At 35.5% G+C, this 138,067-nt stretch overlaps 1 protein-coding gene across 1 annotated transcript; it reads left to right on the forward strand.

Annotated features, from left to right (window-relative positions):
- Positions 1 to 11,490: 11,490 nt before the first annotated feature.
- Positions 11,491 to 116,792, forward strand: NID1 (nidogen 1). Its single transcript, XM_051993555.1, has 21 exons — positions 11,491 to 11,870; positions 27,062 to 27,358; positions 30,767 to 30,993; positions 33,319 to 33,742; position 33,940; positions 37,817 to 37,966; positions 42,461 to 42,712; positions 47,346 to 47,546; positions 47,984 to 48,223; positions 48,581 to 48,724; positions 65,283 to 65,408; positions 70,339 to 70,488; positions 71,899 to 72,021; positions 95,331 to 95,558; positions 97,753 to 97,925; positions 104,528 to 104,654; positions 110,455 to 110,626; positions 111,575 to 111,732; positions 112,769 to 112,892; positions 113,541 to 113,653; positions 115,172 to 116,792. Exons 1-21 carry the CDS (start codon positions 11,619 to 11,621, stop codon positions 115,291 to 115,293), a joined length of 3,804 nt encoding a protein of 1,267 aa, XP_051849515.1. The 5' UTR covers positions 11,491 to 11,618; the 3' UTR covers positions 115,294 to 116,792.
- Positions 116,793 to 138,067: the final 21,275 nt, after the last annotated feature.

Genomic DNA, 138,067 nt, shown 5'->3' on the forward strand with positions numbered 1-138,067 from the left:
AGGGGAATAGGTAGGTGGAAGAGGCTGAGAACAGGTTAGAGGAAAGATAATGAAATAATTCTTGAAAACCCTGGCTAAAATTTAGAGCAGTGAGTATTTTTAAGCTGACTCATTTTTATGTGAATAACATATGTAGAGATGGAAAGAAAAGAATTATTGTTTAGTTGCCTTCTCCATTCATTCCTTCATCCTCCATTTTGAGGAGAGCCCCAGATTTACCACCCTTTATTGTCCAACTTCACTGCCATAATGTCAAGTAAATTAATTCTCTTCTTTCCAACATATTCACATTTTTTCAACTTTCTTTTTTTTTTTTTGAAAGTGTATTGTCTTCTCCCTTTAGAATATGGTACTCCTAGGCAAAAACTGCCTTTCTATTCAATTATATTTGTATCACCAGTACATAGCAAAATGCCTGGCACATAAAATGATTATATTATTAAGTACACTGCTGCAGGTACTCTTAGAATGTTGTAACACCATTGCATTCTCCTGGTACAATGACCATACCTTCCCATTGCATTCAGTGTTGCTCACTGAAATGCTGATATACAAGACCCTAACCTGTAAACAAAATAAAAAAAAAAGAATTCATGTTTAAAAGTTTAAAGGCATGGGGAAGCCTATAAATTCTAGAGAGAGTTATACTGAAGTCTTGTTGGAGCCTGGAAATATGTAAGTTGCTGTAGGCCTAGCTAGAGATGACCTTGACTTTAAGTAGCTGTAGAGATAAAGATAAAGAAACAAATTCAGGAGACATTATGAATCAACCAATCAATCAACAAACATTTTCTGTATTCCAGCATTGTGCTAGGTTCTGGAGAATATAAATATAAAGAATGGAACAACACTTACAAGAAACTAATGGAAGTAAAATGTCTCAGAATTTTATGACAAAGCACACAGTGCTTATTGTTATTTTAAATTATTAGTAAAGTGATACAATTAAGGGTTAATTTGGCATAAGGAACCTGAAGGCTTTCTCTTTAGAAGGTATATTTAGTGTTTACTTATTCTTTGATTGATTTAGGCTCTTGTTCAAGAATTTTATGCTTATGACTGACCGAATGCTGTAGACATAAGAAATGATGAGCTGAATGATTTTATAAAAATATGGAAAGACTTGTACAAAATAATGAAAAGTGAAATAAGCAGAACCAAAAGTTGTATACAGTAACAACAATTGCTTTAAAAATGGCTTTGAGCAAATAAGTCATTTTGACTATTATAAATGCCTGCATTAACTATAGAGGACATATGAAGGAAGATGCTATCTGCACTCAGAGAAAGAAATGATAAACAGAAGTACATATAGAATGATTTTATTTCTAATAGCAACCATCTGTAGAGTGGTGTGGAGTGAAGGGAAAAAAAGAAATTTGTATGATAATGTTATTATATATTTAAATGAAATAAGTTGTACATAATAGCCGTGCAGTTTATGTATGCTTTATAAATTATGTTATGTTATTGAAATGTTTGTAATTATAGTAAGTCCCATAAATTAAAATTCATTAGCATGGCATTCAAGGTTCCAATGGACTTTCCAGCCTTGATTCCTTCTGTTTTCCTTGAAATCCTCCATGCTGCAGTCTAAACAGATTACGTATTCTTCCCTATTTTCTTCTGCCTTCTTCTCCTAGCATGTTGTTAACCTTGATCTAGTAGACTCTTCCTTACTTCTAATGTCTAATTGTGAAAAGTTTTTCCTCTCTTTCAAGAACTGAGTTACCAATTAACCTTTCTTGAGCTTTCCCCTCTAGTGAGAAATCCTTCCCTTCTCGAATTTCTCAGACAATTCTTTTCTCCCTTCCTTCACACTTAAAGAATTTCTAACTTATATTAACAGTTATCTGTGTCTATGATACAGATCCGTATACTTACTGGACTATAAGGACCTCAAGGACAAGCTTGTTATATCCCTAATATTTAGAATAGAGCCTTGCACATAATATTCACTTAATAAAAGCTTATTGAAATGAATTAAATTTAAATAACCTTTCCAAATAGATTATAAAATTTTGGAAAGCAGGCAGGCAGACAACAAGTATATATTGAACAGTTACAATGCACCAGACACTGTATTAAGTGCTACAGATACCAAAAAGAGCAAAAATTACCTGTCCCTAACCTGAAAAAGCATTCATTCTAATGTGGGAAACAATATATAAACAACTAAGTACAGACTTAGTAACTGGACAACTGGGGAAAACCTCCTATAGAAGGTATATTTTGAGCTTGAAGAAGCAAGGAAGCCAAGGAAGAAAGCCAAAAAGCCAAGAAGCAGAGATGAGGGGATATAACATTCCAAGCAGAGGGGAGACAGAAGGTTGTCTTCATGGAACTTGAAATAGGCTAGTGTATCTGGATCAGAGAGAATGTGGTGGGTTGAAAAAGGCTATAAAGGTAGAAAAGAGGCTGGGTTAAGAAGAACTTTAAATATCAAACAAAAGATTTTATATTTTATTCTAAAGGCAATAGAAAGCCTTGGTAGCTCATTTAGCATTGTGATATAAGCAGATCTACACTTTAGAAAAGTCACATTGCCAGTTGAGTGGAGGATGATTGGAAAACAATGAGAGATTTGAGGCAAGAAGGAATACTAATTAGAAATCTACAGCATTCTTACAAACAAGAGATAATGAACTAAATTTATATGAGAACAGAGAAATGTTGTGAAGTAGAAAAAAGCAAGATCTGGCTACAGATGGGACATGTGAGATTAAATTGAGGACTTAAAGATAACACTTGTGAGTCTGGGTAACTAAGAGAATGGCTGTGCTCTCAAAAGTAAAAGTGAATCATCAAATTTAGTAGAATATAATGTTGAGCAGAGAAGAAGAGATAATGAGTTTTATTCTGGACATGCTAAGTTTGAGAGATCTATGCAATTCCATTTGAACTTGCAAGAGACAGCTGAAAACAGGCAATTAATTTAAGAGAGACTAGAACAGGATATGAAAATCTGGGCATCATCTCCATAGAAATATTAATTGATCCCAAGGAAATTGAGGAGATTATCAAGTTAGGTGTAAGTTAGGTAGAGGGAAAAGGGAAGCGGGAAGACACCTTACATCACATGGATTCATGCCCAAACTGAACACAGGTTGGACAAATGTTAGCATATAGAGTGTAAAGTGGTGTAAAAAATACTAGATTTGGATCAGAATACCTCTTTTACTTTCTGTCTCTGAGAAGTTCTGGAAGTCCAGGTAACCACATTGAACTTCTATAAAATAAAAATCTTTCAGCTCTATATTCTGGGATAGCAATTATTTCTGTTTTGACCAGAAACCTTGAGGATCTTCCACTCTCAAACTTATTTATTTATTTATTGACTAGGTGAAAAAGGCCATTCTTTTCCTCAATTTTTATCTAGCCCAAATCACTAGATGGATGTGGCCTCAATCAAACTGAGACCTGTTGAAAACCTTAGTTTAAAAAGGCCAAGGGTTCCCACTGCATCATCTCCAATTATCCCGATCTATATCTGGCCACGGGATTCAGATGGCTTTAGAGGGGAAAGTGAGGCACATGACCTTGCACAGCTCTCTCTCAAATTCAGTTCACTTGCATGTCACAGCCCTGTTCGAAGGAAGAGCAAACAACATCGGTATTATAGAATAACTACACACAGCGGATACTTAGGTGATAAAAAGAATATTGTTCTGGCCGTTCCTTTCCAGACTACTAGCTGGAGATAACACCTCGGAACTGCAACTGATTAAAGTCTAATCTCGGAACTAGCAACTGTTTTAAGTCTACAGCTCCCGAGGCAATGGATATATGCAAGGGGTTGATGGAGTTTTGTAAAGGAACTCTATTTGCAAACCAAAGAGAGCTCTACTTTAAAAAATAAAATCAATAGCCAAGCCAATTGAGGATTTTATAAAAAGTAAAACTTTTATCCAGGTCCAGAGATTAATCCTTTTTCTCGGGAGGGAATACTCATTTGCCTCCAGAAATTATTAAGTTCCGTAATATCATGATGAACAGTGATGGGGTTCAATGAAGAACGCTGGGGGGAAAATGGGGAGAAAAAACTAGAAAAAGTATACAAGGAAGGGTCCCAAAGCTCTTTACTTCAGAACAGCTGCTGGACATGGGGAGGGGTCGGAGGAGTGACCCTTCCTTCCTCATTCCTATTGGTTCTTGCTCCTCTGAGGTTGATTGGGTAGATATTCCTTTCCCCTCCTCTCTCCATGCCCCCTTTGGCTCCCTTCCTTTCCCGGTTAGGAAATTTCTAAACTGGAGGCGTGTAGAGGCTGTTGAGGGGCTTCTGATTACAGCTCGGCTGCGGGCGTCACCCTTCCTCTCGCCCGCTGGGGACCCGTTGAGCTTCTAGAGCTCCGAAAAGTTTGGATTTGGGGGGCGCCTTCACTGGGACATGTTGTCCCCCAGGGATCTTAAGAGGAAAAGGGGCAAGATGAGTGCCTGGACGCGGGTTGTGCTACTACTGTCCTTGGCGCTGCTTCTGCCCGCCGTGCCCGGGGGATGTCTAAGCCGGCAAGAACTCTTCCCTTTCGGACCCGAACAGGGGGACCAGGAGCTGGAAGCTGGGGACGACTCCATCTCCCCAGCCTTGGAACTCCGCTTGAACATCCACTTCTATGACAAATACGACGTCTCCTCCGTCTATGTGAGTGCAGTCCGTGTGTGTGTGTGTGAGTGTGAGTGTGTGTGTGTGTGTGTGTGTGTGTGTGAGTGTGTGTGTGTGTGTGTGTGTGTGTGTGTGTGTGTGTGTGTGTGTTGGGTCGGTGTGTAAGGGAAGATGAGGAGTGGGGGGGAGAGATGATTTGGGCATACTCTAGCCAAAGGAAAAGAATGTTTGGAGAGATGAGACTCGACGTGAGGGACGTGTAGACCCAGACACTAGATGAAGGGCTCCTGAGGCAATCTCAGAGTCTAATGCAAGGGGAATTTGGGGGGATCTCCCTTATACTCCTCGGGTTTCTATTTTCCGCGCCTCCACTGCCTCTTGTGCGCCGCTCCCATTCAACTCCGGTTTTACCTCCCTCTCCACTTCTCCCAAAGCGTATCTTTGGGAGTTGCCTTTCCGTTGGTTTCCGCCGTCCAGGGAAGAAAGGAACTTGGGGAGCCACCCTTTTCTCCCCTTTGGTATCCCTATCTTATGTTGCTCTTGCAATTCCAAGTCGGAGTTTGCCGCTCCTCCAGAAGAAAGGGCCTAATGCAAGGGAGACTTAGCGCCTGGGAACTTTGCTTGTAATTTTTCCATTGTGCTGTTAGTTTGGAGGAGGGAGCACACGACCTTCACTGTACAGCTTGTACACTGTACAAGCCCAGGATTAAATCACCCTCATCCGACTGCACGGCTGAGAGCTGAGAACCCAGGGCCATGCTCAAATGCTTCATGGTGCCCAACTCATAGAAAGTCAAGAATGATTCCGCGAAAGGGTTAAGATTGATTCCCTGCCCCTGGGTAATTAACTTGCAGAAATCTCCTTGTACTTCCTAGGGCTGATTTCGGAGGCATTTTGTGTGTGGCTTTCAAGGTATCTTTTGGCAATGATTCACCTCCCTAAGTAGGCTTATTTTAGAGTCCAGACAGCCGTATAATGGACTGAGAGAACCCTTGTGATCTAATTTCCTGTTGCATTGTATTGTCACTATTGAAGGTCCTAAAAGAAGATTGAAAGTTGGAGACCTTTCGAGTTCTAATGAACTTCATGTCTGATGATAGAAAATCTGTCTAGACTTCTAGTAAATTGTCTCTATATACTAAACTCTGGTAAACTTCTAGTAACTATATAAGTTGCATTACTTACCGCTTCCCCTGTGAAGTGTTACTGATCCCAACCCAATCTCATCCCTTTCCTCTCCCCCTCATGTATATTTTATATTTATTACATGCATTCCAGAAGTGAGGAAAATAAAACAAAACACTCATACCATTGTATCCTGCCTGTTAAATGGAAGTGATTTGTAAGAGGGCTGGTTGAACTCTGCCTTTGACAACGCCCACGTGTAGCCTGTCTCCTTTCCATAAGAATGCCTTAAGTCAGAAACTCCGAGAGAATGGACTCTTAGCCGGCTTTATTGCTGAACCCTCCGAGGATTTTCTCTAGCTATTATACTGCTGTCTTGTCTCTAAAATAAGCCTACTCGGGGAGGTGAATCATTGCCAAGAGATCTCTTGAAAGCCACACACCAGATGTTCTTGGAGTTCTAACAGAGTTAGAAAGGAACCTTAGAGGTCACAGCATGACCCAGCAGATAGGTAGGTCTGGAGTCAGGAAAACCTGAATTCAAATTTGACCTCAGATACTTTTTGACTGTGTGAATCATGGATTACTTAATCTCTGCTTCAATTTCCTCAACTTCAAAATGAGGATAATAATAGTATTACTTATCCTTGGGTTGTTTCAAGGATTAAATGAGATAATATTTATAAAACACCTGGCACACAGTAGGTGCTTAATAAATACTTATTTCCTTCTTCCTATTACAGAAACAGTTTTAAATCTGGAAGGGACCTTAAAAGTTATGCAGTCCAACTTTCTCATTTTATATACGATAAAACTAAATCTCTGAGAAATTATTTGACTTGCCCAAAGTGATCAAATCCAGGTCCTCTGATTCCAGATCCAGAATACTGGGCATCTTGTCTAACTCTTTCCATTACAGATGAGAAAACTGAGGTTCAGATAGTCCCACAGATGACATAAAAGCTTTAACGGTTGTAAAGCACTCTAGATCCATAACTTCATTTGATCTTCACAGTAATCCTGGCCAGCAATTACTATCAATATAACTATCCCCATTTTACAGAAAAGGAAATCAAGGCAATTAGAGGTTAAACAGTTTGTCTAAAGTCACAGTTTGAACCCACTTACTGCAAGATTTTTTCTGTGGTTCTTTCCTATGGGATCCTGTGGGATAGGTTGCAAAGAAAGCTTCTTAGGTCCTAAAGACAAAATAAAAGCAGTGTTTTGGGAAGATTAATTTGGAAGGGGTATCTGGAGGTGGGCTGCAGAAGATAGATAGTAGGAAACTAGATGGAGACTATTGAAATAATCTGGGCTAGGTCTGAGAAGTGGTAATAAGGAAAGAAAGGAATGTGAATCCTATATACATTTCAAAGAAGAATGACACAACATAGTGACAAATTAGATTTAGGAAGTGAGTCTAAAATAATCTCATTTGGGGGGATGTGAGGGGAAAATGGTAATACTTCTAGAAAGGGAAGAATGGGAAAGGGGTTCTGATTTCAGAAGAAAGATTCTTGTTTAGACTTGCATTTAAGGTCATGTATGACCTTAAGGTCTGCAGAAAAAGATATGAGAATTAAAACAATCATATTTAATGTTATTAATAAAATTACTTTCTACATGCTAGGTAGAACATCTTAGGTTTAGTATAGTGAAAACTGAAAGCAAGGAAAATTTAACGCTTATGAATTAGGCAGGAGGCATGACTTTGTAACATATATGATGTCAGAGGACATAGTTTAGGATCTTGGTTTTGTTATTTAGCACCTATGTGAACTTGGGAAAGTTATTTAACTTTGGATTTCATTTACTGATCTTTAAAATGGAGAAATTGGAGTAGATGGCTTCTAAGGTCCCTTTCATCTCCAAATCTATGATCTTCTGTAATAGATTGGAGTGATGAGCCATTTTGACATTCAGCATTTTCTCCCTGAAGGCTTGTTCAATAGGCCCCTATATTACATTGTTCTAGTATCTTCATACTATCCCATTCTATGAAAATGAAAGGTCTAAGTTCAATCTCCCTAGTGCTTGCTCAGCAGATGTGACCAGCTGTTCTTTGGACACAAGCCTATGTACTAAGAAAAAGAGGTCACGCCTGGATACTCATTCCTGAGCCAGATCACTGAGTCACTGAAAATGTCATATGGGATCTGCCACATTGATCAATGGCCAGTGATAATAGGTCAGTGAGCTTGTTTTTGTTTCCTAGGAAAATTCTAGATTGGATCACTAACCATCAAAAAGATAATCAGTGAACATCTAGAAAATGAAGTATTAATTACAAACAGCCAAGATAGCTTTATCCAGAAAAGGTCATACTAGACTTATCTTCTTTCCTTTTTTTTATAGAGCTGTAAAATGAGAGGGAATACTGTGAATATAATTTATCTAGATTACAGAAATGTTATCATAAAGTGTCTGGTGAAAACATAGGGGCTGGATGATAATATACATATAGGAATTTGAAACTAATTAAGTAACCAGATTCAAACAATATGTATGAAATTAATGACAATATCAACTTGGTCTGAGGTTCCAGTGGAATGCCTCAGGCTTGAGCTCGTGTTAACTTGGGTAAATAATCAATATTTATTAATATATATGTGTATATATATTTAGTCATTTAGTCATCTTTCTGTCCTGTCTGACTTTTTGTGACTCTCTTGGGGTTTTCTTGGTAAAGATACTAAAGTGGTTGGCCATTTCCTTCTCCAGCTCATTTTACAGAGTACAAAACTGAGCAAACAAGGTTCAGTGATTTGCTCAGGATCATACATCTAGTATCTGATTTCAGATTTGAACTAAAAAAGATACTGCTTCCTAACTCCAGGACCAGCATTCTATCCACTGCACATGGAATTAGGAAGACCTGTGTTCAAATCTTACCTCTCACTCCAAGTCAGGCACTCTATTCATCCCATCTAGTTATCCTTACATCCATCCATCCATCCATTCATCCTCCTATCTACCTATCCATCCATCCATCCATCCATCCATCCATCCATCTAGATATCTGACTATCTCAGATTTACAGATGATACAAAACTCGAATAGCACATTTTATCAAGGAATTGAAAGTCAAAAAGACTGGGTCAAGTCTAACACAATGAAATTTAATAGGAATACATGTAAATTCTCTGAATTGGGTACCAGTTTAAGTCAGTGATTCTGTGGAATGAATGCCCACCCCCCCCCGAAATCATCTTTAAAAGGCTGAAATCTATTGGCTACTTATTCCTTACCCTCCTTTCCCTACTTCTGACCTATAATTCAAAAGATAAACATTCTGTTCCTCTGAGGTATCATAACAAGACAGATTGTCTTCATTACGCCATAAGTCATTTTCCACATATTTCACCTGTCAGCCACATCTATTCTAACATCAGCTTTTATTCATTTGTTTATTTATGGCTGGGGCAGTTGGGATTAAATAACTTGCCCAGGGTCACACAACTAGGAAGTATTAAGTGTTCTAGGCTAGATTTGAACTCAGGTTCTCCTGACTTCAGGACTGGTGTTCTATCTACTGCGCCATTTAGCTGCCCCAACATCAGCTTTTATAAATTTTGGTGTATGACGTTTTTCAGATTAATTCTTTTTAGATCATCACAGTCATTCCTAAATTTAAGATCTCATTCCTACTTTGCATATAGTAGTGTAGCAGAATTGCTCTACTACCTTATCCAAGGTGACACAGGTCATAAGTACCGGAGTAAAGATTTGAATCTAGGCTTTCTGTCACTAATATTTTCTACTATAATAATTTAATAGCTAGCTTTCATGTATTGTTTTAAGATTCGCAAAGTTTTTTACTTATCTTACTTCATTAGATCCAGGCTACAACATTGTGAGTTAGGTGCTATTACTATCTCTATTTTACAGATAAGGAGATTAAGGCTACCAGTCAATAAACATTTGTTAAGCACCTTTTATATACAATTCACTATGTTAAGTATTGGGAATAGGAAGAAAGGCAATAGAAAGCCTTGGTAGCTCATTTAGCATTGTGATATAAGCAGATCTACACTTTAGAAAAGTCACATTGCCAGCTGAGTGGAGGATGATTGGAAAACAATGAGAGATTTGAGGCAAGAAGGAATACTAATTAGAAATCTACAGCATTCTTACAAACAAGAGATAATGAACTAAATTTATATGAGAACAGAGAAATGTTGTGAAGTAGAAAAAAGCAAGATCTGGCTACAGATGGGACATGTGAGATTAAATTGAGGACTTAAAGATAACACTTGTGAGTCTGGATAACTAAGAGAATGGCTGTGCTCTCAAAAGTAAAAGTGAATCATCAAATTTAGTAGAATATAATGTTGAGCAGAGAAGAAGAGATAATGAGTTTTATTCTGGACATGCTAAGTTTGAGAGATCTATGCAATTCCATTTGAACTTGCAAGAGACAGCTGAAAACAGGCAATTAATTTAAGAGAGACTAGAACAGGATATGAAAATCTGGGCATCATCTCCATAGAAATATTAATTGATCCCAAGGAAATTGAGGAGATTATCAAGTTAGGTGTAAGTTAGGTAGAAGGAAAAGGGAAGCGGGAAGACACCTTACATCACATGGATTCATGCCCAAACTGAACACAGGTTGGACAAATGTTAGCATATAGAGTGTAAAGTGGTGTAAAAAATACTAGATTTGGATCAGAATACCTCTTTTACTTTCCGTCTCTGAGAAGTTCTGGAAGTCCAGGTAACCACATTGAACTTCTATAAAATAAAAATCTTTCAGCTCTATATTCTGGGATAGCAATTATTTCTGTTTTGACCAGAAACCTTGAGGATCTTCCACTCTCAAACTTATTTATTTATTTATTGACTAGGTGAAAAAGGCCATTCTTTTCCTCAATTTTTATCTAGCCCAAATCACTAGATGGATGTGGCCTCAATCAAACTGAGACCTGTTGAAAACCTTAGTTTAAAAAGGCCAAGGGCTCCCATTGCATCATCTCCAATTATCCCGATCTATATCTGGCCACGGGATTCAGATGGCTTTAGAGGGGAAAGTGAGGCACATGACCTTGCACAGCTCTCCCTCAAATTCAGTTCACTTGCATGTCACAGCCCTGTTCGAAGGAAGAGCAAACAACATCGGTATTATAGAATAACTACACACAGCGGATACTTAGGTGATAAAAAGAATATTGTCCTGGCCGTTCCTTTCCAGACTACTAGCTGGAGATAACACCTCGGAACTGCAACTGATTAAAGTCTAATCTCGGAACTAGCAACTGTTTTAAGTCTACAGCTCCCGAGGCAATGGATATATGCAAGGGGTTGATGGAGTTTTGTAAAGGAACTCTATTTGCAAACCAAAGAGAGCTCTACTTTAAAAAATAAAATCAATAGCCAAGCCAATTGAGGATTTTATAAAAAGTAAAACTTTTATCCAGGTCCAGAGATTAATCCTTTTTCCCGGGAGGGAGTACTCATTTGCCTCCAGAAATTATTAAGTTCCGTAATATCATGATGAACAGTGATGGGGTTCAATGAAGAACGCTGGGGGGAAAATGGGGAGAAAAAACTAGAAAAAGTATACAAGGAAGGGTCCCAAAGCTTTTTACTTCAGAACAGCTGCTGGACATGGGGAGGGGTCGGAGGAGTGACCCTTCCTTCCTCATTCCTATTGGTTCTTGCTCCTCTGAGGTTGATTGGGTAGATATTCCTTTCCCCTCCTCTCTCCATGCCCCCTTTGGCTCCCTTCCTTTCCCGGTTAGGAAATTTCTAAACTGGAGGCGTGTAGAGGCTGTTGAGGGGCTTCTGATTACAGCTCGGCTGCGGGCGTCACCCTTCCTCTCGCCCGCTGGGGACCCGTTGAGCTTCTAGAGCTCCGAAAAGTTTGGATTTGGGGGGCGCCTTCACTGGGACATGTTGTCCCCCAGGGATCTTAAGAGGAAAAGGGGCAAGATGAGTGCCTGGACGCGGGTTGTGCTACTACTGTCCTTGGCGCTGCTTCTGCCCGCCGTGCCCGGGGGATGTCTAAGCCGGCAAGAACTCTTCCCTTTCGGACCCGAACAGGGGGACCAGGAGCTGGAAGCTGGGGACGACTCCATCTCCCCAGCCTTGGAACTCCGCTTGAACATCCACTTCTATGACAAATACGACGTCTCCTCCGTCTATGTGAGTGCAGTCCGTGTGTGTGTGTGTGAGTGTGAGTGTGTGTGTGTGTGTGTGAGTGTGTGAGTGTGTGTGTGTGTGTGTGTGTGTGTGTGTGTGTGTTGGGTCGGTGTGTAAGGGAAGATGAGGAGTGGGGGGAGAGATGATTTGGGCATACTCTAGCCAAAGGAAAAGAATGTTTGGAGAGATGAGACTCGACGTGAGGGACGTGTAGACCCAGACACTAGATGAAGGGCTCCTGAGGCAATCTCAGAGTCTAATGCAAGGGGAATTTGGGGGGATCTCCCTTATACTCCTCGGGTTTCTATTTTCCGCGCCTCCACTGCCTCTTGTGCGCCGCTCCCATTCAACTCCGGTTTTACCTCCCTCTCCACTTCTCCCAAAGCGTATCTTTGGGAGTTGCCTTTCCGTTGGTTTCCGCCGTCCAGGGAAGAAAGGAACTTGGGGAGCCACCCTTTTCTCCCCTTTGGTATCCCTATCTTATGTTGCTCTTGCAATTCCAAGTCGGAGTTTGCCGCTCCTCCAGAAGAAAGGGCCTAATGCAAGGGAGACTTAGCGCCTGGGAACTTTGCTTGTAATTTTTCCATTGTGCTGTTAGTTTGGAGGAGGGAGCACACGACCTTCACTGTACAGCTTGTACACTGTACAAGCCCAGGATTAAATCACCCTCATCCGACTGCACGGCTGAGAGCTGAGAACCCAGGGCCATGCTCAAATGCTTCATGGTGCCCAACTCATAGAAAGTCAAGAATGATTCCGCGAAAGGGTTAAGATTGATTCCCTGCCCCTGGGTAATTAACTTGCAGAAATCTCCTTGTACTTCCTAGGGCTGATTTCGGAGGCATTTTGTGTGTGGCTTTCAAGGTATCTTTTGGCAATGATTCACCTCCCTAAGTAGGCTTATTTTAGAGTCCAGACAGCCGTATAATGGACTGAGAGAACCCTTGTGATCTAATTTCCTGTTGCATTGTATTGTCACTATTGAAGGTCCTAAAAGAAGATTGAAAGTTGGAGACCTTTCGAGTTCTAATGAACTTCATGTCTGATGATAGAAAATCTGTCTAGACTTCTAGTAAATTGTCTCTATATACTAAACTCTGGTAAACTTCTAGTAACTATATAAGTTGCATTACTTACCGCTTCCCCTGTGAAGTGTTACTGATCCCAACCCAATCTCATCCCTTTCCTCTCCCCGTCATGTATATTTTATATTTATTACATGCATTCCAGAAGTGAGGAAAATAAAACAAAACACACATACCATTGTATCCTGCCTGTTAAATGGAAGTGATTTGTAAGAGGGCTGGTTGAACTCTGCCTTTGACAACGCCCACGTGTAGCCTGTCTCCTTTCCATAAGAATGCCTTAAGTCAGAAACTCCGAGAGAATGGACTCTTAGCCGGCTTTATTGCTGAACCCTCCGAGGATTTTCTCTAGCTATTATACTGCTGTCTTGTCTCTAAAATAAGCCTACTCGGGGAGGTGAATCATTGCCAAGAGATCTCTTGAAAGCCACACACACAGATGTTCTTGGAGTTCTAACAGAGTTAGAAAGGAACCTTAGAGGTCACAGCATGACCCAGCAGATAGGTAGGTCTGGAGTCAGGAAAACCTGAATTCAAATTTGACCTCAGATACTTTTTGACTGTGTGAATCATGGATTACTTAATCTCTGCTTCAATTTCCTCAACTTCAAAATGAGGATAATAATAGTATTACTTATCCTTGGGTTGTTTCAAGGATTAAATGAGATAATATTTATAAAACACCTGGCACACAGTAGGTGCTTAATAAATACTTATTTCCTTCTTCCTATTACAGAAACAGTTTTAAATCTGGAAGGGACCTTAAAAGTTATGCAGTCCAACTTTCTCATTTTATATACGATAAACTAAATCTCTGAGAAATTATTTGACTTGCCCAAAGTGATCAAATCCAGGTCCTCTGATTCCAGATCCAGAATACTGGCATCTTGTCTAACTCTTTCCATTACAGATGAGAAAACTGAGGTTCAGATAGTCCCACAGATGACATAAAAGCTTTAACGGTTGTAAAGCACTCTAGATCCATAACTTCATTTGATCTTCACAGTAATCCTGGCCAGCAATTACTATCAATATAACTATCCCCATTTTACAGAAAAGGAAATCAAGGCAATTAGAGGTTAAACAGTTTGTCTAAAGTCACAGTTTGAACCCACTTACTGCAAGATTTTTTCTGTGGTTCTTTCCTATGGGATCCTGTGGGATAGGTTGCAAAGAAAGCTTCTTAGGTCCTAAAGACAAAATAAAAGCAGTGTTTTGGGAAGATTAATTTGGAAGGGGTATCTGGAGGTGGGCTGCAGAAGATAGATAGTAGGAAACTAGATGGAGACTATTGAAATAATCTGGGGCTAGGTCTGAGAAGTGGTAATAAGGAAAGAAAGGAATGTGAATCCTATATACATTTCAAAGAAGAATGACACAACATAGTGACAAATTAGATTTAGGAAGTGAGTCTAAAATAATCTCATTTGGGGGGATGTGAGGGGAAAATGGTAATACTTCTAGAAAGGGAAGAATGGGAAAGGGGTTCTGATTTCAGAAGAAAGATTCTTGTTTAGACTTGCATTTAAGGTCATGTATGACCTTAAGGTCTGCAGAAAAAGATATGAGAATTAAAACAATCATATTTAATGTTATTAATAAAATTACTTTCTACATGCTAGGTAGAACATCTTAGGTTTAGTATAGTGAAAACTGAAAGCAAGGAAAATTTAACGCTTATGAATTAGGCAGGAGGCATGACTTTGTAACATATATGATGTCAGAGGACATAGTTTAGGATCTTGGTTTTGTTATTTAGCACCTATGTGAACTTGGGAAAGTTATTTAACTTTGGATTTCATTTACTGATCTTTAAAATGGAGAAATTGGAGTAGATGGCTTCTAAGGTCCCTTTCATCTCCAAATCTATGATCTTCTGTAATAGATTGGAGTGATGAGCCATTTTGACATTCAGCATTTTCTCCCTGAAGGCTTGTTCAATAGGCCCCTATATTACATTGTTCTAGTATCTTCATACTATCCCATTCTATGAAAATGAAAGGTCTAAGTTCAATCTCCCTAGTGCTTGCTCAGCAGATGTGACCAGCTGTTCTTTGGACACAAGCCTATGTACTAAGAAAAAGAGGTCACGCCTGGATACTCATTCCTGAGCCAGATCACTGAGTCACTGAAAATGTCATATGGGATCTGCCACATTGATCAATGGCCAGTGATAATAGGTCAGTGAGCTTGTTTTTGTTTCCTAGGAAAATTCTAGATTGGATCACTAACCATCAAAAAGATAATCAGTGAACATCTAGAAAATGAAGTATTAATTACAAACAGCCAAGATAGCTTTATCCAGAAAAGGTCATACTAGACTTATCTTCTTTCCTTTTTTTTATAGAGCTGTAAAATGAGAGGGAATACTGTGAATATAATTTATCTAGATTACAGAAATGTTATCATAAAGTGTCTGGTGAAAACATAGGGGCTGGATGATAATATACATATAGGAATTTGAAACTAATTAAGTAACCAGATTCAAACAATATGTATGAAATTAATGACAATATCAACTTGGTCTGAGGTTCCAGTGGAATGCCTCAGGCTTGAGCTCGTGTTAACTTGGGTAAATAATCAATATTTATTAATATATATGTGTATATATATTTAGTCATTTAGTCATCTTTCTGTCCTGTCTGACTTTTTGTGACTCTCTTTGGGGTTTTCTTGGTAAAGATACTAAAGTGGTTGGCCATTTCCTTCTCCAGCTCATTTTACAGAGTACAAAACTGAGCAAACAAGGTTCAGTGATTTGCTCAGGATCATACATCTAGTATCTGATTTCAGATTTGAACTAAAAAAGATACTGCTTCCTAACTCCAGGACCAGCATTCTATCCACTGCACATGGAATTAGGAAGACCTGTGTTCAAATCTTACCTCTCACTCCAAGTCAGGCACTCTATTCATCCCATCTAGTTATCCTTACATCCATCCATCCATCCATTCATCCTCCTATCTACCTATCTATCTATCCATCCATCCATCCATCCATCCATCTAGATATCTGACTATCTCAGATTTACAGATGATACAAAACTCGAATAGCACATTTTATCAAGGAATTGAAAGTCAAAAAGACTGGGTCAAGTCTAACACAATGAAATTTAATAGGAATACATGTAAATTCTCTGAATTGGGTACCAGTTTAAGTCAGTGATTCTGTGGAATGAATGCCCACCCCCCCCCCGAAATCATCTTTAAAAGGCTGAAATCTATTGGCTACTTATTCCTTACCCTCCTTTCCCTACTTCTGACCTATAATTCAAAAGATAAACATTCTGTTCCTCTGAGGTATCATAACAAGACAGATTGTCTTCATTACGCCATAAGTCATTTTCCACATATTTCACCTGTCAGCCACATCTATTCTAACATCAGCTTTTATTCATTTGTTTATTTATGGCTGGGGCAGTTGGGATTAAATAACTTGCCCAGGGTCACACAACTAGGAAGTATTAAGTGTTCTAGGCTAGATTTGAACTCAGGTTCTCCTGACTTCAGGACTGGTGTTCTATCTACTGCGCCATTTAGCTGCCCCAACATCAGCTTTTATAAATTTTGGTGTATGACGTTTTTCAGATTAATTCTTTTTAGATCATCACAGTCATTCCTAAATTTAAGATCTCATTCCTACTTTGCATATAGTAGTGTAGCAGAATTGCTCTACTACCTTATCCAAGGTGACACAGGTCATAAGTACCGGAGTAAAGATTTGAATCTAGGCTTTCTGTCACTAATATTTTCTACTATAATAATTTAATAGCTAGCTTTCATGTATTGTTTTAAGATTCGCAAAGTTTTTTACTTATCTTACTTCATTAGATCCAGGCTACAACATTGTGAGTTAGGTGCTATTACTATCTCTATTTTACAGATAAGGAGATTAAGGCTACCAGTCAATAAACATTTGTTAAGCACCTTTTATATACAATTCACTATGTTAAGTATTGGGAATAGGAAGAAAGGCAAAAGACATCCTTACTCCAAGGAGCTTCCCATTTAATGGAAGAAAGATCATACAAACAAGGAAGTCGAAAAGGAGGGAAAAGTACAGGTTAGAAAAGCATGATGAAGTGCAGAAGAGTGCCACCAGATAAGAAATGATGTAATAAATGGATTGCTCTGAGTGTTCTCATTAAATGGAGAATCTGGGAGCAACTTCCTAATAGCTATCCTCCACTTAGAGGGAGGGAAGGTGCAAGGGGCCTGGAAGGCAGAGATATTGAGGTGTTGACTCCAATTATTTTGACTCCAGATCCAGCAGTCTTATCTATGGTACCGTCCAGCTGCTTCCTAATTAGTATTTCTCCTACTGTTTTTCCTTGCTTTGATCCATCTTTCTACACAATTGCTAGAAACATCATTCAGCTACTTATCACTTCTCAATTAGACTCCTGCAGTAGCTCCCTAATTGGTTTTTCTGCCTTCATCTTGTCAAATTGATGTTCCTAAAGCACAAATCTGACCATGATTCTAGCCTGGTCAAGAAACATCAGAGGTTCTCTATTACCTCTAGAACAAAACAGAAATTTCTTTGTTTGATATTTTAAAAGTCTTTCAGTCTCTGGCACTAACATTTCTTTATGAATTGGTTTAACATTAAACTCCTCAAATATTCTATGTTTTGAATAGATGATTAATGAACATATTGAAAGGGAAATGGTGATCACAAAGAACTATCCAGAACACATCATGCCATACTAATCTCATTTCCTTTTTTGACAGGATTATTAAACTAGTAGATGAGGGGAATGCTTGCATACAATTTACTTAGATGTTAGCAGAATTTCTGACAAAATATATCTTTTTTATGGGGAAGATAGAGAGAAGGGAATAGACAATAATCAATTAGTTGGAATCAGATTTAGATAGATGTTTGGACTCAGAATTATTGTTAATGATTTGGAGTTATTGGGACAGGAGTGCTTCAGTAGAGTATACTAAGTAATTTGTCCTTGAACCTGTGCTATTTAATGTTTTTTTAAATGATTTGGATAAAGACATAGATGAATGTTCATCAATTTTGCAAGTGATACAATATTTTAAAAAAATTTTATAATAACTTTTTATTGACAGAACCCATGCCAGGGTAATTTTTTTTTACAACATTATCCCTTGCACTCGCTTCTGTTCCAATTTCCTCCTCCCTCCCTCCACCCCCTCCCCTAGATGGCAAGCAGTCCTATATATGTTAAATATATTGCAGTATATACTAGATACAATATATGTTTGCAGAACTGAACAGTTCTCTTGTTGCACAGGGTAAATTCAGAAGGTAAAAATAACCTGGGAAGAAAAACAAAAATGCCAATAGTTTGCATTCATTTTCCAGTGTTTTTTCTTTGGGTGTAGCTGCTTCTGTCCATCATTTATCAATTGCAACTGAGTTAGGTCTCTTTGTCAAAGAAATCCACTTCCATCAGAATACATTCTCAAACAGTATCATTGTTGAGGTATATAATGATCTCCTGGTTCTGCTCATTTCACTTAGCATCAGTTCATGTAAGTCTCGCCAGTCCTCTCTGTATTCATCCTGCTGGTCGTTCCTTACAGAACAATAATATTCCATAACATTCATATACCACAATTTACCCAGCCATTCTTCAATTGATGGGCATCCATTCAATTTCCAGTTTCTATCCACTACAAACAGGGCTGCCACAAACATTTTGGCACATACAGGTCCCTTTCCCTTCTTTAGTATCTCTTTGGGGTATAAGCCCAGTAGAAACACTGCTGGATCACAGCCTGGACTTCCATCTCCTACTCAATTGCCTAGAGTTTTTGACTTCAAAAGTCCATCTCATAGGGGCAGCACTAACTTCAGCTGCTATTAATCCTCCTACTCCAGACATGTAGGTGTCTGCTTTAATCTTTGGCCAGTGACTGGGCCAGTTGGCACCTCTAATGACTGTACGATTTGCACCTGTGTCTACCAATCCTTCCAATGGTAGGCCATTTATATAGATCGTGAGCATAGGTCAGTCTGTTACTGCTGCTGTCCAGTATATTCCTGGATTTTGTGGTCTGGAGTCAGAACCTGGGTGACTATCACCAGGTTGCTTATTAGGATTCTGTATGAGTAAACCTGATGTTACTACTTCTTCTGGATGATAAGTCATACACTGTCTATTTGTATTAGTGACTGGGATATTATCTACACATTCCCCAGTTTCCCACATCAGTGTGTGGATGGACACTGTTTTGTATGTAGAAAAAGGAGGTGAAATGGTCAAGTTTACTGTGCCTGGAGGCAAGGGATCCATAGGCTGGAGAGGAACAGATTTCACCTCTCCAGGGGGTATCTCAGTTGTCCCAGCTGCATACAGCTCTGTTCTCCCCAATTGTAATTCCTTTCTGCCATCAGGTTGCTTCCTGGCTGGTTGACTGTATAATCCCCTTCTCCCATCATATGTCTTCCTGGCTGATTGGTCATGTCTGGGTACTGGGCTTCTAGGCATTCTCTCGGTGCACCATTGGTTGCCATCATGCCCCAAGTGTTTTTTGCCTTGGGCCCTGGGGCTGGGCCCCTCATTCCATTTCCCTAAATCTGTCTACATTCTGAGGCCCAATGGAAGTCTCTGTTGTATTTTGGACAATGGGGTATTGGGTCTTGTTCTCCCACCCTGTTTTCTCATTCTGTCTCTATACCAACATTGAACTTTCAGATGCCCAACTTTACCACACTGAAAGCATTGATGAGTCTCTCTAGAAATCCCTTGCCAGAAGAGACTCTGTCTTCCCATGTTGGGATCTTGGGAATTCTGCATTATAGCCTGGCTATAAAAGGCATTTGTGCCCACTATGGCACAGCATATTATGAGCTCCTCTAAAGGAGCATCCTTGAGTAGTCCTAGTATAATTCTTCTGCAAACCTCATTAGCATTTTCCTTAGCAAGTTGCCTTATCAAAATGTCTGTTACTGCATTTTCCCCATTTGTTCTTGTGATAGCTGTCTGCAAGCGTCCCACAAAGTCAGCAAAGGGTTCATTTGACCCTTGTGTTATTTTTGTGAAGGCCTCACTCTTGTTGTCTTTATTGTGGAGAGCAGCCCACGCTTTGATAGCATTAGCAGCAATTTGCTCATATGCTGCCATGGAATAGTTAATCTGGTCTGCAACGTCTGCATAGGAACCTACACCTGTTAGTAGGTCACAGGTGATTGCAGCATGAACTCCACTTTAACTATTTTGCTGGGCTTGTATCCTACAGAGCTCACTATATTCAGAAATCCACAAGTAGTTTTGTCCAGGCATACCCTTGCTATGGGTTTCCAGTCACTGGGGGTCAAGATTTCAAAAGCCAAATTCTGTAATAACATCTTAATATAAACTGATGTAGCCCCATAAAGAGTGCAAGCCTTTTTCAGGTCTTTGAGGATTTCTATATCAAAAGGAGTATATTTTCTAACTTTCTTGACCTGAAGAATTAAACTGTTGAATTACAGGAAAAATGTGATGTTGAAATTCCGATACATCTCTCCCTTCTGCCTTGGCCTTAATTAGTCCCTTTTTCGATCTAGTCATAGGAGGGGCTGAATGCTGGGGGGGAGGTGCTGGTGCTGTCACTCCCCCTCCTTCCCCCCCACTACCCCTCCTCTCTCCATCCCAGAGGTGGAGTTGATGGAGGGGAGTCAATTATCTGCTCCTTAGGTGGGGCTGAAGCTGCCTCAGATTCACCCCACCTTTGAGCCTCACTTAAGTCTCCATGCCCTGTGGGGATATGGTCATTAATCTGTTCATTGTCTTCTTCCTTTATCTCAGGCTTCCTCATTTGGCTATTCCTAGAACTTTTCTTTTTTCTATAACTTATACAATTTTTTAAGGCCAACTGTATTATATTGTATAAATAGAATGCCTCGATGGAAATTGAATGAGGACCATTTTCGTTGTAATATGCGGAGAGCTGTTGCCCAATTAATGTCCAATTATCTGGAGAGATTTGCTCTTCCTCTAAGAACCAAGGGGAGGTATGTTTTAATGTACTCAAAAGTCTAGCTATCTGTTCCCAAATTATAAGTAGCCCTTGTCCTTCTATCAGCTTAAGCAGGCTTTCTATAGCGCCACTCCTGGGTGGGGATGGAAGGGTTAGGGGGGGAAGGGATGGAGAATCTTTAGCTAGCATCTGTCCCATTTCAGCCACAAAAGGTTACTAGTTTAGTTTTTAAGAAAATAAGTTCCCTGTTTGTCTATTACAATACTCACCTAAGTTCCTGGTCACTGGAGACTTCTTCAGTGAAAGTAGGGTCCTTGGTTCCCACGCTTGGGCACAAAATGTGATGACCACGTATTTTAAAATCAGCTAGAGTCAGGAATTCAGATTAAGGGAAAATATTCAATCTTTATTCTTTTTGAGGTGAAGGGGGATTAGCAATGTAAGCAGCTGCAACAAGATGCCAGCCTGCTTCTCTCCCCACCCCTCTGCCTCCACCTACCAAAATTATCATTTCCTATACAACACATCAGGACTTGCACAAAGAGTGGGCGGGGGCCATTCTTTCTCCAAGCCTATATATTAATAGAGTATGGTCCAATTACTATTTAGCCTCATGTGCTTGGGACCTCAATGCATCAACCCAAGCTTTAGCCCATTACATATATTATATAATTTTATTCTCATAAGCACCTTATGAAGTAGGTAGAGCAGTTATTAACTCCATTTTCTGGATGAGAGAACTGAGACTCAGAAATTTAATATGCACTTAAAAATGTTATAAAAGTTCACAGTTCCACATACAGCCTTCTTTTTTCAGATCTTAGTCACTTGAAATGTTCATGTTTGCTGATAATAATAAAAAAAAATTCTGAGAAAACAGAAAGCAAAGATGAGAAGGGAGAGAATTCCACACATTGAGAATAACCAGTAAAAAACAAAAAGTATGGACTTGAGAGGAGGATGGTCTTGTATAAGGAATAGCAAGGATACAAGTTTCACTGGATTTCAGAGCAGAAAGAAGAGTGGGTAGGGGAGTAAGATGTCAGAAGACTGGAAAAATAGAAGAAAGAGAATTATATCATTGGTAATTTTGGAGAGAGTAGCTTCAGTTGAAAGATGGTGTCAGAAACCATCTTGAAGTCAGTTAAGAAGAGAGTGAGATGAAAGAAAGTGGAAACTTTTTTTTTTTCATATGGTTGTTGATAGTTTACATTTCTTCTTTTGAGAACTACTTATTCATATCTTTTGGTCATTTTTCAATTTGTGACTGCTTTTTGATCTTATGTATTTCAAATAATTCTCTATATATCTTGTATACAAGAGCTTTAAATTTCATCTTATTACTTATGATTACAATTTCTTTCTGTGGAGATATTCTGTCATCCAGCTTTGTACTTCCATGTACCGATAACCTTTTTCATGTAGGTACTACTTCAAACAGTACTAATCACTATACACACACACACACACACACACACACATCCATATGTGGTTCTTGTTCATGGTCTCTCTTAAAAGTCCATAAAGGTCTACTTAACATGCAGGAGACTTTTGACATTTTCTTGATCTTTATGCAGCATAAAACTTCTGTTCTTCCTGCATCATGACATGATCAGTTTACCTCTTTTTTGGTGATATATTTCCTGAATAATCCTTCTGATACTTCTTTTCCCCCCACAAGTCCTTGTAGGTAATTCATAAACTGCTTATTCTCATTACAAAAGTCTCCTTTGCCCTTTGAATTACTTACAATTTTGATTCTTTGGATATTATGATGTTCCATGACATTTAGGCATATAGGATTACTGAAAGGATATTGCTGTCTGAAATATGAGTTTTTGGATCCAAGAGCACCTTGAGATGGTTGAAAGTACTATGTTGTACTATTTTCAAAAGGCAATCCACCACCTCTTCCTTAGGTTCAGTTTTGGTCACAGTTCATGAGACCTCTATAATGCTTGTCCAAAATATATGGATTGATATCTTACATTGATGGAGTGCTTTTTAATTGCACATTGTAGTCTGAAGAATAGATATTCTTCATCTCTTTGATTTTTCCAATGTGACTTGTTAATTGTCCCTTAAGTTGCATTTACTTCATTTACTTATTTATGCACACACAATTGTGTGACTTATAACCAATATTGTTTGTTGCAGAAAATTGTGCATGAGTCTCCTTATTTTCTTCTCATCAAGAATAAAATTGATAAATATGTAGTTCATTCTTATGAAGAGTTTATAGAGATGAAAAGATAATTACATGAGTCAGAGGTTATTATGTTCTATCAATCACTATTTTGGGCTAATATTAAATGTCTTTTCCCCAATCATTCAATATCTACCCTTCTTTGAGATAGCTTGAAAATATATTTCTCAATACTTTTAAAACAGGTTTGTTTCCAAAAGTTTTCTTCTATGTGTACTTGGCCTGAGTCAACCATTCTTTTTATTTCAACTTATTAAATACTATTTTCATTTTCTCCATGAGATAATGTTTGTAAAGTGCTTTGTAATTCCTCAAATATAGTCAGCTATTATTACTTTAGAACATATTTGGTTCTGAGGTGTTAGAAAGTCCATTGTCATCAATAAGGAGACTGGCAAAATTTTTCTATTTTCAATTTTGGGGAGAGGAATAAGGGGAAAGGGATAAGTATACAGCACCTACTTTATAACAGTCACTATGCTAAGTACTTTGTAAATATTATCCTATTGATCCTCAAAACAACTTTGCAAAATAGGTGGTGTTATTACACCCATTTAATTGTTGAACAAACTGAGGCAAACAGAAGTTATGATTTGCCCAGAAACATACAGCTATTTCATGTCAGAGGTCAGATTTAAATCCATAACTTTTAAATTCCAGGCCTAGTACTTTTATCTACAATACCACTACATAGTAAGTTTGCTAATCATTAATCTATCTTGTCCCCATCTAAGTCATTGATTATAAATGTTTATCATAATACAAACAATGGCAAAATAAATATCTGGGTCTTCTATTAGAGATGTTCCACTGGACTCTCTGGGATCAGTTGGTCAGTCTCTTCTGAATCCGTATTTTTAAAATATGTTTATATTTCTCCATCTTGACAAATTGTGAGAAATTTTTATCAAAATGCCATGCTGAAATCTGGGCACATTATATTTAGGACATTTCTCTGTTCAATGAGGTTACTAAACTCTTTAAATAAGAAAATGAAATATTGGTTACATGAGTGGTATCCACCTCCAATAGAAGTAGATTCCAGCAACTTCAGAATGACTTAGAAAACCACAACTTAATACAGTCTATGTTGCATTGTGTCTTTAATTATTTTGTTAAATATTTCCCAATTGCATTCTAATCTAGTTTGGCTGAGGAACTTTTAGGCTCATAATGTAATGCCCCCAGGGTACATAATATGATGCATTCCACAACTGTAAAATCTATGACCAAGGAGTCAAAAAACTTGTTCAATGGAACATTAAAATATATATATATACATATATATATGTAAATTTCATTACAAACCTTAAAGTGCTATTTATATGTTAGCTGATGTTTCTTTTTCTTCTTTTCTTTTTCTTTTTCCTCTTCCTTTTCTATCTTCTCTTCCTTCTCCTCCTCTGTCTTTCCCTTCTCCCTTTTCCCTTCTCCATTTTTTCCTGCTCCTTCCCTTCTCCTCCACCACAACCTTGTGCTATGGATAGTTCATTTAGTTTTATTCTCATTGTACAGATGAAGAAACTGAAGTTAATTAGATTAAATGACTTACTTTAGTTTATACAACTGGTAAATGTCAGAGTCATAACAGGACTTTTGTAATTGCATATCTAATACTTGCCCAATATACCACACATTTCCATACTCTTCCTTCAAGAAGTTTGTAGCACTTTATAAATAATTATTTGAAAATAAAATTGATCTTCCCAGCATCCCAGTGAAGAAAGTACATTTCAAGGTTGATGATTCATGTCTTGCGATTGCTACTCCTGCATCTTAGTTTCCTGGAGGCCTTAGAAGTATTTTTCAAAGTTGCTGCATTGATTTAAACTCCATTCGGAAATGGCCATTTAAATGAAAACCCATGTGGTCCCTAGAAGCATATGCTACAATTACCTACGAGCAGCTTGTAGCTGCCAAAACCTTGTGCTTTAAGAAAGTGAGTTCCTTTCCCACACTCCCACATGTAACTTTAACTGCTGTTTGTGCAACACTATATCTTTGGGAGGAAAGAGAGAAGGGCAAATGTGAGAGTGTCTGTGTGAAATTCCTTCTTTCACTTCCTTTTCCATAGTCTGCCCATTTGCATCTGGAAAATAATGTCTGTACCACTTAATTCTGGGAAACTGCTACCCAAAATTTGGTCAGAGGAAGGTTTTTTTTCTAACCATCTTTGTTTCATAGGTTGCAAATTTTTTTTTTCTACTTTGGAACAAACTTTGAGGCAGTTCAGACAAATCCAAATACTTCAAAATTCTCAAACTCTTCCCACAAGTTTTGCCAAAATCACCCATTTTTTCCTCATCTTTTTTAAGGTCTCTAAGACTATCAAGCCTTTTTCAAGGCAAGTTTGTAATCTTGCCTTATTTCAGCTACCCTTCTTTTTCCTTCCTCCCATTATGAGCATAGAAGTTTTCAGAAGCTAAAGTCCACAGATGATAAAAAGAAAAGACAAATCTCTCAAATGTACAAACTTGCCGATCAACTCAGAAATAGAGTTGACTATTTAGATTTATGGTCTTGGTATTTATGTTATTGCCCTTTGAAGTGTGCATGGAATGCTAATTTTGATTCCATATATTAGGGGAGGTCTAGAAAAATTAATTTAAAAAAATTATGGTCCGTAGAGATTAAAAGAAAAAGACTATAAAAATGGGAGTTCTATTGCAATAATGGAATTTGTCACCATCTGTGAATTTGAAAGAAGAGTGAGATGTTTGCAAACATAATACTGGGGACACAAATAATGTAATGGGGAATTGCCAAGGCCTTTTTAGCTACTTTTTTTTTTTTTACAAACTCAAGGAAAGTAGTAATTTGTAGCATAAAGGAGAATGCTGAAATATGCTAACACATATAAAGAGCTACAGAGCTGTTTATACCCATTGACCACCCACAGAATTATTTCTTAAAGCTGTTACTAAAAGGAGAAAGAGGTTTATGTGTACAAAAATATTCATGGTAGCTTTATTTTTAATAAGAAAAAATCTGACAGCAGTCTATATGTCCAGTGATTTAAGAATAATTGAATAAATTAAGGCATATCAGTGGAATGGAGTATAATTAACAAATTAATAAAGATGCAGGGAGATAAAGATTTTTAAAAAAATTACATAGAATAAAGAATCAAAACCAAAACATTCATACTAACAACAATGATATTTTTAAAAACAATAAAATCATTTAACTACCAAGCATTTTTATAAAGCACTTCTGTATATCAGACATTGCTAAATGCTAGAGATGTAGAAAGCTAAGAAAAGATTCGTGTAACAAACAAGTCAGATGTAACAAACAGTAAATACTTTGAAGTTTGTGATTTTATGTATGATTTTGTTCATTTTGTTATTGTATTTGTTCATTTTTATTGAGATAGTATATAACCAAAAAACTATTTAAAGAAAAAAAAAACCTGATTTCATTCCTCTTACTGTGGATTCATCAAGTGGAAAACAAACTACTAAAAATCTTTCTAGTTAAGTAATTTTAAAAATATAGACATAAATTCTGAAGAAATTTGATAATAAATTATCAAAGTCCTTTAGTATTCATATAAGTTGTTTTCTATCAATCCAGCTCTCTCTGATTAGTGGTTAAAATGTCTTACGTTCAATCATGACAGTTTTTCCCCCCCATGAGTTTATGTGAGATGGAGAGAAGGCTCATTAGTGGCAGAACAACAGAGCTTGCAATCCTCCCTAACCTCATAATAAAGTCTTCTTCTGCTTCAATAATTGAAGTTGCTTTGAATGTTATCTTTGAAGGACTCACCTCCTTAATTATGTCAAATAAGATACTGTATTTAAAGTGTTTTGCAAATTCTAAGTGCTATATAAATGTCAATTGTAAGCATTATGTCATTTACATTCTGTGGGATGGCTGTCATGAGTACTCAATGAGTTTTATGAGGAAAAAAAATGTCATACTCATTTTAAATTGCTTTTCACTTTTTTTGTACAGATCACTACAAATGGCATCATTGCTATGAGTGAACCTCCTCTTGAAGAAGCCAGTCCTGGTCGCTTTCCAACTTCCTTTGGAGCTGTTGCACCCTTCCTGGCTGACCTTGACACGACAAATGGTGGAAAGGTTTATTATCGGGAAGATTCTTCCCCTGCTGTTGTTCAGCTAGCTGCAGATTTTGTCCAAAAAGGTTTTCCTCAGGTCTCTTTCCAACCCAAGAGTGTGGTGGTGGTCACCTGGGACTCCATGGCTCCTTACCAAGGACCAGAAAGGGATCCTACCCAGGAAGGCAAGGTGAATATTGTGTTGGGTTCTAAAACAAATAATCTTAACATACCAATCAGTTCGTAAGTTGTGAAAATATGATCCCAAAAGATCTCATATCTAGTGAAGGAGATAATATGCAGATATCAAGATAAATAGAAGATTTATACAAACATATGCACAATATTTATAAAGGCAATCTGAAAGAGGAAAATACTAGCTGCAGATACCATAACAAGGAGGAAATTAATAAGGTTAAACAGAAAGTTTTAGAGAAATATTCTGTTCTTTAGTGAAATGTTACCTTTTGTTGTGTCCTCAGCCTTAGCATATTAGCTGACATAACAAATAATAAATATATGTTGGTTGACATCAGCTTGTTCTTCAGTTGTCAATGAAAATAGTGAGTACATAAAATAAGTTTGAATATGATTGCCTTATGTATACTATCTCATGAATAAAAATTTTATAGTGAAATTTCTTTTTTCCCTAAAATCTCCAAGAATGGAATCCAAGATAGAACTGCCTGGATCTGAATTCAGTGATATCCTTTTTGAGAATATTTCTACCCATGCTCCTTTGTTAACTAAGCAGCATAGCTATACAAACTATCACTAGTCCCAAATTTTAATTAAAAATGATCTCAACACATTGGCAAAATATTTATGCCCATATAGAATTGACTGGTGGTCATGCTTGCTGGCCTGAATTTTTTTTTGGGGGGGAGGTATTTATCTGCAAGATTGTATAAATTACATTTTTCTTTATGATAACTATCTAGCTATAAACAAAAATTATATTTAATGAATATATTACTCAAATGGATCTGTGATCTTATTAATTTTTCCATGAATGAAGATTCCTATTCATCCTTGCCTGCCTATTCTATTTTATTCTCATTTATCTCCATTCAAAGGTTCACTATAACAAGTCCATTTCTTATTAGTAAACAAAAATGTGGCTGTTAAAAGCTTAAGTAGTTTATTACCATCTGGCTACACTTAAAGATATATACAACATCTTTAGTGGTTTCCTATTAAAATATCAGATCAAAACCAAAGCTTAAAATACAGAATGTTTAATGATAGGAAACTTCTGTTCTAATTTAGCTAATTTCATTCTTATAAAGAGAATAATAGTTACTCTTATTTAATTAGCATTTAATAAAGTTTTTCTACAAAAAGTGTGAGTATATATATATATTTTTATTCAATTTAATAAATATTTATTAACTATTTATAATGTGACAGATACTCTAAGTGCTGGTGATGTAAGAAAAGTATCAATCTATCAACAAATATGTATTGAGCTTTTATGCTTTGACCAGTACTGTTAGGCACTGAGGGAAATATAAAGATGTATGAGTCAAGGGCCCAGACCTCCAGAAACTTACAATATAATTATGAAAAACAACACTCATACAGTTTAAATAACACAATGTGATGAATGAAATGACTGATGCAAACAAAGTGCTAATAGAGTTAAGAGGGAGAAAACTGGTACTAGAAGGGTGAAATCAATTTTTTTAGAGGAATTGGGATTTGAACTTGCCATTAAAAGATTTAACTAATGCCAATATTAGGTCTGTATCCCAAAAAGAGAATAAGAAAAAAGGAAAAGGACTTTAATGTACAACTGTATTTATAATAGTTCTTTTTGTGATGGCAAAGAATTGGAAATTGAGGGGATGTCCATCACTTGGGGAACAGCTGAACAAGTTGTAATTTATGCTTATGAGAAAATATTATTGTGATATAAGACATGTTTTGAGAGATGTTTTCTGAAAAACCTGAGGAGATGTGAATTGATGAAAAGTAAAGTGAGCAGAACCAAGAAAACACTGTACATAGTAACAGCTCTATTGTGACAATGATCAATTATGAAAGACTTAGCTGCTCTGAATGATACAATGGTTCAAAAAAAATTCTAAAGAATTCATGATGAAAAATGCTATCCATTTTCAGAGAAATAGAGAGATAGAGAAAACTGATGAAGCATGTTATTTTTCATTTTATTTTCTTGCCTTTTTTGCAATTTTAACTTTTGTAACCTATAGCTAATGTTTTTCATAATTTCACATGTAGAGTGGATATCATATAGCTTGTCTTCTCAGTGAGAGAAGGATTAGAGAGGAGAGAATTTGAATTCAAAACATTAAAAAATGAATGTTAAAAATATATTTTAAAAAAGAAAGATCTTGTGAAGAGAAGAGAAGAAAACCTTATTAGGTTTTGTTTTGTTCAGGTAAAATCTGTATCTTCATTGTTTCAATGTTCTCAGTAAAGAACTTCTCCCATCAATAAAGATTGTCACATTGTTTTCTGCTTGTTATGGTATCTGCAGTTAGTATTTTCCTCTTTCAGATTGCCTTTATAAATATTGTGCCAATATGTAGTGATCTGTACAAAAAAGTGAAAAGCAATTTAAAATGAGTATGACAATGAAGAGTTGCCTGGGGAGCTAAGAGACTAAATGACTTGTGCAGGGTGACATAATTAGGATGTGTCAGGAAGGGACTTGAATCCAGGTCCTCCTCTATCCTTTTGGAACATTGACATTCATGTTTATTGTAAATAACCAAATAATTTTGGAGACATGACTCAGTTCATCTTTGAGAAAAAAAAACATTTTTAACTTAATTTTGTTGGATTGTAGAGCTGGAAGGATTCTTGTGAAGAAATCTAATTTGTTTCCATAGCTTCAAAGACTTCATTTGTATTTAGAATGTCTGAGGCCTTCATGTAATATGATTTTGATCTTTTCATGTTCTGCTTTGCCAATTTGTCAGCTTTTTGATATTATATTGTTGACTGCTTGTTCCTGGAAAACACAGAACCATGTGGTACTTCCCTGGTCACCCTTTCAGTCTAAGGAATAAGAGGTTTTTAATAGCAAGGTCTTGTATCACATTCTAGAGGTTCCATCACTGCAATTATGGATAACTTTAGTATTACCATTTTATTTATTTAGTATATTTTTTTATTTAGTATTTAGTATTACCATATACATATACCATGTATAACTACCATTATACAGAACTAACTGTGTGTATGTGTCTGTATATTTTACTATCTCTATCTTTCTGTCTCTCTCTCTCTGTCTCTCTGTATCTCTTTCTCTGTCTCTTAATTTTTGTTTCTCTATATCTCTTACACACCGAGAGAGAGAGAGAGAGAGAGAGAAGGGTTAATGCTAACATAATCTTAGATAAAGTTTCAATTTAGAATATAATGGAAGACGTGTAAATCACTATCTCTTCATTTGACAAAGTTAAAAGTTTATGTTGGAATGAGGATTATGAAACAAAATCAGGATGCTGCTCTCTCACTATATATATGAGGTGCAAACTGTTGAAGGTGACAGGATTGAAGTTGGTTGGTTTGAGCATTTGGGGGTGTTTTTCTAGGTATTAAATTGAATTTTAAATTTTCTCCACAGAGAAACACATTCCAGGCTGTCTTAGCTTCCTCCGAATCCAGTTCATATGCCATTTTCCTTTACCCAGAAGATGGTTTGCAATTCTACACCACGCACTCTAAGAAGGATGAAAACCAAATTTCTGCTGTGGTTGCATTTAGTCAAGGCTTAGTGGGTTTCTTATGGAAAAGTGATGGTGCCTACAACATATTTGCCAGTGACAGAGAATCCATTGAAAATCTGGTCAAGTATGTTTTATTTGTTCTTGAGTAGACCTTTCTCTTCCTGTCATTGTCTGTCCCTTTAATTAATAAACCACCTTGGGTCTTCTCATTTTTCAGAATGGCATTACACTTGAAATGTGCTACTTGAGATTGTCTGCCTCCTACAGATTACTTTTATAAATACTATTCATTAAAATTTTTATTAATATTGTTTTTATATCAGCTTTGTTTCCAGATATAGCCTTCTTCTTCCACTATCCACTGAGTCATTCCTTGTGTCAAAGAATAAAACAGAAAGAAAAAAGAAGTTAAAAAAATCAGTTTCCTAAAACTGACCAAAGCTTAGGATTATAGTTCTATAGCTGAAAGAAATCTTAGAGACCTTTTAATTCAACCTCCTATTTAGTTTCACAGGCAAGAATTGAACCTAATTCCTCTAACCTTAGAATGAGTTCAGTGCTCTTTCCACTGAATCTGATAATATCTACAGTATTCTACAACCGTGAGCCTATTACTTACTTTTTAGATTTCTATATGCCTTATGTTTATAGGATTGTCTTGATTATTAGTAATATATAGTGGCCCAAGGAATATGAAGCACTAAACTCTTCTCTTACTATGAACCCAGGCTCTGGTAAAAAAACAACAACAACAAAACTTTCTACTAGTGATGTTTTTTTTTGTTTTTGTTTTTTTTTGGGGGGAGGGGAGAGTAAAGAAGGAACAGAGCCAACATGTTTCCTTGAAAAAGAATAGTGAATTGGAATTCAAAGAACCTGAATTCAAATCTTGATTCACTCACAACTTTTATAATCCTGAGTAAGACTTTTAATCTCTTAGGGTGTCAGTTTCCTTATCTTTAAAATAAGAGTATTGGGTTAGATGGCGTAAGGTCCCTACTAGCTCAAAAATCTGGGGTCCTATTTTGCTGTTTAGAATAGGGCAAAAGGAAAAAATATTCAGAATAGAGTTTTCTGGAACCAAAATTGGCTTTTGATTCCTTTTTTTTTTTATAATGGACAAAGGGAAACACTACCCAGTTTTCATGTAGCAAGTTCTGACTTATCCTTCACTTATCCCAAGAGACTTTTGTTGCTTGAGCTAAGGAATTTGGGATGATCAGACACCCTATTCTAGATTAAATTAAAGATCACCTTGTTTTTTCCAGTTTTTCTTACTGTGCCTCTAAAACCTTCCTGATGGCATGTTCTTCATTTCTAATATGTCTGGCCTATGTATAAATAAAATCTGTGTTGAACATTTTTGAAAATATCTATTTTTATAAGCAAAGTAATAAAGCTTTGAGGAAAAAGTGGGGATTACTAAGTGAAATGATCAGTACCAGGAGATCATTGTACATGGCAACAAGAAGATTATACAGTGATCAATTCTGACAGACTTGGCTTTTTTCAATGTTAAGATAATTCAGGCCAGTTTGAATGATCTTGTGATGATGAGAGCCATCTATCCAGAGAGAGGACTGTAGGAACTGAGGGTGTATCCCAACACAGTATTTTCACTCTTTTTGTGGTGGTTTTTTGAATTTTTATTTTCTTTCTCATTTTTTCCTTTTTGATCTGATTTTTCTTGTGCATCAAGATAATTGTATAAATATGTTTGCCTATATTGGATGAACATATTTTTACCATGTTTAACATATATTAGATTACTTGCCATCTGGGGAGGGGGTGGAGATAAGGGAGGAAAAATGGAACACAAAGTTTTTCAAGGGTCAGTGCTGAAAAATTATCCTGACTTATGTTTTGAAAACAAAAAACTTCAATTAAAAAAAGAAAATATAACCTTAAAAAATGGGGATTAAAGAGAAAGTCATCAAGAATAATCTAGAGTAATCAAGAAAAAGGGTTGGGTTTAAATAGAAGGGAGGATGAAGTATTTTTAGTAATTGGCATTAATCACTAAGAAGCTAATTATATGCCAAGGATTTTCACCTATAATATGGGGATCAGGAAAATTTCAAGGTAAAAGAACTTTACTTAACTCCACATTCCAATTATTTCACAGGAGATTTGTTTAATTGGGAAAACCTCTAGCATTTGTGAGCAAATAATTTTCTGTGCTCCTTACTACATAGCATAGCACATCACAGTGACCCTGCAAATTCCTGGTCCTGTGGCAGATTCAATATGCATCCATTTGAACCTATTCTCTCAGTCCCTGCCACTTTTGATAAGTATGCTATTTTGGTACACTATAGAAAATTTCAGACACAAGGATTTCAAGGGTAGCGGAGAGTCTGTTTTATATCTCCATGGGGTAGTTGTGATTTGTTTACTTATTTTGGATAGGAACGCTATCTGAGAATTACTGTCCTATTTTTGTCCCTAGGAACAGTAATGCAGGACGTCAAGGGGTCTGGGTTTTTGAGATTGGGAGTCCTTCCACTGCCAGTGGTGTAGTGCCAGCTGATGGCAGCCTTGGATCTGATGGCGGAGAATATGAAGATGAAGAAGATGAAGACTATGACCTGGTGAGCGTATCCGAGAGGGCTCTGGGCTTGGAAGATGTGAGCACCACAATTGGCCCCTATGATGTCCCTGGGAGGGGTGATGAAGACACATATGATTTGTTAAATCCCATTTCCCCACGTCATGCGAAAACTGAGAGACCACCTCTGGAAGAGCCCATCGTGGTGGATCAGTACCCGGATCCTTCTACTAGGGAAACCAAGTCGCTCCTGTACCCAGCTGAGGGATTTCCCCAGCAGCATCCACAGGTCATAGATGTGGATGAAGTAGAGGAAACAGGGATGGTAAGGTCATTTAACTTGATATGGGTGCATGTTTAAGGACTTTAGTTTGAAAGGGAGAGATTAATGTTTGAGTTACCAATGGTATAAAATGTAGATAATTCTGGTGGAGTTCATAGAATCTAGAATTGGAAGAGATCCAAGTGATCATATAATTTAAATTTTTAATCTTAATCCAAGCATTTAATTTTAGATCCAAGGGTCCCCCAAAAAGTCTGGCTAGATTTCAAGGGGTCTATGAATTGAGATTTTTAAAAAGCACATCTTTATTTTCATTTACCTCTAATTGAAATTTAGCTTTTCTTTCAATTATTTAAAAAATATTCTTTTGAAAAGGGGTCCATAAACTTTACCAGAATATGAAAGGGGACCATGACCAAAAAAAAAAAAAGTTCTGAACCCATGATATAGTCTCCTCATTTGATTGACAAGGAGAGTTAGGTAGAGCAGCAGTGTGTGGTTAAATGTTTTAACAACCAACTCTCCAAAAACCCAAAAAATGTATACACAACATGCTCTTAAGATTAATCTACATAATTAACATATCCTCCATCACTTTCTTAAATCTAAAAAAAATCAGCAAAACTATAAATCAAGCCTTGAATTGCTGATACCTAAGGTGTAAATGCTCAGATGAAAAAACTTAAAAATTGACTTGAGTCTACTTGAACTGGCTTTAACATGCCCCTGTGATAGGACATGGACTTGGAAGAGAGGATGTGGTTTGATAGTTTGTAAAATCTACCATTAGAGAAAAATGATTTAGGTCCATCCTATTTAAATCTATTTTGTTGAATGAAACAAAAATAGATTTAAGTAGGATGGACCTAAGTTTATTATTTCTTTTAAATGATGATAATTCATGACTACATAGTACCATATGAAGAGAGTGCTGTGCATGGTAGCGAAAGGACCTGGGTTTAAATTCTGCTTTAGACATGAGAAGTACGATTCTGCACAAATCATTTGACCACTCAATGCCTCAGTTTTCTCATCTGTAAAAGTAAGATGTTGGGCTCATTGATCTCTAAATTCCCATCTGGCACAAGTCTGTACTCCTATGATCCAAAGTTATACAAAATGCTTTATTCAGGATACTCCCTTAGAAAGTTAAGGCAATTATCTCCATTTTAGAGCTGAAGGACTAAGGTTTGGCTGAAATGATTTGCCTGGAGTTCTGTAGCCAGTCTGTGTCAGATACTAGCTCTTCTGACTTCTAGGGCAAGGTTCTTTGTATTGTCTCACTCTACCTTGCTAGTGATGTTTGCATAGTCTTATCCTATAAAATTATGACAAGGGTTTGAAGAAATTTTATTGTTTCATTTTCATCTACTTATTGTGATTTACTACATGGCCAACAAAGGCAGTCATGTCATATTTTGTGCTTGAACCTCATTTGAAATTCCCAAAGAAAGCAACAGGCAAGACGTGAAGACATGATATTCTGAAGCCGACAGAGGCAGAGAAAGGTGGTGATTTACTCCAGCTCACATAACAGATCAGTGTCAGGATGAGGAAAAGACTGCATTATTTTGCCTCCTGACTGAAAGCTCAAGGCATCAATGCCTCTCCTTTAAACATTTCATCATTGGTGTCTTACATGATACTAAAAGTTCTTAGGAACATGGCAATCTGCCTCTGAAAACTCTGTTTTCAGTTAATCTTCCCCAGATGTTTTGGATGCATTTCCCTAAGATGTACTTATTCACTTGCAGATGTCTAGTTTGATTCTCATTTTTATTTCCTGCTATGTTTCCACCCTATCTAGGTATGTCTGAATTTCTCATTTTTGAAACAATCCTATTTTAAGCAAGACCATCTCCACCTCTTCTAACCTATGGTGGAATATTTTATATTTGTTGAAAGGAGATTTATACTAGTAAAACTGAAAACCAAGATCTGATCTAAAATCAGGTATTACTACCTCTCATGCACCTTCTCAGCTATTTTACTGTTTTCATTAGCAAGTGAAAAATGACTTTACCCCAGCCTTTAATATATTCATGATATTATCTGTGAAGGCTCCCACTGACACACAACTGAGAAACTACTTGAAAGGTTGGGGCACAGTAGGAGATTGGATAATCAATAGCATTTACAAGTGTGTTTGTTCAGTTAAAGGTCTTGATTTCCTTTCTTCCCAGTTCCCTCTTTATTCCCTTATGTCCCTTATGTGACTACATTCCTGGAGGATTAATAGAAATTACATGTGATTAAATTTCTTTTGCTTTTGACTTCATTCATGTGTTAGCTTCTAATTATACACAAGATTGTTATCACAGCCAGAAACTTACCCCCTATTGTGCTCAGATAGACCACATACAAAATTAATTTGCTCTGGATTGTTCAGTTAAATGAGCTCGTTCATAGTTGTGGTAAGAAGGAACCTAAGAGATGAGATCTTTAAATAGGAAGCTTATTTTTTTCCTTTTTCTCTGATCAAAGATTTTTAAACCTGGTATAACTATGTATTGTGTTTGTGAAAAACAGTCGGGAGTACCTTACTTAGGTGCTGACTTCTGATTACTGATTATGGTTGATGATCAAGGCTTCTATGGTGCCTATTGTGAGATGTTGTGGCTATCCCCACCTGTCTGACTCTACCTTTAAATTTATTCTCTTAAATCTGTCATTTTAAAATGGATTTTAAGTGTGGCAGCTTTAATATCAACCCACAGAATGAATTTCTTCTTCAGTGATATTAAGTACCCCGTATAACTGTAGTCCTCAACCTAAGCTTTATTATAAACTAGTAAAGAGCTAAATTCTTTATAGTGTACCAGCAGGTAATATGTAGGGATAAAGAGGAAGGAGTCGTTAGGTTTGCTGAACTTCTTTAAGAAATAAATATCTTTAATCATAAAAATCTTCTAGGTTGACAAAAATTATTGCACTTTAGAATTTGGAGAAAATTTGACAGTATAGGGTAGGTCTTATTTTAAAAGTTATGGTATTTAAAATGGAGAGTTGATCTAGTCAAGAAGTGTGGGATTCAAGAACTGTCTCTGGCACATAGTGAGCAAGTCACTTAGCACCCCAAGCAACTCATTGATAGAGGGATTTTTTTCCCTTGAGAGTTCTTTATGCCAATGAAATCACAAGTTGGGACCACTCTGTGGGCCCCTCCTCAAAAAAATTGTTAATTACATTGTGAATTTCTCAAACTTTCCTATCTTCTTTGGTTATTTGATTAATGGTTCCATTCTCATTTCAGTGAATTCCTATTTTTTAAAATCTATGTCTAATTTTACTTTTTATGATTATGTTTAATCTCTTCTCTAGTAAGCAATTACAAATTCCTCTAAGTTAGAGATTCTTTACCTTTTTTGTTTGTTCAGAGAGACTCATTTTGGCAGTCTGCTAAACCCTATGAACCTCTTCTTAGAATAATATTTATTGCTTCCATTCATAATTGAAAGGAATGTTAAGTTTCAGTTAGAGGTTAGTGAAATAAAGGATGTAATTTTTCCCCATCCAATTCGTAGACTCCCTAAAATCCAGTGTTTAAAACCCCACATTCAGAACCCTATTGTGCTATAAGAAATGACTAAGGTAAGGATTTCAAAAAAAACTTGGGAAGACTTACAAGAATTATTGCAGAATAAAGTAAGCAGAAGTGAGTAGTACACAATAATAGCAATATTTTTGCTATCTACTATGAAAAGATTTACCTACTCTAATCAAGACAATGATCCAAGCCAATTCCAAAGGACTCTTGAAAATGGCATCTACTTCCAGAAAGAAAACTGATGAAATTGAGAACAGATTATTTTGTTTTTCTTGTTTTTTTTTTTTTTGGTGATATGGCCTAATATGGAAAAATGTTTTACATGATTTCACATGTATAATTGATATGTTGCTTGCCTTCTCAATAATTAGGAGTGGGACTAGAGAGAGAGAATTTGGAACTAAAAATTTTTTTTAAAAGGAATGATAAACAAACAAACAAACAAATAAACAAACAAAAAAAACCTATTCTCTAGATGTGGTGTAAGGAAAGAACTCCCAAAGTATAAGCAGAGGTAATACTCACAGAGGCCCTCACTGGAATGTTTTTTTTTTCCTCCCTTTAAACAGTTTTCAGATACAACACTGATTCTCGACAGACTTGTGCCAATAACAGATACCAGTGCTCCATTCATGCACAATGCACAGACTATCCAACTGGTTTTTGTTGTCGCTGTGTTGCTGGTTACACTGGGAATGGTAGACAGTGTGTTGCAGAAGGTAAGTAATTCACTTCCTTTTAATGGATTTGATAGAGAGAATCATAGGATTGGGAGATGGGAGGGAAGGGAATGTTTCTTTTTAAATTGTTGCCGTCACCCAAGAGTCTGGAGACATTTAACACTTAAAAAGAATTTTTTTTGCATTTATTAATAATAGCAAAGATAGTTTTTAACATTCACTGTTGCAAAATCTTGTGTTCCAAAATTTTCTCCCTTTCTCCCACACCCTCCCCTAGACAGCAAATAATCCAATATATGCATTTAATACTTTTAAAAGTGGGATGAAGGGACTCTGAACACAAGAAAGAAGGTTGGTCACCAAATGATGGAACTTTTAATTATGGGACTTCATGAAGTATATCTCCTGAAGAGTGGAAGGGTTGTCATCTGCATTTACTCAGAATCACTGAAATCATAGATCCTTTAAGTATTAAAAAAAAAATCTAAAATATGTCCAAATGATACAAGTGATTTTTGAATCTCCCACTCCATTTACTTTCTTTGGCTTTTGCTAATGGGTTAACTTTAGATCTCTTTATTTTGGTTTGAGTAGGCCCATTTCTTTCTCATACTGCTTTTTTTAACCTTAGGTACTTTGACCCTTAGGGTAGGTAAGCCTAATGCAAAGACATTGGCAGAAATAATGAAATTAGGTAACTCGGGGTTGGAATCATTAATATCTTTTCATTTCCCCTGCTTTCTACCCTTCCTTACCATCCTGTAAACTCAACTGAGTTCTATTTGAATCTGCTAACAAAGCAATATGTTTCACAAATATTGTTTGGTAAACCTAATAAGTTGTTAGATTCTGGGACTGTTTTTAAAAATTGTGTGAATTTATGTTTAACCTTGCTTGCTGTCTGTGGGAAAAGGAAGAGAGAAAAATTTGGAACACAAAGTTTTGCAGGGTGAATGTTGAAAATTATCTTTTGTTTTGAAAAACAAAAAAGTTAATATAAAAAATTAATAATCCTGGGGAAAATTGGATGAAAATAGAAAAAAAAGGAAATAAGAAAAAAAAATAGCATTGTAAATTTAGCAGTCTGTTAAAACATACCTCTTTCTCTAGCTTTACATTTCAGTTCCTTTTGTCAGGTACCCTTAAATCAAAGAAAACAAATCCTGGGAGTATGGAATAGAAGGGGTTCTACACAAAACAGTAGGCTCCTGGATCAACCCCACTAGTATATGACAAGTGACTGATATCTGTGTTAGCTGTGTCTTGCCCCAGAAAGATGTGGTTTGGTTTTTGATTGGCTAATCTTTAGAAATAACACTTCTCGAGGCCCTCATTGGAGTGATTTTTTTTTTTTTTTTTGATAATAAAAAGGCTCCTAATTCATTGTATTGGTCTCAGCCTCCCTAGCTCTCTGAAATACACTGGGAACCCTAGAACCAGCTTAGCATCCTATGGCAGCCAAAATAGCTTCTGTGAACTAGTAGCTTTAAGAGAGGTATCATACCCTAAAAAATAAAGAGGTAGTAGTCCTCCGTATTCTGACAGTAACTGATCCTATCTTTATTCAGCTTTGATAGCAAGATTCTAGGAAGGACATGGAGCAGCAGATTTTCCTGCTTAAGGAAGATTAGAGATCATGTCATATGATGAACTAGAGAAGAGGATACTAAAAGGGACCAAGCTAGATGTCTTTAATTATATGAAGGGCTGTCATATAAAAAAGGGATTCGGCTTGTCTTTCTGGTAGGACTAGGCTGATGTAAAGTAAAACTTCCCAATAATTAGAACTACCTAAAAGTGCAAAGAGCTACCCTGAGATGTGATAGATTCTTCCTCACTGTAAGTCTTCAAATTAAGGCTATATGAGTTTTTGGATATTTTGTGGAAGGGAGGATATCTATTTAGATACAGATTGAACTAGATGACCTCTGTAGTATCTTTGAATTCCATGATTTTGTAAGGAACCCTGACAGTATTTATCCCGGATACAGAAAATTTTTTTTTCAATTTCCTACAATTCATTTCTTTTTAAAAGTTGCAATCTTTCATTTTATATCCCAGTCATTTCTGAATATAAGTATTTGTTTCATTATGACTTTTAATTAAATATATAATTATATTCTCATATTCATTTTTCCACATAAGAGCTTTCTCATAACAAAGAAAAATTAGTTAAATGACCATTAACACACCAATGCAAGAATAGAAAGCTACTAATAAATCTTCAGGAAAAAAAATCAACCTTCTCAATGTTAAAGGTGAAGAAGACTTTTCTGTTTTATAGTAAGTTCAGAAATTAAACCCTCTATAATTTATTTTTAAATTGCATATACACATACACCCACACTTGTGCCAAAATAGTTTTGTGGCTTAAATATTTCTTGGCTTTCCTCTTATTTTTAAAAACTTAATTTTTTGGTTGAAAATTTGACATTTCATTTCCTCACCCTCCCTTTATTAACTTAGCTTGGCTCAACTTTTTATTGTAATTGTTCCTAGAATACATTTTTTTGGTATTAGTCTACTGAATTCATAACATTCTCCAGTGTAATGAAAAATTTATATGAAAAACTATGCCAAGCTCAAAAAAAATACAGGATATTGTCTGCTACTTAGATTTGGAAAACAACTAAATGATTGTGGAGATATAGAATCCGCCTAGGTGTAAATTTAATTATTTTGTGCTTATTTATTCAGTTGTTTCTCTAATAATTTTTCATGAGACAGCTACCATATTCAAGATACAGAATCACAATATTTCAGAGTTGGAAGAGGATTTTAAGATCATTTAGTCCAACCCATACCTGAACTCATATTTTAACAAGTTGCCCATCAATCTTCCATTTGAACATTTCTAACTGCTTCTATTTTAAAAAAATGTTATTTTTTTACAACAATTTAAACAATTTTTTTTACAACAATGTTGTTGTTAAATGTTGTTAAATCATTTTTTATTTCCAAATATATCCCTCTCCCTCCTCTACCTAGTGAGCCAATTAATTTTTGGAACAAAGAATACAAGAGAAGTTAAAAAAATCAGTTTACCAAAACTAATCAACAAGTGAAGAAGATGCATGAAGATATGTGATATTCCACACTCAGAATCTCCAGTCTTTGCAAATAAGAGAATAGTGTTTCTTCATTTCTTTTCTGAGGCTGAGCTTGGTTAACTAATTACACAGAATTCAGTTTTACTCCCCCTCCCACTTTCTGTTTACATTGTTGTAGTTCTTGTGCATTTTGTTTTCTTGGCTATGATCATTTCACTTTACATTAGTTCATATTAATCTCATGTTTCTCTGAATTCTTATCATCTGTCATTTCTCACAGTTTAGCTAGCCATTAAATTCATGCACTAAAATTTGTTTATCTATTACTAAATCTGGACATTTGAACAGTATTTGGCCCCAGGGCACAGAAAATACTCTGCAAAATAAATACAACTTGGGTTGTCTATATTCCTTTTGCCTAGAGACCTTATTTGAATCAGGCCTTTTCCAAGATGATTGCTTTCTTAATCCTAATAGAAATCCTAATCTGTATTGAGTTTACCAGAAATAGCAATCACATCTCTAGCAGGTTGGAACATTTGTGGGAAAAATGGGAGCTTTGGAGGATAGGTCTAACTGTTTAGAGTCATTTAGAGATTAACTTATCCAGGGAAAATTAAATTTGTCATATTTCATTGTGTCAGACCACAGAATTCTTTGAATCCAGGACCAAGACAGAGAATCAAACGGAATGGAATGAACAGAAACACATTTAAGGACTTTTTGTGTGCCAAGAACTCTGTTGTATTCTGGGCACATAGATAGGAAATCAAGACAGCCCCTGCTCATAAAGGGGTAGACAATACATATAGAATAATCCAGCTATAGGATGTGTGGACAGTCCAAGTCATCCCGAGGGTGCAGTCACAGGACTGATGGCAAGGTCCAGAGATCTTTGGGGTGCACTCTTGGGAAGGGGGAGCAGGAAGAATGGGGTTCCAGTGCCAGGACTCTGGGGTTATTTCTGAGAGGGCAAGGCTCCATCTGGGGACATCTTAGGATGAACGGATCCTCTTCCATTCAGAAGTAATGATGGATTAGGTAATATTCTTGTATCACAGGCTTTCCACTAATTTTCTGGATGACAGTGATAAATTTTGTTGTTGTTGTTGTTCAGAGACTTATTATACGTGTGTTCCAAACTACCAACTGTGCTGTACACAAAGGAATTTCCCTGATCTCATAATAAATAAAGCCCCAATTGCATAATGATGTTTTATATCATAGTTTTCATTTTGTTATCAACTTTTTCTTAAATTTAGTCCTGGAAAAGGACAAACTTCTTAGCTTATCCTAATGTAATACATTCTGGGACTGCTATCCTGGTTTGGGTTTTCCAAAAACAAGAACTTATGATAACAGATATAGTTTAACTTCCTTTTCTCCCCTCCCCTTTTTTTGAAACTACCTTGAAATGAAAATCTATGTGACCTGTGGGTTGGTTGTTTTTTTTTTTTTTTAATCTTTTGTTCTCTGCCAATAGGTTCCCCCCAACGAGTTAATGGTAAAGTTCGAGGAAGGATCTTTGTAGGGAACAGCCAAACTCCCATTGTCTTTGAGAATACCGACCTCCATTCTTACGTTGTGATGAATCATGGGAGATCCTACACAGCCATCAGCACCATTCCCGAGTCTCTGGGCTATTCTTTGGTACCTCTGGCTCCGGTGGGAGGGATCATTGGATGGATGTTTGCCGTGGAGCAGGAAGGATTCAAGAATGGATTCAGCATCACTGGTAATTTCCTTATATCATTATCTATGGATCAGCTGGCCTTTTTCTAGAGTGCTTGTAGAGGGTGGAGATAGGGTTGGATAGTGGAACACCATCCCTGTAGAGCTGGTGAGAAACATTTTGAGGATCATTTTGGTATTTGTAGGCAGACCTTAGTAAGTGCATTCTTTATAATAGTATGAAGGCCAACAGTGCACTTAATTTTCAGTGAGGAATGCTGACTGTGTCTTGATCTAGAGGTAGAGTAACTGGTAATTTGAAATTCTTTGGCAATACAAGTGATTGCCATCAGTGCTTACATAATAACATAATCCTCAGCCTGAACTCATATAGACTGCCACATTTTGTAGGCTATTAGGTCTCAGGTTCAAAACTTAAGAGGCATTTACATATATGTAAAGAGGGAAAACAAATATTTATCCTTTTTTGGATCTTTTTTTTTTAATCTCTGGACTTGTTTCCTTAGATTCAAAATGAGCAGATTGGCCTAAATGATCTCTAAAGTTTTTTCTAGCTCTAGATCTTATGTTCAAAAGAAGATAACTTAGCAGTAGCTGATTCTTGACTTTGTGAATAAAGAAAGCTCTTTTATAACTAAGTCATTGTCTTTCAAAATCTCCATTAATCATTCAAAGCATAGAGAATTGTATGTACACAGAGCTTCTGCTTGTTCCCTCCCAGATGAATGTAAATGGGTAAATCCCACATAAATTCAAAAACTTGTCTTCAAGTCTCCTCCAACTTTAAGTGCTCAATGCTCCCTAGTTATTTTTTCCTTTCCCCTTTCTACCTACCAAAACAATAAAGTATTGGAAATCAACCTATAGATGTATCAATTAGATGATTGTCAAATAGATTATTTTCACTGTTTTACCTCAACTAGCATGTGTATGTTGTGTTTTCATCTCTAATTGTGGAATAAAAAACTTCTCTTCTTGCTTTCTTTCCTATCTATGCAAAAAAGTCAGATTCTTCCCTCCTCTCACATTATCCCAGTAACTCTCCTTTCCCTCCTTCCCTTTTATTCTGCTCTTAAACTCCAAGTTACATACATCATGTTTTCTACCATTTCTGTCATTATTTTAGTTTCTACTTAATAATACTTTCCTATTGGAACCTCCTGGGATACTTCCTTACACTACCTGGATTCCATTTCCCCTCGTACCAATATTTCTTATGAAGAAATAGATAATTGAAACTTATCCTGGTTGTTAATGGAGCAATTCTTGAAGGTAGAATTAAAATTCTTCCTCTACTTCATTATGTCTGCTGAGTCTTCACTTCCCATAAATATTTATAAATTAATTAGGACAGTGTCTTGAAATATAGTGCATCTTTCTTAAACATCCTCCTTAGTTATTATCACAGATGTTCATTTAATAAACATTTATTAAGTGCTTGCTGTGTACATTTCATTTCAGGATACAAATGAAACAGAAAACAGGATTTTCCTCCTTAGATTGTTTATAATCTAGGAAGCAAGACATACCAAAGCAACCAGAGAATATAAACAAATTAAAGATAACATTACATTACTTCATTAACTGTGACAATGATTTTGAGGGGTCACTATGTGTTTTTTAAAATGGGTGGTCCAACCATTAAGATATTCTAATTTCTAAATGTTAACATAATCTTTTCCAAGCTTAATCATAGTCCAAGAGCTATTTGATGATCTTATAACAGTTTAACAGTAGGAAATGATATTTGCGTTGTTTTTTAAGGTTTACATGGATTTTTATGTATATTATTTCATTGGAATTTCACAAGAGCCATGTGAGACAGTTACTACAAATTTTACTATCTCCATTTTTCAGATAAGAAAACTGAGGAATCATAGATTTTAGAATTTGGAAGGGGACCTCATAGGTCATTTAATCTACCCCCTCATTTTACAAATGAGGAAACTGAGACCCAGAGAGATTAAGTGGCTTATTGTAAATAATAGATGTAAGTAGCAGTCAGAATTTGAACTCAGACCCTCTAATTTCAAAGGGAAAGCTGTACTGCTTTAATGAAATTCTTAGTGTTTGGTGGCACAGGATGAAAATTTGAATTCTCACTTCTCAAGAAAACTAGATATTTTTACCTCTTTGGGGTGATCAGAGTACACAGCCTTATATGTTTTCTTTGTAGTCAAAGGTATAGCATGTCTATCATGAAGTCCAAACTGTATCCCTTTTCAAATGACTTTTGATGATTGTAAAATGTTTCAGGGTAAACACAGAAACCTGAAATTGAGTCTTTACTTGTGTTTTTCCAACATAATATTTTGGAGAATGATTTTGTTACCCTGTTTTAAGCTAGTCTCCCCAGCTTCTCTGTCTTCTTCCCAAATGTCCAGCATATCAAGGGGTTGAGATATCATTTCAACTCAAATTTTTAGCCTCAACTAAGGCTAAATCATTCAGATTTAGTCTCTTTTTAATAGTTAAATGTCAATCAGCTTTTATTTCAAACATGTTATTGATTTTATTTTTTAGATTACTTATGACAATCATCTTTTATTGGAAATGTGTCATTGATTTTATTTTTTAGATAACTTTTCTTCCTACAGACTACACTTCTACAAAGCTCTCCCTTGAAACAAAGAAATACTTTCAAGCAAGGCAAATTGATATGTTGACCATGCTTGACAATATACAACTTATTCCATATTAGTCGTTCAGCATCTCCCTGCTGAGAGGAGGGAAGCATCCAGTCCTCAAAGGTCAAGATTTCAATCATCCTGTCTCATCCCATTATTCTTTCTGTGCTGACCCCTCTGCCTCAAGCAGTTCTGCATTTCAAAATTAAATATACCACCATCATATGACTTTAGTTTGCAGGCAGACATTAAACAGAATTTGTTTTATCTGAAGACATTTTTGGTTTGAAGAAGAACCTACAAATTAGGAATAGCAAAAGTACTTATAAGATGCCACGTTGTATGTGTGTTGGCTCTACCCTTGTGGCTTCCAAATTTCACAACTTCCTTTGAGTTTGAGTCACTGTATAGACAGAACATGATGTTTTGTATTATATTATAACTAAGAAATTATGCACTAAAATTTTAATCTAGCTCTATGTAGTTCTGCATATTTGAATGCTCTAAGAACTGCATCTGAGGCAAAGTTTAACACACGAGAGGCAATAACTTTAGGATCTGAATAGATTTAAGGAGAAGATAGCTTGTATACTCCCATCCATGGACTTTTTTGCCAGTTAAATTTGGTAGACTAAGAGAGTCTTTTATATTCACTAACAATATTTACTCACTCTTATATTTCTCTTCTCATTACTTCTCATCCTTCTCTATAGCCCCTGGACCTCAGCCTTATAGTTGGAGCTTAGGTAACAATATAATGGGATTAGACAAATGTGGGAAAGACAAAGAGAGGAGTAGATAGGGAAATACTAATTTTAGTTTATTTTAAATTAACGTCACTCTCATATCTGAAGGGAAACTCTTCACCACCTCCTCCACCTCAACTCCAGATTGAATTCTCTTTGAAACAAAGAAAAACATTAGGACAAAAATATTATATACAGCAACCGCAGCTGATGATAAATTCCTCCTTTTCTCTAATAGTTCCCTGCCTCTTTTCCAGGAGGAGGAAGATATGAGAAATTCATTTTTCATGAATGGATGTTTCATTCTCCTTCCATCAAGGAATGTGATGTGGCTGGACCACTTTCAGGAGTAGTATGCTTTTTAGGAAAGTTCTGATAGTGGTGGTAGATTGTACTAAGCCATTATCTTGCTTTATCAGCTTCTGCTGATTATGCATTAACATGCTTTTTGTAAAATCACTACAGGGCAGGCACCCAGTGGCCATGTAGCAGAAGGCCAATTGGCTCTAGGAGAGTTAAACTCATGATTCCTGTCACTTTTACATGTGGTCTCTGACCAAATTAAAGAAGGAGCCAACATAGACTCTTTTTTATTTTTAATTCCACAGCATATTAAACATCTATTAGAAGTGCTAATGGACAAGATATGATAATAGTTCAAATTTCTATAATGTTTTAAGGTTTGTAAAATGTTTTACATATGCTGTCTTATTTGATCCCAGAACAATCCTGGGAGGAAGGCGTTACCATGATGTATTTTTTTTAACAAATGAGAAAACTAATTCATATAAGAGTCCAAGTGAGTTGCCTTAGATCACAAAGCCTTTAAGTGCAACACAGACTTTTATAAATATATCAAAGTCTGATTTTCCTTAAGCAGCAAGAGAATTGTGTAAATATGTTTACATATGTTTGATTTAACATATATTTTGACATGTATAACATATATTGGATCACTTGCCATCTGGGGAGGAGGTGGGGGAAAGGAGGGGAAAATCTGAAACAGAAGGCTATGCAAGGATCATGTTGAAAAAATTATCCGTGCATTTGTTTTGAAAATAAAAAGCTTTAATAAAAATAAAATATATTCAAGGAAAGTTCAAACCTCCCAGAAGATCACAAAGCCATTAAGTGCAACACAAACTTTTATAAATATATTCAAGGAAAGTTCAAACCTCCTAGAGGCTCAATGTGATAACTTTTTTGTTTGTTTTTTGAAGTTAAGCATGAGTTTATTGCTGCCCCAGTATTGGGACCCACAAGCTGATTACTCTACATTAATCATACTGACTTGATTTTGCAGGAGGAGAGTTCACCCGTCAAGCTGAAGTGACTTTTGTTGGGTACCCGGACAAGTTGGTTATAAAACAGAAATTCAATGGCATTGATGAACATGGCCACTTGACCATCACTACAGAACTGGATGGACGTGTCCCTGAGATCCCATTTGGCTCCACTGTCCAGATAGAACCTTACACTGAGCTCTACCATTATGCCAACTCTGGTGAGTCTATGTTTCTAAATGCAGTAATCTGTGAACTATACACTACTTAATTGAAAATCACACTTATCCTCAATTCAATACAGGTTTATTAAGTACTGCTATGGGGAGAGAAAGCTATAATTCATACCCTAGTAAGGGAAATAATATAGAGGTAAAATTATCTTAACTATTAGAATTCAAGCACCTAGGCAAAGTAATCCTAGAAAACAATAATGTACTTTAAAAAATAGGAGAAAGAAGAAATATGTAGAGGCAAAAATATCAATCTTTATAAAGGAAAAGTAGTTTTATTTTTCCTATTCTAATCTTTCAGCTGCAAGGATTATAAGCAGAAAGTGTTTGGTCTGCTAAAGTAAATCTTAGGATATCATTCCTCAAATCTCCTTCAAGATTTCCTTTCTTGCTGTTAATACTTGTTATCTCTCTTCCTTTTACAGTTATCACATCTTCTTCCACCCGGGAGTATAAAGTGACTGAACCTGCTCAAGATGGTATCAGTTCTACAAAGACCTATACTTATCAATGGAGGCAGACCATTACCTTCCAGGAATGCACTCATGAGCAACAGTCTCTTCCTCCCACCCAGCAACTTTCTGTGGATAGTGTATTTGTCTTATACAATACGGATGAGAAGATCTTGAGATATGCTTTGAGTAATTCAATTGGTCCTATTGGGGGTATGTAAAGCAGTAGTTTTATTTGTTTGTGTGTGTGTTTTAAATTCATGCTTTGATTTTCCATACCCTTTCTTTGACTCTCAGTGTCTAGCATGAGTTTGCAAGGTGGAGTGAGGAGGGGAAGAATGTGCAAATGCATCCTTTGGCCCAAAGACTAAAATATAGTGCTTAACCTAAAATGTGGGTCACCGTTATCCTGTCCCATATCTAAGAGATATTTATGTGCTGTCTTAAGCAGAAATGAAGAGCTCATGTAGAACTTACCATCCTTCTTTTTCAAAGTCAAGAATAAAGCCAAAGGCATTCCACTGAGTGCTTAGACTTAGAAAATTAATTTCAACATCTCTGCCTTTTCAGATGGCTCCCCTGACTCCTCTCAGAATCCTTGCTACACGGGTACCCATGGTTGTGACACAAATGCAGCGTGCCGCCCAGGTCCAGGAAGTCAATTTGTTTGCGAGTGTTCCATTGGCTTCCGAGGAGATGGACAGATTTGCTATGGTATGGCTACTAATCCTGAGTTGGGAAGAGTTGGGAGAGGAAGTTAAAAACCCATTCACACAGGATCAAAACCATTTTACCACTTCTCACTAATTATGCTTTTTTAATTATTTTTGAGTTCAGGGTCCATTAGCTTTTTCCTACATTTTAGCAGAGACCACTAGTTCATGACTCAGAAGTGTCATGAATTTATTATGTCTTTTAGAACACACCATCATTGTTCCTAAATGCTAGGATTGTTTATGGGAACTAGGACTCAGGGCCACAGAATCCCTTAAGCCAGATACAGAGGCTCCTTCACTTTGGGTACAGAATACCTCTAAGGATTTGTGTTCATATGCCCTTTCTCCCTCACAATCATTCCTTAATGTTGTACTCCCAAGAATTCATATTTGGACAATTTGCCTCTTCCCCTCCCACTGACTCCTTAAGAATTTACTATATGATGAGGACCCTGTTAAGTGTTGGGATACAAATATTGGCAAAAAGTAAGACAACCCCTGTCTTCGAAGAGCTTACGTTCTAATAGTTGAAGATAACATGAAAAAGGAAGCTGAAAAGTATATAGAGAGGTAAAGGTGAGAATGAAGGTTCCTGATGTGGTAGGAAATAGTTTTAACATCCAGAAAATAAGGAGAAGGGCTGGAAAGGAAATGAAGGCTGGCTAGCCTGGACCCCCCATGAAATGGAAGCCCTAGGAGAAGCAAGTCTTGTGGAGAAATATTCCAGGGGAAGAAAGTTCCAAGTAATAGCCAAGGAAATTAAAATTTTCAGGATAAGAAGACCTTAGGGGACTGTTCCCTGTTCTGTTTTTTCTCCCTCCCTCGCTTTCCTTTCTTCTCTACCCCTTATCCCCATCTCTCTTTAAGACCTGCTGCCTACCGTCCCCCATTATTCTCAACTTTTATGAATGGGAAAAGTACCTCAAGAATCTCTAAACATGAGTGGTTCTAAATTTGAGAATCATCTATTATATTTTGCCTGGCACAGTGTTTGAAGAAAGCAGAAAAGCAGGTAAATCCAAATCAGATAATACCCCAGTAGAAATGCTTGGATTTGTCAGGGATAAATTAAATGAATCAATTAAACAAAATGCATATGAGAGGGACGATTGGGTTCAGAGATTTAAAACTGGAAAGGACATTAGAGTTTATCTAGTCTAGTCTCTTTATCTTATGGAGGAGGACACCAAAGGCCAAGGATGTTCATTGATAGGACCCAAATCACAGAGGTGACTTAATACTAAATACCAAAGGTACATCCAGAGTTGCTGCTCTTCCCACTGTACCATGTTGTCTCATGGTAGCCTTTATTAATGGGCTTTTGTCAGACATCAACTTTGATGAATACAATTTATAGTGTAGTTGGTGAAATGATAACCATCCAATAGCAATAAATCAAAAAGTTAAAAACATATGGAAGTTGCTGACATCTCTTCCAGGGGCACATTTCCCCTATAATTCCCCATTTATACTTTCCAAACTACACTCAGATGTGTTTTGCCTTTCTGCCAGATGATTTCACCTTCAAAGAGCCAAATTATAAGTTAATATCACATAACATTGGATTTCATCTATTATTCATACCTTAAGTTATAGATGATTTGATTTTCAAGTAAAAAGTTCCTGCCCTGTGACATCAATATGCAAGAGACAGTCAGTAATCTTAAAATTTCATTTAAAAGAAAATATCATTTTCATCAATTGCCATCTTGAAAAAATTTTTCTTGAGGTTATTATCTAGGAAGGCATGAACAAACTTTGTCTTTTGTCTTGTCATTATTTTCTCATTCTGGTTTGTTAACAGTGTGGAATGTTATTATTATTTTCTTATTCAAGCTATTCATTGTTCTGAACTACCAAATCATGCCTCAGAGTGTCAGTGACTTATGTCAATAAGGCCTTTAATCTGAAATTTCATTAAGCAAATCACTTCATGTATTATTCCAACATAATACAGGGAGAATGGGGGAAATAGCATTGAAAGTGAATTAAATCTTTCCTGTCTGACTGGATGTGCTTATTGAATTCCAAGCCTACAGCGATACTCTAATACAATAAAATCTGATGAGCAAAGTGGGATTGCCTTTGATCAGTCATCAGATGGGCATTCTATGGTTCGAATTGCCTAATAAGTTTAATCGTCCAAGTTCTGCTACTTGACAGAGTACATCTGTGTGTTTCTTCAGAGGTTAGGAATTTCTGAAAATGGCACAGTGTTCGCAGAATGTATGGCACTGGACAAGGCACTTGTGTATTTTATAGACTGAGCCCCAGTCCTAAAGTAGTTTATAATTTCATAATGATGAAAATTTGAGGACAAAAATAGATAAGCATATAATGGATAAAATATGGGAAAAGCAAATATACTAAAGTAAAAATAAAAACAGGAATAATAATAATTAGCATTTATATAGTGCTTTAGGGGTTGCAAAATGCTTTGCAAATATTATCTCATTTTATCCTCACAACAATCTCTCATGTTTTACATGTGGAAAATGAGACAGTTGAAATGAGTTGCCCAAAATCACACAGCTAGTAAGTATCTGAGGCTATGTTTCAACTCAAGTCTTCCTAAATCTAGGTACATGCTTATAAGAGTAAATGTGTAGGTCAGTGATTTTATTGAAGGTTGAAGAGTGATGGTTATGACAATGAAGAAAGGAAACATGCATTTATTAAGTGCTTACTATTTGCAGTTACTGTGCTAAGCACTGGGGAATCGAATGCAAATAAAAAGAAAGATAATCCATGCACTCAAAAAACTTACATTTTAAAAGGAAACTGAAATGTTGGCGGGAGTGGGTACAGGGTGGGAAATTAAATGTGATGGGAAGGCATGATTTTGAAGTCCAGAAAATCAAGAACAAAGCTTGGAAGGAATGAAGGCAGGCTGGCCTGAGTTCCAGAAGAGACTCAATCAATGAAAGAAGACAGGTGGCTCTTGAACAGTGGATTCCAGAGTAAGTAGGACACAAGTAATGGGATGTTACAGAGTGAGAAGGCCTTTTGTGGTAAAGTAAATTCAGTGCTGAGATAGTAATAGGATGCTGATTTCAAAGTTCAGAAAAAGAATGAAGGGAGATTGACTTGGGCCCTTCACAAAATAAAAAGTGCAGAATTAACAGGGGGAATATTTTCCTGGAGAAGAAAGGATGTCTGAGAACTTAATTTTATGATCTGTAAGTGTATACAATAATATGTAAGTGACAGTTATTTCTTCTCTGCCTTCATTGAGGAAAAAAAAAGAAAAAGATAATGATTCAAACTGAAAAAGGTCAAATTTTAATTAGTCCATTATCAATACCTCATGTTATGAGGATTATTAAAGCTTGTATCAATGGAGCAAAAGCTCTGTAACAGACTATGTCTACTTTTTGAAAATCAGTCTAGATAAGTATCAAGAAGCTCATTCCTAGTTGGCAGTTACTAGCCACTAGATGATGAATTTTTTTTGCCTATGGTAATTCAGGAAAAAAAGTTAGAAATGACCTTTGAAGTTCAGTGTGACTCTTCTGTTTCTGTAATGTCAATTGAAGAATGGGAGAAAAGGGGACAAAGAGTGCTAAGATTCACCCTTCATAAACATTAACTTCCTTGTTGATATGATAAATGTAAGATTCTCATCCCCTGACTAACAAGTGGACATATTCATGGAAAGAATGGAAACACCAATCTTAATGTTCTTGCTGTAAATGAAATCAGAAGATAAAAGGAAGTTGCAGCTAAAAGAAAAATAGCTTATAGATTATACCTGAAGAAGCAAATGAAGAAATAAATAGAACCGGTTTTAGCATACCTCTAAAGGCAACAAGAAGCAACGTGTGGTAAATGTCTTCTAGGATTGCATTACTTGTGATAAATATTTTTTAAAGTTATTATGAAATAATGATAGCTTATTAATAATATTGGTGGCAATATTGCAATGTTGACTACCTAGGCATATTATTTAAAAAAATGAACCTGATTATATTTTGATAAGAAATAACTGGTTTTGCAGATGGAAGTGATTTCTTAATCACCAGTTCTGTGTGGTGTCAGACTATTTGTTGAAACATTTAACAAAATCAATACAAATTTGGAAGAAAAACTAAAACATGAGAAGGCGTTATGTGAGACTGAAATAAATTCAACTTGACCTATTTGAATAAGGTGATGATGGTGAAAAGTAGGAAATGGATAAAAGACTTTTGAGGATATTAAAACAGACCAAAGAAAATGAAATACCAAAAGAAGCTAGAAACTACATCAGATAGCATGATGTCTATTGTTAATTTTTAAAAATGCATTGAGATTGGTACAGGAAAATGTTGCCTTAAAGCAAGGGTTTCTAATATTTAACAAGTGCACCAGATTGAGTAGTGAAGAAATCCAAAGAGAAAATATAGCAAATCTTTTTTTTCAGCCCAGGAAGCAGGAACAGAAGTCAAATAGCTGTTGTGTCTGTCTTGATCCAAGAGCTGTATTGTGGATCTAGCATGGCCTTAGGAGTGGATCTGTAGCTAAGCACAGGATTAATCTGTCTTCAAAAGTAAGAAGTGACTATAGATCCTGTATAGATTGGGCCTGATTGCAATGAAGTAGAAATAAAAGCTAGCCTGCATCTATAGCTCAAAAATCTCAGCTCAAAAGAGTAGTTATACTTCATGTTGCATCAGAACACTCAGGCATCACTGAAAAATTGCACATCTCTAACCAAAGCTGCTCCTGTGATCTTTAAAGAACACAGGACTAAATGCCTAAAGAAAATAGTAGCACAATTCCAAAAAATACAAAACAGTACTTAACAAGCTGCTGATATTCCCTCCAAAATTGTACAGAATCTAGATTTAATACAAAGCTGCATTTTAGGAACTGAAGTTTGAATAATGAGAGAGAGAAAGGGGGAAATGAGAGGGAGAAAGGAGAGAGAGAAAGAAAAAAAGAGAGAGGGAGAGAGAGAAATATTGAGAATCTTATGATGAGGAGCTATTATGATAGCAGAATGCCCAAGACTCAAACTCAGAAGAATGATCTCCAAAATACCAATAAGCAATGCCTCAAAGAACACACCTTGGCTATAAGGTCAACTGGGATTCTTGGAAGAAATGAAGCAAGATTTTAAATGTGTGTATGTGTGTGTGCTGTAATATATATATTTGGGTAAATAGATAGAAGAAAGAATTGAAAAAGAAATGAGAGTTATGGAGTTAAGTCTTAGAAAGAGGATTAATAGCTTAATACTAAAGATACAAAACCTTACCCCCAACAAACAGCTTTCCCTCTCTAAAAATGAACTAAATAGAAATTAATGGTTCTATGAGACAAAAATAAATACTAAAACAAGGTTAAAAAAAACTTAAAAGAAAAAGAAATTGTAAGCTATCGTATATAAAACATAACTAATAGAAAAGAGATCAAGGAGAGATAATTGTAAAATCACGGAATTATTTGAAAGTCATGACCCCCAAAAGAGAGCCCATATATCATACCTCAAGAAATCATGACAGAAAATTACACAATCTATTGGAATCAATGAGCAAAATGAAAATAGAAAAAAATCACCAGTCACCTCATGATAGAAACCTCTCAAATTAGAATGTCTAAGAATATCATAACCAAAATACAAAAGCTTCCAAAACAAAGATGATATTATAAATAATCAAAAAGAAAGAATTCAGATATGAAGGGGTCATTGTCAAGATTTATCAGCTACTACAATATAAGGAATGGAAAGCTTGAAATATGATGTTCCCAAAAGCAAAAGATAGAGGTGTACAATCAAGAATATTTTACCCAGCAAAAATGAGTATAATTCTACAGGATAAAAAAATTGCAGATGAAATAAAGGAATTCCAAGCATGCTTGATGAAAAGATCAGAACTGAGTAGAGATTTAAAATACAAAAACAGGAATCAGTGGAAATTTTTAGATAGTAGATTGGTTTGCCATTTTCTTCTTTAGTTCATTGTTACAAATGAGAAAAGAGAAAACAGTTAAGTAAATTACTCAGGATCACATTGTTACTAAGTGTCTAAGGACATTTCTAAACTAGGGAAGATGAGTCTTCCTGATTTCAAGCTCGGTACTCTATTCATTGCACTACCTTGCTGTTCCCAAATAAATACAAATGAGCAAACAGGACTATATAAGAATGAAATGTTTATATTCTAATAGAAGAAACTGATATGCGTGAGTTCCCCCAAACTCTACTTTTATCATGGGTATAAAGGGCTCCAAAATAAACAAAGGGCTTTTGCAGTGATGTAGGGCAGGTAGGTGGAACATTAGATAGAATACCGGGCCTGAAGACAGAAAAACCCATTTTCTTGAGTTCAATTCTAGTCTCAAACATTTGCTAGTTGTGAAACTCTGGGCAAGTCACTTTAACCTTATTTGCCTCACTTCCTTATCCATAAAATAAGCTGGAGAAAAAAAATGGCAAATCAATCTATGATCTTTGTGAAGAAAACCCCAGAAAAAGTCAGGAAGAGTTGCATGTGATTGAACAACAAATTAAACATTGAAAGCACAATTAATTTCAGTATTATATAAACTGTTTATAAAAAAAGGGGGGGAGAGATACTCCTAAATTCCTTCTCTGATATAAATATAAATATGAAACCTCAACCAGAAAGAACCAAAAGAATGTAAATTATAGACCACTGATGCAAAAAAAAATTAAGTAAAGTATTAGCAAAGACACTGCAGCAATGTGTTACAAAGATTATATGCTATTACCAGGTTGAATTTATGCCAGTAATGCAGAGTTGGTTCAATAATGTGAAAATTCTAAGCTATGCTATCATAATAATAAGAAAAAAACATGTGGTTATATCAATAAATGTAGTTTTTGTCCAAATATGCCAATTTCTATTAAATTGCTAAAAAAAATTAGAAATACATGAATCTTTCTTTAATACGACAAGCTATATTTAATTTAAAATTAAGAACCAAAAATATGTGTAATGGGGTTAAAGTTGAGACTTTTTCTATAAGATCAGGAATAAGATTGAAATGACCATTATCTCTACTATTTGATATAGTGTTAGAAATTCTGGATATATTAATAAGAAGAAAAAGGGGAAAAGGAAATAGAGGGGGAAAGGACACAAAATAATTGTTTTTTTGCAAATCATTGGATGGTTTACTTAGGAAAACTTAGACAATCAACTAAATTTAATTTGAACAATAAAGTCATTATAGGATATAAGATAAATGCAAATAAATTATTAGCATTTTTGTAAATTGCCAAGAAAACTAACAGAAAGTGATGATAAGAAATTCCTTTTAAAAGAACTATAGGAAGTATAAAATACCTTCTAATATTAAGGAGTGCCTATCATTTGGAAAATCTTGAAAAATAATAGTTCATTTTAGTGGATTGGAATGCTATTGAGTTATAAGAAATGAGAAAATGGATGGTATCAGAGAAACCTATGAAGATTTGAATGAAGTGATGCATAGTGGGGTAAACAAAAGCAGGACAATTTATGAAATAATAATGTTGTAAAGACAAATAGCTTTAAAGGATTTAAGAACTCTAATCGATTTAATAATTAGCATAAGAACCAATGATGTAGATACTATATTTACCTTTTGACAAATGGAAGATGCACTTAAGACTCAGAATTCAGTCATACTTACTTTTTTTGTTGTTGTATCCAATGCAAGAATCTGTTTCATTTTAATGTATATTTGTTGTAAAACTTTCATTTTTCTTTTTTTTTTTTTTAAAACTCAGTCTGGGGAGATGGGAGACAAAGATACATGCTAATTGAAAAACAAAATTAAATTTTTAAAAGAATTATACTATAGAAGCTGAAAGGAAATGATCTAGTCATATAATGAGAGGAATAGATAATTGATAACATATCATGTTTGATTGGTATTCATTCACTGTTGAATCATTTTGAAGATAAGATACCAACAAGAATCCTAAAGGAGAAGGAAAGGAAGGTAGAAGAGTATTATGCCTTGTTCATTTTAAATCAATAAATATTAATTAAATGCTTAATCCAAGAAGAATATTATGGTAGGTACAAAAGAAGATACAAAGATATAACATGCAAAATGAGTTACTGCATGGGTTCAAGGAAGGAACAGATGGGTGGTACATCAATAGGCAAATATGAAGAGGAAAAATATTCTAGGAATAGGGAATCCCATGAGCAAAATGATAAAAATGATAAAGTGCAGGTCATGTTCACCTATTCTGTGAAGTAGGTAGGACAAATAACTGGCATCATTTGCATAGTGCTTTAAGGTTTGTAAAACACTTAAATATTATCTCATTTTGTCTTCACAATAATCCTAGGAAATAGGTACTATTATTCTCCCCATTTATAAATGAAGAAACTGAGGCAGGCAGTAGTAAAATGCTTGCCTGGGTCACACAGCTAATGAGCATTTGAGACTAGATTTGAATTTGGGTATTATCCAGTTTTCTATCCTCTGTATCATCTAGCTGTCTCATTTTACCTCATTTTTAAAAAGTAGAGTAAACTAAGATCAGACATTGATTTGTCTGAATTTACATAGTTGGTGGAAGCAGCAGTATTTGAACTTTTTTTTCTGTGTTCTGTACAAAAGGTTCAGAGAGACATCTGGGACTGGAATTTTCTCCAAGCTTTAGTGCAATAGAAAGTAGAAGCCCCAAATGAATTCCAGCCTCTGTGTCTAGCAGCAGAGTCAGCAGCTGGTGCCCTAGACCTGGTTATGAAATCCAAATTTGTGGAGCATCATTGTTAAGATAGAACTTCTAGTGAGAATTATGTTTTTGGAGCAAGTTTGTTTTGTGACCCTCCAACTATGCACAACACATTCCTTTTGTCTCAGATGGTGTATTTTAAATATTTCACAGGATTCTGGTTCTCAGTGTATACTTTACAGAGTAAAACAATTTGGCTTGGACTTTTGCCTCATTGTGAAATACTTTATAGGGCTGATGAAGCAAAAAATACCACATACAGATTTGTGTGGGGTCTTCTTGCCTTGTGTAGCATCTATTGTACTCAGATACACTCATCTGACAAATAAAACAACTGTTGCCTATTGCTGCTTGATCATAGGAATTGTTATTTTTCTTCCAAATAGCAAAAGCCCACTTTAAGGTATTTGAAAAGTTAGAACTTACTCAGCCAGTAGTTTTGCCAATTGACCTGAGATTATTAGAGAGACCAGAGTCATTGATATGTTTCCAGTTGTTTAAATCTGAGTTTATTTGTATGAAAAGTGTTTTGTAATTGCGTTCATATAGTTCCTGGGTTTGTCTTAACAGGTACACTCTTTTAAGTATTTTATATTGTTTACAAAACAATTTTTCAACCCTAGAGAACCTAGAATATTAGCAGAAAATGTCTGTTGCACTGAGGCAAGAGTGAAATGTAGTCCAGTACAAGCTATACCAGTGTAGACAGGGCCCCAGCAAACCAATAGCAGGCTATTGAGTGATTGAATCAGTGGTAGCAATAGTGGCTTGCAGAGCTCTTAGCCCACAGTTGGTGAAGGGGGGGACAACTTGTCAGAAAAAGATTACTGGAGTCCCTTTGTTAGCACTGGGGGAAAGACTATGTTTTATTTCTTATATTTGGATCCAGATTGCAATTGTGGGTTATAGTCCCAGACACCATAGCTTGCAGCAACAGGGGAATGGTGCTCTGGTCACAGTTCTAGGGTGGAAAAGTAATCTTGTGTACTCACAAATTGGAGCACAGTCTAGGAGAGCAGTGGCCACATTTCTTAGATCATACCATCTTTGAAGAAGTCAAAACTTCTAGCCCCCAGAGCTTGTTCAGAAAGCTGAAGCAATAAAAGCCTTGGGACAGTGCCCCTTTCCTCCCAGAAGCAGAGCCCCACTATAACAAAGCAATAAAAACCAAGAAATTGGCTGGAAAAATGAGCAAACAACAAAAACATTTCTATGGTGACAAGGAAGCTCAAAACACAAACTCTAAAGAAGGCAACAAAGTCAAAACTTCTACATGTGAAGCCTCAAAATAAAATATGAATTGGTCTTAAAAACGATTTTAAAGATCAAATAAGAGATGGAGAGGAAAATTGAAAAAAGAAATGAGAATGATAGAAGAAAAACATGAAAAAGGAGTCAACAGCTTGATAAAGGAGAAACAAAAATAAAGCTGAAGAAATTAACCATTAAAAAATAGCCAAATTGTAAAAGAGGCATAAAAATCCACTGATGGAAAGAACTCCATAAAAAATATTATTGGGCAAATGGAAAAGGAGGTACAAAAGTTCACTAAGGATAATTCCTTAAAAATTAGAGATGGTTAAGTTGAAGCTAATTATTCCACGAGACCTCAAGAAACAAACAAAATCAAAAGAATGAAAAGAAAATAGAAGAAAGTGTGAAATATCTAATTGGAAAAATACATGACTTGGAAAATAGATACAGGAGAGATAATTTAAGAGTTATTGAACTGCGGTGCAGTAGATAGAGTACCAGCCCTGAAGTTAGGAAGACCTGAGTTCAAATCTGGTCTCAGACACTTAACACTTCCTAGCTGTGTGACCCTGGGCAAGTCACTTAACCCCAAATGCCTTCGCAAAAAGAGAGAGAGAGAGAGAGAGAGAGAGAGAGAGAGAGAGAGAGAATTATTGAAATCTATAATTTTAAAAAAGCCTAGATATCATCTTTCAAGAAATGATTGAGGAAAATAGCCCTGATATCCTAGAACAAGAAAGTAAAATGGAAATTAAAAGAATTCACTGATAATCTAGTGAAAGAGATCCCCAAATGGAAACTCCTTGGAATATAATAACCAATTTCCAAAGATCCCAGTTTAAGGAGAAAATATTTCAAATAACCAGGGGAAATATCATGGAATCACATTCAGAATAATACACGATTTAGCAGCTTCTGCATTAAAAGATCAGAAGGCTTAAAATATATTTCTGGAGGCAAAAGGCACTCAGATTACAACCAAGAATTACCTAGCCAGCAAAGCTGAGTACACTCCTTCAGGGGAAAGTGGATATTTAATGAAATAGAGGACTTTCAAGCATTCTTGATGAAAAGATAAGAGTTGAATAGAAAACTTGATTTTTATATACAAGAATCAAGAGAAGCATAAAAAAGTAAACAGGAAAGAGAAATCTTAAGGAATACAAAAAGTTAATTGTTTATATTCCTACATGGAAACATAATACTCATAACTCCTAAAAACTTTCTCATTATTAGGGATAGATGGAGTACATAGAGAGAGGATATGGGTGTTAGTTGAAACAATGGATGACAGCTAGGAAAAAAACAAATTAAGGGGTGCACTCCCATGCACTGGGAGAATGGGTAAGAGAGAACTAGAATGGGAAAGGAGGAAAAATTATCTAACATAGAACAGGCCTGAAAGAGGCTGTTAGAGTGGAGGGTGGAAAATGTGGAAAGTAGAAGGAGTGCTTAAACCTTACTTTCATTGGAATTGGCTTGAAGAAGGAATGAATATATGTTCATTTGGGTATAGGGATTTTTTTAAACTGTACAGGAGGGAAAGGAGATAAGAGAATGGAGAGCAACTGGGGAATGTGGTAGTCAGAAGCAAAACATTTGAGGATAGGATGAAAGCAGAGAGGAGTAGAATAAATAGAAGAAAATAGGATAGGAAGAAATATAAAGTAATGACTGAAAAAATGTTTATAACAAGTTTCTCTGATAAAGCCCTCATTTCAGATATAAAAAAATAAATTGAGTCAACTTTCTAAAATAAGAGCTATTGACATGAACAGGCAGTTTTTAAACAATACTGTCTATGGTCATATGAAAAAATTAAATCACTGATGATTAGAGAAATGAAAATTAAAATAACTCTGAGATACCAGGCTGCACCTATCAGATTGGTTAAGATGACAGAAAAGAAAAATGACAAATGTTGGAGGGGATGTAGGAAACTGAGGTACTAATGCATTGTTACTAGTTGTGAACTGATCTTACCGTTCTGGAGAGTAATTTAGAACAATACCTAAAGAGCTATAAAATCATGCATATCCTGTGACCCATTTCTCCTATCTTTTTCCTCCACTGAAAAAGCTCTTTTAGGCTTCTTCCCCTACCCATTCTTTCAGTGCATTTTTCTTTCTCACCCTTTATTTTTTTTTCTAGTTATTATTCCATCATATTCAACTCACACCCATGTCCTCTTTTTATATATACTCCTAACTCCCCTAAAAATGAGAAAATTTTCAGGAGTTATAAATATCATCTTACCATGTACCAACCTTATATTAAGATTTCTTCTTGCTATTCACCTTTTTATGCTTCTCTTGATTCTCATATATGAAACCATTACTATGTCTGTATCCCAAAGCAATAAAAAACAAAACCAAACAAAAAAAATAGACCTTTATGTACAAAAATATTTATAGTAGCTCTTTTTATTGCTGTTGTCTTTTAAAAAATTTTTAGTGATCACTTTATTTTTAACAATATTTTATTTTTTCTAATTGCATGTAAGGATAATTTTTAATGTTCGTTTTTCTATATTAAACATGTTAAAATATATGTTAATTTCAACATATGTACCTATTTATACAATAATCTTGCTGCACAAGAAAAGTCAGATCAAAAAGGAAAAAAAATGAAAAAAAAACTAAATACAAGTAAACAACAACAAAAAGAGTGAGAATGCTATGTTGTGATTCACACTCAGTTCCTCGAGTCCTCTCTCTAGGTGTAATTTGCTTTCTTCATCACAAAATCATTGAGACTGGCCCTAATCATTTCATTTCAGCATTCATTTTTATAAGATTTTGAATTCTGGATTTTTTCTCTCTACCTCCCTACCCTTCCCACTTCAAGATGGCAAGCAATCTGATACAGATTACATTTATGCAATCATGTCAAATATGTTTCTATATTAGTGATGTTGTGAAAGAAGAAATAGAAGAAAAAGGAAAAACTGTGAAAAAAACACAAAGTAGTATGCTCAATCTGCATTCATACTGTATAGTTCTTCCTCTGAATATAGATAGCATTTGCCCCTATAAGTCTTAGAATTGATCACTGTATTTCTGAGAAGGTTAAAGTTAAATCATAGTTGATCCTTGAGCAGTGTTGCTGTTACTGTGTAGAGTGTTCTTCTGGTTCTGCTCTCTTCACATAGCATTAGTTTATGTAAGTCTTTCCAGGTTTTTCTGAAATCAATCAGTTCTTCATTTATTACAGCACATAGTATTTCATTACATTTACCACAAATTGTTGAGTCATTCCCCAATTAATGGACATTCCCACAATTTCCATTTTTTGCAACTACAAAAAGAGCTGCTATAAATATTAATTATAAATATAAGAGCTGCTATAAAAATACACAGATATTTTTGTATATGTGGGTCCTGTTCCCTTTTTTTTAATCTCTTTGGTAATATCAATATTGTACAATGATCAACTTAGCTATTCTCAGCAATACAAAGATCCAAGACAATTCTAAAAGAATTATGATGAAAAAATGGTGTCCATTTCCAGAGAAAGAACTAATGAAGTCTGAATGCAGATCAAAACTTATTTTTAAAAAACTATTTTATTTTTCTGCTGGATTTTTTTTGGTTTGTTTTTTCTTTTATAATATGACTAATATGGAAATGTTGTACATGACAAACCATATCAAACTCTTGTCTTCTCGAAAAAAAAGAATTTTGGTACTCAAAATTTTTTTAAGTGTGGGGTTTTTTTTACATCAAAGTTATTATTTTATTTACAAAAAAGGGAGGGACAATTTTAAGCATTCCAATTAGGATAAGTGATATGAATTTGTTATAGTTAAAAGAACTAACACAAAATATTAAGAGATCTTCATTGAAATCATGGAATATTCTGCTGAGGAATGAGACCAAAAAAATGCAAAAATCCCTGAAGAAACTAAAAGGCCTAAACCTTTCTGATGGAGGGGAGTTAGGGACCTCAGTGAGCTCCAATTCTCTTGAATTTGATAATATTTGGAAATATCATAATACAATAATAATTGCTTCTCAGGGATATATTGTTGGTTTTGAAAAATAAATATTAAAATTGTTGTTACATGTAATTTGGGAAAATAAAATGTTAAATCAATTTTTTTAAAGGAAGAAAAAAATTTCTATTTGAGGTCACCTAGTAACTTTCTTGTACAAGCTTACATTTAGTCAAATTTATGGATTGATCATTCCAATATAAACCTAAATTCACAGATTTCACATGTGAAATCAATGTTTCTTAGCCTTTAACTGATGATTGGAGAAAAATAGCCTTACTTGGAAATGGAAAATTAAATCTTTTATTATGTTTTAAGAATCAAATCCAGTCTGACTTCACCAGTCACCCAAATTAGGCCCAATTATGCCTACTGACAGGGAGGTGGTACAGTGGATAGAGGAGCAGAGGATCTCAGTTCAAATTTGACCTCAAACATCTACTAGTTATATGACCTTAGACAAGTAATTTAGCTTCTATTTGCTTCAGTTTTCTCACCTGTAAAATGGGGATAATAACAATAGCTACATTCCAAGTTTGTTATGAGGATTAAATGAGATAATATACAAAAAATCAGTTAGCACAGTACCTGACACATAATAGGTGCCTAATAAATGCTTGTTCTCTCCTTTGCTATTACTTTGTTTCCATTTCTTCAAAGAAGGTACATTTTCCACTGGACAATTTTAAGACACTTAGTACACTTTCACTAAGAGTGCCTTGCACAAATGTTTGTTGAGATTAAATTTGACTCGCCCAAAAAGCTTTTGCAATAGTCCAGGTAAGAGATGATGGGGGGCAGATAGATGACATAATGGATAGAACATCAGCTTTAAAATTAGGAGGACCTGAGTTCAAATGCAGTCTCAGACACTTAACACTTAAACTGTGTCTCTTAACTCCAATTGCTTCATCACTCCCCCCCGCCACCAATTAAAAAAAACCAGACAGATGATGATGGTGAGAGTTACAAAGAGGGAAGTGTCTATGTGACTGGAGAGAAGGAGAGACATTCAAGAGTTATAAAAATAGACATGCTAAGATTTGATAAAATTGGACATGTAGGATGAAGATGTCATTGAGCTTTCAGTTACTTGGATAAAGCCACTTCTTATTCTTTTCCATTTCCTTTTCTGTTAAATGGGGATAATTACACTTATGTTACCTCTTTTCCAAGGCTGTTGTGAAGAACAAATACTATGATTAATAGAAAGCACTTTATAAATGGTAAACACTATTTGAATACAAACCATTATGATTATTTTATTAGAAATTAAATTTTATATATAGGTAATTCCTCTTCTGTAGGTCACAATCTCTCCATACTTGACATATTTTAAAGAATTGCTGTGGATAAAGAATTTATCACCTTGCCAGGTGATAGAGCCAACCTCTTAGTGCTGTCTCTGAGTTTTGGATAACACAGTTGGCACATTCTTGAAACCTTTACTAGCTTACTCAGACCTAGCCACAAAATTGCATAAGAGGAAGACTTTGGTGGGAGAGGAAGGAATACTAGGTTGAAGCCTTCCTCTACACCTTACTACTATGTCATTTGGCCAAATCATTTACCCTTTCTAGGACTAACTTTCTTTATCTAAAAAACCAGAGGGTTAGACTAGATAACATTTAAAGTCATCTTTTCCAACTCTGGTGCTGTGGTGTTATTATTCAATCATGAGTAGCAATAATAACCAATATAAAAAGAGAAGAAAAATGGAAATCCACTAATTGAGTGGTCATGGGGAACTTTTTTTCTTAATGTGAAAATTGTTATTTTTTTTCAAATTACATATGAAAACAATTTTTAACTCTTATTTTTTGATTTTGAGTTTCCAATTCTCTAACTTTTTCCCTCTCCTATTCCCTCCTTGAGAAAACAAAGCAGTTAGATATGGATTATATATATGCAGTCATACAAAATATTTTGATATTAGCTGTATTGCAAAAGAAAACAGATGAAAAAAAAACACAAGAAAAATTAGGCCAAAAAGTGTTTTGATCTGCATTCAGACACCATCACTTCTTTCTCTGAAGTTGAATAGCATTTTCCAGCCTAAGTTCTTTAGAATTGTCTCTGATCATAGATAGTCATTCACAGTTGATCATTATACAGTATTGCTGTTGCTATGTACCATGTTCTGGTTCTGCTCACTTTACTTTGCTCTAATTCATGTAACTCTTCCCAGGTTTTTCTGAATTCAAATCATTCTATCATAATTCTTATAACACAGAAAAATTCCATCACAATCATACCACTTGTTCAGTCATTCTCCAATTGATGGATGCCCCCTCAAATTCCAATTCTTTGGCAGAAGCTAGGTGTTGCAGTGGATAGAGCACTGACTCTGGAGTTAGGATGCCCTGAATAAGTGTCTGGGCTCAAACACTTACTGATTGTATGACTCTGGACAATCAATTAACCCCCATTGCCCCTCCAAAAAAATTGAATTCTTTGCATAGGCAACTTCTTGACATTTGCCTAACCCAAGCAAATCTATAAGACTAAATTTCAGATATTTATTTGGTAGAGAGATTCTGTGCTGGAGAGTTCTTTACATGAATGTAACTACAGAACTGGATAAAGAAAAATTAAAATCTTCTAAATTCTTATCTGTTCTAGATATTGATGAATGCTCAGAGCAGCCAACAGTCTGTGGCAGCAATGCCATCTGCAATAATCACCCAGGAACCTTCCGCTGCGAGTGTATTGAGGGATACCAGTTTTCTGATGAGGGCGTGTGTGTGGGTAAGTTATCAGTGTAAGATTTTAAGAATCTCCTGTATTCTTTTCCCTTTGTGGTTTCTGGGTTGTTTTGAGATTAGCAAATTCTCTGTAATGTTGAGGGAAGTGGGCTGGGTGCTGGATATTTGTTAAGTGTTTAATTATGTTTTTAAATGGTGATGATGAAGGGGGAGAGACATGGAGAAGAGCCCAGATTTGTTCAAGATTTCTACTTATTCCTGTGGGTATACTTCATCTCACTGGTTCCAAGAATTTTTAGTTCAAAGATTATACATCTAAAGGGGGAAGGGTGCTGGACATGACATCTGAGCTCAGCTCTTCTTCCCAAATTTAAAACAGTTCAGCCTTTTGTGCTATCCATGAACCATTTCTTTGTCTTTTCCCCACTGTTTGGCAAACTTGGATATACTTTATGTTTGTTCTGTCTTGGAGCCCTGGATGCGGCTTTGCTGAGGTCCCGAGGTGAGATGGGGTGGGAAGGAACAAGCAGTTCTCATTTGAGCAAGACCCAAACATCTGTGCTTCTAAGCCCTTCCCTTTCCTCTGCTATGTCCTATGTATCCTTTCAGAAATTGGAGATTTTTAATCCTCCTACATTTTATTTTTGTATTTAAAAATTGATTTATTTTTCTTCCCCATAATTTAGTTAAGCTTAAGCCTAAATGGATGAGAAAATTCTCTGTGTGTGATGATACTATGTTCTGTATTTTAGGTGTATACTATGGCCAGACTTACATTGTATATAGGCCATTCAAAGAATTTGTTGCCTCCACCTGATTTCTGGATTTGATCCTATCATTGATTCATTTAAGATATTTAGGACTATATTTAGTTTCCTCTAGTATAATAATGATAACTACATTAACATTTGTATAGCACTTTATAAGATGTTTTGCTTATGGGATTTTCCATAATGTCTTTGTGAGTGATATACTATTATTATCCCTATATTATAGATAAGAAAGTTTAGGTCCAGAAAAGGTTAAATGACTTCCAGAGTCTTAGTTAAGTGAGTTTCCCAGAGTCATAAAGCTAGTGAATAACTCATTTGGAATTAAGTTTCACATCTTTCCTGACTGCAAGTTGCATTCTCTCTGCTATACCACATATCATAAAATAAAAATCAGTGTTATGATGCTGTCTATTATATAATCTTTTTTGAGATTCATGAAGAAAAGATATATTAATCTGCAATTTAATGGTTTAGACACTATTTATTCCAAATAGTCCTTAAATTTTAAAAACTAACAGAAATAATTACAGCCCCTACAGCTCCTCTTCCCAACTCTCAGAAAATCATCCTTTTTAATTTTTAAATGTCTTTTGTAGATCCTTTTAGATCCATTAAGAAGAAATGGAATTATCAGTATAAAGCTCTTTTACTTTATTCTGTTAGCAATTTTATTTCTCCATTTAATTGGTGAAATTGTTCACGCTGGATGTAAGCCTTAGGTAGGAATGCTAGGAGACAGAAATGATAGGAGATCAGAAAAGATGGGTTTGAGCAGGGGAGAGGTGAACAAGTGAGCAATCAAAGTTGAGGAAGTTAGACATGCTTCCTGTTAATTGCAAAGATGATTGTGTTTAACTCTACAGGATTTGGGGGTTTATATACATATACATATACACAAATAAATACAAATACACAAATATTTTCCATCTGCTATATATGTACTTTTTTGTGTTAATTTTCTATTATGGAAGTAGCTGTTTTTGAGTATTGTTTTGCTTCAAATTTTCTATCAGTTTTCCCTTTTCTCTATTCGCTGATGGCAAAGCTCAGAACTGTCATGCTTTATTTGAAAATATCAGTTGCATAATAATGTGATTGAAAGGGAAAAGGGAGGAAAAGTAGGATTAAGCTAGCCTTATGAAAATTTCTCTCTTATGCTTCCCTCCCTATTCTCTTGCAACATCAATACCCACATACCCTCACTCTTTGGTCCTAAAAATGTTTCAGTAACTAGGGATTCGTATTTAAAATGACCACTCTTTCTACCCAAATAAGAAACTGATCTCCCCAACATGCACAAAGTTATATGTAATTTTACTTTCAACATTTTAACTTAATAGGTCATACATATACTCCTAATTAATTTTATTTTCATCTTTTAAAAAGTAGGTTTATTTTATTTTTCTTGATTCTCCCCTCCCTTTTCAGTGATTGTATTCTCCAAATTCCCGTCCCCAAGCTGAAGAGAAAGAGAGAAAAGAGAGAGAAACAGTGATTGTCTAGGAGAGCAAAATAAGATGGGACTGGGATTTGGTAGAATTACAGGAAGAAATGAATTCATTCATTCAGCAACTATTTCTTTAAAATGTCCATTATGTACAGAGAGCTATGTTAGCATCTGGATGTTTAAGACACAGTCCCTGCCTTTCTGCAGAGTTACAGGTTAGATTTTTCCAAGTCAGAGCATATTCCTTTTCCAAGAATGCAAGAGAAAAGTCAAACCTTCCAAAGCATGAGTATTGTGTTGAGTTCTGGGCACAACAGTTAGAGAAGGATGTTGATCAGCTGTAAAAAATGTTATAGGAATCAAAGATTGCTTGTTGTCTTTGGAGAGGGAGGGAAAAAAATTTAGAACACAAATTTTTACAAAAATATAAACTACCTTTACATGCATTTGGAAAAATAAAATGCTATTGGGGGGAAAATTGTCTGTAGGAAGGAAACCAAGATCAGGGATGGTCTCGAGTTTACATTATATGAAGATCAATTGATGGAACTAGGACTATTTAGTCTGGAGAAAAGAAGAAGCAAGGTTAGTTCTCTTCAAGTATTTGAAATTTTGTCATGTGGAAGAGGCTTGTTCTTGTTCTATTTGGTCCCCAAAATCCAGGAGCAATGAGCAGGGTTTACAAAGCAATTTGATTAATAAGTTCAAATCCCTCTTCATATATTTACTAGCAGTGTGACCGTGGCCAAGCCCCTTAATTTTTTGCTTTCATAAGAGAGGATTGTTATGATCATCAAATCAGGTAATATTTACTAAACACTTAGAGCACTTGCCAAATAGTAGGTATTATATAAATGCTTATTCTTTTCCCTTTTTCAACTAGAACTCATCATCTTTTTTCCTTTGTAGACTCACTATATTGGCAAAGTCGATTAGTGATAGATTTCTTTTAGAGGAGAAGTCTGGACCAAATTCCTGACCATCCTTAGCAATTTTAAAGCCTATAAATTTGAAGTCCAGAAGAACGGCAGGTTCGCTGTGCTACAATAATTGTATTCTTTTACTTCTCATGGAAATAAGTCACATTCTCACTTTGGAGACCAAGTTGCTAAACATTTTAGGTTGACTTTTGATTCCCAAAATTCTTTGGTAACTTCCTTATTTGGCAAAGGACTTTGATGTAAGTGTCCATTTGTTTGTGTCCTATACTGTTCCTAAAGAAAGAGAAGCATATTTAATCTTTCTTTATCTTGCCTTTGGTGGCTTGGCCCTGTTCCTTGAAGAAGAGATTAAGAGTCCTACTTTAGGAGTCACAAAAAGGAATTTGGGACTAACCTAAAATTTTCTCTTTTTATTTTATTTTCAGGTCTGCCTTCTCTGTATCCCTTCCCCATAAAGCAAGAAGAAAATAACCACATTATAAACATATATACTTTGCCAAAACAAATTCCCCCATTGACCATATTTCTAAAAATTCTTCAATTTGTACTCTTAGTTCATCACCTCTCATTGTGGAGATGGACAGCATGTTTCATGAGATTTCTGGAATTATGGTTTTTCATTGTGTTGATCAGAGTTCCTGAATCTTTCAAAATTGTCATTACAATATCATATAAATTGTTCTTCTGCTTCTTCTCGTATCAGTTCATACAAGTTTTCCCAAGTTTCTCTGAAAACATCACCTTCATCATTTCTTACAGCAAAATAGTGAGCCACAAAATTTTCATATAATTTTTAAAAATTCCACATTATTACCCTGGTTCTTTGTTTTATAGAATGGTGATGGCCCCATAGAGGCTAAATGTTACTTTCAGAATTGCATAATGCTTGGAGCTGCCAGACTTCCCAGGAATTTGAGCTGAGGGCCCTTTGTCTTCATCTTTAAACCACATTCCTATTTTTATGTGAAAGCCAAAAGATAGTTTATAATGTACTAACTCTTTATTTCTGGACAATAGATTTAGAGCTGCAAGGGACCTTAGAAGTCATCTAATACAACATCTTCATTCCATAAATGAGGAAGCCAAGATGTGGAAATTTAGATAGATTTTTCAAGTCTTAGTAAGTAGCGGAATTGATTGAATTTGGAGCCCAAATTAGCCCAAGTCCTTTGCTTCCAGATCTAGAAAGTTAGCTCCATTATATCACTGCTTCTTCCAACCTTCCTCCTTTTTGCTCCATTTTCCCTTAGCTATAGTAGGGAAACAAACACAGTTGAATAGTAAAAGAGACAGAATATTGGGCCCAGATTCAAGAAGCCCCAAGTCCAAATCTGGTCTCAAACACTTACTAGCTCTGAGATCCTAAAAAGACATTTAAACCTCTTGTATTCCTTAGTTGTAAAAGGGAGATAATAATAGTATCATCTCCTGAATTGGTTATGAAGATAAAATGAAATCATATCTTTACAAAACCTCAAAAGGCTATATAAATATTATTACTATTATTATTATATTTCTGTTTCCATGTACGCATTTTGTGTAATTTCCTTTGGTAATTTTTTTTCTTTTTTTGCTGAAGCAATTGGGGTTAAGGAACTTGCCCAGGGTCACACAGTTTTTTGATAACTTTTGAATGAATTTTCACAGCAGAAATCCCATCTGCTATATAAGGTCTAGAAAATATTATTGTAGATTCTTAAATTCTTGACATTGAATTGATCATCTCTAGCAAATGAATGATCATGGGAAGTAGAGTTTTTTATTATTTAAATGGATATTTGATTTAGAACCTTCTGTAAATCTGTTTTGTAGCTGTTATTGATGATCGCCCTATCAACTACTGTGCAACTGGTCTCCACAACTGTGACATCCCACAGCGGGCACAATGTGTGTACACTGGAGGTTCTTCCTACCACTGTTCCTGTTTGCCTGGCTTCTTAGGAGATGGGCATGCCTGCCAAGGTACATGAAACTTCTTTTTCTTTCTTAAATTAGTGCATAAAAGCTAATACACAACAATGTATTTTAGCCTCGGTTCCTGTGGGAAAGTTCCCTGGTGACAATAACTTCTCTGCCTGCCTTAACAATGTTTTATAAGGTCAAACACATTTATTATTTTAACTGTGTAAGATAAAAAATATGTTTGTTCTATGTATTTACTGTCCTTAAATAAAAGCATTGAGAATATCTATTCTCATGCAAATTAGCATCTGGAGATTGAGTACCTCCTAAATGAGTTGTTTTTTCTTTTTTTGTAGCAACTGTTTTTAAAGTGGAAGCACAAGACAAATATTAAAATAAATAAATGGAAGATAGGATTTTCAGGGATGACACCCAGATGAACTCAAATTCCCTTTAAGACCTATGTTTCTATATTTTATTCTATCCTCAAAACTTTAAGGATTCTTTTAAAGGTTGCTTTCAGACCTATGAGTACACTGCCCCAAGTCTCCAACTTTCCAGTAAATTGATTTCTTAAAATTGATTCCATGAGGCATTCAGATTTGAACTTTTCTGTTTATCTATTTTGCTTTGTTACACAAAAGATTTAAATTCAAGAGACAGGAGTTCGGAGATTTACTAGGAAATGATTGAGGCATAAAAAACCCAAAAGATATCAATAAAACTTCTAAAAAATAAACACATTGAATCCATGAATTTAGAAGGTCATTTCAGAGATGCTTTATCTTCACTTCTAAATTAATATCCAATTATAAGTGTCAAACACTAGAAATTTCTTGTTTCTTGAGTCTCTTTGTAAAGTAGTTACTGATCAGTAATTTAACACAGATTCATTGTGGAAGTGTAATAATTGAAGGATTTCTTTTATAAAGTGAAAAAATCTTTGAGACAAAAAGATCTTTCCATTTTCCATTTATCCTTTTCTGTAAATTGGGTTTAAAAATTTCCTTAAAGAAAGTCATCCTTTATGTTTGAAATATAGTCCTCTTAGAAGGAAATCAGAGAGATGTTATACGTTGAGAATTAAGGCAGTAAATTCAAGAACTAGTTTCCCTTCACAATAATGAATGATTTCACTCAGGTTGTATGGGTAAAGGGAAGGGGGGGTTTAGGGGAAAGTGAACAAGGATTTGTTAATGACAATGTGCCAGGCACTGTGCTAAGCACTTTACAAATATTGCCTCATTTGATCTTTTCATTGTCCTTGGAGGTAGGTGCTATCCCCATTTTACAGATGAAACTGAGACAAACAAAAATTAAGTGATTTATCAATTATCACACAGTAAGTGTCTTAAGGTTGGATTTGAACTCAGGTCTTTCTGATCCCGGCCTCAGTGCTCTATCCAGTGCATCTAACTGCCTAACTGAATGATGAAGAGATTAATCCATGATCTTGTATTTGTTCTGCAGATGTAGATGAATGCCAGCAAAATCGTTGTCATCCAGATGCTTTCTGTTACAACTCTCCAGGCTCCTTTGTTTGCCAATGTAAACCTGGATATCAGGGCAATGGTTTCCAGTGTGTTCCAGGAGGTAAGATTTGGAGTTGAGTTACAAACTTAACTGTTATTGTTTTGATGCTGAGGATTAACTAAAGGGAGGCTGAATTTTTGTCCCCAAAAATACAGAGTGCAGGATGCATGATCTTATCCCCCTAAAAAAAAAAAGAGGTAAAATGTTATCATTATCAATCAATATTTATTAAATTAATCTACTGTGACTGGACAGTATACTAGACATTTCCATTTAGATTGTTCTTCTAAAATTAGAAGTATGGAAGTGTTAGTTTCCAAGTACTGGTGTTGACAAGAAAATTCTGAGGATTCATGGAAACTAGAGCTAAGGAATTCTAATGAGCTTCTAAGTAAAAGAAAATCTTGAACCATTTTACCAAGTTACACTGACTATGTTTTGGATACCAGAATGATTTTAACATGTTAGGATAATTTCTTTTCTCTACTTTTGGTATGAATTTGCATAGTATCCAGGTCACACTACAGTTGACTTTACATAAAAATAGAATTTGACATTAGAGAGTAATTTAGAAAATTCTTCCAGAATAGATGTATTTCTTTGATAATAGAAATTGTATTTTTAAAATACAAAATATCCCTGGCACATCTTAAAATGTATGTCTTATTCTTCTTCTTGAATCCACAATATATCTAATAGGATGTAGACAGAATGTTTCATATTGATTCTCTGTAATCATGCTTGGCTATAGCATTGATCAGAGTTCTTAAAGTTTTTCATCTTTATAATGTGGCTGTTATTTTATAATTTGTTCTCCCAGCTCTGCTTTACTTCTTTGTAATACTTGAAACATGTTTTGTCAGATTTCTTTGAAATTATTTCTGATGCTGTGCAAGGCTGAACCCCAAAAACATGTTAGGGATTCTGGTCAGTGTTTCAAAGTATCTCAAAAGAATTTGTAGGCTTAGAACATCCAAATCAAGAGGCACAGATTTTACTATGTTACTGGCAACAATCTAAGTTTTGAATGAACTAGTGATTAACAAAGGGGAGGAGAGAGCCTTTTTTAGAAAAGGAATAATGTTGGGGGTTGGAATCCATAGCTTAGTCTCCTGATTGAATACAGTAATGATGGGTCAAGATAATGCTGTCATGCACTTCCCTGCTTGCCTCAATGCTCTGGGAATTCAGTAAGGGTTCAGTGAAACAAAGGACCACTTAAATTCAATAAGGGCTCTCTTCTGTCAGTGTCCCTCCCTGTGGGCCACTTGGCTACCAAGGACCTGGTTTTGGGGGGATCTTATTCACCCCATTATGCTCATTTCTTACAGCACAATAGCATTCCATTACATCAGACATAACCCAATTTTCAACAAATAGATGCTAACTATATTCTTATGCATGTAAACCCTTTTTCTCTTTGATTTTTTTTGGGGGGGACCTAGAAGTATTATTACTAGGTCATACTATATTGTATGCACAATATAGTGATTTGGGGGAGCATGGTTCCAAATTGCTTTTCAAAATGCCTAGAACAATTTACTAATTGTAATTGTAATTAACTTTCCTAATAATGCATTTTAGTGCCTGGTTTCCCATATTTTTTCATTTGATCTATATGAGGCAGTTTCTCTAACTCTTAGCAATTTGGAACATTTTTTCACGTGGCTATCATTGCTTGTTTTTTTCTTTGAAAACTGCCTACTAATATCTTTGGCCATTTATCAATAGGGGAATGGACCTTTTTCTTATAAATTTGAATCGTTTCCATTTATCTTAGAAATAAGATCTTTATCAGAGAAACTTGCTACAAAGATTGTTTCTCTAGTTAACTTTTCTTTTTTTTTTTTTTTGCTGAGGCAGTTGGGGTTAAGTGACTTGCCCAGGGTCACACAGCTAGACAGTGTCTGAGACCAGATTTGAACTCAGGTCCTCCTGACTTCAGGGCTGGTGCTCTATCCACTGCGCCACCTAGCTGCCCTCTAGTTAACTTTTCTCTTTCACATTAAATACTTTGTTTTCATTTGTACAAAACTAATTTTATCCAGTCAAAATGTCTATTTTATCTTCCATTGGTAGATTTTTATTTTTTTAAATGAGGAAGGTAATTGATGTGAGTCAGAAAAACTCATATTCCTGAATTCAAATCTGGCCTCAGAAATGGCACACACAGCTGTGTGACTCTGGGCAAGTCACCTAATCCTGTTTGCCTTAGTTTCCTCATCTGTGAAATGAGTTAAAAAAGAAAATGGCAAAACACTCCAGTAATTTTTGCCAAGAAACCCCCAAATAGAATCACAAAGAATTGGGAATGACTGAAATGACTGAACAACAATAAAGCTACAGCTTTATGAAAGTGAAGAGAAAAAGAAAAGAAAATGGTGACTAAGGATCTCAAAGTTGCTTTATCACTGTGCACATTGTAAGTTACAGAAGCCTAGCTAGGTGGTACAGTGGATAGAACACTGAGCTTGGAGTAGGAAAGACCTGAGTTCAAATTTGGCCTCAGATATTTACTCATGTGACCCCACATGAGTTACAACTTCTGCCTCACTGTCTTCAACTGTAAAGTGGGAATAAATAATATAATGTTATTGTGAGGATCAAATGAGATAATATTTGTGAAGTAATTAGCATAGTGCCTGGTACATAGTAGACAATTAATAAATGTTTGTTCTGTCCCCCAAAGTTGTCTGTTGCTTAGAGAATTTTATTTTTACTAAGATCCTAGTACAAGTATAAGATGGGTTAAGTAATGCAAGTTTCTTACAGAGAATCTGTGATCAGTACCCAGAATTTTAGATTTCACTTTGTTGTTGCCATCAGTGAGATATCTTTGCCACTTTAAAGGACCTAATTATGTAGAGAAAATCTTCTCTGTCCTTGTTCTTATTAAGGTCAATAACCACAACTAGCTGTTGCATGAAAAACTTAATTGAGGGTTTAACTATATATTTTTCTTTCTTTTTTGGTCGGGTCTATTTTCTTTGGCTCTAAGGCGGTTCTAGGTTAATTGAAACCAAATTTATCTCTGACAGACTTTCATGGAAAAATATGTGAAGGGACAAAAAGTGACCTCTAACATCCTTCCTTAGCTCTGGTGCCAAGTTAGTTATCTCCTCCCTGAATTAGATGATAGACATATCTGAGATAGACACAGTCATGCAGTTAAGCAAAGAATTAATTCTGTAGGGAAAATTAACCTGTATGGTTGACATCATCGTGATTAACTCTTTCCTTCATTCTAACTTTTTTCCAAGTTAACAAAATAGCTGTTGTTATGGTAATATCTTTAAATTTAAATTATACATATATGTATATGTATATATATATATATATTTAAATTTAAATTACACATATATATGTACATATATACGGAAATATGTGGAGTTATATATGTGTTTGTGTATGTATATATGTATGAATACACACACACATACATATATAGTTACATTTTAAGTTCCAAACTGTCTGCCACCCTGCATTAGAGAAAACCACCATTTGACATAGATATATATATGTAAAATCATATTATAGATATATCTATATATAAATGTAGATATAGATATATGTAAAATTATATTATGCACACTTCTATTTATCAGTTCTTTCTCTGAAGAAGAAGCATCTTTTTTTTTTCATGATCCTTTGTGGTTGATTTGAATATTTACAACATTCAGAATAACTTAGTCATTCGTGGTTATTCTTTAAACAGTATTGCTGTTACCGTATATAGTGTTCTTTTGGTTCTGCTCATTTCACTATTCATTATTTCATGCAAGTCTATCCTTGTTTTCCTAAAATTAATCCACTGAGCATTTCTTATATATAGTCCAGTGGCATTCCATCACAGTCATATGTTACAACTTGTTTAGCCATTCACTAATTGATAGATAGCCCCTCAATTTCCAGTTCTTTGTCAGCACAAAGAAAGTGGCTATAAATATTTCGGACTATCCTTTTTCCCCGATCACCTGATCACTTCTAAAATTAGTATTGTTGAGTCAAAGATATACAAAGTTTTATAACTCTTTAGTTAAAATTCCAGATTGCTCTCCAAAATGTTTGGATCATTTCACAGTTCTACCAGTAATGTATTAGTGTCTCAATTTTTCCATATCCTCTCTAACATTTGTCATTTTCCCCTTCTATCATACTGCATGGTAGTATTTTAATAAAATACTATTTTAATTATTTTAAAGTAATATTTTAATAAAATATCTGAGGGAGCTCTGAAAATTGGTAAGTCTTAGCTCTCCATGGATTATTTACTAGATCAGAGTTTCTTAAACTATGGGTCTTGACCCCATATAGGATCATGTAACTGCATGTGGGTGGTACAAATAATTTGGCAGCAGTGAAAGGCTCTGAATATTTCACCAAGATTTAATTATTTATGTAATAATAAATAAGCACATACATATCATTAATTTGCAAATTTGCTTTCATTATAATGTGGTAAAATTATATGTACACCAAAGAATTGTTTTAAATTAAATGTCTTTATGATTCATTATTTAAATATTTGATTAGTATACATAGTTATATACCTATATACCCAAGATCATGTAAAAATTTTTTGGTCAAAAAGGAGTCATAGATGGAAAAAGTTTAAGAAATCCTATACTAGATAATCCATCCACAGTTTAGTACATAATCACATAGGTAGTAAATATCAGAGACAATTGAACCCAAATCCTCCTCACTCAAGGTCCATTATTCTATCTTCTACACCAGAAGTTTGCAAACTTTTTCATCTCAGGACCCTTTAACACTCTTAAAAACAAAGAGCTTTTCTTTTAGATATTAGAAACTGATAAGAAAACTTAAATTTTTAAAATACTTAATTCACTTTAAAACAACAATAAGTCCATTATATTTTCACATACTATTTTAAATGAAAATAGCTATGTTTTCCAAAACAAAAAAAATATTAAAAGAGTGGCATTGTTTGACATATTTTTGCAAGCCTCTTTAATATCTGACTTAATAGAAGACAGCTGGATTCTGTATCTGACTCTGCATTTAATCTGTTACTATATGTTGTTTTGTTTAAAAATATATGAAAAAATCTGACCTCACACATATATGTAGATAATTAAGGGAGGAGAATTTTAGTAGGCAACAACAATTTAGTGTTATTATGAAAATAATTTTGCCTTCAGGGACCCTCTTACAAGGTCTTGGGGAATACCAGACTTTCTTAGATCTCACTTTGAGGACTTTTTTTCCAGTAAATAAAATCTCCTTTGGTCTCTGTCGCTGTCTCTCCCTTCTCTCCCTTTGTTTCACTCCCCTTTCTTCTCTTTTCTGTTTCTTTCTGTATCTGTCTCTTCTTCTCTCATTATTTCTATCTCTGAAGCTTTTCATTTCTCTCACTTTTTTCATAACTAGACAGTACTGCATGTATTATCTGTACCAATCAGGCACTTCTCAGACTAGTAAAAGAGGCAGCTGAACTTCAAAGACCTGAATTCAAATTCTGCCTCTTATATTTACTATTTGACCTAAGTACCTACCAAGTATTATGAACAGCCCCAAAACTTAGAACCATTGAAATTATAAGCTCTTAAACTGGGAGAAAAAAACTGCAAAATCAGTTTGTAGACATTTTAGTCCCCTGATATTCCTCAGCTTTGATCTCCTCATCTGCTAAATGAGGGAAAATTCTATTTGTTATGTAAAAAAGGTTCTTGTGAGGTTCAAATGAAATAATATTTGCAAAACACTTTGTAAAATACATTATTTATTACATAAATATCAGCTAATACTACTAGATTCAGTTGTTATACTCTAAACCATTGATGAAAACCAGCCTTTTTACTTAATATTCTTACCCTCACAAGTTCTTATTAATCAAAACAAAATGTTAAAGACAAATGTCTTTATATGTAGACAAATAATCAGCATTCACAAACTTTACATTTTATTATCATGACCAGTGCTTTTAAAATGAAAATTTAAATTTCAATATGCAAATTCTACATGCTATCTAAAATATTTTGCCAGAATTTATCTGTGACAAACTTTTCATTTCCTAAATTGTATTAAAGGTTTACAAGACTGCCTATGCATTCTGGAAGTAGTCAGCTTTTTAATAATGTAAAAGTTCATCAGAGTTTAAGCCAGAACATTCTAACAGCTCTTGGGAATGACTGGAGTTCATTATTTCTTTTATGCACGCTTCACTTAGGCAGTTCAAAACAAAACAGATGTCTGATTTTTGCTTCTCTCTTTACACCCCCTGAAGACTTTGTTTATCAAACAGAAATAAATCCAGACATGTAGGTATGTGAGCTGTAGTGGGACAACGGGGAAATGTTGTGATCAATTAAAACTTTTAGTAGAATTGTTGGGAGATTTAACCCTTCCCACTTGATAAGCTGTATCTCTGTTGTCTTGCTTTTTGTTATGTTTCACTACTGATGCTTAGTGTGTGTAAACCTATCCATTTCTTCCAGAGGATTTCCATGACCAGCGGCTTCCCTGGAGCCTCACAGCTAACTACAATCTTGAAAGGGAGTTGGGGGGGGGGTGTTTTGGTCTGCAGAAGGAGGGACAGACCATGGGAAATTGTGGTAGGGTTAATCATGAAATTCCTGGTGAATGGGTGGGTAAGGAGAGCTTTCTGTCGTCAGAACAGGAATCTTTAAAGAAAAAAATAAGACAGATGGAAGTGACAGTGACAGCTCACATTGTGGGGTCTCCCCACAAAAGGGAGAACCAGCTTGATTTACACTAGAAGTATATGAAGTAAATCCATGAGCTCTTGTAATATATATTGCTGATAATCAGTGATAAGAAAAAATGTTTATTTAAGTGACTACTTCCTGGCCATCTTCATGCTGTTTTGCTCCTGAACTCTAGCCTCCACCTCTGACCTGACACTCCAAGTTCCCCTCTAGGTCCTTCTGGCTTTTGCTCACTAAATAATCACCATATGTAGTCTGGACCCAGAACTGAGCAGACTGTTCTCCAGCTGTATTCATGCTATGCTGCTGTGCCTTCCCCTTTCTCCTCTTTTCCAGCTCTAGGTCTGAGATCGCCAAACAAATCAACACTCCTGGAACATAATTCTGTGGCCACCATTTTTCTATAGTTATTTTCCTCTGTTGAAACACAAGCTCTTTGAGGGCAGGGACTCTCTTGCTTATTTATATCATTTCTTTGCCCAGGGCTAAGTACAGGAATATCTGGCACATAAGAAATGCTTAATAATTTTTTTTTATTCCACAGAATAATTTATTACTCTTTCTTTGGATATATTGTGAGGTCAGCTTAAAACCCTTGGGCATCTTATGAATAACTTGAAAATTGAATAAAGAACTCTTCCTGTACTTACTGCCACTTGCACTGAGTATTATGAGTAGCCGTTCCCAAGCCCAGAGCTCAGAGACCTGGAAATTACAATTCTTCAAACGTGGCTGATGTACATGGGGAGGGGGGATTATGGTGGGGATCATTACAAAAACCAATATGTAGGTGCTTGTGGGACAGACTAATAGATTACATGAGTTTATAAAGATTGAGTCTAGTCAGATTAACCTAATGACCTATAACAGAGTGCCTGGGTGGGTTGATTGAGGGGATTCAGTAGTATTTACCTTGACACTATGGTTAGGCTTGGCTAGAGTAATCTAGGATGAACTCCACAACTTCTGGCAATCATATAACTAGTCTGAGAAGACTTAAAACAGATTATCTGTGATTCAATGATAAAAAGGATCATGGATTATATATCTTATCCTCCTCATTCAAACCCAAACTTTAGAATCCAAGACCAGTGATCCTTTCTGCCTTTACAATACCATCTCCAGAAGCACATTTAAAATATTGTTCTAATGGCTTTCTACTAAAAATGTCCCTGAATATCCTTATTTAAATACATCTAAGCATCTGTGATCATAATAATATAAATATTATCTCTGGTAGCACAAATTACAACTTATTTATACTTTTTTATCCCATGCCACTTTTATCTGTCCACCATAAATTATCCACAGGAAGTTTAGCCAACTTTCCCTGGGGCCCTTCCTATAGTTCTTTTGACCTGACATGTATACTATGCAACATTTGGCCTGTCCATCTATAAACCCTCAATCTCCATGTATGACTGGCCCACTTCTTTTGCTGGTCATATCTCTCTTTTAATGGTGTCTTTCTTATATATTTCTTTTGTTTTGTTTTGGGATTTTTTTTGGTCATTGGTAATGTTCTTCAACTTTGTTTGTTGCCATTTGGGATTTAGAGGTTTTCTGAATGGGAAGTCTCAGCTCGAATTCATGGACTTCTTCCAAACCATGCAAGTATGAGTCAACATTTTCCCTAAAAATTGTGCTGGTCGCTCTCAGATTTAATGTACTTTGCCATAATTGTAAGCCCCAACTTGGGAAGTGGTGCCCTTAATGGTCTTTAGTCCCAATGTAAATGCTTACTGAATTTTAATGGGAAAAATCTTTTTTGCTATTTCCCAAGCTATTGTAATGAAGAAGATAAAGTGGTACAAGGAGAGCTGAATTCAATTCAAGTTGTGCAAGAGATTATCTCTAAAGAAAGAAATATGAAGATTTGTGTGCTGTATTCCTACACATGTAGAACTTTTAAAAAGCTATTCACCCATTGCTTGTCTCCCTAAATATGTCATTCCCTTAATTAATCAGCCTTTGAAAACCAGTTAAGAAAGGAAATGAAATTATTCTGCTATTAGCTGCTCTATTCGAATCTATGCTTATTCTGAAGGATCATTTAACTCTCTAAGAGCTCACAACCATTCCTTCAATAGTATATTTTAAAATTCTGTCAAGACTAGAAGGTAAATATAATACTTTTATCTTTATCTTGAGATATTTGTCTCACTTCAGTGTTACAGCAACTTTTAAAAGTTTCCACTGATAATGGTTAGCTTAGCAATCATCTATAGGTTCTTGCAATACTCATATATATTTATATCCCAATCTTCTAAGATATGGTTTTTCCAGGGTTGGTAACCTGAAATCTCCTGACCTATCTTTGGTTTCAAGACTTGAGTACTATCTTTATGTGTTTTTTTCCAGTCCCAATGACCACTCTGTTGGAGAAAACAAAAACAAAACCAACATTGGATGGTTCTATTTTTTCTTCATCATTTATTTATCATTAGCCCAAATATCATAAATAGGAGCTCTATCTCTCCTTTGATCTTACTCTTATCCCCAACTTAGCTTTTTTTTTTAATCCTTTTTGTTGTCCTCAGGATTTATCATACAATTCATCTGATTGTTAGCAGTACTGACATCCTTTTTAAAGGATGACATCACCCTTTCATTTCATTCTCAGTGATCTATTTCTGCCTCCATCTTTCTTTGCTATGTGTCATTTTAAAAATCCAGGTGGGTAAATGAATTCCTTATACACCTATATCAGTCATTTTAGACAGTTCAACCATCTCATTCCTTCATCTGAATCCATTATATTTGTGTCCTTAGAATTTTGTTTTTAAAAATAACTGATTTTATTTGGGCTGACTTCTTTAGAATATTTTAGGCTATAGGAGTCTACCTGTCCCATCCCTGAAACTTTTGAAACCCTTTCCAAAACTACAGAACTCATAAGACTATGTTTGATTTTCCTACATTATCTATTATGAACTCTAAAATAATGTAATTATTGCTTCCCTAATTTCTCATAATTTCTGACTTAATAATCAGTTCTTCTTACCTTTGGTCATTATCAGGTTCACAATCATCCTTTCTTATGTCCTTTTAAATAAATAATTATTATTAAGACAAACCAAGAATTTTAGTAGAAAGAAAATCTAGTTAATAGTAAGTTAAAATCCCTTATTACTAACTATATCATATTTCTATCCCAGGTTTATCACTGGTTTTCTGAACTCATTGTTCATTTCTCCCTTCTCTCCAAGTGATATGTAGTAAATCTCATTATAATATCACTTCTGTTTCTCATAATATTGTACATAACTCAAACCTGCTTTCCCATTTTAGATTGTGGATTTCCTTACATACATACATTTTCTTGTACTTACAATACAACGTTGCTTCATTACTCTTTTAATCTATTACTTTTTTATTACTGTATACCTTCTATCAGATTCTAGTCATGGAATCTTAACAAGTCTCAGAAATACTTTGAGATCACATTCACAGTAAAATCTTTAATTTATATTTTTTCAGAAAATTGCATAGCCTATTTACACTTCCCCTAGAGGAATCTGGGGATTATTGCAGGTGTCCTATTGAGCAAGGCCATGCCCATCTTATTTTGAAACTCATATGATATAGTCTCTGCATCAGCTTTTAGGGACCTGATAGCTTAAATCCTTGTTGATTCCAATGTATTTGGTTGTTTTGGAGTTTACTGACTATTGACTATTACTATTTTCCCGAAGTTTTTTGATTTTTTAAATAAAGTCAAAAGCCTTGGTAAGGGAACTAAAGAACATTTAATTCTTTCTAAATATAATAAACTTATTGCTCCTGATATCATGGATTTTGATGTTATAGTCTCACATCATTATTTAATAGAAATAAAATCAGATTACTCTTTTGATGAGTTCATGAAAATTCATTTGACAATCAGGAATGAACTCAGAATTTTCTGGTATGATCTTAGGCAAATCACTTAACAACTGAACCTTTTCTGTAAAAAGAGAAGATTAGACAAGATCATCTCTGTTATTCCTGCTGAGTATAACTATATAATCCTATGAATGTAATGACAATGAATATAATTCTGGGACATAAAGAATCTATGATTTCATCAGTATAGGAATTTTTGATCTCCATAGGAATATCTTCCATGAATGCTAATTAAAACCTAACTATGACTTAGAAGGGAAGACCTAGGAAATTGCCTAAAAAATTACATAGCACTTAAGTGACTTGACCAAAGTCACACACAGAATTGACATGCTCAGTGATCATCTTCATTGATCAACTAATGCCTTCAAGAAAGGCAAAAACTATTAACAAGGGCAGGGGTGGTGGTAGAATAGAGACTGTATATATCAGATTGGGGAATGTGGCTTAAATATTATATCTCTATCCTACCTATCCAAAGTGACATTAATAACCACAACAAATTGATTCAATTAAATTGATTAGGAATTAAAATCACTCTTAGAACCAGTCCTGTAAGAAAATCTCTACAGTGGAACTATTCTCATTTGTGAATTTATTTACAGCCATGAAAAACTAATTAATAAATGGTAGACATCATGCAAGCTAGTCATTAGAATGGTGAATTTATTCATTGTATGTGACCTTGGATAAGTCATTTAACAGCAATGCACTTCAGGCAATGCCCTAAGTCTGGTCAGATGCATTAGAAAACAAATAGAAGGACTAGGTATGTCAACTGATACTAAAATATTATAATATTACTTTGAAATAAATATTTTTATCCTATGGTCTCTATTTTATTTGCCTTATGGATAGGATGAAATGCACAGTATCAGTTGACATATTTAATTCTTCAGGGTAATCTTAAATTCCAGGGCTTCTAGTTCTAATGAAAAAGATGTGCTAAATGAAGCTGGTCATAGATTGAATATCTGCAGATATTTCTCTGACTTTTTCTGTAAAATCATAGATGTGTTCCCAGAGAGAAAAAGAGGAAAACAGTCAAATTATTGAAAACTCCTTCTGAAAATGTTTGATTTTTTTCTTTATTGATTGAATTTTTCAGAATAAGGGCAAACTTCTATTTGTAAAAGTTGCAAATTCTTATTGAGAGAAATAGGTAATCAATGAAACAACAACTATCTTCTTGCCTTGGATTTATGCATTCCAGAAAGTCATAAAGACTTTTTGTCTGACTGCCTGTATTTTATTCAAATACCACTCTCTTCAAAAATGGATACTTTTTGAAAGTTACTTATTGTGGTTTCATGAAACCACTAATTTTATCCATCTGGTACAGTATAAAGGCTAGTGAACTAATCTAGTGGGATTTCAGAAAGTTTGTTTTTGCTGAAGTAAAACATTGCCAGATTGGAAAGCAATAAATACTGATAAGATAATCCCCGAAACTTCTCTGGGAAGGCCGAGAAGAACTTTTTCAACTTGAAAGTTTTCCATTTTGTGTCTGACTTCCATCAGAGTTTATCTCTCATAACCATCAGCTCATGTTTGACATGCACATTAGTTTATTTATCTACATCTCATTTGTGACTTCCTCTTCTGTTTCTTTTACCCTAAGCATATGGGTAGATTTCCACTCCTTTTGGAGAGGGATAACAGTTTTTCCACATTATCCATGAAATTGCTCGAGAGAAAAAGTCTAATCAACTTGTTCGTTCGTTCAACAACATTTAATAAGAACATACCATATGCTAGTAGAATATAAGTTCTTTGGTAGCATTTTGCGCTTGGAAGCATTCTCTCATATTTTAGTCATGTCTAACTATTTGTGACCCCAGTTGGGATTTTCTTAGCAAAAATACTGGAATGGGTTGCTATTTTCTAATCTCTGGCTCATTTTACAGATGAAGAAACTGAGGCAAACAGAGTTAAGTGACTTGCCCAGAGTCACACAACTAGTAAGTGTCTGAAGCCAGATTTGAATTCAAATCTTTGAACTCAAGCCTGGCCATTCCATTCACTGTGTCATTTACTGCCTTAATTTTGTATTTTTCTCTCTAGTACCTACCAAAAAACCTGATTTATAGAAGATACTTAATACCTTTTGCTTAATACCTATTGAAAAATTATGTGCTAGGCTCTGTCCTAGGACAGAGACAACAACCTCAAGACAAGAACCTTACATCTGGGGGCAAGAGAAAGCACAAAATGTACATAAAAAATTCAAATGTGCACAAAATAATTTGGGTCAGACTGGTGGTACTGTGGGATACAACACCAGACTTAGAATCAGGAAGACCTGAATTCAAATGCATCCTCAGACACTTAGCTTTGTGACCTTAGACAAGTCTGTCTATTGCTATCTGCCTCAGTTTCCTCATCTGAAAATAGAGATAATAATAGCATCTACCTCCCAGGGTTGTGTAATGATCAAATGAAATAATAAATTGTAAAACATTTAGAACAGTGCTTAGCACGTACTAAATGCTATATAAATATTAGTTATCATCACTTTAATTATTAATTTCTCAGGAAGGGCACTAGGAGCTAGAAGGGATTAATAATGGGCTTCTAATAAAATAGGTCACTTAAGCTTAGCTGTAAAGGATGGTGGGGATTTTGTGAGACAGAGATAAAAAAGAATGGATTCTAACATGAAGATAAGAGATGGAATGTCATATACAAGGGATAATAGCATGTAGAATTTATAGATAAAATTTATCAGTTCATATATATTTATTGAGCATGTACCCAGAACTTTTTTTTAAAGCAATGTGAAAATATAGAATCAATCAATATTCATTAAAAGCCTTTTAATATGCTAAGTACTGAGGATAACAAGGATAAATACTTACTATGTACTAAGTACTGGGGACAAGTATAAAAAATGAAACAACTGAATTCTAACACCGTCTCTGCTCTAAGGGAATTTACAATCTAGGTAAGAAAACATGAATATACACAAATCAACTAGAGATTACTTAGTACCACATGGATTGGGATTAATGATAGAGTGGCAAGTTCAAATCTTGCCTTTGTCACATACTGACTATTATATGAACAAGCTTTTTAACCTCTTAGTGTTTTATGAAACTGTTTAAGACCATAATTTGCAGAAATGTTGCCGATTTGTATTAGGAAAAGGAATTGTCTCAAAAAAAAGTTCTCTATTCCAATGATACCTTCAGTCAACTTTTTTATCCCTGTCATACTAAAAGTTTAGAAAAATGAATGAGGATAGTCAGAAAATAATGTGACATAGTATAAAACACAGATGTCAAATTTGAGGCAAGCAAAATTCTGGAATACCCAAAACCAGATTGAAATGTAATTGGAAAATGTTTAACACAATAAATAAAAATTTAATACAATACAGATAATGTTAATTTGTACTTTTCTAAGTCAATATAGGCTCAGTTAGGTGGCACAATGGAGAGCACACTGGGCCTGAAATCAGGAAAATTCATCTTCTCAAGTTTAAATCTGATCTCAGATACTTACTAGCTGGGTGACTCTGTGCAAGCCCCCCAACCCTGTTTACCTCAGTTTCCTCATTTGTAAAATGAGCTGGAGAAGAAAATGGCAAATCATTCTAGTATCTTTGTCAAAAAAACTGTAAATGGGGTCAAAAAAAGTTGGCTACAATTGAAATTGACCATGACAATAATAAAGTTAATATGTACCAATATAGGACTGCTTGCCATCTAGGGGAGGGGGTGGAGAGAGGGAGGGGAAAAATTGGAACAGAAGCGAATGCAAGGGATAATGTTGTAAAAAAAATTACCCTGGCATGGATTCTGTCAATATAAAGTTATTATAAAATAAAATAAAATATTAAAAAAAGTTAATATGTACCCAGAATATCTTTTTTTATTTGAGATCAGCACCATTGCTATAAGAACAATACTGAATTTTAGTCCAGAGGACTTGGATTTACAATCTTAGCTCTGATATTTGGTGTAACTTATGAGTTACTTGGGCAATCCATTTCTCAGGACCTCAGTTTCCCCATTCAGCTTTGTGTGATAAGATGATTTAACTTGGTCTATGAAGTCACATATAAATACTATCTTATAGATAGGAAGAGAAGAGCGCTGATGGGGAACATCAAGTGCAAAGTTGTAGAGATGAAAATATGTACAACATATAATGGTTAATTATATGCCAATGTATAATGAAGAGACACTAAAGCAAGAAAAAACTGGTGGTGTAACACCTTGGCCTTCTTCTTTCTGAGCTGAGATAGACTCACTCTTCCCTACCTGTTTCCCATCTTGGAAAGATGGGATGGTCCCGAGGTGACTACAACTTCTTCTTGAGTTCTTGGCATAAAGCAAAATGCATGATTTAACTCACAATATAGTTGCTGGTCCTTTTCTAGTTTGCTTACCATTCATACAAATCAGTCATAATGACATCATTAACTCTTAACTTTTAAATTAAATATTAATTTAATATTTAAAATAAACATTAAATAAAAGCTCAAAGAAGTAATAATCAAAAGAAAACAGTCCATCCCTTAATCTTAGCCACACTCTGACCAATATATAAGAAAATGCACATAAAATTAAAGAAACACAGTAAGACTAGGAAATAGTTATGACTACCACATAAGTCTGCATATCAGGACTGGATATTTGTGATCTCGTAAGGGATCAGTTTGCAGCAAAAGTCACTCATTTATTATTTGAATCTCGGCTTTTCTGCTAGATGAAGCCATTTCTTTGTTATTTTCTGGACACTGAATTGGTATTAAGCAACTCCTCTAGCTTAGGGCTAAAACAGAACTTCCTAGGTCTGATCTCTTATGCAGGCATTGAGGTACAAGTCATTGTTTTATTGAGAAGCAGTTCCCTTATATCCAGAATTATTCAAGTCATTGTTCATTCATTTCAGTCACTGCCAACTTTTGTGACCCCATGTGGGATTTTCTTGGCAAAGATACTGAAGTGGGTTGCCATTTCCCTTCTTCATCTCAATTTACAAATGAGGAAACTGAGGTCAACAAGATGAAGTGACTCGCCCAGGGTTATACAGCTAGTAAGTATAAGGCCAGATTTGGTTCCAGATCAGGAAGATGAGTCTTTCCTAGTCCAGCAAGGACTATCCACTGCACCACCTTGCTGCCCATTGTTCAGATTACCTCTTTGTAATTGTTGAGGGCTTCCCTCTACCCCTTAAATCATAGATGGCAGTAAAGACCAATGGATGCAAGCTTCTAAAGGTTTTTCTCTCTCTAGTAATTAGTTCTCCTGCATTATTAAAGCTTTCTTCGCAAAGTTTATCCGACTGTAAGCTTTGTTTAGTGCACATCAGCTTCTCATCTTCATGGCTTCTACTGTTCTGTAATAAACTTCTATTGTTAGCATCTTTTAGTCTTCTCAGTTGGTTTCTTAATGATTTTCATGACTGCAGTCAGTACTTCTTCATGTGCAATTGTTCAGTTCTCATGTTGAGAAATTCTAAATCCACATTTCTATCAGATATTTTCAATAGCACTTTATTTTCCTGATCCACAAGTAGTTTGTTGATTCAGAATTTCCTAGCAATAACATTCAAAAGCTCATATTCAAATTAGTTGCTAAAAAACAATGCATTATATCTAAAGCTACCATCAGTTAATACCTTTCCTTCTAAAAAGTAAGTTTTGATTCTTGGTCTACTCAAATTTTTATATATCTTTTCAAGCAATGTTTTCTGGAGGGCAGCTTTTCTGTTAGGTTCCCTCAGCATTGTTTGTGTTCCTCCTCTAGATGTTTTTCCATATGTTTCAGACAAAATGTCCTGTTTTTCCGTCCCTTTGGATAAATAAAATGTCCATAGGAAAAAAGGACAACCTCTCACACTAGCCTGGGAGTATACATAGTTTATCCAAAATATCTTGCTGCCTTTGGAAGTTAACAAGCACTGATTATTTTATGAACTATGCAGATAATTCATGTTAAGTAGCAATTGGGGCTATTGTGAATCTCCTGTGTAGGACTTTCATTACCCTTATTTTACAGATGAGGATTCCAAATATTTGAGCAATCAGATAACTTATCTGTGGTCATACAGCTATCTAATCTCTGAGAGGAGATTCAAATCCTATTCTCTTTTATCTAACTCCAATACTCCATTCTTTCTTTAGATTGTGTGAATAAGTTAAATATTAGCTTTTCTTTGTTATCATTTTATTAACAAGACATAAAGGATCCATATTCTTACCTTCCAATACTCAATGGAAAATCCCCCTTGGAGTGATAATGACCTTTAGCTCAGAGGAAAGAAAAGCTTCATTTTCATTATCAACCTTTTAGTTTTTATCTCTGTGCTTCACCCCAGGTCCTGTTCTTTAGGCAAAAAGAGGTTAGCCCAGTAAATATGATAGTATCATAATGTCCATAAACACAATTGAAATTCCATTTCCTGAGTTTAATGGAGAGGAATTTTTTTGGTATGTAAATGAGACACAACATTTAGTAGTAGCATTGCAATCTAAGATTTTGTATGGTGTCCAATCATCACATTAACTCTAATCTTTTAATCAAGTTTCAACCATTAAAAAAGAACAAACTACATTCCTTTGAAAATTTAATTGTAATTAACTTATCCATATAATATATAGAAAGTTCCTCACTTTTTACTCAGAAAACTAATCCCCTTTTTAAATTTTTAAAAAAAGATATTTTATCAATGTTTTTGTCTTTTTTAATGTAGTCATTCCAGTTTCTACTTCCTTCGCATCAAACTGTCCCTTGCAGCAAAGAAAAACACTTAAACAAAATAAACAGAACAACAAAAACACAGCACAATGAACACATCTGCTAATGTGTAAATTCTTTTTTCTAGTATGGTAATCCAGTACAATGACATGCCAATGTTATCATCAGCAACACTGATCGAGCTCCTTCTATGTATTTGAGCAGCAAGTCAAGCATTCCCAATAGAAATGCTGTAAGACATAAAAATAATGGCCATCAGGTTATGTTGATCAATGATTAACAGTTAACGAGATTAAGGGAAGATATGTTTTATCATTATTTGTTCTCTATGACCTTCATGGGTTTTTAAGTTACTCAGGATTCAGCCTGGTGATATAACCCATTCATTTTACAGAGGGAAAAAAAAATTGAGCCTCGGAAAGATTACTGGGATCACACAGGTAGCAAACAGAGAGCCAAAATTTGAATTAAAGTCCTCTATCTCTAGTTTCTATGCTTTTTTTCACAAAACTTATGTTGTTTCTATATATAAGGAGAGATTCTAAAAATGACAAACAGGAAAATGGGGATGAATAAATGAAGGTGCAAATAAAATGAATGTATGCTATTATATAGAGATAGCTATATATGTATAGCATCAATTCCATTTCCTTCCTATATTCCTACTCCTTTAAAGTACTTTAATGCCTCATCATGGTATGGTGGTAACTCTAAAGATATGTTACCTATATTTAATCAGCATCATGGAGATGATCTCTCTTTATCCTACAAATCCAGGAATATAAGCCCAGTGATGAACTATATATATCTGTCCTTTCACAACCGACCTGATTAAATTCAGAAAGGTTCATCATTAAGTCACGCATGGGGGATACATTTTTCTTTCACAGCAACTCTTTGAATACAATCTGTTAAATCAGAGAAGTTGTGCTCTATGTCTTGAAAGAATGGTCCATATGTGTTCCCTTTCCTGATTGGATTGAGGGTTGTTGACATACCATGTCATAATCAGATTGATTTCCTACTGTGTGTTTGAGTATTATGCCAAATAACACTGATAGAAAAGTCTTTAAGATACAGAAATGACAATTTTTGTCCAATTCATGACTGACAGAGAGATTAAAGAAATGTTGACACTCTTATTCTAAATGATTTACTTATTTTATGCCTGATTTTGGGTACTCTTTCCAAAGCTAGTGTAAGGGAAGTTTGTTTTAATTCAATTTTTAAACTAGCTTAAGGAACAAAAACTAAGTTATCACTTGACAGACCCAACAATAATCTTGCTGTGCTGATAATCTTTTAATGAAAGCAGCAGTCATGTTAAACAGGACAAGAGCAGAAGTATTCATATAATCTCCATAGGATCATAGATTAGGAGCTGGGAGGGATCTCAAGTAGAACACCTGGATTTTACAGATGAGGAACTGAGGCCTAGAGAGATTAAGTGATTTGTCTAAAGTCAGAAAGTTTACTAGCTTTATAACTTTATAACTTATAACTATAAAAGTTTTATATATATACATATATAAAAAACTATAAAAGTAGAATTGCTGTTCAGTCATTTTTCAGTTGTAACTGACTCTCTGTGATCTCATTTGGAGTTTTCTTGGCAAAAACATTCCTTTCTCCAGATCACTTTTACAGATGAGGAAACTGAGGCACACAGTTAAGCCTAGTGTCACACAGCTAGTAAGTGTCTGAGGTCAGATTTGAACTCAGAAAGATGAATCTGTGTACTATGGTGCCACTTAGTGCCCTAGTAAGTAACAACACCAAGACTCATTGCCAGATCCTCCAGTTAGAAAGTCAGTGTTCTTCATCAAATATCCCATTTCTCAGATGGATTTGTGACTTCGTAAACTTAAATGTTCATTTCTACTATGTAAGTAGTGAATATCTACTGATAGAATTCAAAGCCAGATCTTTCTGTTTCCAACTCCAGTATTTTATCCATCATATCAGGTTGCCTCTAAGACAAATATGTAAAATAGGATTAGCCAGTCATAAATTAAGTCATTAAATTATTAATTAACCAGTAATTAATAGACATTGGCTTATAGGGCATTACTAAAGAAATGTGTGTATGTGTATTCAATATAATTTAGTACTTCAAAGTTTTTTTTTATTTCATCGTTTCTTATCATATCTATACAGATCACCCACCCACTCTTCCATAACTTAGTAGATTTTGTGAGTGTTGTTAAGGCTGAAAAATTCAAAACCCTGCAGTCAAACTGGTGATGAAACTCTCTAACTTTATTAAGCTGGTATGGCGATGAAAAGAGTTTGTCATTGAGCCCATGCTCAAGGACTTTCCAGAGCTTTCATTGCAGCCTTCAAAAACTCAGAGAACTCGTGAAAATCCAATCCAACATTTCATAATCTCACGAAAGCAGATCCAGTTTCCTAGAAGTTGTGCCAGATAAGTCTAAAGTGCCAGATAAAATCTGGAAAGGCCTTGAATAGCAACCCAGTGACTGATTGTTATGTGAGGAGTGTGATGTTTTAGTCTTTCAATACATGTATGATCTCATAAATATGAAAGGGAGGGAGGGATTCCCCACCAGGGCACTGAGAGCTTATCTATGACGTCTTATTCTGGGGGGCTCTAGCTGTCTTCTCCCCTAAATCCTCCGGTAGATTGATCGAATGTGCTAGATGCTTTTTTTAGTGTGAAATTTTTTTGCTTTTTAAAATTATCAGCTCTCAGGCTATTCCTCTTTTGCTGCTCCTAATTCTTTTTAGGCTGACTTTGAGAGACCCCCCACTTGTGTTCCAACTTTATATTTCTATGTGACATTTTTTACACCATGGATCGCACATAGATGATTTTGGAAGTAGCAACCAAGGTAAAGCTGCTAAGAATCTAAGTACCTAGTTAGGTAAATTTAGAAATTCTCATCCCCAAAAGACTGGCTAATAGGTGACATTAGCTAACTCACAAATACCTTCTACCAAGGTGTGAATGGGAGCTGTGTTGATAAAATATTATCCACATGGCTGAAAGTTATGAAGGATTGAAGTATATAATATTTTCTATCCATTGAATGCTGATACTAAAGCTACATATTTTCTATCCATTGAATGCTGATACTAAAGCTATATAAAACACGGATTTCAAATCTTTGTAAAAATTATTTTTAAAATGTCTTTTTTTTGTTGTTATTACTAGGTCATACATGGTGAAAATCTATTTGGATAGTATCAGGAAATTGTTGCTTCTCCATGAAACAAAAAATTGTTCAATTGTTCAATTGGAAAAAAAAAATCTGATGAAGGGAGGTTTAAATGCTTGTTCTGACAAAGAAGGTGAAGACTTTAGGCAGAATTGATGCTTACTTCAAGGAATTTCCCAGATATCACGACCATCACAGGGATTTCAAAAGAAGCATACTTTGTTTAAAATAATGGTCTGAGAAGACAACTTTGGCACAAAGATCAGTTAGGAAAAGTGATAAGGAGGAAAATGTTGTAATAATCCAGTTAAGAAATGACTAGAGAATGCTTATCCTGTGATATCTTAAGCTCTCACTATATTAAAACAACAATCTCCTATTACATAAACTCCACAAGAGCAAAGATCATACTCCATCTCAGCTTTGTACCATTCTCAAGGCCTAGCACAATGTTTAGTGCATTTATATGCAGTTTAATGTTTCTTGTATTTCACTGAATTTAATGTTCAACAACATTAGAAACAGAGAAGGGAATGCTCATCAATTGGGCAATTGCTAAACATTATATAAAGTTACATTATATAGATATGATGAAATACTATTATAATAAAAGAATTAATGAAGGGGATGGTTTCAGAGAAACCTGGAAGGACTTGTATGAACTTATGCTGAATGAGTTGAGCAGAACTATAACAATTTCTACCCTAAACAATATTATAAAGACAAACAATTTTGAAGAACTGGAAACTTTGATTAACTTAATGACCAACCATAATTACAGAGAACTTGTAATGAAATATATTGCCACAGCTGATAGGGGTAGTTTTGGTCTCAGACTGCAGATATTAGACATTTTTTGGACATGTTTGGCTAATACAGGATTTGTTTAGCTCGACTACATATATTTATGGGGATTTTCTTTTTCTTGCTTACTTAATAAGGAGGGAGCAGGAGGAAAGGAAGTGGGAAGGAGAGAAAGCAGATATTCATTTAAAAATAAGCAAAATTTAACTCTAATTTTATTTGAATCAGAAAAGTCAGAGAAAAAGGCATAAATAAAGGAAATGTATAAAAGAATTATTGGAATGAAAGAGTGAAAAGAGCACTGGCCAGAAAATCTTAGATTCACATTCCAGCTCTGATATCTTCTAGTGAAATGACACAAAACAAATCCTTTAATCTCTTACTCTCAGTTTTTTCATTTGTAAAGAGAGGATAATAATACATGTAGCTTCTACCACATAGGTTTTGTGGATTCAGATGAACTAATATATATAAAAATATCTTTTAATTGTAAAGTTCTTATATAAATTTCAAGTCTGTTACTTCTGTGTGCTTTTTAAACCTTAAAAATGGCATATAAGTGTGGATTGGTTTTTATTGTTTTATTATAATCATTACCATCATTATCATTATAATCAGTATTATATATTGACAAAATAAAATTGCTTTCCTTTTCAAGGAGAGGATGGGGGACGAAGGAAGGTGAAAATTTGGAACTCAACATTTTAAACATAATTGTTCAATTTCTTTACATGCAATTGAGAAATATCTAATGAAACAAATAAAAACAATTCCTATTTTAAAAATCATTATATGTGCTATGACAAAAAAGTTAATTTTAGGATAACAAAAGAAACTCAGTCAGGTAGGGTGGTTAGGAGCTAAGAACAGGGCAGTTAGGAAAGGTGAATTGCTTTGATTATATCCCTTTTAGAATTAATGTGTAATAGTTGGACCGAGTGTCTTGTGAACATAAAGCATAGAATATATGTCTCATGTATTTGCCTTGAGTTTCAAGCAGTAGTGTCTGTGTGTGCTTACTTACATCTGTTTTAATTATCAGCCCTATTTCATTATCAGTCAATCATTTCTGCCAGATGTTCCAGAATTGTAGTGGCCAAGCCCATCTCTTTTCACCATTTTTCCTTTACACACTTAGTAAGCATGCTTACACGAAAACCATTGCTTCATATTTAGGGAAGTACATGAGAGTTCACCAGCACTACAGCTGATGTTCATCTAAAGCACAGCATGAAACACAGATACTTAGCTGCAGATCATCAGACTGACACAAGAATTCCAGCTGAATTATTAGTTTTATGTGGCAGTTCTAGGCACAAAGATTACAAAAACAAAAATAAAATCATCTGCCCCTCGAGGAGTTTACAGTCTCTCAGGGAAAATATGTCTCTCCAGGGGCAGCTAAGTACTACATTGAGTAGAGCATCAGTCCTGAAGTCAGGAGGACCTGCGTTCAAATGTGACCTCAGACACTTAACACTTCCTAGCTGTGTGACCTGGGCAAATCATTTAATCCCAGTTGCCTAAGCAAAAAAAAGAAAAAAGAAAAAAAGAAAAGAAAGAAAGAAAGAAAAAAAGAAAGAGAGAAAGAAAATGTGTCTCTTACAAAAATAGAAAGAAAAAATATAAAATAAATACAAGATAATCAGATACTGATATTATTAGTAAGTGGTAAAGATCCAAAAAAAAAAAAAGTTTTATCCTTTCTTCCAGCAAGTGAAAGTATGCAGTTTTCTATATTAGGATCCTATTTATATAACTGAGTGGTGCCTTGGATAAATGTCAGGCACCATGATCTGATAAAGGGAGAATTTTACAAATGTCATTAAAAATAATTTCCTACTTTGTCTCCAATACATTTTATCTTAGTTTGATACAATAAATGCTTGTTGAATGTAATTGAATTGATTTATACAATCAAGAACTTGTGACAATATAAAACAAAGATTAAAAGAAAATTTTTAAAATCTTTTAAGTCCAGACAACCAAATTAATACTCTAATATTCAATTTGGAAGTAATGGAATATTTTTTGTGCTCAATAAAAATAGATTGGTTATTAGCAATGCTAACTACCGCCTTTTCTTTTTACCTCTTTAACAGAAGTAGAGAAAACCAGATGTCAGCGTCAAAGAGAACATATTCTAGGAGCAATGGGTGTCACTGACCCAAGACGACCCAGACCTGTGGGGCAGTTTGTTCCTGAATGTGATGAACACGGGCATTATGTACCAGTGCAATGCCATCACTCCAGTGGGTACTGCTGGTGTGTGGATCGAGATGGCAATGAGATTGATGGCACCAGAACCGGTCCTGGAATGAGACCCCCATGTAAGTTATTAAACTTCAAACTCAGAGGTCTTGTATGAGAAAACTCCTCACATCACACAAGTGAACCTGGTATTTATCAGACTATACAGTAGAAACTAAGTTGATTCAGTTCAGTGATTGCTGATTTTGGAATCAGAGTACCCAGAGCCTCTGTCACTTACTATAATATTTCATGAATTTAGACAAGTCATTTAAGTGCTCTAAGCCTCTGTGAAATAAGGATGGATTAGATGATTGCTGGTGTCCCTTCCTGTACTAAATCTCTGAAGCTATAATTTCTGATATTTTTTTGTTTGTTTTTTGCTGAGGCAGTTGGGATTAAGTGACTTGCCCAGGGTCACACATCTAGGAAGTGTTAAGTGTCTGAGGTCAGATTTGAACTCAGATCTTCCTAACTCAGGGCTAATGTTCTATTCTCTGATATTTTGATATAAATCTGAATAAATCTGATTAAAGACACAGACTCATTTCAATATCCATCAACTATATCGATCAGATACTGGTACACTTGCCAAGTCTACCTCTTCCCATCTCTCCAACTATCCTTTCTATCAGCACTATTTACAAACATTTGGTCTTAAAACCTCTTTATATTCTTAAAAATTAAAAAAATGGGTTATACCCTATTAATATGTATCATATTAAACTTAAAACATTTTAGTATTATTATGAAATTAATTTTGACTTTTCAGACTCCCTGATGGGATCTCAGGGACCTCTAGATGTTCCTGTTCTCACACACTAATGATGTCTCAAAAAAAATTTCAACCATGCCATTATCCTAAAAAGTTTGTTCCTGTCATCAGTATGCCCTTTGGCTAATGGACTGAAGAATTTTAGTCTTTGGTTTTAGATATTCACCTCTCTGACCTTTCTCCTTCATTGTAATTGGGATTAGTGACAGTATTCATGCTAAGGGTTCCCTGATGTGAATTTTCAGGAACTAAAAGCCCTGGGTTTTTAAATTCTCTTCTACTGCTGATCTGTCAGCAGCTTTGATAACAGTGTGTGGATCTGTAAAGCCTTATTTAGACCTTTAATTGTTTACTTAGATGAGTGGGAGTTGATAGCTATTGAGTCTCAGTAAGTGATTTGGGGTCATTTGTTTGATTTTTATTTATATCCTAAGACCTTTCAGATATTGCATAGATTTTCCAAAGATAAAGTAAAGCCATAAAAATTTCCAATGAGATTAAATTCACAGTTCAATGACAAGGTGTTATCATGGATCTGGAATCATGAGACCTAAATTGAGTCCCAACTGTAGCACTAACTGGCAATGTGATGTTGGGGCTCTCTTCGCCTGATATTTTTACTTTTTAAATTAAGAGATATGGACAATAAGGACCATTTAATCTCTCCAATCCCTTGATTCTATCATAAATGAAATTCCAATTACTGAAAGTCAGTAAAGTCAACCTTTGATTACCTGTAATAATGTAGAGGCCATAAAATATCCCAAGATAATCCAGACCCTCTTCTGAACTACTAATCTCCTCCTAGTCCTACACTAAACACTTTAAAGTATTAAGTAAAAAACAACACTATTTTAATTTTTCTTTGTACTCCTAGCCTTGATACCTCTGTTATATACATTAATGAAATGACCAAGATAGGCAGTAATGGGGAAGTAATGAGGACCTAGCTAATTGACAAATTAAATAATCAGTTCCAAATTGTGTGCGTTTTTTGGTTTTTATGATTCAAACCCATCAATCTTTTATTGCAAAGAAAAGTTATTCTGATGCTGTCAGCCAACTTCCATCAATCTAAAGCTATAAAGGATCAAAGAGGTCTTGTAATTCAACCCTTTCTTTTTACAACTGTTTAAACTGACAGCTATGCAGGTTAAGAGAATTGCCTAAGATCACATAGGTATTATAGAGGCAAGATTTGAACCCAGATTCTCTGAATCTATAGCCAGTTCATTTTCTACTGCTTTGATAACAGTACTATTTCCTATCTCTTCATATTTCTTTAGGACTCAATATAGAGGAAAACTAAGTCATCTCTTTCAATTTGTCTTTTATGTTCAATTCATACATTGTTATATCTTTATAACAAATAAATGCCTATTGCTGGGCTATGGACTTTTTTTTCCTTTTTTGCTATATTCTGTCTTTGTCATTCTTCTAAAATGGTCTTTTTGCCTTATCCCTCTAATTGGAATTGGTTATCATCTTCTCTCATCTAGGTCTGAGCACAGTTGCTCCTCCAATCCACGCTGGTCCTTCAGTTCCTCCGGCTGTAATCCCTCTTCCCCCTGGAACACACTTACTCTTTGCCCAGACTGGGAAAATAGAGCGTCTCCCACTAGAAGGAAATAATATGAAGAAAACGGAGGCCAAAGCTTTGCTTCATGTCCCTGTAAGTACATAACTGCTGCATCTGATCATAACATCTGCTTTGGAATAGACTTAGAGAAAACAGTGTGGTCCATTTAGATAAAGGCCAGAGTTCTTTCCAAGGCTCTGTTACTGAATGTGCCCTTTAGGAAATTGCTCTGATTCAGTTTCCTGTTGCTAGAATGGGGACAGGTAGCATGTGGCTACCCAACTTCCATGTCTGGTTATGAGGCTCATTTCTGGGACAATTTTGAGCTTCTTCTTGCCCTTTTAAAAATATATATAGTTTAATTTATGGAATAAAACAAGCATTTCCATAATATATAGTACAATAAAAAAGATGATTATATTTGAAACTGAAAATGTATTATGCACAATTTGCTATTCCTTTAAAAAATACAACAAAATTATGATGTAAATTTTTTTTTCTTCCCTGCCTCTTCTTCCCCTGCTTTAGAGTTTGATACCAATTAGGTGGAAACTGTATTCTGAAAAAGTCTCCTTGTACAGTATACTTCAGTGATGAAGAGCTTGGTTCCTGGGAGTGTGTTTAATTTGTTTCTGTGTTTCTATTGAGCTTGTTCTCTTGCTTCCTAAAGACTAAAATTATTCATTCCTGTATCAACTTGATCTAGTATGCTCACATTTTTGAGAGACATAGAAATGATTTTTTTGTTGTTGTTGTTTTGGATTTTTTGTTTCAGGAATAAATTCTGGGTATTTGTCAACTTTCTTATTGTTTAGAAAGAATTGAAAATTGAGTGATATATAGAAGATCAAATTATCTGACTTCTCTATTCTCGAGCAAAAAAGATTTGACATATAATACCTATGGATCATTCAAATGCTTGGATTTAAAAAGTAGGCTTCTCCCAAAGTTGAGGATATTCATTGCTAACTTCTCAACCCTTTGACAGCTGGTTTCTGTTTCCCTTGTTCTGTTCAAATTGTTCACAAGAAGGTTAACTGTGAACCAAGAAATTTTTTCAAATCCTCCTTGGCTTTTCTGTAACACTTTCTCTTAAATACACTCTTTTCTATCTCTCATCGCTGTCCAGATGACTTTCAAATTTGCATCTCTAGCCTTATTTCTTCCCTGAGTGTCATTCTAATATACTCACTACTCATTATCTCCATTTGAGTGTTTCATTGCTCCCTCCAGCTCAACACATATAAAAATGAACTCATTTTCTCCTTCCAAATCAGCAACTCTTCCTCATTTCCTTATTTCTATTAATGGTACCACGATCTCTCTAAAGTCACCCAGTTTAGTAATCTCAGAATCATATTAAATTCATCTCTCTCCATGATTCTACAAATACTATATTCCCAAGTCTTATTACTTCTAACTCTTCATTATCTTTCCTATCTATCTTATCACTCCATTTTAGCTGCTCATTTTCTTACATCTAAACTAGTTTAATAGCTGCATAATCAGTTTTCCCATTCCACAGAACAAATGACAGGATCTCAGAGTTGAAAGGAGTCTCAAAGATCTCCTTACAGTGTTCTTAATTAGTAGTAATCTAATTAGTGTTGTCGAATGATCTGTGAAAGCCCTGAAAGGGAGTCTATGAAGTCAAAATTGTTTTGTAGTATTATTAAGGTATTTTAATTTCTAATAATGTAAATATCAATAGCTATAACCCACATAAACAAAACCATCCTCATCAGTTTTTAAATTTTAGTTTAAGGAATCCTGCTATCAAAAAGTTTGAGAATCACTGATCTAAATTAAATCTTTAGCTTGGGTCACATTCTATTCAGAGGCAACTCATCCCACTTTTGAGCAATTCTGATGATTAGAAAGTGTTTCCTTTCATTAAAACTAAACTTGCCTCTGTGCATTTTCCACCAATTGGCCCTGATTTTGTCCCCTGGAGCCAAGCAGGACAGATCTGATCTCTCTTCCATATGACAGATTTCCAAATACTTAATGGCAGCTATAGTGTTTTTTCTAAGTCCTCCCTTCTCTTGGCCAAACACTCTTAGTTTCTTCAAGCAATCTTCCTGTTGCGTGGTTTCCCACCATTTTAGTCACTCTCCTGAGTAAAGTTCAGCTTGTCACTGTCTTTCCTAAATTGTGGTGTCCTGAATGAAATACAATGCTTTGGATGTGTAAGAAAGAGGAGAAAGAAAATCTGGTGCTATTTTGTCAGCCCGAGGCAGAAGACAATAGGGCTATCATTTGCTTTTTTCTGGACCTTATTCCTTTATTAATGCATATTAAGATTGCTTTGTCTTTTTAAACTGCCATCTCTTATGTTGCCCTAATGAGATATAAGTAATTTAATACTGCCAGATTTATTTTAAACTAACTTTTATCTAGGCTTCCTCTACCTCATATTTACAAAATTGATTGTTTAAGCCCAAGTATAGGACTTTATATTCCTCTCCATTGAATTTCATATTATTAGATTCAGCCTAGTGTTCTTGTTTATCAAGAACTTTTTGGATCTTGATTCTGCCTTCTTGCATCATCTATAAATTTGATAATATTGAACAGCACAGGGACAAGAATAAATAGTTCCCTGTCATATGCCACTAGAGATCTCCCTTCAAGCTAGAATTAGTTCATTCATGACATCCTTTAGGTCTATGACATCCTTTGGGTTCCAAAGCTCCTTAGCTGAACTATCTTTCCATCTTGTCCACAAGGAGAGGCTTTGCCAATGGTATGCTAAAATGCAAGTATACTATGTCCATAGCATCAACTCAATCTATTTTGGTTAGTAATTTTGCAAAAAAAAAAAAAAAGTATGGATTACAGAAGAAAAGCAAAGGCAATGATGTCTACTATGAGGATCTTGCAATAGTTATAGTATATGGAAATGAACTCTTAAAGGATAATGGCAATAGAAAGGAAGAAAAAGGGACAAGATGAGAGCTTAAAGGTACTATGGCAAAGAACTGACGATATATGGCAACTCATTGAATGTGAAAGGTGAAGAAAGGGGGAAAAAAACAAAGAGTATTGCCTGTCACATAGTAGGTGATTAATAAATGCAGATTGATGTGATTATTTTTGAGCATTAGATGACCAAGTATATGGTGGTATCAGAAGAATGGGCCAGATTACAGGCATCTCTAAGGAGAAAGATAATAAGGAACATAGATATATGTTGATTTTGAACATATTTGGTTTTAGAACGCTGGGGACATCCTGATGGAGATGTCCTGTAGATTCATTGATGTATAACTTCCTAGTAGGTACTTAATAAATGCTTGTGAACTGGCTGGGGTGATGCTGAACACAGAAAAAAAGATCAGAACTAGAGAGTTGACTCATCTCTTCACAGGTCTCTTCATAATATGTAAAATAAGGAGTTAAATTAAAGACATCTGAGATGATTTTCAGCTTTAGATATATCTTTATAAACTACAAAAAAGTAGTAGTTGAAGGCAATGAATGGTGCAAATGAGCTTATCAAAGGAAAGAATATAGAGGCACAAAGCTCTGACCAACACCTACCATAAGTGTTCAAAAAGAGAACAGGAAGCCATGAAGAAGACTGAGAGGGAAGTACCAGGAGATATTCAGAGGAAAATATTCTCTCTGAAACCAAGAGAGGAAAAGAATATGTAGTGGGAAGGAGTAGTAACAAGGAGCCATGGGAGAAAGGAAAGAAGGGAGGAAGATAAGCAAACATTTAGGAAGCTTCTAGCTCAGAGACACAGAAGCAGTGAAGAATATTTCTTCCTAAATTAAAGCCATTTCTAGTCATTTGAAAAAAATGCTCTAAATCACTATTGATTAGAGAAATGCAATAAGAAAACTCTGAGGTAGCACTTTATACCCCTCAGATTAACTAAGATGACAAGAAAAGATAATGTTACTAAATGTTGCAAGAGATGTCAGAAAACTGAAACACATACATTGTTGATGAAGTTGTGAACTGATCTAACCATTCTATTGTCCAAATGTGTCCAAAAAGCTATCAAACTGTGCATATTCTTTGATCCAGCAGTGTCTCTACTGGCTTTGTTATCCTAATGAGATCATAAAAAAGGGAAAAGGACCCTAAATGCTTGTAGCACCCCTTTTTGTAGTGGCAAGGAACTGGAAACTGAGTGTATGCCCATCAGTTGGGGAATGTTTGAACAAGTTATGGAATATGAATGTAATGGAATGTTATTGTTCTTTAAGAAACAAGGTAACCATAGTTAGCTATGTATTTCTACTTATCTTTGTTGTGTTTTTAAAACATAAATTCCTCAAAAAAAAGGTATTTTCTTCCTCTTCATTGTTTTTAACATCTAGATACAAGAAGTAGTTAATGTTGGGACAAGATAATTTGGTAAATTCCCTTTGCTGAATAAAAATGTCCCCTAAATCCAGTCATGGGGCAAAAACTGGCCTGCGATCACAAAGGGCAGAGATTGAAATGGGGATATAGGAGTGGGAAACCCAAACCCCAGAAAGTTCTTTGTAGCCATTTTTTGGACTAACTTGTCTTCCCTACTACTCTAATGTCTCCTTATAGAATATAAATACTCAGCAATTCAGCATACAAGAAATCCTGTGTGTGTATATATGTATGAGAGAGAGACAGAGACAGAGACAAACAGAAACAGAGAGACAGAGAGAATGAGAGAATATGTATGTGTTATATTTTAGGCAAAGCTGGCTTTTCTATGTCCCCAGGTTTCTAAATGAGCTAAGCCTTTCAGTGACTTACCAGAAATAGCGTCAGGTAGCTAATGAAACAATATTAGATTTTCTTCTGAGTCATTGACACGAGTATCTCTAAAGAGATTAAATTTTTCTTAATGTCTGTCCAAGGAGAAAATTGATAACTACAGTACTCAAAGGGGTTTATTTAGATGCGATCTCATGTAGACTAGACAAACCAGCTGTGAGGATACTATTCATTATAGGAGGAAGGATGTTTGTTTTACATATAGAAAATTGCTTTCCCAAGGCAATTAATGGAATCTGGCCCCCTACCAGATTATAAATCTTTTGATGGAAAGAACTATGTCATTCATTTTATGTCCCTATAACCTATAACACATTGCTTCAGGCAGGCTACTGTACTATTTCCCCCAATATATAAAGATGATTGAAGCTCAGAGAAATTAAATGTCTTGTCACAAAGGTCTTAAAGAGCTCACATTTAAGTTAAGATGTTCTAATTCTAAGACCAAAGAAAGAATTCCTTTATACCATGTTGCCCAATGTTACTTAGAAAATTTATGGTGAATTAAAATAAAGTAAATATTTGTACTTTTTTTTTTTTTGCTGAGGCAATTGGGGTTAAGTGACTTGCCCAAGATCCCACAGCTAGGACGTGTTAAGTGTCTGAGGCCAGATTTGAACTCAGCTCCTCCTGACTTTAGGGCTGATGCTCTGTCCACTGCACCAACTAGCTGCCCCTGTACTTTCTTAACACAAGAAGATGACAAAAAAAAGTATGAAATGGATAAAACTGGATGGAACCAATAAAAATTTGGTTGATGTAGAAATCCTCAGATTTTTGAAAAATATCATTGCTGGCATCATTAATATGACCTGTGCTACAGAAGAAGAACACAAATAAAGGAAGTATTCAAGATCCTCCCAGAGTCTAATTAGTAATTGACAAACCCATGTTAAGGATCACATTAGGATTATCAGCTGAGTTTCTTGTGGGTTAGGCCCTTACTTTTTAGTGCAAATTTTACCCTTCAAGAAATTGTGCATATATTTATAACCATATGAAAAAAGTACTCTAACTCCTATTGATTGGAGAAATACAAATTAAAACAATTCTGAGGTGCTACTTTATTGGCTAATGGGCCAGAAAAAGAATATGACAAATGTTTGAGGGAATGTGGGAAAAATGAGTTTTTAATACATTGTTGGTTAATACATGAATACATTTAATAATAAAACTGATTCAACTATTCTGTAGAGCAATTTGGAACTATGCCCAGAGGATTATAAAATTATGCATATTCTCTGACCTAACAATACCACCATTAGGCATGTTTCCCAAAAGAGATTTTTTAAAAAGAAGAACCTATAAGTATAAAAATATTTATAGCAGCTTTTTTTCTTAGGGCAAAAGTTGGAAATTGAGGGGATGCCGATCAGTTAGGGAATAGCTGAATAAATTGTGGTATGTAATTAGGATGGAATACTATTGTTCTATAAGAAATGATAAGCAGAAGGCTATTAGAAAAATCTGGAAAGTCTTTCATGAACTCAAACAAAGTGAAATGATCTGTGTACATAGTAATAGCAAAGTTGTGGTTTGATCAGCTGTGAATGACTTTGCTATTCTCAGCAATAAGACTACTCTGAAGGACTTAACAATGAAAAATGCTCTCCATATCCAGACAAAGAAATGATTGTATCTAAATACAGATTGAAGCATATTTATTTTTACTATACTATTCTTGAGGGTTTTTTTGAGGGGTAAGGAAATGTATGTTTTCTTTCACAGCATAATTTTCATGAAACTGTTTTGTAAAACTTTACATGCAGCTTCCCTATGGCAAGGGGAGGGAGGGAGAGAGTGGAACTCAAAACAAATGTAAGAAATTGTTTTACATGTAACTGGGAAAAAATAAAATACAAAGTATCATTTAAAAAAAGGAAATTGTGCATTTGGCTCTACAACACTTTGTGTTCACTTACAGGATAAAGTTATTATTGCACTTGCCTTTGACTGTGTGGATAAGGTGGTTTATTGGACAGACATCAGTGAACCTGCCATTGGGAGAGCCAGTCTTTATGGTGGGGAGCCAACAACCATCATCAAACAAGGTAAAAATGCTTTCTGTTATTTCTGTTATTATTCTGTCTTTACTTTGATGATATGGCACAAGTAGATAAATATATATAGCATTTCACAATCCAGTGCATCAAGCAAGGGCTGCTGGTCTCAAATATTCTTCTATAGGCAACTTGTTTCAAGGGTTCTCTTAGAAAAGGCTCTTTATTTAGGAAAAATCATAGGATTATAGATTTAGTGCTAGAAAGGACCTCTGAAATCATTTAGAACAACTCTTTTCACAAGTGACCTACCTTAACTGTTTTTAAAATAAATTTGAGAATGAAGTTGGGAAATGGGATCAATTTCCAAATCATGCTAGGCTCCTTTCCTTTTCCCAACTCTCCTTTACAGTTGAGAAATCTAGGCCTGAAGAGAAAGGTTAACTAACTTGCCTAAAATCAGTTAGATAACTGATCAAGAAAAATTGAAACTCAAGCCCTCCCTCTCTGCAGCAGCTGAGGATGATTATTCCCCCTCACCCAGGGCTATGAAATTTCTTTATTTAAAGGCCCACAAAACAAAGTTTTTGTTTTTACTATAGTCCGGCCCTCCAACAGTCTGAGGGACAGTGAACTGGCCTCCTGTTTTAAAAGTTTGAGGACCCCTGCAACTGGGGTTGCAGAAAAAACTGCAGTTTTTCACTGAACCAGGACAGATCCCATTACAGTGCAATCTAAAGGTCTGTGTAAATCTTGTCACAGCATAGGAGTTTTCATGGCTTGACTATTGCTTGAAATAAATGAACCATTAGCTAAACTCAGAGGCATTTTTATTCAAAAGACCTGTATTGAAATAGCATTACTTCTTTTAGGATTTGATCTATAATTTGGAGTATAATGTAATTGAAATTTATTTTGCTTCCAATATGGATTGCTAAATCATAACAGCATGCCTTTAAAATAGGCTTTTGGCTTTTGGTTTCTCCTAGCATGAAACAGAGCATAGCTTTCCAATTTCCAATTTGACATTTCAGTGACCATTCGTATTCTGAAAGGGTCCCAGCACTTTTGAAGTAGACCCTTGGGCTTTTTCCCTTCAGTTGACTTTGCCAGAGGTTAATGTGGCAGGAATTAAAGTTGAATTAAATGCATTTGGCCATGAATATAGCCACTGAGTTCTTCACTGCAAAACTGTTATCTAAAATACTATTGAAATTTGAAAAAAACCAAAAAACAAAACTCTGTTATCAAAAGAACTTTTGCTATTTTTTCCATGATTGGGTTGATGAATAGAAACTTTCCAGATGCCATTTTGTATTTATCCAGTCATCTTTTTTCCCAAAATGTTGTGACTATTATCTTCATTTCAAGTTCAAAACTCAGTGGGCTACGCTAGGCTAGTAGGTCAGTGTCAGCTATTTCCTGTTGCTCTTGGACCTGATAACCATCCAAGACAATTCTGCACAGTAAGAAATATTCCCAACAAAAGCCTACTTACTTACTGCCAAAACACTGGATGAAAGAAATCCAAATCTGATCCTTGTAGATGAAAAGTCACTGTGGGAGCTATTCACCAAAAGCAGAGAAACTTCACCACATACAGGTTGTTGCTTAATATGCCTTTTCCTTTTGCCTGTCATATTCTGTCTTTCTTCAAGTCCCATCTAAAATCCCACTTTCCAGTGGAAGCCTTTCTCCATCCTTCTTACTTTGAGCGCCTTAACCTGTATGTAAATAGTTTGTTTGTACATAGTTCCCTCCTCCCTTCCCCATTAGACTATGAACTCCTTGGGAACAGGAACAGTTTTTTGCTTTTCTTTATGTCTTTAGTGCTTAGCACAGTGCCTGACATAAAGTAGGTGCTTATTTGTTGTTAAGACTCTATCCATTCACACTCAACATTTTTTTGTCTAAAGACCCAACCAGATATTTCTAAACATCATTGTTTACTATTATTTTTAATTTAAACATGAACAAGTAATATAAAATTTGCAGCCTCGTCATTCTACCCAAGCTGCATGTTGGTTGACATTTTCCAGATCTCAGCACCACAGGCTGTGAGCAAAATGTCTCTGGGGGACCTGTATTTTCTTCAAGTTTGAATTAGGACCAAGATTTTTACTGATGAGATAATGAGATGTGGAGCTCCCTCTGGGACTTCTTCAAGCATCCTATAAAAATATTAAACTCTTAACAGTCCCTCCTTTCCCCACCCCTGTCAGTGTGAGCATGTAAATGCTTTAAGTATCCCACATAGCCCATGCAGGATGGATTCATTCCAAACTTACCCCACAGTGATTTATTCTGATTCTGTCTCATGGAATCAAAGGGTGGGACATGACCTCAAGAGGTCACCTTCCCCCTCCCTTTGCCTCCAGGGACATGTGAAATATTTTAATACTTTACAAATCCCTACTTTCCTTTGAATAAAAAAGACTTTACCCCCACTGCAGCTTTTCATTTGTAATGAGCTTCCTCTGGAAGGGGGTCTGAGGTGGCTTTGATGTCTCCAACATAGAATGGCATGGTTCCCATCAGAAATCTGAGGGGAAAAAGGGTGGGGGGGCAACAGCCTGAAAGTTTGGATCTTTAAAATTTTAATGAAAGTTAATACATACTGAATTAAGCATTGTGCTGAGTGCCTCACTTCCCCAAATCACCCAGGTAGGAAGCTGAGTAGAAACAAAGAACACCATAGGGGACATTAAAGAACAATTTCTTGTTGTAGAAGGGTTGTTTCTTTTCCCCTTAGTTCCACTTAAAAAAAAAAAAAAAGTTGTGTTGCTGACTTTTATTCCTACATGTCAATTATTTCACAATGTACTCCCTGACTGAACTCTAACTAATAATAAAAATCGTTAAGAAAATCTAGCTTATAAAGCTACAATGTCTGAAGACATTCATTATTCTTCTCTCATAGACTCCCATCTTTCTATTGAGAGGAAGGAAATATTTCATCCTTCATTCATAGGATCATAGTTTTATAACTGGAAGGTACCTAAGAGAATATATAGTTTAACTCTAATTTTATAGATGATGAATCTGATCTTCAGACTGGTTAAATGACTTATCAGCTAGTATCAAAGGTAGAATTTAAACTCAGATTTTCCTGACTCTAAGTTTGGCAGTCTCTGTCCAGTCATACCCTCTAGTAACACCATTCTCATTAGTTAGCTTTAAACCTTTCTCCATCGCTCTTACTTCTAATGCCTTCCTTTTAACTTTTTAAAATTAGTGCTTTAAATTTTGCAAAGAATCTCACAAATATTATCTCATTTGATATCTACAACAAGGTTAGATGCTATTACTATCCTCATTTTACAGATAAGGAGTCACACAGCTAATGTCTGAGTCTATATTTGAATACAAGTTTTCTTGAATCTAAGTTCAGCTCTCTATCCAGTGTGTCACCTACCTGCCTATTAATCTCTCTTTTTTTTTTATTCTTTTTTTTAAATTTTTATTTAATGATTACTTTATATTGACAACATTATCCCTTGCACTCGTTTCTTTTCCGATTTTTTTTCTCCTCCCTCCCTCCACCCCCTCCCCTAGATGGCAAGCAGTCCTTTATATGTTGGATATGTTGCAGTATATCCTAGATACAATATATGTTTGCAGAACCGAACAGTTCTCTTGTTGCATAGGGAGAATTGGATTCAGAAGGTATAAATAACCCGGGAAGAAAAACAAAAATGCAGATAGTTCACATTCGTTTCCCAGTGTTCTTTCTTTGGGTGTAGCTGCTTTTGTCCATCATTTATCAATTGAAACTCAGTTAGGTCTCTTTGTCAAAGAAATCCACTTCCATCAAAATATGTCCTCATACAATATCGTTGTCGAAGTGTATAATGATCTCCTGGTTCTGCTCATTTCACTTAGCATCAGTTCATGTAAGTCTCGCCAGTCCTCTCTGTATTCATCCTGCTGGTCATTTCTTACAGAACAATAATATTCCATAACATCCATATACCACAATTTACCCAGCCATTCTCCAATTGATGGGCATCCATTCATTTTCCAGTTTCTAGCCACTACAAATAGGGCTGCTACAAACATTTTGGCACAGACAGATCCCTTTCCCTTCTTTAGTATTTCTTTGGGATATAAGCCCAATAGAAACACTGCTGGATCAAAGGGTAAGCACAATTTGATAATTTTTTGGGCATAATTCCAGATTGCTCTCCAGAATGGTTGGATTCGTTCACAACTCCACCAACAATGCATTAGTGTTCCAGTTTTCCCGCATCCCCTCCAACATTCATCATTATTTTTTCCTGTCATCTTAGCCAATCTGACAGGTGTGTAGTGGTATCTCAGAGTTGTCTTAATTTGCATTTCTCTGATCAATAATGATTTGGAACACTCTTTCATATGAGTGGTAATAGTTTCAATTTCATCCTCTGAAAATTCTCTGTTCATATCCTTTGACCATTTATCAATTGGAGAATGGCTTGATTTCTTATAAATTTGAGTCAGTTCTCAATATATTTTAGAAATGAGGCCTTTATCAGAACCTTTAACTGTGAAGATGTTTTCCCAGTTTGTTGCTTCCCTTCTAATCTTGTTTGCATTAGTTTTGTTTGTACAAAGACTTTTTAATTTGATGTAATCAAAATTTTCTATTTTGTGATCAGTAATGGTCTGTAGTTCATCTTTGGTCACAAATTTCTTTCTCCTCCACAAGTCTGAGAGATAAACTATTCTATGTTCCTCTAATTTATTTATAATCTCATTCTTTATCCTGCCTATTAATCTCAATAGAGCTGGGGTTTTTTTTTAATCATTTACATTATTGTAATCATTTATTGTCTTCATCATTTATATATATATGTATATATTTATAAATTCTTCTCTGTATCAGTTCATAGATTTTCCCTGTTTCTTTTAATTCCTCATATTCTTCAAATTCAAATCAACAAATGAAAAAGAATAATAGTTTCAACTCCATAACATAAGAATTGGAATTGTTTTGGCATCAAACCTGAACTTGAAATAGGAAATCAAGGGCTTAGTAAAGACAACTAGGTTTAGTGCATACATTTATCTTAATAAATATGGGGCAGGCATATACAATAGTTAATACTGAATGCACTGCTTACATCACATTTTGTTTCTTTGAATTAGATCAGTTTCAAAGGTTTTCCAGGAATTAATGAATGAACCCTAGATATTATGGTATATATTAGAACTGGTTTTGAATGCTAGATTTAGAAACTATTTCTGATACAACTGACCATGTGTTCCTGGGATTACTAAACATCTCAGTGTGCTCTTTCAGATTACTCTGATTTTAAGTTATAGGTAAGCTGCTGATTTGAATCAGTAGAAGTTTTACTTTCATCAATAAAATCACAGGTCTAGATTTGTTCCCTTCCCTCTTCTTTCACTGTCTAAAATGAATGAACACACTTTTCAGAAAACTCTGGGTTTTCTGAAAGACTGCAGGAGATCATATTGTAAAAGTCCATACATGCTGAAACTAGCTTGTATTAGATTGAGAGAATCAATTGTTACATTTTCGTTGTGAACATATAAGCCTCAGAATTAGGCAAACACTGCAAATCAGAGATTTATGGTTTTGTTGATTTTTTAAACTTAAGAATAAGTATTAATAATGCAGATTAAATTTAAAAGTATATCTGTATACATTAAAACATTTACCAGCACACTTCTGCTCATTAAGGACCAGGATTTTTTTTTCAAACTGTGAGTTTATGGAAATGGTAAAATTGTGAATAACGAGTTTGTTAAGCTCAGAATACTGTAGCAAAGAAAAACCCATCAATAACCTCATATTCTTATCTAGTTTATGAAAGTCATTTGTGATGTTTTTCATGTTTGATTCTAGATCTTGGAAGTCCAGAAGGACTTGCTCTTGATCATCTGGGTCGCAATATTTTCTGGACTGATTCTCATCTGGATCGAATAGAAGTAGCAAAGCTCGATGGCAGCCAGCGCCGAGTGCTTTTTGAAACAGATCTGGTGAACCCTAGAGGCATCATAACAGATTCTGTTAGAGGGTATTTTTTGTTTGTTTAAATGTGTACGTCTCTCTGGGATATTTTCAAATAGAAGGCTCTTATCACTAGTCTTATTTCCCTTCCTAAATATAAGACCCCTGAAAATAGTTGATACTCTCCAGAAAACTTTTTTTTTCTTTTAGAAGTTTCCAATTTATAGAAACCCTATTTAGGAGAAACCCCTCCCTATGTATCATGGCTAAAATATAACATCTTCACACTGCATTGTTCTACTGAAAAACCATGCACCAAGAGATTTTATAAGTTTACAACCTGGAAGTATATTCCTCACTTGCACTGAATGTGAATAATATTCACTAAGATGGACAGCTCCAGAGCTCTTACCTGAGTTTCTGGTCCATCACTAATGGCAGTCATTTTTGTTGTTGTTATTAGTATTATTGTTCTTTTGGATATCAAACAATACAACATTCTCAAATAGTATTTTGTCCTCACTTCTTATATAATTTGGACTTTATGGATTTCACTATAGAATCAGTTTTCTTTCCCTTTACACATAGTGAACTTGTTTGTAAGTATCATTGCCCCTTTCCCTATTTAAGTACTCATCTGTTGTTTCACCTTCACTCCCCAAAATCTGAAATCCATTCTGGGTTATTGTACTATATGACTATATATAAAGAATGATTTTGGAAGTAGCTCTGTTAGTAACAAGTCAGACTATAGAATGAGTTTGTTCTTAAACTAGATGGTTCTGTTGGCACTTAGGAAGAAATGTAAACTTTGAAAAGTTAAGTTTACCCTTTCCCCGTTCTCTTTTCCCTAGCCTGTTTATTTTATCCCATGATTTATTATCTATGAGTAATTTTTTTAAACCATAGACTCCTTTTTTTAAAAAAAGAACTTAAAAAAATGCTTTTTAAAAAAATCTTCACTGTTTTTTTGTTTTCTTCTTTCTTCCTCCTACTGATTTCTTTCTTCTTCTAGGAATCTGTATTGGACAGATTGGAACAGAGAAAGTCCTAAAATTGAAACTTCCTACATGGATGGCACCAACAGAAGGATCCTTGTGAAAGATGACCTGGGATTGCCCAATGGATTGACTTTCGATACTTACAGTTCACTGTTATGTTGGGTAGATGCAGGTAACTTGAATGCCCTTAGGTATGATAAATAGAGAGCAATGCTGACCCTTGGCTTGGGCAGCATACTTCAAGAGTACCTACCAATAAAGAAAGGGGTTGGCAATATCACAAATGCAAGTCATCTCCCCCAAAGAGCCTTTACAAACACATCACCAGAATAGATTATACTTTTACAAAAAAAAACTGATATATTTATAGCACTTTAAGGTTTGCAAAATGCTTTACCTATATTATCTCATCTGATCCCCACAACAACCTCAGATTTACTCTGCTATGTAAATGTCTAAAGCAAGATTCAAATTCAGGTCTTCTTGACTACAAACCCAGTGCTCTATCTATTATACCACTCAGGTATTTCACTAAAGAATATTTCAGATCCTATTATTCTTTATAGGAGGTTTCCAGCAGTATTCAGATTATATTTCTCAAACTACCCTTAATAGACACAGTCAGGGATCACATCATCACCTAAGTTGAGATTTTTGCTGCATTTATTTATTTATTGTTATTAAAGCTTTTTTATTTTCAAAACATATGCATGGATAATTTTTCAGCATTGACCCTTTTTTGCTTTATTTTTATTCTCAGTGATGTCCTAGAGGACAGCTTTCTTAACCAAGCTGGGGAGAAGGAGCTCACCACTACCATCCCTCAAATAGGAAGTAGATCTAGGTCCATCAAAAAAATCCAATGCTGGATCTTCTTTGATTAAAAAAAGAAGATGACATTGATCTGGGAGTTCACTTTTTCAATTGTTCATTAGATGGTAGTTATCAGCTACTATAATTGTTACTATAATTGTTAACAACTGTTGGAAATAAAAATGGCCTACTCCAAAGAAGGCATGTGAATCTGAAACAAAAAGAAAGCTGATTGTGTCAGGGAAAGCTAGGAAAAATACTTTTTAAAAAAAAGTTGAATTTATTCACCAAGCTATGTCATTTGTAACACTGACTCCTTCTCACCCATGCCCTGTTTTTGACACAAAAGGACCATTTTTCATGCACAAAGAACAAATTGTTTTCTTTTTATGCAGGCACCAATCGGGTGGAATGCATGAACCCCAGTCATCCCGGCCAGCGCAAGATCCTTGAAGGGCCCCAGTATCCTTTTGCCGTTACAAGCTATGGGAAGAATTTGTATTACACAGACTGGAAGACGTACGTCAGCTGTTACAGTGTTGGGGCCCTTGCTGTGTCTGCAGCCACAGACCTTCCCATCTGTCCATTTGGCCCATACTTTGGCCTTCTGAGAAACTTCTCCCCTACTCTCTGGGCTGTCAGTGGCTAAGGAGAGAGGAGGGGGAGGAATAGGAATAGAGAAAGGAAGAAGTGTCTAGAGGGAAAAAATGCAGCCATTTTTCCATCAAAATGCTTTTGATTAACAGAATTTACCCTATTTTCCAAAATGGGCTTCCTTAGGATATAAGTCCAATCCACAGGGGTTCTTCACCATTCAGAATGAATAATATCACTTTTTCTTTCTTTACCACAGTATTTAATTAATCATTTATCCCTAAACTCCTTACTCCTTTGCTCCAAGATAAAGGGAGACCAGAGAGATGGCTGCTCAAAAAGGCTTAGAGAACCATTATTTTAAGCCAGAAAAGGGTGGTGAGAATATATTTTGATCCTTGCTTATCTCCAAGAAGTTGGTACCAGTACTCCCTGGGAGGAGTATATTCTTGAGTAGGAAAAAAAATCCCATAACTGTTGCTTACTGACTTTCCTCTGGCAATGCTGTGTTTGCAAAAAGGTTTCGCTGCAGAACAAATAGATAATATTTTGTATTATTTTCTTTGCTGGTAGGAATTCTGTGGTGGCAGTGGATCTTGCTATTTCCAAAGAGACAGACAGCTTCCATCCTCACAAACAGACCCGGCTGTATGGCATAACGACAGCTTTTTCTCAGTGTCCCCAAGGTAACTGGAGTTTAATGGCCAATGCTGTTGTCAAGCTCTTGGAAGCTGAAGGGAAGATTGAAGTGGGTTTGTGGGAGAGGAGTGTCCTATGATCACATTCAGTAATGAGGAAGAATTTATAGTAGAATCTTTGGGCAGTTCACCCTCTTGAGCCACTCAGTCAATCTCGACATACTAGTGACCACTTAGTCCACCCTGAGATGAGGAGTGGAAAGTTACATGGAGAGGGATACAGCCTTATTGTGCCCCCTTTTCTGGGATTTTGCATTTTGAGATGCAGAGTGTTCTAGACTTTTTTTAAGCCCCTTAAGAAATAACTTTTGGGGAGGCAGATAAATGGTGCAGTGGATAAAGTACTGGACTAGAGTCAGAAGGCTCAAGTGTATGAGTTCAAATCCAGCCTCCAACACTTACTAGCTATGTATCTCTGGGCAAGTCACTTAATCCTATTTGCCTTAGTTTTTTATCTGTAAAAGAAGCTGGAGAAGAAAATGGCAAACCATTTCATTATCTTTGCCAAGAAAATGTGGGGTCATGAAGAGTTACATACAACTGAAAAACAACTAAACAAGGAAGAATTATCCAGCCAAGTTTTGGTGATTTGAGGAGATGAACTATTGTTCATCTGCATAGCTTGCAAATCAGAGGATTATTATATTTTATTTCCTGGATGAGATTTGTTTTGTATGCTAGAAAGAAAGTAGGAAGAAGACTCCCGGGATAAGATTTGTGCAATTCTGAGCATCCTAGGCAGCTTCACATATTAATATTCTTTTTTTCCTTTTGTCTTTTTTTAAAAATCAGGATTTGTGATTTAATTAATGTAGTGAGCTTCCTGTTATGGAAATTCTTTTCATTGATGTGACTCAGGAACTCATTCATCTATATCTTCTTTAAGAGTTGCCTGAAGCATTGAGAAATTTAGTGATTTAACCAGACACATAATTTAGAACTGCAAGAGAACTTAGAGTCCCTAAAAGCCATTTTAATTTGACAAAGCAGAAATTAATTGACTTTCCCAAGTTCACACAGCTTGTGTCTGATATATGATTTGAACTGAAGCCCCTCTAATTTTATCCACTATACCAATGATTCTCAAACTTTTATTCTCAGTATCCCTTTATATTATTTTTTAAAAAAATCAATGAGAATCTGTCCAAAGAGTTTTTGTTTATATGGGTTGAATTTATAGATATTTACCATGTTAGAAAGAAAAATTAAATTTGAATTTGTAGATCCTCTGAAAGGGTTTCAGAGATAACCCCCAAGATTCTCTGGACTATACTTTAGTATACCACCTATACCTGCCTCCAGGAGCAAAATTTGAACCCAGTTTTTCCTGACTTCAATGCCAGCCTTTTTTTCTTTCCCCTGAGATTCATAGAAGCAAAGAAAAAAAAAAAAACCAAAAAAACAAAAAAATCCCTTAGTAGAAAGGCCATCTTGTTAACATTATTGTCTGAGAGCTTAAATGACTTTTCTTGATGCTAAAATGAACACACTTTTGCCTTACAACAGGTCACAACTACTGCACCGTGAATAATGGAGGCTGTACTCATCTCTGCTTGGCTACCCCAGGAAGCAGGTCCTGTAGGTGTCCGGACAACACCCTAGGGGTTGATTGCATAGAGAGGAAGTAATGCACTGGAAACAAAGAAAATAAAGGAACGCCACTTAGATACACCACATTTTCAACTGCAACACCCTACCTTGACATGGGCCAGACTGAAACTAATCTTTCAGAGCCAAGTTATAATTGACCCAATAACCAACACAACTTAGGGACTTCAGTGTTCCCTTAGCCACTTAAAAAATATTCATCCTGTGCACTCTGTAATAGGAAAGCCTCAATCCATATTCTAAGATCTTAAGGACCTTCTTGGGGGCTCCTGAAGAAATACACGAAGCCCTGCAACTGTGTTTTCTGGCTTTTGGATTTTGTCTCAGCCCCTTGAAACACAGCCATCCTGAGCCAATTTGGGAATAATTGTGAGGTAGGCTAGGTTCCTCTGTGGCAGCCTCCCACCTCCCTTCCTGGTGCTCTCTTTCTCTGTTTCATTGCCCTTCCTCTCTACTAGACTTCTTCCAACAAACTCAGTTCTCTCAGGCTGCCAAAGGCTTCCTACTATAATATCTTATAGAGGCAGGACCTTTGGGTCTGCTCTTTACTGCTGGACAAAGAAAACCTTGTCCATGTTTATTTTTTTTTTCCATTTCCCTGGAAGTTCCACTGTCTGCAAAGGAGTTTATGTCATCTGCCACCAATAAATATTAACATTTTAAAAGCGACATGAGGTAGAGCAGGCTTTAATCTATATGAATGAATTTAAATGTGGATATTTTAGGGCAACAAGAGAGATATTTAGATATAAATATCCCTCAAGTCAAACCAAAAACTACCGTCTCTAACGTAGTTACCCACATGTACTCCCCAACAGTAATTCAGTATGTGAAGACCATAGAATGTAAGAGCTGGAAGGTGATCTTGGGTCCAACTTTCACATTTTACAGACAGAGAAACTGAGCCCCAGAGAGATTACATAGGCAATAATTCATTCCTTGTGTCAGTATTTCATACAAGCACTCTACTCCTGGGTTGCAGATTTCTCTGTATCAAGGCCAGAGAATGAATGCTATGGAGATCTTTCCTCCTCCCATACCTGGTTCATTTAGCAGACTAATCTTACTCATAATTGAAACTCTCCTCATATCTACTTTTCCCCCTGATTTGATTTCTCTGATTTTAAATGCTTCATCCAGTATGCTTACTCACTACTTGGCTTCCATTTTCTCATTCTTGAAGGATGAGTCTTGCCTTCTCATGTGAATTGATAATGCTTCAGAGGGAGACAGATGAATATGAGAAGTACTTGGAGAGATATGAACAGTCTCTTTTCTTTAGCATATGGTGCTGAGCACATCTCAATGGTTTAGGCATCCCAAGAAATGTATGGCTATAACACTTCAATTCAGCATTTATTTGGCAAAATCTCTGTTATCATTGTGCTATATGGACAGTTGGTACTTTGTAAATATAAACTAAACTCCTGGTTTAAAGAACCTAATTCTTAATTTTTTATTGATGAAGACTTATTAAAAGAGCTCTTGCCACATTTTTATCCTCAATATGTAACAGGCATTTGATTAATGTTTATTGATTGATTGCTGCCTTTTTTTTTTTTGAGATATTTTCAATGACTGGTTCAAAGATGTTTTTTATAGCTGTTTTAGTAGCTAGCATGTGATTCTTATATCATCTACTTTTCAGAGGTTCATAGCTAATAGCACAGTAGAAATATGGGTCCAAAGCTAAATTTCTGAAGTTAGGGGTTTTGATGGCATAAAGACCAGGGATTTTAAATCTATAAAAGGAAATATAATGATTGACTAAATAGCTTTAGATAAAAAATAGGAGAGGCAAAAAGAATGTGTTAATATTAACAACAAAAAAGTTTTGATGTAAAGGGATCCATGTGCCAAAGAATATTCTCTTCCTCCCCTCCCTCCCTTCCTCTCTCTCCCTCTCTCTCGGTCTCTCTCTTTCTCTGTCTCTCTCTCTCTCTCTCTCTCTCTCTCTCTCTCTCTCTCTCTCTCTTTCTCTCTCTCTCTCTCTCTCTCTCTCTCTCTCTCTCTCTCTCTCTCTCTCTCTCTCCCCCTCTTTCCCCTCTCCCCCTTCCCTCCTTTTTCTTATACTTTCCCTGGCAATGTTATGGAAGATAATCAGTCAAGTGTAAATGGATAGTATAGTAAGTTCTGTAGGAGTCCAAAGAGGACAATGGACTAAATTGTTCAGGAAAAACTTCATGGAGGAAGTGGAACTTTTTGTGGATGATGAGCTTGAAATGGGGGAAAGTTGGAAATTTATAGAGTTGGGGACAAGTTCAGTACATTTGCAAGACATTCAGCGGATAAGTGTGGGTAAAACAGTTTGTATAAGAAAGCAATGGGAGGAGCAGCTAGTTGGTGCAGTGGATAGAACACCAGCCCTGAAGTCAGAAGACCTGAGTTCAAATCTGACCTCAGACACTCAACACTTCCTAGTTGTGTGACCCTGGGCAAGTCACTTAACCTCACTTACCTCAGCCAAAAAAGAAAGTAATGGGAAGTAAAATTAAAAAAGAAGCTTGGCGTCAGCTTGTAGAAAGCATCAAATGCCAAGGAAAAGAATTTGGATTTTATTTTGAAGGTAAAAAAGGAGCTTTCACATTGTTAGGGGAGGGAATTTCTTCCTCTGAGCAGGAAAGTGAAATAAGTTAATGGTGTTTGAAGAAAATTAATGTGCAGGTGAACTTGGAGGGGCAGGGGAACAAGTATAAGCAGGGAAAATTATGAGATGATTGTAGTTGCCCAAGCATGATACTAAGGACCTTGGCCAGGGGAATGGTACTTGTTGGCCTGTGAAGGGAGATTCCTGTTTAGATGTGCTTTGGTGTAGTTACCCCTGAGGTCCCTAAAATGTTAACAATTATTTTCAAAATTTCTTTTAATAATGGTATTGGCTGGTAAGGGTTTATAGTGTGACCTTTCTCGGGGCCATTTGTTTTTTTTTTTTGGTAGGGGACTCTTGGAGACAGAGACATTTATGGCTTAAAACACTTAAGCTATGATAGCAAAATAGCAAATGGGTTTTTCTGTCACTGGAAGTCTTCAAGCAAAGACAGAATGATTATTTTCTGAGGATGATAGAGACAAGATTCATACCTTGGGTGGGGGGCATCCTAAATGAACCTTGAGGTCATTCCAACCCTGGAATTCTATAATTCAGTGATTTTTCCTTCTCAGAAATGGCCTATACCCACCATCTCCTTTCTATGCTCATGGCAGTTCCTAGCCCCTTTCCTTTCTCTCTTTCTCTACATCTATACAAGAACCTTCAGTGAGGTTCAGTGAGGAGAAAACCTTTCCTTAAACATGATAATATAGTTTTATTTTGTGATGCAAGTGATACATCTCCAAAAAGTACAAGATTGGGGAACCTTTTGGTCCCTCCAGTAGTGTTGGGGTTGATTTGAGGCCTATCTTACAGATGAGATTCTTTTTGATTTATATTTATCAAAACATATCCAGCTCTATATAAAGTGTTCTTCATGATTTTGTATAACTTTTATAACTTCATTTTATTCATATTTTATCAGATACATTTTTCAAAAAAATTTTAAAACAGTCAATTCTAAAAAATGCAGAACATTGAAGGTGCTTAATAACTATGTTCCCCCAAAGTTATGCAATTATCAGGTGACTGACTCCCTAAAGTTTACATCTGTACCATTAACAGTGCAGAAAATAATAAAGTGGTTTTTTTGTAAAAAAAAAAAAAATCTCCTTGTATTCAATGGTGTCAGCTTTTCTGAATGATGAGTTTTAAGACCTACACTTTTCTGGTTACTGGTTAGTTAATAATTTAGTTTCACTTAGTTAATAATAATTTTTTAACATCTGAGCAGGAAATCTAATGTAGGAATGAGATTTTCACAACTTGAGTAGGAAACTTGATTTAAGAATAGGATTTACATTTTTAAAATTCCATTTCAATAAACTTGTTTCACAGAAATTGGACACATTTAAGTTCTCACTTAAATGGATCTGTTTTGTTTTGTCTTGTTTTGCTATTCTTTATATTTCCAGTACTTGCCACATACACGCATAATAAATACAAGTCGACTAGCTGATTGATTGTGCATAGTGCTCTACACTAACACACAAGATGTATTCTTAAAAAGAATTTTCCAAAGACTGTAGTTTTGTCATCTTTGGGATTCCCTTGGTAAGATATCTTCTGGAGTTGAATAATTCTAAAAAATGAGGGGGAAAAACAATTCTTGAATAAATGATACAAAAAAACAAAACAAAACAAAAAACCCCTGAGAAGGTTAACTAAGCAGTATTTGGGTTACCACTCTTTTAAATGTATATTCTGATCGGTTAACTGGTTAGAGGACAATTAAGAGAAATTTAGGGGAAAGAAAGGAAACAAGCATTCATTAAGTACCTATGTACCAAAAATACTGTCTCATTTCATCCCCACAACAACCCCTGGAATTGGGATTGTGTTATTATTAGCTCCCTTTTACAACTGAGAAAACTGAATCAGACTTAACCTCAGGAGAGTTTAAGTGATTTGCCCAGGCTCACATAACTAGTATTTGAAGACCTATTTGAAGTAAGTTCTTTCTAATTCCAGGCTCTGCAATATCTCTACAATGTCCCCTAGACACTTAATATAATTCTGGTTTTAGTTGTATTTCCTACAATGTGACACCCAGTATTGAACATAGTATTTTAGATTTTAACTTCCGTGTGCTCACTATTGGGCTAAATAATGTGAGAATTCAAAAGAAATACAACTATTCCATGTACTTATAAGTCCGTAGGGAGGGATATAATTCCAAAATACATGAAGGCCCACCTTATAAACTGATTGTGTTCCAAAAGTTTATTTTCAATTGGAACTCTGAACACATTTCATGTACTGCTTTAAAGAATAACTAGGTTCCCAGGCTAACCCATAAAAGTTTAGGTAACTGTAATGTCACTGTATTTTATGATTTAATTTCCACTTACAACAATATGTAGTTCTAAGTTATAAATGTGGATTGCAGGAATTATATCTTCCTTACCCTTTTTAGTGAAAAAAATGACTTTTCAGGAAAAGCAGCGACCTTCGCTCTGGGGATTTCAGGGAATTACAACCTAATTTCTAATGAGATATGGCAACCAAAAAATGCTGATGCAATTTTTAGTGTGTTTCCACCGTATTTTGCCCTAGTCAGAAAACATCTAAGGTGGTGTGCTGTTACTATATAGAATGTTGCATTCTGGGTGCTGCATTTTAGATAGCACAACAAAAATAACAGCAATTTTAAAATACCTATGATTTAACAGAAATTTTTGTCTTTAAGGAACTTAACACAACTTGGGGAAGGGGAGATGATGAGTTCAAGAGAATTCCAAGGAAGACTAGCTGGAGAAAGTCTTGAGTTTATGACATGAGATGAGCAGCAATTGATGAAAACTAATTAAACTATGTTTAGTATAGAGAAGGTTCAAGATTAAGTCCAAGAAGAAGACCTGATAGCTACTTTAAATTATATTAAATATGTCTGCAGAAAAGACATGAGACAATCTGGGCAGAGCTATGAACAATGGATAGAAGCTGCAGAGGTTCATTGAGGCTGAAACTTATTAACAATTAGAACTGTTCCAAAGTAGAAAAGGCTACCTCAAGGTAAGTTGTCCTTAATTACAGGGCTGCTCTTAAGTTGGGTGCTTGTGAATAAGAGATTTCCTATGAACTGCCTCCAAAGGCAATTCCAAAAGAGAAATTCCAGAAAAATACCAGAACCATTGGAATAAGTTTCTATCCTCCTAACATCCTAGGAAAGGAGAACATCTATGTGGATACATCCATTCCAGTATGTTTGTTTTAACTTTTTCGTGTTCTTGTAGGAGACTTATAGTCCTTAAGTTGTTTCTGCAGCCTGTCTTTGAGGTTATGATGTTTTTGGCTTGTATTGAAAGCCTTCTTTTGTTTAACATTATTGTTTTTTTGCTTTTCTTCTTCCAGACTGTCCTTCATTTCTGTGTCTTTGCATTCTCTATCAGTTGTTTCTTTGATGAGACATTTCAACCATGGATTCATTTTTCTCTTCTGCTAATTACATTTGTTGTACAACCATAAATTCTGCTTCCACAACTCATTTCTTTTGTAAACCATTCAGGAATATCCTGCCATAGTTCCATGTTCTCTTGGGAATCCCCTGGGTCCTCCAATGAGTCAGATGTTGAATCATTTTCCTTTGTCATATAACACTAATTCATAGATGCTTAAATTCTTCCCTGAATTAGAGGTTATTTTCCATTCTGTTTTATTATCTTCCCTATGGGTTAGTTCATGTTCAAAGTATTTAATTGTTTTCTTCCTCCTGAGACCTTTGATAATTTCCATCTTTTCCCCCTCCTTGCTTACTGATTTCCTCCTTTTTAATAGAGAGCTTCCCTAATTTTCCTGGTTGTTAGATCTCGAACTAGTCTGAGCTTCCTCCATAATAGGTAATTCATAGTTCATCAGCCTTCATCTCTGCTGTAAGTAACTTGGAGAAGGGCCAGTGTGGAACAGAATTGGCCCCAGCTGGATGCTGGGCTCTTTTTCCCTCAGGCTTAATGGAATGTCACACAGTCCCACATATGGTTCTTACCCCAGTTCCCTCTTTTCTTCCCTCATCTGATCAAATTCTCTTTTGACACAGATTATTACCACTTTTCACTGGTTTTGCCCTTCTCACTCCCATAGCAGCTTGAGCAAATTTCTGCCCAGTGAATCTTCATGGCACTAAGAAGAGGGGGAGGTTTTGTTGCAGAGTGATGCTCTGTTGCAATAGCATGAGTGTTCTAGTACAACTAGTTAAATTTGAGGCAAGGTCAGTACTGGCTAAGAAATAGAGTGGTGGGTTAGTGGAATAGAATAAGTATAAATTACATTATAGTAAATGATCATAGTAATCTGCTAGGAAAACTGGAAAACAGTATGGAAGAAATGAGATATAGATAAACATCTAAGCACAAATACCAGCATATGGCAAAAATAGGCACATGATTTACACAAAGGGGGTGATAGCATAAGCAAATTAAGAGAACATGGAAGCACTTAAGACCAAAGAAAATATAGAGAGCATTACAAAATGTTAAATAATTTTGGTTATATAAAATTAAGGTTTTTGCACAGACAAAGCCAATGCAACAAAGATTAAAAGGAAAGCAGAGAGCTGGAAAACAATTTTTATAGCCAGTGTTTCTGATAAAAGCCTCAATTTGTAAATATATAGAGAACTGAGTCAAATTTATAAGAGCACAACTTATTCTTCAATTGATAAATGGTCAAATGATATGAATAGGCAGTTTCCAGATAAAGAAATTTAAGCTATCTTTAATCACATGAAAAAATACTTTAAATCAGTATTGATTAGAAAACTGCAAGTAAGTACCATGTCATACCTATCAGATTGCCTAACAAGTCAAAAAAGGAAAATGTTGTAATTTGGAAAACTGAAACACTAATGCACTATTTGTGGAGTTGTGAATTGATCCAACCATTCTGGAGAGCAACTTGGAACTATGCCCAAACTGCTATAAAACTGTGTATAATACTCTTTGATCCAGCAATACCAGATTTATTATATCCAGATTTATATATTATATATAAAAATACTAGATTTATATCCAAAAGACACACACAAAAGGGGAAAAGGACTTATTTGTACAAAAATATTTATAGCAGCTCTTTTTGTGGTGGCTAAGAATTGGAAATAAAAGGAAAGACCATCAATTGGGGAATAGCTAAACAAACTATGGTATATGATTGTGGTAGAATATTATGTGCTACAAGAAATGATAAACAGAATGATTTCAGAAAAACCTGGAAAAACTTAAACTAATATATAGTGAAGTGAACAGAACCAGGAAAATCTTGTACACAGTAGGAGCAATATTGTTTGATGAATTATCAACGATTTGGCTATTCTCAGCAATTCAATGATCCAAGATAATCCCAAAGAACTCATGATGATGCATACTTACCTCCTTGGGAAAGAACTGGTATTGTTTGGATGCAAACTGAAGAATGCTATTTTCATTTTCTTTCATATTTTATTTTATTCAAGTTTTCTTGTACAAAGTAATTAATATAGAAATAGTTTACAAAATTGTACACATACAACCTATATCTGACTTTAGGATCTGATTTTAGGATTTTAGGATGAAGGAGAGAGGATAGAAATTGGAACTCAAAACTTTTTTTAAAATTTATTTTATTCGAAAAAACAGAGTAAGAAAAAAGAAAAAAAGAAATACAAAACAAAATAAAGCAAAACAAAAGGGGAATATTGTCATGTGTCCAACAGAACATCAAGGAGGATTCAAAATACATTATTGGTAGAATATTGGTAGAAGAAATTATATTCACGGATGTCCGTTTTTTCTTTACTTCCTTGTAAAATTTGGTTCTTTGCTACACACCTTATTTACTTTATTCTTTTTTTCCCCTTTCATCTCCAATTGTAGGGTGGGGGGTGGTGCCTCAAGCTTCCCTTCAGCTCTCCATTTTGACCAGGAACCCCAAACCAAGATTTCCTCCCTCCTACAAGTGCCCACAGCCAGTAGTACCCGTGCCCCACTGCTTCTGCACTCTTGATTGCTTTCTTCTCTCCCAGGGCTTAGCAATACAGTTGGGCTTGGCATTTCTTACCAATCAGTGGGATTCAAACCCCAACTGGACAAACAGTCCAGTAAGTGAAAGTCTTTTTGGTTCCTGCTGAGGCTCCAGTCACACTTAGCTAGCCCCAGGAGTCCCCACTTGGTGTTTCTTTGGAGCTACCCAGAGATGTTTGCACTTCAGAGTTAATCCCCAGCCTGGGATCTTTCTGCAGATCTCCTCAGATTGTATCTGGAAGACTCTGTTCTGCTCCAAGTTTTTCACCAGTTTGCATTCTCCCTGAGACCCAAATTTATTCTATTTGTGGGGGAAATTGGGAGAGCTTGAAATTTACCAACCAATTCTGTCATCTTCCCAGAACCCTCCCAGAATGCAAAACTTAAAAAAAATGTTTAAGAATTGAAAAAAAAAATTCCAGGATGAAAATTTTCTAGGCATGGAGAACAGGTCTACAGAGCAAGGAATGAAAATGGAAAGGAATTAATAGTGACACATTTTATAGAACTGAGAACCTAATTTTGTAATATTGACTACAAATGCTATAGGAGTTGAGAAGAGGACAATCAATTAAAGTTGAAGTAATTGGGGGGTTTTAAAAAAGGTGTAACCTCAGCTGAGTGGGTTAGAAATGCAACAATTATAAAACAGACAACCTTAATAGACTATTGCTGAAATCTAATAATTCTCTTAGCCAATTATTAAAAACTTTTCAAAATTTCTGGGTCAGGGGCTAAATAATTTGAATATGAGGATAGTCAAAGATTGCATCTCAGCAAAAGGTAGTTACTTTTTCAGGCCCAAAGAGATGGATGTCTGTGCCAAGAAGGCATATTGGGAATGATAAGAAGAGTTTCTTTTACCATAATATATATGGAAGTATATTCTGTGATCTGCTTTTTCTTTGAAAGAAAGTGTGTGAATTGAAAATGGAAAATCATAAGGCACAGAATTATATAGCAGGAAGGAATGTTAGAGGCCAATAAAATCAATCTGTTTGTTTTACAGATTAGGAAACTAAAGTCTTGAGAAATTAAGTGGCTTGTTTATCATTATGTACCTAAGAAATGTAAGCTTAGGATCCAGATTTCCACACCCCAATTCCATAGACCTTTCCTATGCCATGACAGTGTAGTTTCTTCTACAGATGAGAAAAAAATGGAGAGGAGACTTTTTTTTTTTTTTACCAGAAAAGTACAAATTAAGAGAAAGATATGGGCAAAATTCAATTCAACAATTATTTTTAAAATTCCAGACACTGGATATAAATACAATGCAAGATATTGCCTAAACTATATTCTATTAATGATAGAATCCCAGTACTGCTAAGACTTTAGCAGAAATTTAATTTAATCTCAGAGAGCAGTTTTCAGGGTAGTTGAGGCGGGGTGGGATTGTATTTTGGATCATAAATTTAAACCTAGAATGGACTTTAGAAATTACTTCAATCCTCTCAGAGGCCCTCCAAAATTATTTGTTCATAGTCATAAGAGCAGTGCTTTAGGATTTATAATGCACTTTATCAATAATCTCATTTTATCCTCACAATAACCTTAAAAATTAGGTTCTATTAAATTATCTCCATTTTATAGTTGGGGAAATTGAGGCAGAGAGGTGTAAAGGACTTGCCCTGAGTCAAGTAGTTAGGAAGTATCTAAGACTAATTTGAACTTCCTGATTGCAAACCAAGCACTCATTCTACTGTACCCCTAGTTGCCTCCAGTAAATAACAGTCCCAAGATTCAAATCCAGGTCCTTAGATCTTAGAGATTTGAAATATTTCTCAAATATTCCATTATTTAAATGGATGGATCTGTGATCTCTTTGATTTGGAGATGTGAGCCCTGTACCTCATAATCCATCCCTGCCCATCCTGTTCATGGGCATGTGCAAACATGGATTTAATATGGAACATCCAATATGCTGGATTCCCTTGTCATTTTCTCCAGGCCTCGTAAGGATCCCAGTGCTGACTTCTTTTGTCCTTTACCCTCACTTTTAAACAGCTCATCTTCTCTATCATTTATTTCACTGATGACATTATATTCCTTCCAGTTCTTCGAATGTTTATCATCTCTCTTTTACCCAATAGGTATTTATTTGGAGACTCCTGTGTTCTATGTCTTGTCATCTTTTATATTGTGATTTGGGGTATGTCATACCCCATCCCACCCCCCACTAGACCACTTGTGTCTTGTTTAGGTTGAATTGAATTGAATTGAAAAATTGGTCTAAATCAAAGCTTCTTTAAACTGTGAGTTGTGATCCCATATGGGATTGTAACTAAATGTAGAGAATCTTGAAAAATTTGGCAAATGTAAAGGTATCAAATATTCTGCCAAGATTTAATTCTTTCTATAAAAATGAACAAGCATATCAATTTCCTTAGTATGCAAATTTGCTTCCATCTTTAATAAATGATAAAATTATAGGTATACCAAAGAATTGTTTTAAAATAAATTTCTTTATGATTTATTATTAGTAAATATTTAATTTGTATACCTATTTTATATGCCTCTACACATGGAGTTACACAAAAGTGTCTCTGCCAAAAAGAAGTCCTCAGTGAAAAAAATTTAAGTCCCTGTCTGAATAACCTCTGAGTGCCCTTTCACTTGGGCCACCAGGTGGCGCAGTGGATAGAATTCCTGAAGGCAGGAAAGTTCATTTTCATAAGTTCAAATCTGGCCTCAGACTCAGTTTCTTCATCTGTAAAATGAGCTGAATAAGGAAAGGGCAATTCCCCTTCAGTATTTTTGCCAAGAAATTCCCAAATGAGATCATGAAGAGTAGGACACAACTGAAATAATTGAACAAATCTCCAACTGGAGATTCCCTGATTCTGTGAATTAAGAAACGAACTATTTTAAAGCCCATGAAAATGGTTGCCTTATATAAGATTCATATAAATTTTTAAGCTAAACTTGTGGACTTATACCTCTAATGAAGGAGGAGTTGTTGGTTTCCAAATACACATTGACCTTTGTTGAGCTTTTTCTTTTTGTCTTCCTTCCTCTTTCTCTTTTCCTTCCTTCCTTCCTCCCTATCTCCTTTCCTTCCTTCTTCCCTCCCTATCTCCTTTCCTTCCTTCCTTCCTTCCTTCCTTCCTTCCTTCCTTCCTTCCTTCCTTCTTCCTTCCTTCCTTCCTCTTTCTCTTTTCCTTCCTTCCTTCCTTCCTTCCTTCCTCTTTCTTTCTTTTTCTTTCTCTTTCTTTCTTCCTTTCTTCCTTCCTTTCTTCCTTCCTTCTTTCCTTCCTTTCTTCCTCCCTTCCTTCCTCCTTCCCTCTACTCCCCTTTTTCTCTCTTCCTTTTTTTCTTTCTTTTTAAATAGAGCTAAGGCAACATCCACTGAACCTCATGTTTTCAAAAAGAAAGTAATAAAGAGTGACATTAAGAATAAGATGAAAGGTTTCTTAGAGACAGAGCAAAAAGAAAAAAATTTGTGTTTCATATATAAGATTTGTACTCTGGGCAATACTATGTAGCAGAGACTTTGTAGTACATATATCATGATGTGATTATTATATGATTATCACAAAATAAATGCATAAAGGACATGGAAAATTATATTTATAGCATTAAAATACATACATTTAAACAAAGTCATATTCAAAAACACCACTTTTGCTCTCCTGCTAGTTATATTCTTAGGTGGAAGCTCATCTTGAGGCCCAAGGCCCATCCATCTTTGCTTAAAGGCCATGAGATAGATTATCAATGTAATCAAACTAAAATGTAGTCCATTGGTTCTTCTCAACTATGTGGTGATTCAAAGCAGTTCCAATACATTGGTATGGAAAATGCCATCTGCATCCAGAGAGAGAATTATAGAGACTAAATGTAGATTCAGAACATAGTGTTTTCACATTTTTGTTTGTCTTTTTTTCTTTCTCATGTTTATTTTTCCTTTTGGTCTAGTTTTTCTTATACAACACAACAAATACAGAAATATGTTTAAAAGAATTGTATATATTTAATCTATGTCAATTGCTTGCTATCTTGGGGAGGGATAAGATAGGGATAAGGGAGGGACAAGAAGGATAAGAGAGGGAGGGAAAAAAATTTAGGACCTAAAGTCTTAAAAAATGAATATTGAAAACTATCTTTACATTTGGAAAAATAAAATATTCTTAAAGGATAAAATTAAAAAAATAAAATTTAAGCCATACTTTGTGGACTTAAGAAGTGCCCAGAAGGCAACCAGGGTACTTCTGGAAAATATGTTGTGTCTCACTAGATTACATGGGGATGGGAAGGTATGTCTCAAGCTGTTCTGGCTGATCTAGTTAAGTTCCCTATAAATTCAACACTGAGAAGTCAGAAAACCATGAGTCTTTTTTATAAACTATTGCCAAAGCTTGAGAGCTTCATTCTGACAGCTTGGCTGAACATTTGGATATTAGGACTCATTTATGGATCCTTCCCCTTGTCATTCACAAATAAAAAACAACGATGTAATCAAATAAATGTGAGTGACTTAATCAATAGGGGCTTATTATGTGTTTACTACATGGGCTATTTGTGGTGGGAAATACATGACATGTAAAGCATGATCCTTCCCCTAAATGGGGAGACAAACTCATTTAATGAGTACATTACAGAAAATAATTGCTTCACTATTAGGTCTATAGGAAATCAGAGAAAGGAAAATAGGATTATTGAGCTGGAAGTAACCTTAGAGATCATTGAGTCCAATCCCTTCATTTTACAAATGAGGAAACTGAGTCTCAGAGAACATAGATAATTTGCAGTTTCACCGAACTAGTGTGAGAGATGACATTTCAATCTAGGCCTTTTTTTTTTTTTAAGAGTTTTATCCATTACAACAGATCCTGAAGTTACTGAAGAATAAATATGTTAGCTCTGAACAGCTAGGTATGTCACCAATATACCTAATACGAATCCTAAGATTTTGACTTCCCTTCTATTCAAAATAGCAAGTCTTTTAGCTCACCATATTTGGTGACAAAAATCCCTGGAGAACCAGCCGTAGATTTGTCTCATTTGTGTCCTGGAGTGGTTTCTAAAAAACTTTCTGCTGGGATGATTTCAGAAAGGCCTGGAGAGACTTACATGAACTGATGCTAAGGAAAATGAGCAGAAACAGGAAATCATTGTCCATGGCAACAACAAGATTATACAATGATTAATTCTGATGGACTTGGCTCTTACCAATAATGAGGTAATTTAGGCCAGTTCCAATGTCTCGAGATGGAGAGAGCCATCTGTACCCAGAAAGAAAACTGTGGGAACTGAGTGTGGATTACAACATAGCATTTTCACTTTTTTTGATGTTGTTCATTTTGTTTTCTTTCTCATTTTTTACCTTTTTGATCTGATTTTTCCTTGTGCAGCAAGATAAATGTGAACATATGTATAGAAGCATTGCATATGTTTAACATATATTGGATTACTTGCTCTTTAGGGGAGGAGGTAGGGGAAAGGAAGGGAGAAAAATTTGGAGCACAAAGTATTGCAAGGATGAATGTTGGAAACTTTCTTTGCATATTTTTTGAAAATAAAAAGCTACTATTAAAAAAAAAGGTACAGACCAACCAATTCTTATATTTCAATAAAGATTCAATCTATACCATAAAAAAGAACTTTCTGTTGTCACTCTAAAAATAGCTCCCCTCAGCTCCCCTGAATCTAGAGGCATTTGGGAAATAGGGAAAGGTGGGACAGCAAAAGCTGCTTATTTGGCCATGGAGTCTATGGGTCAGCGACATGACAGAAGTTTCTGTCTTTATTGGGCACAAAGTCATAGGTCAAATATTCTTGCATATCTCAGAGATTCTCTTTCCTCTCTCTTCCTTCTGTTCTCACTGTGTCTCTCATTCTTTACTTTTATCCTCCCCATCACTCCCCCCTCCCACTCTACTCTCTCCTCTACCAGTATTACAGATGGTATTATTTAGCCCTCTTGGAAAAACTCAGACATGAAAAACCGAGATCTGGACTAAAGGCCTCAGAAGCCAACAATTAATGCCATGCTGTCTATGGTCTATTATCCTACTCCCCAAACCCACGAAGCTCATAAAAGTTCAAGCTCTGTACAAGTTGCTGTTTGCCTCTTTCTTATTTCTGTTTAAAAAGACACATGCATCTTTTCCATCTGGACCAATCTTTTAACCATCCCATGAAAATGCTCATTTATACCACTGAATCTTCATCTTTGTTTCCATCACCTAGAATGGCCTCTCTTCATTCTCCATCCTTCCAAATCCGAAGATTTGGAAATCCAAAAATGTTTCCAAGGGCCATTGCAATTCTCATTCCTTCCATTAAACCTCTCCTGGCTACTCCAGAAGTCACTGGTTTCCATTTTCTCTGAATCTCAATAGTACTTATAGGCCCAGGGATGTACTAGAGTTAACTTATGCTGATTTGAGAGAGCTGATTGTTTACATTTACAGTATGAGCATGGACACCTCAGAAATCAGTCAGTCCTACAAATCAGGGCTTGTTTTGTCATTTTGATGATTGTCTAGACTTAAAGTGATGAAGAAAATATTAAGAATATAGATTAAGTTTTAAATTGTCTTGGAACACACACACATATATACATATATATAAGTATACTCACACACATATTGTGTGTGTATATATATGTGTGTGTGTGTGTGTGTGTGTGTGTGTATTTTTTTCCCCCCTGAGATCCATTTTCCAACATTTAGCAGCATACTCCTGAGAGTCCCTCACAATTACTCGGGTCTCTATATAGTCTCAATAATGTTCACTATTATTTCCTATTGGAAGCAGTCTGTCTCTGATGTACATTTCTGGCCTTGGGATTATATTTCTGCCCTTCACACATGCATACTGTGTTCTGGAGAAACTGAATCAGTAGCTGCTCTCTAGCTGAAAGAGCTATCTCTCCCTTCTGGACATTTACTCAAGTCATTCCCCCATGTCTGCAATGTGCTCCCTCCTCCTTAGCTTTCTTCAAGACTTAGCTCAGGTTTGACCTTCTTAGAGTCTTATCTCCTCTCCTGCTTAGTTAGTGCTTTCTTACTCTCAAATTGCCTTCTACTTATTGATCTGTGTGCCTGTTCTGTTCCCACACCCAACCCCCATCCATCAATTGAATGTAGGCACCTGAGGGAACTATGGATTTCATTTTTGTTCTTGGCTCCCCAGCACCTGGTACGGTGGGGCTATGTTTAATTGTTCTTACTTGGTTTTCTATCACAGATATTTCCTCTTAATCCTCCACATTGAATCCTTGCTTCCCTGTAACAAACAAAAGCATTTAAGTGAGTTAACAAAATCACATAATGAATTGGACTTTTTTAAAGCCGAGACAAAGGGTTCTTCATCATTTTAGGGTTGTACATCCCTTTGGTGAATAAAACCTATGCATCCCTTCTTAGAAAAATGTTTTAAAATATGTAAAATACATAGGATTACAAGAAAAACCAAACTTAATGAAATTAAGTTGTATTTTTTTTCTTCATCCATGTACATGGATCCCCTGAAATCCATCCAGGAACCACTTGGGGGTGTGTGAACCTATAGTAAGAATTCCTAGCCTAGAGCTGTGATTTCATCAGGGTAGAAAGTTAGGAAAAGGGCACAGCAGCAAGTTCTCTGTAATTTAAAGATTTAAACAACTGCTCAGAACACCAAGAGTTTAAATACTATGTCCAGTCACACAGCTGTTGTTCCTTCATCCTTGAAAAGGACCAGTCACTTTCTTGATTTACAAATAAATTGAGTTTAAATGAAGCAGAGTTGGGCAAAGCCATCAGTCTCACTTTCTCTTCCAGAGTCATTGAAGTACTGTGGCAAGACAATTGGTAATGGGATGCTGTGGATGACCTTGAGTCAATGTATTATCAAGAGGCAAGGCTTGAACCCAGGACTTTTAATTCTGGGAATCATCTCCACTATCCCAAACTGCCTTCATTTTACTTATTATAAGTGTTTTTTGAATTAAATTAAATATATGTACAGATTAACTACTTATACAAGTTATAAAGTTCCACAATGCCTAGTAAAATGGATAAGCATTCTACATGGTTGATTGATTAAATAGTTACCATTATGTTTAATTCCAAAATACACACCCCAATGTGGAGAGGACATTATTGATGGTGCAACAAAGTTATTTGGAGGATTATTAAGCCTAAAACTACCATTTCTGAGAGAGTTGGTCAATGCTCTCCTGACTTAAGCTTCTTATCTGAAAAATGGGAAGCGTGCTCATAAAAAGACTATTTGTTCTAGTGACATAAGACTTAGGGGTCAGGGTGAGATGGGTGTCAAGAACAACAAATTCTAGGAGGCATTATGTCATGGTGTGTAATGGTGTTAAAGTCAAATAGAAATTGGAGAGCCACTAAACTGTTTATAAGAATTTTCAGACTGCATTTTAACTTAAAAAACATTATATAGAGAAATAGATATAGATATATGTGATTGTATATATACCTAAATGTAATTATTAATTATTATTTTAATATCAATTATTAACTAATCATACTAATAAATCAACACATTGAATAGAAACCACATTTTAAGCTAGATCAGGCTTCTCCTCAGGAATAATGTGGGTTGAAGAAATGAGAAGGGTCTTCCTCTTGAACTAGGTTAAGATCTGTTTCTGATTGAAATGGTGACCCTGGACAAGTCACATATTTGTTAGGGTCCTCAAGCAATTCTAATGGAATAAATCGCCAAGAAGGTATAGATCTGTACTGGTGAGGAAAATTGCTCACAGGAAACTCTCTAACTTCTGGTCATAAAGAAAAAAGGAAACAAGGCTGCATAGGGGATCTGAGGGGAAAAGGGGAGGCTCAGAAAACCTTTTCTTTCTTAACTCTATGAGAAAGACAAAAGGGGAACTGGGAGGCCCAGGAAAGGTCTCTGTGGCTCTGCGCCTGGCAAAGGCAAGATGAGTCATTTGATAATGAGACACATTTGTTTTTCCTATGACTGCATTTTTCTCTCATGGTCCCGGCAACAGGTCAATATAAATTACCCATGTCAGGAACAGTCTGCAACCCAGAAAGACTTTTCTTGTGTGGGCTCTGTCCCTTCCCAGGGCACTTGGGGAAAGGAGGAGCTTTCTGAAAGGCTCATCCAGGAAGGAAGAGGAGGAAAAGGGGTTGCTGCTCTGGCCAATAAATAGTTAATAAACTTTTTAAAACTCCTACTCTGTGCCAGATAGCCCACCAAGCCCTCTAGGGATTCAAAGGATAGTCCTTACCCTTGAGAGCCTCCCAATATAATAGGGAAAAACAACATTTAAAAGAATGCTGCAAAGGGCATGGCCAGGGTAGAAGAATGAGGAAAACTTGAAGCCAAATGGGAAATTAGGAGATTGCTGTTGTGGGCATCCTTTAAATGAAGGATCTGGGAGGAGCTCCCTTATTTCCACCCTCTCCCTTCTCCAATCAGAGGGACAGAGGGGCTGGGGGGAAGAAGTACAGAATTGGTTGAGTGTTGAGTCTTCTCCCTGAAGTTGCCAAATTCATATTCCCAAATCATATGTCGGTATTATCACCCCACCATGATAGAGAAACCGTAGAAAAGCTGAAAACCTCTGAGTCATTCAATCAGAGAAATGCCAGCAGTAATGGCCCAAGCTTCTTTTCCAGACAGTCAATGAGGAGTTTGAATATCAGCTGACCTCTAATTTCCCAAAAGTCTTCCCTCCCCCAACTAGTATGAATCAACAGCAGTCCCCAGATCTAGGCTCCCAACTTTTAGGTCTGATCCTGCTCTACCCAGATAAGGATCCTATTTTAAAAACCAAACAAACAAAACACCAGATTTTCCTGAATGTGGATGCCCCATTTTCACCCTGGACCCCAGAGCCTCAGGACTCTCAAACTATTTCTATTATCCCTGTTTTCACTCTGCCTTATTATTCCCTCATTTAAACTGACTTGCTATACTGTCCTGTCCAGGTCTCTTGTAATGAATTATTGGTATTCTAAACCTTCCTACCTATATCAAGATGGGAAAATCTTCAATAGTTTCCTTTTGCCTCTAGGATTAAAATACAAACTCAAAATCCTCAAACTGGGATTTAGAGTCCTAAATAATTAAACTTTCAGACATTTCTTATTAATCCCCTTGATGAATATTCTGCTTCTGTTCTCTATACCAGGGCTTGTCAAACTTTTTTCACTTGTTGAAAAACCCCTAGAAATAGTTATTGATAATAAATCATAATTTCACAATCCCCATTTTCAGTCATTAGGCCCCATGGAGGATCAAGAAGCACAGTTTAAGAAGCTGGACTCTATGCATACATTTTCCACCTTAGTACAGATGATTCCCCAAGTCTAAAATATATTCCTCTCTCATCTCTACCCTTAAAATCCCTAAACAATTTGGAACTATTCTTAAAAAGCCGTCAAAGTGTACATACCCTTTGATCCAACAGTTCACTATTGAGTCTGTATCCCTAAATGATCATAAAAGAGGGAAAAGAGCCACATGTGCAAAAATGTTAGTGGCTCTTTTTGTGGTGACAAAGAATTGGAAATTGAGGGAATGACCATCAACTGGACAATAGCTGAATAAACTGTATATGAATGTAATCCATACTACTGTTCTATAAAAAATGATGAGCAGACTAATTTCAGAAAACCCTGGAAAGACATACATAAACTGATGTGAAATGACAGGCCCAGGAGAACACTGTACAAAGTAACAGCAAGATTATATGACGATCAACCATGATAGACTTAGCTCTTCTCAGCAGTATAGTGATTCAACACAATTCCAATACAGTTGGGATAGAAAATGCCATCTGCACTTAGAGAGAGAACTATGAAGACTGAATATGAATGGAAATCTATTATTTTATCTTTTTCCTTTATTTTTAATTTTTTTACGCAATATGGCTAATATGAAAATATATTTAAAATTATTATATATATGTGTATATATATGTATGTATATATATATAAGCTATATCAGATTGTTTGCTGTCTTGAATAGGGAAGGGAGGGGAAAAATTTGGAACTTAAAATATTACAAAAATGAATATAAAAAACTATTTTTACATATAAATGGAAAAAACAAAATACTATTAAATGAGAAAAAAAAAAAGAATTGCTAGCTAGCTTCAGAACATAGCTCAGGTGCTATCTATTATAAAGAAGAATTTTCCTAAATCCCTAGTCTCTTTGTGAGTTCTCCTTCTCCTAGAATTGCCATATATTTATATAACAATCAACGAGCATTTAATAAACTACAGATAGGTGTTATCTAGCAGTTAGGTGGTACTTTGGATTGAGTTAGAAAGACTTGTTAGCTATGTGACCTTGGGCAAGTCATGTGTGCCTCAGTTTCCTGTAAAAATGTATGAGAGAAGGGAATGCAAACCACTCCAGTATCTTTGCTAAGAAAACCCTCAAAAAGGTCACAAGGAGTATGGTGACTAAAAGTCAACAGCAATGTGTCATCGACCATTATATCCCTCAAGAAATGTAAACTCTTTGAGATCAGAAAATGTCTTGATTTTTGTTTTAGTATCTCCCAAAGTTTGGCTCAATGAATTGCATATAGCAAATGCTTAATAAACACAGAGAACAGTTCGTATTCACTGATGCTGAATTGAATAAAAGATTGAAATAAGACATGGAAAGTGATTATTAGGAATAAGAACAGGAAAAAGTTCCTTAGTGATAATAAGAATAAGGCATTTGTATTTTCTAGATAACATTTGGGTCCCAGGCATTACTATGTTTAGGATTTTGCTCTTTAGAACTTTGCTCTTGTACATATGATTGAGTGTGCTACAAAATAAATACATCCATGACATGTTTGTTGAATTGAGGGTCATCCTCTGCCTGGGCTTTTTTTTTTTTGGGGGGGTCTTTCTGAAGTTCCTTTTGCCCTTTCCCCTTTGCTGCTTTTTATGTCCCTTTGTCCCTTCATGGCCTCCAGTGACCCTTTTTGAATCTCAGTACTATCTGTGAGAAAGTTTTAGAAAGCCACTAGATCAAGACATCAGAAATGGGGAGTAATTGTTCTATAACATCTTAATCCCAAACAGAGAAAATGGGTAGAGTTCACTCAAAGAATTTGATTAAAATACAACACACTAATTGTCCACTACTGAGGGAAGTTAAGAAGTTTGGACAATGTGTAGAGAGGAAAGGAGAATGATAATATTGCAAAGGGATTTTGGTGAAGTTTCCTTCTTAATGGGACCTTAAAAATAATCGATGAAAAATACAGAAATTAGAAGTGGACTGAGAATCAAAAGACCTGGTTATTAGTCTTGACTGCGAGCTGTATGCTGCTGAGCAATTACTTACTTACTGCTTACAAATGAGTAAAACAAGTACATTGGCCAACTAATCTCTAAAATCTATCTTTACTATAAATTTTTTTAATTCTAGAATTGGAGGAAAAATTCTCTTCACTCAGGCTGGTTCTGCCTGAAAGACGGTGATTGGCTAAATGAGACACTGAGCTCCTTCCACCATAGCTTCTAGATGTGGGGGTCTCCCCTGCCCTTCGTTCCCTAACAACTAAGAGAAGTTCATCAACAAATGGAAGTAGTACCTGGAATTACCACTTGAGGACAGCAAAGACTATCAAAGTATTTCAAGCCTTTCAAAGCTGGCAGGGCTAGTGATGTTTATTTACTGGGTGCAGGATTATGTTCTCTCCATTTAATATCTGTAATCATTCCTGAATAGGGTCCCTACCCCTATACGGTTGGGAAATTGGGGAGGGGGCAAATTTTATCAAAAGCTTTTCTGAGAAAAAAAAAAAAAAGCTTTTCTGAATATTACTATCCCCTCCCCAGCAACTCCCCCCCACACACACACACACAATATAAAGGAAACACAGAAACAAAAACAATTCAGAAAAACCTTGATGATGTGTGAATTTTTATATCCAATGTAAAAGCATCTGTTTGTTATCTAAAGCCCTTCCTAATTTGATCCCATTCTTACACCTTGTTGTTCTGCACTCAAAACCAACTCTTCATGGTCTCAGATGCTGTTTTCTGGGCAAAAAAGGGTATAATGATTTGTGATTTCCTACTCCAGTAGATTAAGGCACTCAGCTAGCAAGTTTCTGAGAATGGATTTGAACTCAGATCTCCAATCCTGATTCTCTATTCCATCTCTCCTTGATAAACTGTAATGATCTAGCTGCATTGATTTTCCAGTTTTTTGAATAGGAAGCTCTGTGTTTCAACACCATTCATTATCACTGAACTCATAATTTCGCAACTCCCACATTCAGTTACAAGATCCCATATGGCGTCATCACCCACAGTTTAAGAAGTTTTGATCTATTCCAACTCTGGTCTCTGTTTTTGCATAGGTTGTTTCCCCATATCTTAAATTCACAGCCTTTGGGTCTTAAAATCTTTAGCTTCTCAAAGCTCATTTCAGGTTCCATCTCCTAATAAAATCCTTTTCTGATCTTCCCTATTATTAATACTCCCTCCTCCTTCCAATCCACTACTGGTATGTGTTACTAATTTAGAAGAAGTATACATGTTTAACCTATATCAGATTGCTTGCTGTCTTGGGGAGAGGGGAAAAGAAGGAGAAAATTTTGGAACACTTCAAATCCCAGATTTTATAGTTCTTTCCTAATTTTTCCAGCTAGTAGTGCTTTCTTCTGAGATTACTTCTACTTTGTATAGATCTTGTATGTAATTCAGGGGTCCTCAAACTTTTTAAATAGGGGGCCAGTTCACTGTCCCTCAGACTGTTGGAGAGCAGGACTATAGTAAAAACAAAAACTTTGTTTTGTGGGCCTTTAAATAAAGAAACTTCATAGCCCTGGGTGAAGGGGGTAAACGTCCTCAGCTTCCACATCTGGTCTGCGGGCTGTAGTTTGAGACCCCTACATAGGTCTTGCTCCTTAGGGTACTCCTTGCGGGCAGGGATCCTGTTATTGGTTTTCTTTCCAAAGGCAATCCAATTAGCACAATACCTGAACACAGTAAATTCTTAATAAGTATTTGTTGACTGGCTACTGTCCCCCACCTTTACAAAAAAGGGGAAGGAGATAGATACATTTCTTCATCTCTTAGAGCCAAGCTTGGTCAATATAATTACATAACATTCAGTTTTATTTTGTGACTTCCTTTTACACTTCTATTAAGTCATCTTGTGTGTTATTTTACTGGTTCTGCTCACTGCACTCAGTTCATAGGAGCTTTATTATACTAATCCGAATTCCTTATATTCACTGTCTCTTAGGGAAATGGGGACTAGA

The sequence above is a fragment of the Antechinus flavipes genome, chromosome 4 (assembly GCF_016432865.1).
Source record: "Antechinus flavipes isolate AdamAnt ecotype Samford, QLD, Australia chromosome 4, AdamAnt_v2, whole genome shotgun sequence".
Lineage (NCBI taxonomy): Eukaryota > Metazoa > Chordata > Mammalia > Dasyuromorphia > Dasyuridae > Antechinus > Antechinus flavipes.

Coding starts and splice junctions, on each gene's coding strand:
- NID1 (XM_051993555.1), top strand. CDS start 11,619: ATGTTGTCCCCCAGGGATCTTAAGAGGAAAAGGGGCAAGATGAGTGCC. Junction 48,725..65,282: donor AGATGGACAGATTTGCTATG/GTATGGCTACTA, acceptor TATCTGTTCTAG/ATATTGATGAATGCTCAGAG. Junction 104,655..110,454: donor AACAACCATCATCAAACAAG/GTAAAAATGCTT, acceptor GTTTGATTCTAG/ATCTTGGAAGTCCAGAAGGA.